Source organism: Tachyglossus aculeatus, chromosome X5, assembly GCF_015852505.1.
Source record: "Tachyglossus aculeatus isolate mTacAcu1 chromosome X5, mTacAcu1.pri, whole genome shotgun sequence".
NCBI lineage: Eukaryota > Metazoa > Chordata > Mammalia > Monotremata > Tachyglossidae > Tachyglossus > Tachyglossus aculeatus.
The window spans coordinates 11,405,904-11,549,776 of NC_052097.1; the positions used below are offsets into that span (position 1 = coordinate 11,405,904).

General features: G+C 48.4%; 4 protein-coding genes and 1 non-coding gene across 5 annotated transcripts in view; 2 read left to right on the forward strand and 3 right to left on the reverse strand.

The window, feature by feature from the left end:
- Positions 1-659: 659 nt before the first annotated feature.
- EIF4E (eukaryotic translation initiation factor 4E) lies at positions 660-33,576 on the reverse strand. Its single transcript, XM_038769277.1, has 7 exons — positions 33,518-33,576; positions 12,728-12,846; positions 9,528-9,623; positions 7,619-7,682; positions 6,412-6,525; positions 5,426-5,565; positions 660-2,023 (listed from the first exon to the last, which is right to left on the reverse strand). Exons 1-7 carry the CDS (start codon positions 33,533-33,535, stop codon positions 1,909-1,911), a joined length of 666 nt encoding a protein of 221 aa, XP_038625205.1. The 5' UTR covers positions 33,536-33,576; the 3' UTR covers positions 660-1,908.
- LOC119947741 lies at positions 18,681-18,810 on the reverse strand. The gene has a single exon (XR_005456540.1). It is a non-coding gene; the product is annotated as a small nucleolar RNA SNORA31 (small nucleolar RNA).
- Positions 33,577-40,814: 7,238 nt separating the features above from the next.
- On the forward strand, positions 40,815-69,897 carry METAP1 (methionyl aminopeptidase 1). Its single transcript, XM_038769325.1, has 11 exons — positions 40,815-40,944; positions 46,207-46,258; positions 47,930-48,042; positions 51,310-51,370; positions 51,779-51,870; positions 53,832-53,915; positions 60,286-60,424; positions 62,679-62,810; positions 62,941-63,084; positions 65,739-65,804; positions 69,664-69,897. The coding sequence occupies exons 1-11, from the start codon at positions 40,831-40,833 to the stop codon at positions 69,825-69,827; spliced, it is 1,161 nt and encodes a 386-aa protein (XP_038625253.1). The 5' UTR covers positions 40,815-40,830; the 3' UTR covers positions 69,828-69,897.
- Positions 69,898-80,884: 10,987 nt separating this feature from the next.
- LOC119947646 (alcohol dehydrogenase class-3) lies at positions 80,885-110,050 on the reverse strand. Its single transcript, XM_038769240.1, has 9 exons — positions 109,931-110,050; positions 104,610-104,711; positions 99,403-99,544; positions 97,294-97,381; positions 94,074-94,293; positions 92,023-92,283; positions 88,842-88,977; positions 84,794-84,932; positions 80,885-81,084 (listed from the first exon to the last, which is right to left on the reverse strand). The coding sequence occupies exons 1-9, from the start codon at positions 109,940-109,942 to the stop codon at positions 81,060-81,062; spliced, it is 1,125 nt and encodes a 374-aa protein (XP_038625168.1). The 5' UTR covers positions 109,943-110,050; the 3' UTR covers positions 80,885-81,059.
- Positions 110,051-125,295: 15,245 nt separating this feature from the next.
- The window catches only part of LOC119947585 (alcohol dehydrogenase S chain-like), a 23,848-nt gene continuing 5,270 nt past the window's right edge, over positions 125,296-143,873 (forward strand). The window contains exons 1-6 of the mRNA XM_038769144.1: positions 125,296-125,318; positions 131,947-132,048; positions 137,792-137,930; positions 141,066-141,153; positions 141,817-142,045; positions 142,396-142,656. Coding sequence (XP_038625072.1) covers positions 125,301-125,318; positions 131,947-132,048; positions 137,792-137,930; positions 141,066-141,153; positions 141,817-142,045; positions 142,396-142,656 — 837 coding nt within the window. The 5' untranslated portion in view covers positions 125,296-125,300. The remainder of the gene's footprint in view (positions 125,319-131,946; positions 132,049-137,791; positions 137,931-141,065; positions 141,154-141,816; positions 142,046-142,395; positions 142,657-143,873) is intronic.

Genomic DNA, 143,873 nt, shown 5'->3' on the forward strand with positions numbered 1-143,873 from the left:
AGACTGTGAGCCCACTGTTGGGTAGGGACTGTCTCTATATGTTGCCAATTTGGACTTCCCAAGCGCTTAGTACAGTGCTCTGCACATAGTAAGCGCTCAATAAATATGATTGATTGATCTAACGGCGCGTGAGGGGCGGCACCCCGCTTGCTTCAGCCCTCGGAAGGAGGGGGCTCGTTCTTAGGCCAGAGGACCCCGGACGATGGCAAAACTCATTTCCAATCCCGCGACGTCGGGATTGACGTCGGGGACGGCGCTCCGGTTGGCTGGGCCTCATCGCCGAGCCCCGACGGGAGTCCCACCCGATGACCCCGAGGTCCCGAGGAGCAGCCAGCTCGTTTTCGCGGACCGTGGGGTGGTGCGGGCTCGTCCTCCGAGCGGGACAGCAGCGGACACGTCGTCCGGCCGAAAGATGACCGGACACGGCCGTGCACGACGGAAGCGATCAAGGCGCCTCGGACCTCCGGACTCACAAACCCCGGGTCGCCGGCTCCCTTCCATCCTTCCCTTTCCGTGTTCGTGTTACGAGGCGACGGGATCGAGACCGGTCGGCGGGTTCCTCGGAGCCGCCCCTTTTTTCCGGTGCCGTCGCTCGGGCGGGGAGGGGGGGGACGGGTGGTTGAAAAAGACAAAGATAGTCACATGGCTTTAATTCCACGTAGAGAGTGCTACCTATCGGATTTATTAAAAATTTTTAATAAACAGAATAATCAAACTAGAGCTCCAAACTTATACTGTTCTCTTGGAAGACACAATAGAAGACACAATAGAGACTGCCTTGTAACAAGAAGTACAAATACTTGCTGTAGAGATGGAGAAATAAAGGGACAAATCTAGTTGTCTAAAAGAATTCACTGTACACGTTTTATTTACAGTTTTGTACACTGTCTTAAGATGGGTGGGACTGCTTTTCTAACTGCGCCGTCTTCAACCAAAGCAAAAACAGAACCTAGGTAATACAAAGGGTTAAAATACAGCATAGGATACAAAAACAGACGTACTCTTTCTAGTAAGGAATGTAATTAGGGTGTGACATTTTTAAAATCCACAATTATGTCTAGGAAATCACACAGACATAGGTCACTGATTTTGACTGAAATGCATAAAATCCGTAGCCAAGCTCTGATGTCACCAAAAAAACCAAAAAGTTCCCAAAGAATGCACAAAATTAATGTTTATTCCGCCATTTTCCCAGATCCATCACCAAGGTTACATGAGGAGAAAAAAAAAAAAAACCAAAAACAAAACCCCCCCAAAGAGAGTGAAATCAGAATCACTAATGTAACCAAGAAGGGAGACAAATAAATTAAATCTAGCAGCCATCGGCACAGGTTACAGCAAAAGTAATGCTGTAAAAAGAGAAAAGGAAACCAAGGAAATTGCTAAAAAACTGTATGCGTCATATTCCAAACCAGCAAAATGCATTACTGCATACAATATAACCAACAAGGAATTTGTCCGTCTGTCTAGAAATGCGGATTTTTGTTTCCCTTCCCGCCCCCCGAACCCAGATATCTTGGAGAAATGTTTTGTGGCGCTTTTTTTTGCTGTTTATTATTTGTTTTATTACGGTGAGGTTTCGCCCAAGCTATCGGAGCGTGGGTCGGTGACCCGACTTGCGGATCCTGGGGGTGACGCGTACTGTAATTCTTTGACTGGGATAATGGTTACTCTAAGCCCCCCCAAAATCGAAAAGAGGGGAGAAGAAAAAATAATAATAATAATAATAATCGAACACGGAGGTACAAGACAAAGGCGAATGAGACTTCTCGTATATCTTAGCGACATTTAGATGGAAATCAAATTTCAATGCAGTCCGCTCTGCTTTTGGAAGAGGCTTTGGTTCAGCTCCCAAATCTCGATTGCTCTGACGCAGTCTCCTATGAAATACTCAGCAGGTGTGTCTTCTTAAACCACAAACCGGTTTTTAGTGGTGGAGCCGCTCTTGGTAGCTGTGTCTGCGTGGGACTGGTAACCAATCACTATCTTTGGAGGAAGTCCTAACCTTTCTTTGTATACCCTCCTGCAACGACAGAATCGATCGATCAATCAATCAAATCGCATTTACTGAGCGCCTACTGTGTGCAGAGCACCCGCACTCAGCGCTTGGGGAGTCCAAGTTGGCAACATACGGAGACGGTCATCATCATCATCAACATCAATCGTATTTATTGAGCGCTTACTGTGCGCAGAGCACCGTACTAAGCGCTTGGGAAGCACAAATTGGCAACGAATAGAGACAGTCGTGACCCAACAGTGGGTTCACAGTCTAAAAGGGGGAGACAAAACCAAACATACTAACAAAATAAAATAAATGGAATAGATATGTACAAGTAAAATAAATAAATAGAGTAATAAATATGTACAAACATATATACAGGTGCTGTGGGGAAGGGAAGGAGGTAAGATGGGGGGGATGGAGAGGGGGACGAGGGGGAGAGGAAGGAAGGTCCCTACCCGACAGTGGGCTCACAGTCTAGAAGGGGGAGACGGAGAAGAAGACCGAACATATTAACAAAATAAAATAAATAGAATAGATAGGGACAAGTAAAATAAATAAATAGAGTAATAAATACGTACAAACATATATACAACAGAAGGCTTTGAGAGACTGCTGGGAAACGGGGCGCTCCGGCGAAATCTTCCATTTTTTCAAGGTGTTTAAGCGCTAACTATGCGCCAGGCGCCGTTCTGGGTCATCACGGCCCGGTCTTAATTAATTTTAATTAATTAATTAACCCCCGTTTTATAGAGAGGGAAACCGAGGCGCAGAGAAGTGAAGGGACCGGCCCAAAGTCACACAGCCGACAAGTGGTCGGAGTCGGGTCCTTCTGACTCTCAGGCCTGGGCTCGATTCACTAGGCCGCGCTGCCTCTCCAGTGAAAGAGCCTGGGGTTTGGAGTCAGGTCATGGGTTCAAATCCCAGCTCTACCAAGTACTAGCTGTGTGACTTTGGGCAAGTCACTTCACTTCTCTGGGCCTCAGTTCCCTCATCTGTAAAAGGGGGTTAAGACTGGGAGCCCCCCGTGGGACAACCTGATCACCATGTAACCTCCCCAGCGCTTAGAACAGTGCCTCGCACATAGTTAGCGCTTAATAAATGCCATCATTATTATTAGATGTCAGTCCCCTGTACTTCCCAAGCGCTTAGTACAGTGCTCTGCACACAGTAAGCGCTCAATAAATACGATTGATTGACTGATTGATTGGAAGTAGCCAGTAAACTAGTCCTGTAGGGTTCAGCAAATAATGATAATGATGATAATAATTACACTATTTGTTGAGCGCTATGTGCCAGGCACTATAATAATAATAATAATAATAATAATGGTATTTATTAAACGCTTACTATGTGCAAAGCACTGTTCTATGTGCTGGGGAGGTTACAAGGTGATCAGGTTGTTCCACGGGGGGCTCACAGTCGATCCCCATTTTACAGATGAGGTAACTGAGGCACAGAAGCAGCAGAGAAGTAGAGAAGCAGTGTGGCTCAGTGGAAAGAGCCCGGGCTTTGGAGTCAGAGGTCACGGGTTCAAATCCCGGCTCCGCCAATTGTCAGCTGGGTGACTTTGGGCAAGTCACTTCTCTTCTTCTTACGATGGCATTTATTAAGCACTTACCATGTGCAAAGCACTGTTCTCAGCACTGGGGAGATTACAAGGTGATCAGGTTGTCCCACAGGGGCCTCACAGTCTTAATCCCCATTTTACAGATGAGGTAATTGAGGCTCAGAGAATTTAAGTGACTTGCCCAAAGTCACCCAGCCGACAATTGGCGGAGCCGGGATTTGAACCCCTGACCACTGACTCCAAAGCCCGGGCTCTTTCCACTGAGCCACGCTGCTTCTCTACTGTACTAAGGGCTGGGGTGGATACAAGCCAAATGGGTTGGATACAGTCCCTTGTCCCACGTGGAGCTCCCGGTTTTGATCCCTATTTTGCAGATGAGGCACAGAGAAGTGACGTGGCTTGCCCAAGGTCACACAGCAGACAAGGGGAGGAGCCGGAATCGGAACCCACGACCTTTGACTCCCGAGCCTGTGCCCTAGACACTACACCACGCTGCTTCTCGACTAAGCCAGGGGTGCCCCTCTAAGACGGCAGCACTTTGCGAGGTTGGTCCGGGGACTTTTTTCCCTGGTGCTGGACTGATGAAAAATACATGGAAAAGACAGAATCCCGAGCTGTGGGATTCCCTCTACGTTACGAGGGAAGAGCAACCTGCCCCAGGACACCTTAAGAGTTTAAATAGTGTCACTCGGGAAAATGGGCCCCAAACCCAGCGGGACTCGGAGGATTCTTGGAATCTGCCCTTTAAGAATGACGGGAAATTCTTAAAACTTCACCCATTTTACTGTTGGGCCCTGGGGGGTGGATCAGATTGGTAGTGATCCCTTTTAAAAGGAGCAGGATGGCCTCATGAAAAATAATAATAATGGTATTTATTAAGCCATTATTATAAATAATAATTATTATTTTTTTTGGCATTTATTAAGCGCTTACTATGTGCAAAGCACTGTTCTAAGCGCTGGGGAGGTTACAAGGTGATCAGGTTGTCCCACGGGGGGCTCACAGTCTTCATCCCCATTTTACAGATGAGGGAACTGAGGCCCAGAGAAGTGAAGTGACCTGCCCAGAGTCACACAGCTGACAATTGGCGGAACCGGGATTTGAACCCCTGACTTCTGACTCCAAAGCCCGGGCTCTTTTCCACTGAGCCCCCTTATTAATAATAATATTATTAAATAACATTAAATAAATAATATTTAATCGTATTATATAATAAATAATATGATTATAATACTGATATATAATAATGTGATTATAATGATTTATTATAATTAATAAATAATTGGAAAAAGAGCCCAGGCCTGGGAATCGGAACACCTGGGTTCTCACCCCGGCTTCTATCCACCCCCAGCACTTAGTAAAGTGCCTGGCACTTAGTAAGCACTTAAAAAAATACCATTTAAAAAAAATCTGCCAATCAGCAGGCACTCAGGATAGCCTCGCACTTCCTCCGGGTTCTAGGCATCGGGTTAGATAAAAGTCCATCAGGTTGGGACCCAGGCCAAAAGGGACTCCCGGGCCAAGGAGGAGGGAGCACCTCCATCTTCCAGACGAGGAAACCGGGGTACAGAGGCGTGAAATGACTCGCCCAGGGTCGCACAAGCCAACGGGAGGAACCGGGATTAAAACCCGGGTCCTCCACTGCCGCGGGAAGTTACGCCGCGGGTTTTACCTGTACGCATCTCCCAAGCCCCACGGTGATGGCTTCTAAAACTGACCCACGCCAAGGCAGACAACGGCCAACGACTCGAAGGGGCCGGCCCAGTAAGTAAAGCCCGACCACGGGGGCCGGTGCGGTAGGAAAGCGTTTGAAAAAGAGTCCTGAGCTACGTATTTAGGCGGCGAGGACAACTCACCCTATATGTGTAACAGCATCCCTGTTTTCACATTCAGTAGTCCATATTGCTATCTTATCGCCCTTAGTTCTGACGTTAACGACGGCTCCGCACACGTCGTCGCTGTAGTCGTCAAAGGATTCCCCGATAAGGCACAGCAGCTGGGGAGGGAAGGAGAAAGAACCCTCCAGGTTAAGTTTAGCAAATGTGGGATCTTCGGGCCGGCCCGTTTATGCACGTAAAGCACTGTGGGTTGCAGGGCTAGGGGGTCTCACTGTATTGGGGGGGATGGTGGCTTTTTGGGAATGGCATCCCCCTGGGAGGATGGCAAGAGAGACCACACTTCCTGCTTCTGGAGAGACATCACCGTGGAGAAGTTCAAAGTCGCAGGACGCTGGGACTTTGGGGAAGGCACGCGGCAGGATCGGGCCTCCGGCCGGTCCCTCCATGCCGAACCCAACTTGCCCGTCGCCAACACCCCCCTTAATAACAGATTTGGCAAGGGTGAGTCAAGACGAGGTCAGGCTGGGTGTGGCGGCGGGCGGGCTGGCCCAGGGAGCTCACTTGTGGGAAGGGTACGGCGCTTACTACAGCGCTCGGCACGTAGCAAGCGTTCAATCCATCGTTTTAGTCCGGGAGTCGGTCTGGGTGGGTGGTCCGGGAGAAATGGTCTTTTCTGGAGACTGAAAAGGGGCTTTTCGCCAGGGTTGGAACGCGAGTCAGGTATCAGAAGGGCCAGCTAGTCCCGAGAGAACAAAAATGGGAACTGACCAAATCCAGTTACACGTCCTCAGCTCCTCCCCCGGGGCTTTTTTCAACACCCGCACCAGTTTACAGCCTGTCTCAGAGGGACACACACCTTCCTTTACTTAGGTTTATCGACCAGTGGGTTGAACAGGGAGTCTCCTGAAATGAGCTCCCAGGGGCCCGCTCTCCTCTACACCTCCCCCGGCCACACCAAAATAACACTTACGAGAGAAGAAGAAGAGGGAAAAAAAAGGACTTACGGTCTCTAGCCAAAAGCGATCGAGGTCGCTTCGTCTCTGCTGTTTGTTCAACGTGATTAGCCATCGGCCTCCTCGTTTGTTCTTTTCGTCTTCCCACATGGGCTCAATCCCATCCTACGGAGCGGGAGGGTGAAACGTCAAGACACCGTTGCTTCCTCCGAGTTTTCCGAAGGCAAACGGGCCAAAGTGAGGAGTAGGAAAGCGTGTGGGACGCCGGGCGGCTCGGTTCGGGAAGCCGCGTGCCCCAGCTGTCCTGGCTCGGCGGAGGGTCCCCGCGGCCAACGGCCTCCCCACCGTCACCCCGGGGGGAACGCGGCCGGGAAGAGCTCAACTTACACCCGGCCCGGGCTCGCAATCAAGTTGCTCGGCCAAAGACTGAAAACCCATTTACATCCTTGATCCCATTACTTGGATCCCACCCTTACACCCATTTACACCCAGAAAAAGCGGGAACGTCACTCAAATGACCCCTCACGAACCACCCCGCTCCCAAACAGCAGCTGGCGAGGTATAAACAGCGCTCTAGATTGTGAGCTCGTTGTGGGCAGGCACTGCCACTGTTTACTATTGTATTGTACTTTCCCAAGGGCTTAGTACAGTGCTCCCGGCGAGCGCTCGATAAATACGACTGAATGAACAAAGGCCCTCCCTCCCTCCTGAGGACAAATGATTCAGCTAAGCGACCCCGACAGCAGCGTTTAAAGCCCGTTTTAATGCAGGAGGGAAGCTTCCCGACATCCCATTCCTGCTCTGTGAGGGACGTTTCTTCAAAAGTGTTAACAGCCATTGGAAAACGTTTAATACATATTTACTATTCTTTTTATTTTGCTAATGATGCGCATCTAGCTTTAATTCTATTTGCTCTGACAATTTTGACACCTGTCTACATGTTTTGTTTTGTTGTCTTGTCTCCCCCTTCTACACTGTGAGCCCGTTGTTGGGTGGGAACCGTCTCTATATGTTGCCAACTTGGACTTCCCAAGCGCTTAGTCCAGTGCTCTGCACACAGTAAGCGCTCACTAAATACGACTGAATGAATAATTCGCACAACAAGGGAAAATGGTATGTTGCTGACTTGCCCTTCCCAAGCGCTTAGCAAAGTGCTCTGCACACGGTAAGCGCTCAATAAATACGATCGAATGACTGACGAATGAAAACCCCAAGCCCGTTCTCGCCTCTGAGCCGGGAATCCCCGATCCGGCCTTACCTTGAAAAGCGAGTAGTCACAGCCAGGCATTAAATTGCTAGATAGCTGGATGTGGTTGTATAAACTAGGTGAAAGAAAAGGACGATTACAAGCAAGAAAGACTTAAACCCGTTCCAAGAGTCCTCTTGAAGAAAAGGAGCCAACACTGAACAGCTCAAGGAGCCAAATCACCATTACCGGCTAAGCCCGGCTGCTCCCGGATTCGGCCAATGGTGTATCCGGCCGGATCCAGCCGGGAGTGGCATCGGGATGCTTGGAGGAACGATGGGAGGGCCGCCCCTCTCCCCTCCTTGATTCTCCCTTCCAGGGAGACGCCATCTAACATCCCTATCTTTCCATCTAGCAAATGACCCGATATACGGACTTCTCATCCCTGAATTTGTCCAAAGCTCTCTTAAATCCCCCCGACGCCCCCAGCCTAAACAATTCCCGGGGCCAACAAATTCCACAGAATTACCAGCCATGGACCCCTACCTCCCACTCCAAAAATAAATAAATAAATAAATCAGCATTCTTTGCTAATAAAACAGAAATTATTCCTCATCTGAGGCAAGTGAGACTAGCTACAGCAACTTAATAAGGCCAACAAACATTACACACCTTATAAAAATAAACAGATAAAAGCTTTCCTTTTTTTAAAAAAAATAATGGAATTTTTTGTGCAGCCTAGTGCAGAGCCTGAGTCAGCGGACTAGCTCTACCACCTGTCTGCTGTGTGACCTTGGGCAAATCACTTCTCTGTGCCTCGGTTTTCTCATCAGTGACATGGGGATTCAGAGAAGCAGCATGGCCTAGGGGGCCGAGCCCGGGCTTGGGAGTCAGAGGTCATGGGTTCTAATCCCAGCTCCTGCCACTTGCCAGCTGTGTGACTTTGGGCAGGTCACTTCACTGGGCCTCAGTTACCTCACCTGGAAAACGGGGATTGGGACTGTGAGCCCCATAAGGGACAGGGACTGTGTCCGATATCGTTAACTTGTAATTTCCCCGGCGCTTGGGACAGCGCCTGGCGCATCGTAAGCACTTACATATCATGATTATAATCATTATTATTATTAGCCAGCCTAACGAGACGGAGGCCATCACGGGGGAGGGGAAGGGAGTGGCCATGCGACCAACTGGCGGTGACTCAATCCCAACCGGGGCCTGCAGCCATAAACCCCACGGCTTTAGTGACTCCGAGATGAAAGACGGTGTCACATCTTCAGAGGTGACGTCCAACAATCACGCGGAAGAAGGACTCCGACTGTAATTAGAGGTCAGTGCCTTGCTGCCCACTCCGTCACGGGCCTGAACCCCCGCGGGGCTATTTTGAGCCACGCGGCGTGTGAGTCGGCCTGCCTCTAACTGAGGTTAAAATCGGGGGGAAGCCGTCTGACCCCACGGCCGATCGGCCCGGTGCGTTTTAGAACCTGCTTCAGGCCGGCCCGGCGCTGATCCTGAGGGCCGTACGGCGTATCCCAGTCAGAAATGGAACATTATTTCCGAAGGCGCTGGTGACCCTGTACGTTTCAAGTCCGGGAACGTGGTCCTTTTCAGCCACCCTTTTTCCCCTCGAAAAGGAGCGATCTTCCTCAACCGAAGGCACAGGCGAGTTTGAGCTATCAGATTTCACCCTTCTGGGGCTTTATATATAGACTCAAGTTGGAAGGGAATAGCTGTCCCCTTCGCGGATGTGCCCGTGGACTAAAACAGACCCACCCCCACTCCAAAATAAATAAATCAGCATTCTTGGCTAATAAAACAGAAATTATTCCTCATCTGAGGCAAGTGAGCCCAGCTACGGCAACTTAATAAGGCCAACAAACATTACACACCATATAAAAATAAACAGATGAAGCAAGCACGGACCCGTCTCCTAAATGACAAATCTACAGGTGTCCTAAAACACTCCCAATAAAACGTTACTTACGCCCAGAAGTCCTCCACAGTATCGAACTTAGAAATCAGACGCAGGTTTGCTTGCCAGGTTTTGCTTTTATCATTTTTAAAAAACCAGAGTGCCCATCTGAAAATAGAAGAGGGGGGAGAACTTTAGTTGTGATTACAATGAGAACAAGTGTATTTTTACTGCAGTCAGTGAAATCAGAGCAAGGTGGGAGGGAAGGGATTGCTATGAATAGACAGAAAGCTGAGTTTTACAGTAAGGACGAGAACTCTGCAGGAGAAAAAAAAAGAACCACACACACATACATAAAACCAGTCCCTGCTAGGAAAATACTACAAGCATTAATCCAAATAAAATTAAAAATCCGATAACCCAGAATGACCGCACATTGTCACCCGTTCTTTTGGAGGCTCCCTGCGGTTCTGAATGAAACCTCACTAGGGTTCATCATCATCATCAATCGTATTTATTGAGCGCTTACTGTGTGCAGAGCACACAGTTCACCAAGTTCACAAATCATTCCGCTTTGACCCTTTCTCCTTTGGGAATGCCGTCTTCTCGGAGACCTAACGGGGCCGAAAATGGCCAACGGAAGAGTCGTCAAGCTACTGGAGGAGCCCTAGCACTTTTCCTCTCGGCGTGATGAACGAGTCTTTTTGGGCTACTGTCGCGTCTCCAATCGTTGCTACCCAACGGCGACGTACTGATGACTTCTCAACGCTCCGGTTCTGGTTTCCAAAAAGTCTGATCAGCGATGAGTTTTCCTCGTCTCTGAGGTGGCCATCCCACCCACGAATGAGTGGGAACAGGTAAGACTCTTACTCTTTATCTTGTACATATCTATTCTATTTATTTTATTTTGTTAGTATGTTTGGTTTTGTTCCCTGTCTCCCCCTTCTAGACTGTGAGCCCGCTGTTGGGCAAGGACTGTCTCTATATGTTGCCAACTTGGACTTCCCAAGCGCTTAGTACAGTGCTCTGCACACAGTAAGCGCTCAATAAATACGATTGATTGATTGATTGACTTGTCTCAGGATTGGCGACCCAGAGGGCAGTCAGCCCAAAGGGTTGTCCGTGACGACTTGCGAAGGCTGCGATGGGGCTGGGCCATTCGGGATGGCGTGTTGTGAGGGGAGGAGGTTCCGCTGGCAAACACGGAAAATCCGTCTTTGGAACCGAGCTACCTCCCAGCGGCTGCTCCTATCTTAACATATTTATTACTCTATTTATTTATTTTACTTGTACATATCTATTCTATTTATTTTATTTTGTTAGTAGGTTTGGTTTTGTTCTCTGTCTCCCCCTTTTAGACTGTGAGCCCACTGTTGGGCAGGGACTGTCTCTATATGTTGCCAACTTGGACTTCCCAAGCGCTTAGTACAGTGCTCTGCACACAGTAAGCGCTCAATAAATACGACTGATTGATTGATTAACCTTGAAAGGCAGCATGGCAGAGTGGAGAGAGTCAAGAGGTCACGGGTTCTAATCCCGGCTCCGCCGACTGGTCTGCTGTGTGATCCGGGGCCAGTCACTTCACTTCTCTGGGCCTCAGTGACCTCATCTGGAAAACGGGGACTGAGACTGTGAGCCCCACATTTTCATTTATTCATTCAATTGACTATATACTGAGCGCTTTTGTGTGTGCAGAACGCTGTACTACTACTACTAATTATGGTATTTGTTAAGCGCTTGCTGTGCGCCGGGCATTGTCCCAAGCACTGGGGTGGATCCAAGCTGGACACAATCCCCGTCCCGCGTGGGGCTCCCGGTCTCAATTCCCATTTTACAGAAGAGGTAACTGAGGCTCAGAGAAGTGAAGTGACTTGCCCAAGGTCACAGAGCAGACAAACGGCGGAGCTGGGATTAGAACCCATGACCTTCTGACGCCCAAGCCCGGGCTCTATCCATGCTGCTTCTCAGCAGTACAGCAGTTTGCTTGTAACCACCCCAGCGCTTAGTGCAGTGCCTGGCACATACTAAGCGCTTAACGAATACCACAATTATTAACACCACGGCAGAGGGGATTACAGTTTCCTGGGAGATTAAATTTGGGTTTGGACTGAGTACCCGTCTTCTCGGGCAACTGGTAGAAAATAAATAAACCTTAGGGGTTAAGAGTTGGCTTTCTGAGGACAACGGCTTCTAAAGCGTACAGCCCGTGGACGTTTTCTAAGGTTTCACCCAACCTAAAATTTGGGGAGCGGGAACGGAACGGGCTTGAGAAGATGATGATCGGTCTTCTGAGCATTAAAACGCGCCTCCCTCCTGTCTGTCATTCATTCAATCGTATTTATTGAGCGCTTATTGTATGCAGGGCACTGTACTAAGCGCTTGAAAAGGCACCGATAATGGTCTCAAGACCTTTTCCCAAATATTCGGAATCAGCACCAGGGAGTTTGGTATTTCGAACTGCGATGGCTTCAGCCGTGGGTGGAGTTTGATCGATTAAATAGATTGGTCCTAGTTCCAAGGTAACTTCCAGAGAAGCAGCGTGGCTCAGTGGGAAGAGCCCGGGCTTTGGAGTCAGAGGTCATGGGTTCAAATCCCGGCTCCGCCCACTGTCAGCTGTGTGACTTTGGGCAAGTCACTTCACTGGGCCTCAGTGACCTCATCTGTAAAATGGGGATTGACTGTGAGCCCCCCGTGGGACAATCTGATCACCTTGTAACCTCCCCAGCGCTTAGAACCATGCTTTGCACATAGTAAGCGCTTAATAAATGCCATCATCATTATTATTATTATTAAGGTAAAACCTCCCGACTAGAAATACCACCACAGCTCTAGAGACGGTGGGCCTGAATGAGAAACCCCGGGGACCCGGAATAAGCTGCAGAAATGGGCCAAGGCACTGACGCTTTCAATTCACCTCACAATTATTGAACGTGCGTACTTTCAAGAGGTGGCCGAAAGGAAAAAGGAGAGGGAGCATCTATTTCAGAAGCCTATTGTCCAAAATTTCTAAACAGCAGAGCGGCAGAAGAGTCTCTGTAGCCTCTTCTCCAAGATTTCCCTTTTTCCGAGCTAGACTTTACAGGGTAAAACCCCTAGAGATGAGGGATTACAGCTAGGACAATGATAGCAGATGCCAACTTGGACTTCCCAAGCGCTTAGTCCAGTGCTCTGCACACAGTAAGCGCTCAATAAATACTACTGAATGAATGACCGATGAGCTCTGTGGTCACCGGTGAGAAAGAGAGGGAGTTGGAAGGCAGAGTTGTCATTACCTGTTCTGTAGTGGATGCTTAATGTAGTGCTCAGGGTTGGTAACCTCCTGACTGGTTTCGGTCTTCTCGGTCTTCTCTTCTTCCGCTGGAGGCTGGGGATTAGGAGTGGTGGTGTTTTCCTATGAGAGGCACAGACAAAAGGTTATTGTCCCATTCAAAGAAATTCATTTGTTTCAGGGAGTTTTCCACCTAATCCTCCTTGGGGTGAACTGGGGTGACCCCATCTCGTCAGCCGTCCCGCTGCAGGACGCCCCAAGTCCACATCTGTTGGCCGGCCCGGCTCCCTGGCCTGTTGGCCCCGGAGCCAAGCTGGCACTGGACCGTTTGGATTTTCCGGGGCACAGGCGCCTGGCAAGCGGGCATAAGCGGCCCGGCAACGAGCCCTGTCAATGACGCTTCCCCGCTGGTGCCCAGACGGAAGAGGAGGATGGGGAGAAAGGGTCGCGTGGGAGGGCAGAGAGGACAGTGCACATGATGAGAGTGGGAAAGACGCAGAAATAGGCCTAAACAGAGGGAAACAGCTGCTTAGCTGCTTTCTTTAATCAACATTCCGTTTCCGCTGGAAATATTTTTCACTTCCTATAAAAAAAGCCCCCCCACCCACCCAAACCTTTCTCCCCATCCCTGCTGCTGCATAGCTGAGGCACAAATACTGCCCCGAGGAGGGGAAATGTCTTTTGAAAATATCGGGGACAGTACGCATTTCTTCTCCAGATTTGTTCTTCCAAATTCTGGAAAAATCTGGGGAGAGAGAGAGAAAGAGAGAGCACGTCTGCAAGCAAGCACTTGCATAAAAATGGGATGTTTGCTTTCTTCCCAATTACGCTAGGAAAATCAGATCGCCCCAAACTCCGAAATCAATTTAAGGTCTTAAAGTCTCTACTATTTGTGTTCCCATTAGCAAATCATTCTGAATCCACCGGAGATTTTCCTCACTTAGCTGAAAGCCAGAAAACCCTTACTGCCTTTTCTTTCAGTTTGCTAATTCAGAAAAGTTGGTCAAGAGGGCTCAATACGGGGTAATAAGCATTAAAGGTATTCATGCAATCGTATTTATTGAGCGCTTACTGCGTGCAGAGCACTGTACTAAGCGCTTGGGGAGTCCAAGTTGGCAACATATAGAGACGGTCCCTACCCAACAGCGGGCTCACAGTCTAGAAGGGGAAATGTATGTCCTTAAGATATTCTAGGACATTAGAGAGAAGGGAAAAAAAAAACCCAAAACCCAGCTTTCAGTCCCTGGCTGGAAGCCAGTTCAAAAACAGACCCAATTCCTAGCCCTAGGGTAGGGAAGACAACAGAACCAAGCTTTTATGATCAGGTGTTAGGGCTCCTTCCTTTCCCGCTCGCCTTACCTCCTTCCCTTCCCCACAGCACCTGTATATATGTTTGTACGGATTTATTACTCTATTTATTTATTTTACTCGTACATATCTATTCCATTTATTTTATTTTGCTACTGTTTTGTTTTGTTGTCCGTCTCCCCCTTCTAGCCTGTGAGCCCGCTGTTGGGTAGGGACCGTCTCTAGATGTTGCCAACTTGGACTTCCCAAGCGCTTAGTACGGTGCTCTGCGCACAGTAAGCGCTCAATAAATACGATTGAATGAATGAAAAAGAAACAACGGTGAAACTTAAAATTTGCCGATTCCGCTTCGTCCGGAGGATGAGAAATGCTGCTAAAATGGGGGCCTGCGGATGATCGTAAATATGTTTGTACATATTTATTACTCTACTAATCCCGGCTCCGCCACTTGTCAGCTGTGTGATTTTGGGCAAGTCACTTAACTTCTCTGTGCCTCAGTTCCCTCATCTGTAAAATGGGGATGAAGACTGTGAGCCCCCTGTGGGACAACCTGAACACCTTGTAACCTGGCGGGTCCAGGAGCCGGAGCCGGGATTTGAACCCATAACCTCTGACTTCAAAGCCCAGGCTCTTTCCCCTACGCCACGCTGCTTCTTGCCACTTGCCAGCTGTGTGATTTTGGGCAAGTCACTTCACTTCTTTGTGCCTCAGTTCCCTCATCTGTAAAATGGGGATTAAGGCTGTGAGCCCCCCGTGGGACAACCTGATCACCTTGTATCCCCCCCAGCGCTTAGAACAGTGCTTTGCACATAGTAAGTGCTTAACAAATACCAACATTATTATTATTATTACTATTATTTCCACTAAGCCACGCTGCTTCTCGCCACTTGCCAGCTGTGTGACTTTGGGCAAGTCACTTCACTTCCCTGTGCCTCAGTTCCCTCATCTGTAAAATGAGGATTAAGACTGTGAGCCCCCCGTTGGACAACCTGATCACCTTGTATCTCCCCCAGCGCTTAGAACAGTGCTTTGCACATAGTAAGCGCTTAATAAATGCCATCATCCTTATTATTACTTGCCTCTCTGCCCTCCTGTTCTCTGATCCCCACCTCTCTGCTGCTGCTACATTTGTAAAATCTGCTTTTAAGGAAACAGAATTCTCAAATACACTAAAGGATCAGAGAAGTCATGCACTTAAAAAAAATATATAATTGCCCTGAAGGATTTTCAGCAGTTGGGGCTGTATGACAACCGGGCTTCAAAAGCACCTTTAATTCAGTAACTTCCTACAGATTTTTCCCTTAAGGGCAACATCCGGGTGAATTAGATATGGAACCACAAGCGTTTTCCCCGTCCCACGATCCGCAGAAAATTGACACTGAATTTATATCGGCTCACCTAGTCTGTGGAAATTATCCCGGGGCCATTTTTAAGCTAAATTTTAAGCTAAAGACGTCCTGGACTCCCGCTAGCCTGCTCCTGGCTGCCCCTTGAATTGGTAAATCAATCAATCAATCGTATTTATTGAGCGCTTACTGTGTGCAGAGCACTGTACTAGGCGCTTGGGAAGTCCAAGTTGGCAACATCTAGAGACGGTCCCTACCCAACAGTGGGCTCACAGTCTAGAAGGGGGAGACAGAGAACAAAACCAAACCTATTAACAAAATAAAATAAATAGAATAGATATGTACATGTAAAATAAATAGAGGAATAAATAGGTACAAACATATATACATATATACAGGTGCTGTGGGGAAGGGAAGGAGGTAAGGCGGGGGGGATGGAGAGGGGGAGGTAAAGCGGCAGAGTGGCACCGGAGAGAAGGAAAAGGACGGCTAGAAACCAAGGGAAGCAGCCTGGCACAGTGGATAGACCACAGGGCTGGGAGCCAGGGTCCTGGGTTCTAATCCCAGCTTGGCCCCTTGTCTGCTGTGTGGCTGTGGGCAAGTCACTTCACTTCTCTGGGCCTCGGTTACTTCGTCGGTAACACGGACATTGAGACTGTGGACCCCACGTGGGGCAAGGACTGTGTCCAACGCGATTCGCTTGTAATAATAATAATAACGGCATTTATTAAGCGCTTACTATGTGCAAAGCACTGTTCTAAGCTTAGAACAGTGCTTTGCACATAGTAAGCGCTTAATAAATGCCATCATCATCAACTGTCAGCGGTTTAATAATAATTATGGGATTTGTTAAGCACCTACTATGTACCATGCATAGTGATCAGGTTGTCCCACGGGGGGCTCACAGTCTTCATCCCCGTTTGACAGATGAGGGAACTGAGGCCCAGAGAAGTGACGTGACTTGCCCAAAGTCACCCAGCTGACAATTGGCGGAGGCAGGATTTGAACCCATGACCTCTGACTCCAAAGCCCGGGCTCTTTCCACTGAGCCACGCTGCTTCTCATTTGGGAGACCCTCAGTCTTAGGGAGCTCTTAGGCTGTGAGCCCGCTGTTGGGTAGGGACCGTCTCTATATGTTGCCAACTTATACTACCCAAGCGCTTAGTACAGTGCTCTGCACACAGTAAGCACTCAATAAATACGATTGAATGAATGAATGAATAAAGCCAACAACCAATGGTATCTGTTGCGCCTTTACTGCGTCCAGAGTGCTTGGGAGAGTCCAATACAGCAAAGTCTGTAGACCCACAAGGAGCTTACAGTCTACAGGGGGAAACGGCCATTAATATCGATAAACCAAGCAATCATATTTATTGAGCGCTTACTGTGTGCAGAGCGCTGTACTAAGCGTGCTTGAGAAGTCCAAGTTGGCAACATATGGAGACGGTCCCTACCCAACAGCGGGCTCATAGTCTAGAAGGGGGAGACAGAGAACCAAACCAAACATATTAACAAAATAAAATAAATAGAATAGATACGTACACGTAAAATAGAGTAATAAATCCGTACAAACATATATACATATATACAGGTGCTGTGGGGAAGGGAAGGAGGTAAGGGGGTGGGGGGATGGAGAGGGCAAGCGTTTACTAGGTATAAAGCACTGTACTAAGCGTGCTTGGGAAGTCCAAGTTGGCAACATATGGAGACGGTCCCTACCCAACAGTGGGCTCACAGTCTAGAAGGGGGAGACAGAGAACCAAACCAAACATATTAACAAAATAAAATAAGTAGAATAGATACGTACACGTAAAATAGAGTAATAAATCCGTACAAACATATATACATATATACAGGTGCTGTGGGGAAGGGAAGGAGGTAAGGGGGTGGGGGGATGGAGAGGGCAAGCGTTTACTAGGTATAAAGCACTGTTCTATCCCCCCAGCGTTTAGAACAGTGCTTTGCACATAGTAAGCGCTTAATAAATGCCATCATCATCAACTGTCAGCGGTTTAATAATAATTATTAAATTATTATTAATAATATATAATTAATGAATAAAGGGGGCCATTTGGGGGGCTCAAGAATGGTCAGAAAAGGTCTCCTTTTTGCTTTGAATCCGATTTCCCTTTCCCCTTGGGCGAAACCTTCAAATCGGGGAGCCCGAGATGGGGCTTTTTTTTTTAATACTGAGCTGAGCCCTAGGAGAAGTAGGATCGGCTCTCGGCCTTGGGACCCGCAAGTCTGGAGCTCTTTCACCGTGGGCATCTCTCTGTTGCCCCTGAAGCAGCTGTGGAAACGACGGCCCGGTTCCTCCCGCGCCACTGGAGGGGTGTGAAAAAAGGGGGAGCAGCGTGGCTTGGTAGAAACAGCCCGGGCTCGGAAGTCAGAGGTCGTGGGTTCTAATCCCGGCTCTGCTGCTTGTCTGCTGTGGGACCCTGGGCAAGTCGCTTCACTTCTCTGGGCCTCACTTCCCTCATCTGTAAAACGGGGATTGAGACTGCGAGCCCCAGGCGGGACAACCTGATGACCTTGTATCTCCCCCGGCGCTTAGAACGGTCCTTGGCACATAGTAAGCACTTAATAAATATAATCATTATTATCCACCTAGGTTTTAAGCACCTAATGCAGTAAGTGCTCAATAAATAACATTGATTTTTTTCACCAGCAGACCTCAGCCAGCACAAAGCAAGGCTCCAGACCATCCCCGCTCCAGCAAACGTTTCAACCTGCCCCTCTGGTGGGGGAGTTACTCTGGGCAGGAACCCCCTCACCCTACCTAAGCCACCCCTCATCATCATCATCAATCGTATTTATTGAGCGCTTACTGTGGGCAGAGCACTGTACTAAGCGCTTGGGAAGTACAGACTGGCAACATATAGAGACAGTCCCTACCCAACAGTGGGCTCACAGTCTACACACCCACACCCCGCCAACTGTGCCATTTACCCCCAACGTGCAGTGGACAGGGCATAGATGGCTTCTCCGTCAATCAGCGGTATTTATGGAGTGCTTACTATGTGTCAAACACTGTACTGAGTACTTGGGAGTACTTCCCTTCAGAATAGCTTAGCCCTCCCTCTCCCATTTGTCCGTTTCCTTCACTCCCAACATTTTCTGGCCCTGAGATTCTCCCGTCCCTGACCATCTCCCTCCCCAAATTGGCTCGGTCACACCTCCCAGGGCATCTAAGTCCACTCCACGGCTACCAGAGTCACCCGCCGGATCGGTTACTGAGAGGAAAGGGAGGCTCTTGGATGCCGGGCAAGCAAACCGGTCAGAGTCTAAACGGCTCCAAACGGCACGTGTGCTCCCCGATTCAATCCGGGCTGCCACGCAAGGCCGGCAGGAAGCGCGAGGAAATTTCCTTTCGCATCATTGTGCAAACCAGAAGAACAGTGGAGGGCTGTTCAAGGGCTATCAGTAGACGCGGGCGGCCACAGCTAGGTCTTCGTCTCTCTTGCGAACTTCACTTCATCCCTATGACCTAAATGCCGCTGCTTTCAGCTCCACCACTTCGGCCCCTTTGACCCCTCCTAGATGGAGATTCATTCATTCAGTCGTATTTATTGAGTACTTACTGTGTGCAATGCACTTGGGAAGTACAAGTCGGCAACATCCCCCATGCCATTCTCTTTTCTGTGCTTTCAGGCACAGAAACTTCCCTTATTCCACCCCCCAACGCTCCGCAGGCATCCAGGGGCCCATCGGACGAGTCTCTTCTTCTGCTGAAGAACTTTTTCCAACTATTTGGGCTTAATGAGTGACTCACAGTGGACTACGGGCAACCTCGTGACCAGCAACCGCCCCCGCTTCCCCAAAATCCACTCACTCCTTGGGCTCCCCTACGCATACTGGACCAGGGGGCAATTTTAAAGTTCGTGGCTCAGTGGAAAAGAGCCTGGGCTTTGGAGTCAGAGGTCATGGGCTCAAATCCCGGCTCTGCCAATTGTCAGCTGTGTGACTTTGGGCAAGTCACTTAACTGCTCTGTGCCTTGGTTACCTCATCTGTAAAATGGGGATTAAGACTGTGATTCCCCCATGGGACAACCTGATCACCCTGCAACCTCTCCAGCGCTTAGAACGGTGCTTTGCACATAGTAAGCGCTTAATAAATGCCATCCTCATCATTATTATTATTATTAAAGTTGTCTGGAAAGCACAAGAGAGAAAACCCATCTATTGCCCAGGTCCCCAATAGCTTCACCCTAAACCTCAAAAATAGACGCTCCGCCACTTCTGTCCATCATTCATTCATTCAATTGTATTTATTGAGCGCTTACTGTGTGCAGAGCACTGTACTAAGCGCTTGGCAACATATAGAGACGGTCCCTACCCAACAGTGGGCTCACAGTCCGTCTGCACTTTATTAAGCGCCCAAGTATCAATGATATTGGCAGTCTTTTTTTTTTATAGTGAACTACGTCAGGTGCTCAGGGATTAGATGAAAAGAACAAATCTGAAGAAGAAATGTGTACTGTGCCCGATATTTTCAAAAGACATTTCCCCTTCTCGGGGCAATATCTGTGCCTCAGCTATACAATAGCACGGATGGGGAGAAAGGTTTGGGTGTTGGGGGGCACATACGCTATCTTCACCCTGGAAGAGGCAGACACACACTGGCAAACACACCACGGTTAAGGATGAGAACGGTAGAGAGGCCCAAGTGAAAAATAAAAAGGAAATAATTTCCAATCGACACGCCGGCACTCCTTCGGCTTCCACCGTTTCGATCCACGCTAAGTGCCTACTCCAAGTCAATTATCTGCTACTCCACAGTGTGGGATGGGAGGTACTTTTCGACTGCGCGTACTTCCTCATTCAACGCGCCGATTTAAATGTGCGGTAAATTCAATTCTCCAGATGGCCCACCTCTGGCAGGAAGACTGGGGTGGGGCTGGGATAAGCCCAAGAGTCAGAATTTAGGGACGTAAAACGGGAACCAGCGCTGATTTACACAAGAGAAGCAGCAAGGCCTAGTGGAAAAAGCACGGTCCGGATCAGGGGACCTGGGTTCTAATCCCGGCCCTGCCGCTCGTCAGCTGGGCGACCTTGGTTAAGCCATTTCGCTTAGCTGGATCTAAGCTTCTTCAACTATAAAATAGGGATTAAATGTCCACTTCTCTCTCCAATGTGGGGCAGAAACTGTGTCTGACCCGATTATCACGCACCAGTACAGGGCTTGGCACACAGCAAGCACTTTAACAAATGCCACACGATTATTAATTATTAGGCTCCCGGTGCTTAATAAACTATGTCCAGTGACTTCTCACCTCTTCGTGGCTGCAGACTAGGTACACCTAGTCTGACTTAAAGAAGCAGCGTGGTTAAGTAAATACAGCCCAGCCTGGGTTCTAATCCTGACTCCACCACACGTCTGCTGTGGGACCCCGGGCAAGTCACGTCACTTCTCTGTGCCTCCGGTACCTCGTCTGTTAAAAAATGGGGATTATGAGTGTGAGCCCAATGTAGGACAGGGACTGTGTCGTCCAACCTGATTATTTCATACCTACTTTGAGGTGCTTGGCACATAGTAAGTGCTTGACAAGTAGCATAATAATTATTAAGGAGTGTTAGGTCACACTTAAGGGGACGTGCAAGCCACGTCTCGTCGATCCCACGGCCGGCGCTCTCTTCCACCCCGGCTAAAGCCTGAGGAAGCGAAACCCGAAAATGCTGTGGTTCTTGCCTGGAAGGGTTGGATTTCCCGGGCTACTTTCTCTCTCCGACCTCGCTATCTGCACTGGGCGGGTTCCGCAGGGAACAAGGAAGAAGCGTCCTTTCCAGCCACCATCTCTTCTCTCCAAATTCCTCACGTCCCTCTCTGCCCTCCACCTCCTTCTCTCTTCGGCCACCTTATCCTGACACTCTCGGGTTTTTATTTAGCGTTGAGCGAGGCTCCCGACACAGGCCAAGAGATCGTAAATTCCGGGTTGGGGATGTACTGACCGATGGAGACCAGTCTGTCCTCTACTTACGACCGACCTGGCTTTGACGCTACCTCATAAACTAGCTGGACACCGGGGTTTTAAGAGGTCAGAGAGGACCGGGAATTCTTTCCGTGGCTTCTCCAAACCCTCGTCCCCGGCCACATCTGACAGGTCGGCGACTAGTTCCCGGGATGAGGGGAGAGTCTGGAAGTTAAGGTCTCTCACTTAACAGGCTCCAAAGACCCGGATCGAGAGGCTGGCGTTCGGGAAAGTCACGGCTTGCCCTTTTCGAGCGGTTAAAGTAGAACCAGATAAAAGGCTATATAAAAAGCTGGCATATGCTGAAAGACTACACTGAGAGGCCAGAGCGGCTCCAAGACCCGGGTGACAGACGGGCTGCCAAGAACAGACCCGAGGACGGTGGGCGGGTGGCAAGAAATAGGAGCCACGTTGGCTGTCAGTCGCCCGATTCGTGATCGAGTGACCATTTCGCTAACCCCCTCCCCAGCTTCCCGGGGAGGTCGATGGACGGACTGATCTCTCCTGCGAATGTGAGATGCATTATTCTCGGGAAAACTATATTCCGAGGTAAAACTCCAGGCGTACAGTAGAAGGAACGGTTTGGGAAGAATCGTTACCAAGTTCTCCCCCGTGGCCCATACGGCGTGACTTTGTTTAGGCAAATTACCGTGGGGCGTTTTATTAACCAAGAGCTTCATCAACTCCCAAAGGCTGGGAACTCTAAATGGCAACCGCTAAGTTCAGAGTAATTACCCGGGAGTTTGATTCAATTTGTTCAGTCGGAAATTCGGCTAGAAATCTTCTTTCACATCAGAGTCAGCAATCTACGGCTCTTGAAAGGTCCTATAAAAGTGTCACCTGTCAGAGGGGTTTTCTGGGGGGTGGGAGGCAGAAACCCATGATCTATCAAACAAAACGTTCATATCTGACTGGGCTCGAGTTATTAATGCTTTGTCTTCTTAAAGGAACACGGTAAGTTTCTGCATGGATACCTTTATCTGCAAAATGCTGCAGTGGGATTTGGACTGATAAAGCCAGAAGACTGGGAGGCTCTGATTTAGGGATTATGCAAACGGGATATTTAGCTCATTTGACGGCATTTTACCCTCCTAGAGAAAGTTAGACAAAAAGTTTAAAGACTAAGGTCCTGAATTTAAATTTCCCTCTCGTCTTCAAAGGCCTAAGACTGGCCTACCTTCAGTGATCAAGGGGGCTTCTTTGGCAGATAAATGAAAGAATGTTTACTGCTTAATGATGAAGCAGTTTTCATTGAAATGTCCTTCCTCCCTCTCTTTCCATCAATCAATGGCATTTACTGAGCGCTTACCATATGCAGAGCATTGGCGCTTGAAGGGCAGAAATACCATTTTTCAATCACTGTGACCTTTTAAACCATAATTTGAAAATTACCCCAAAGAAAAATAGCACCGAACATGAGCTCTTCAGTAGCTCAGGAATGACTTAGGGTTCCAGATGAGGCTATGAAAATCTTAGAATATAATGCAGATGCCCAAAATCCGATGCTTTAGCAAACTCTATTTGTGAAAACCTCACCCAAGCAACCCCCTTTCTATTACCCTACAGCTGGTACACGGCACAAGCTAAACAGTAGGTCTTTGACCATATGCAAATGATCTACACAATAGAGTACATCAAGAGTCAAGATTAATTTTAACGAATTTAATTTCTCAGGCGTTTTCAGGTTTAATTTCTTTCAGTGGTGATAATGGCCTGTGCACCAATTCTATCGCTGAGATAAAAGGCTTTTTTCATAGGCAAAATTTTTCCTTCCTTCCCAGCCTCAATTCATGAGCCCTATTATGGATGAAAATGCTTTCTTAGATTCTATAATATTCCCTTTTCTACCCAAAGGATCACACTCTAATTCTACGAGTCAGATTTCGGATACATTTTAAAAAGGCTCTTTTGCATTAAGTAGATTTAGAAATGGTTGAAAAAACTCACGGTCCGCTGAATACCGTAACCGCACTGGTTCGCCACCATAAAAATGCAGATTTCAGGCTGCAATACCAAGTTTTAAAGCTTTTAACTACACAAACCGACTTGCCAAAGCAAAGTCCGCCCCAAACAACCGATGCTTCGGTGGCGCCACATTTTAGCGGAAACTAATTTTTTGAAAAGAATGATTTAAATGTGCCAAATGAATGATTTTTATCACGTATATATATATAGGCTAAACAGGCCTGGTCGGCTAAATGAATAATTCTTTATAAAGTGACATAATTCCTAGTTTGGAGGTGGGGCAGAGTTCAGAACTGTTAACTTCCACTTTCCTCCCCCAAACTGTTTCCAAGCACCTAGAACGGTACCATGTGGGCAACTGGCTATTGGACTCGGGCCCAGAAGTTATTTTTCACGGAGTTCAGCGTTTGAAGTAGCTCCTTTCCAAAATACATAAGACAACAGTGTGGCGCTTCAGAAAATGCAAGTGTATCTTGGGGATTAAGCCATCAGCAAATGTCTACCATCCACTTCACGTTCAAAGAGAAATGGGAATTTCTGTATTACCCGAGAAACCTCCGAAACACCTTGTTGACAGGCCGCCCGATTCGCAGCGACCTACCAGCCGCGCATAGTGCTTGGCACCTGGTAAGCTCTTAACAAATACCATTATTATTATTAGATCTTCCTCTGTCCAAGTCAGGTTAGCAGTCTAACCTACACAGAACATTTACTAGTTCTGGAGACAAATGAAAAACCGTACACGGACATTTCGAGATGTCCCTGGTAAAAACCCTCATGGGTCCGAACCTAAATGATAAGGGATGAATCCCAAAATGATCTCTAGCCTGTATCGGTCGGGATCTGTCATGGCTAAAAGAGTGGACGGAGACAAGGTGGAAGGTCTGCTCTGGTTCTCGGCCTACCCGAAGTCGAGTTTGGTTTTGTCTTTTTGCTCACTTTATGTCGACTCTGACGCTCCCCAAAACCGTACCATCCCGGGGGAAAAATGGCACAAGTGTCCCTCACCGGACAGCGCGCTCCTCGAAAACCAAGGCCTCGTCTGACTTTGAGGGGTCACTCCCAGGCGCCTGGTTGGGGGCTCGCCCAAAAGGCACTGACGAGCAAGGGAGAAGCAGCACGGCCTAGTCATTAGAGCAAGAGCCTGGGAGTCATAAGGTCATGGGTTCTAATCCTGCCTTCCGCCCCTTGACTGCTGTGTGAACTTAAAGTCACTTAAACTTCTCTCTGCCTCAGTTCCCTCCATCTGGAAACCGGGGATTGAGACTGGGAGCCCCACGTGGGACAGTGACTGTGTCCAACCCGATTTGTCTGTATCCACCCCAGCGCTTGGTACGGTGCCTCGCCAAAGGTAAGTGCTTAATAAATACAGAATTATTATTATTAAAGGAGGAAACAAGTAGAAAGGAAGCTCCCATCTCCACTGAACACCTCTGCAGGAGACCACCGTTCTGCCTCATCGCGTGGGAATTCCCACCTACCCTTGGCCTTTCTTTCCCTGCCCATCCCGACAGGGAAGCATCACTTCCTGGAATGTGGATTCTCGCCAGATGGTGGGAATACTTTACTGCTGCTGGGAACGTGAAGGCAGGATGAGAAATGGGCCTTGCTTTCCCCGGAAAGTCAAGACTAAGTGAAACTGAACAGAGAGAAAGCCACTTTGAATTCGAGCAGCATTCGCAATTTTGTATGGCTTTTACCAAATGGCTGTGAGGTCTGGTTTTTGGGTCCCCGGGGCCTTTTTGGACAGTAGCCGCCAAACCAACCAGACATAACTGAGGTTTGGACCGATGGCTTTGGCCTGGCAGAGGTGGGGAAAACCAACATCTGGCTCCACAAGGAGGGAACGAGTACTTGTTTTGCAAGTAATCGCTCTCTTAAAAGGCAGCGCACTGCTTCCCCACCCCCCCAAATTTGCAAAATTTCCCTTTGCTTTAGGCCATTTTAAAGAAATGATAAATTCCAACTCTGGCATTTTGATCAGTGCCTAAACCTTCCTGACCAAATTTTGTAAATAGGAGGAACAGAAGTTATGGCTCAGGGAGCATTTCCCAAGTACCACGGCATCTGGAAGGAAGTGAAAAGTATATCCTGAAAAAAGGGGATCCCAAACTCCATCCACTCAGTTCAGCTAGGAATGCTCCCGGTCCAGGCTGCGGTTGTAACAGGGCGGCAAAATTAGGGGAAGGTCTTCCGACTACCCAAGTGTTCCTGGGTAGAGGCTACAGCGTTGGGAAACGCATCTGGCGCTTAGTACAGTGCTCTGCACATAGTAAGCGCTCAATACGATTGATGATTATGATCTGGAGTGTGCGGCATCAAACTGTCCGTATTACCAGTTTGGCCAATTTAGGGGCATGCTTTAAGTCCACCGAACTCGATACGCGGTTCTCAGTTGCGATGTTTTGTTTTAACAGTTCAAAATACTACCCGAAGTTCACCACGTGAACGTCCTGGCCAGCTGTAAGCCAGGAGTTTCCATTTTAAGGCCCGCAATGGGGGGGTCATGCAACCTTTGGGAAGAGCGGTCCAGCTTGGGGAATGGGGAAAGGCCGGATTATAAGGTCTGAGTGTGGACAACCTCCACTCCAAACTTCCCAAACGCCTAACTGAAGGAAACCGGTTGGCGGGAGGAAATCGGAGCGGTGGGATCTTGTGGTTCTTCCCCGGGGGCTGGGGAGGTGGGCAGAATACGAGAGCAGCAAATTCTAGATAATTCCGTTTACGAAGAACTTCCACGTTATGTGGAAGCCCTCTCTGCTGTAAAGATCCCATTCTCTGGGGCCCTACTGACTCACCTACGGGATCCCATCGCCTCTCGTGGCACTGCCAACTAGGAGGTCAAACCCTAAAATGGTTCGGGTCCCTCTGCGGCCCTCTCCCCCGTCACCATGGTGAGAGGGGGTCATGCCACGGCTCCATGGACCTCCCAAATTTCCAGATGAAGTCACCTAACGCCCCGTCTCCCCCCAACCCCAGAAGAGTTCCATCCAGTTCTGCAGTACGATCGCTTTCAGAAGGATTAACAGCTCGGTCGCACGGGAGTCCAAGCTGGATTTCGCTTTTCCGACTTAAAGCTGATTCGTTCACTCAGCCGTGCTGTTTGAATGACTAGTACATCAAAGTCAGGGGATGGTTTTCTATCCCTAGTTATAGGCGGAAACTTGCTTCCCTGAAACGGTCTTCTCCTTCCCGGAGCAACTACAAACTTGCAGGAAAAACAGCCCGCTTGAGCCCTGGGGAGTTCCCAGAAGGTGGCCTTCATAAACAAAAACTTGCTAGATGACGGTCTCCATTTGCACTTTCCCAGAAAATGGATCTTTTGGCAAGTCTTCTAGGCAGGCGTATTCTAGTAAGACTAAATACCACGTTTAATAATAATAATGGCGTTTATTAAGCGCTTACTACGTCAAAGCACCGTCCTAAGCACTGGGGAGGTTACAAGGGTGCCAACTTGTACTTCCCAAGCGTTTAGTGCAGTGCTCTGCACACAGTAAGCACTCAATGAATACGATTGAATGAATACAAGATGATCAGATTGTCCCACGGCCCAGAGATGTTGAGTGACTTGCCCCAAGTCACCCAGCTGACAGTTGGCAGAGCTGGGATCTGAACCCATGACCTCTGACTCCAAAGCCCGGGCTCTTTCCACTGAGCCACACCACCCTGCCCCCCGCAAAAAAACGACTTACCTCTTTCCTCGGCTTTTTTTTTTTCCCCAAGTTTCACTATTCAAACTTGCCAGTACCAGCCCACCTCACCCTGAAAACACATCACTGACCACAAAATGTCACCGGGGAACGGGCCATTCGTGGTGACTACTGACAGGGTGCTACGGACGTAACAACTTCTGCCGGGAGGCGTGTGGGTTCACCGGGCATTTTGGGCTAGAAATCTCCAGGCGGGACTAGCCAGCGTTCTCCCGACGGAGCGGGTCTGCTTGGCTAGGGCGCCTGGAAAAATACGGGAGTTGGAGGGTGGGGGAGTTTTCCGAGGGTCTAAGAAAACCGGCCATCAAACACCCCCAAGCCTAAAACATTTTCCGGCTCGGGAGAGTCTCCCGGGAGGCCACGGCAGCGATTTAAAAGTGATTTACGCTACGGCTAGGAGTTTTGACCGGCTGGGTTCCGTTGTCAACTCTGATGACAGTACTGGAACGGGACCAGCCAGGTTTGCATTATGACAACCTGAAAAGAGTAAGGAAAAACAAAAATTAATTCTGCTTCTTCTCCAGTTGGGAGCTACGGGGCGGGAGGGGGAACCCAAGGTTAATCCAATCAACTCCATATTTTAAATACGTCCCGTGGGGTGGAACCTTGAAATTAGAGAAGCCATGAAGTTCTTCCTCGGTTTGATTTATCGGCCGTTTTATCTGCTAGCGCTTCGAGGCTTTCAACCCAATTTCCAGAAGCCTCCCCCCGGTACAAGTGCGCAACCCGAAGGGTCCATGCCCAGAGCGGACCGCTACAACGATGGTTTTAATAAACACGAAGGAATCGGAGAGCCTTTTCTTAATAACGATGATCACGGCGGTATTTGTGAAGCGCTTACTATCTGCCAAGCACTGGGGTATTCACAAGCTAATCAGGTTGGACATAGTCCCTTTCCTACATAATAAGTGAGGCATTTATTAAGCGCTTCCTAGTTGCCAAGCACTGTCCCTGTCCCACTGTGAGCCCCGTTTTACAGATGAGGTAACTGAGGCCCAGAGAAGTGAGTAGCCCAAGGTCACACAGCAGAACTGGGATTTGAACCCACCACCTTCTGACTTCGTGCCCTATCCCCTACACCACGCTGCTTCTCTAGAGCCGAAAGTGACCCAAAATACCTGTATGTTTGCTCCCCATATTAGTGTAAGTTTGTTGAGGGCGGGGAAGACATGTCATTTCTTCACTCTGTATTTCCGAGGTGTCCAGTCCAGCGTGCTGCACCGGGGGGCTCGATAAGAATATGTGGTAGTTGCCAAGCGCTTACTGTGTGCCAGACACTGTACTAAGCGCTGGGGTGGATATAAGCCAAATCAGGTCGACACGGTCCCTGTCCCAAGTGGGGCTCAATGTCGCAATCTCCATTTTCCAGGTCACTGGGGCCCAGAGAATAATAATGACGGCATTTGTTAAGCGCTTACTATGTGCCAAACACTGGGGGGAGGGGGGGATATACAAGGTAATGAGGTTGTCCCACATGGGGCTCACAGTCTTCACCCCCATTTTACAGATGAGGCCACTGAGGCCCAGAGAAGTGAAGTGACTTGCCCAAAGTCACCCAGCAGACAAGTGGCGGAGCCAGGATTAGAACCCACGACCTTCTGGCATCCGGGCCTGCCCTCTATCCACCAGGCCATGATGCTTCCCCTTAATAATAATAATAATGATGGCTTTTGTTAAGTGTTTACTATGTGCCAAGCACTGTTCTAAGCGCTGGGGGGGATACAAGGTGATCAGGTTGTCCCACGTGGGGCTCACAGTCTTCACCCCCATTTTACAGATGAGGGAACTGAAGTGACTTGCCCAAAGCCATCCAGCAGACAAGCGGCGGGGCCGGAATTAGAACCCATGACCCCCGACTCCCAAGCCCCGGCTCTTTCCACTGAGCCACGCTGCTTCTCTCAATAAACCTTAATAAACCCTGCTAGACGATGTGGAGCGGACGGCGGCAGGGCACGCAGGGGGTAGAAGACCCTCCATTCCTGAAGGATTGTCTTCCCATCCCAGACTAGAAAGCCAACCCCATGACGGATCCGAAAACGGCTCCCAGAAAGTCGTCGGAAACCCCCCAAGAAGCCGCTGGGCTGAGGCCTGGGGCATTTCCCCATTAGGGGCAGGAATCAATCAATCAATCAAATTTACTGAGCGCTTTCTGTGTGCACAGAACTGTACTAAGCGCTTGGGACGTACAAGTTGGCAACATATAGAGACGGTCCCTACCCAACAGTGGGCTCACAGTCTAGAAGGAATGCGGCTACTGCTTGTTCTGTCGCCCTCTCCCAAGCGCTTAGTACAGGGCTTTGCGCCCAGTCGGCGCTGGATAAATACGACAATGAATGAACCACCTGGGGTGGTCCGGGATCCTCCACCTCACTCATTCGTTCAATCATATTTATTGAGCGCTTACTGTGTGCAGGGCACTGGACTAAGCGCTTGGAAAGTATAATTCAGCAACAGAGACACAATCCCCGCCCAGCAACGGGCTCACAGTCTAGAAGGGGCGGCCACAACGCTCCGGGAGCCTTTAAAAGGATAATAATAATAATAATGGCACTTATTAAGCGCTTACTATGTGCAAAGCACTGCTCTAAGCGCTGGGGAGGTTACAAGGCGACCAGGTTGTCCCACGGGGGGGCTCACAGTCTTCACCCCCATTTTCCAGATGAGGTCACTGAGGCCCAGAGAAGTGAAGGGACTCGCCCAAAGTCACCCAGCTGACAATTTGGCGGAGTGGGGATTTGAACCCATGACCCCTGACTCCGGAGCCCGGGCTCTTTCCGCTGAGCCACGCTGCTTCCCTATGGTGCCGAGGTAGGGGTGGGGCCTGCACCACAGGCTCCGCGGGTGGATAATAACATTAATAACTGTGGCGTTTGTTAGGCGCTTACTATGTACCAACCACGGTTCTAAGCGTTGGGGTGGAGGCAAGATGATGGAGTTGGGCCCGGTCATCATCATCATCATCAATCGTATTTACTGAGCGCTTACTGTGTGCAGAGCACTGTACTAAGCGCTTGGGAAGTACAAGTTGGCAACATATAGAGACAGTCCCTACCCAACAGCGGGCTCACAGTCTAAAAGGGGGGGGAATCCCTGTCCCACATGGGGCTCCCAAGCTCCATCAATAAATACGATTGAATGAATGAATCCCCAGTTTACAGATGAGGCGACCGAGGCCCAGAGGAAGGGAATAATAGTAATAATAATTTTGGCTCTGCCAACTGTCAGCTGTGTGACTTTGGGCAAGTCACCTCACTTCTCTGTGCCTCGGTTCCCTCATCTGTAAAATGGGGATTAAAACTGTGAGCCCCCCCGTGGGACAACCTGATCAACTTGTAACCTCCCCAGCGCTTAGGACAGTGCTTGGCACATAGCTCACCTCCTCCAGGAGGCCTTCCCAGACTGAGCCCCCTCCTTCCTCCTCCCCCATCCCCCCCCCACCCTACCTCCTTCCCCTCCCCACAGCACCTGTATATATGTTTGGACAGATTTATTACTCTATTTTATATGTACTTATTTACTTTTCTATTTATTTTATTTTGTTAACATGTTTTGTTTTGTTGTCTGTCTCCCCCTTCTAGACTGTGAGCCCACTGCTGGGTAGGGACCGCCTCTATATGTTGCCAACTTGGACTTCCCAAGTGTTTAGTGCAGTGCTCTGCACACAGTAAGCGCTCAATAAATACGACTGAAAGAATGAATAGTAAGTGCTCAACAAATACCATCACTATTATTATTTAGTACTTATTAAGCGCTTACTATGTGCCAAACACTGTCCTAAGCGCTGGGGATGATACAAGGTGATCAGGTTGTCCCACGTGGGGCTCAGTCTTCATCCCCATTTTCCAGATGAGGGAACTGAGGTACAGAAGTTACATCTAGAAGTCTTCTATAATAATAATAATAATGATGGTTTTTGTTAAGCGCTTACTATGTGCAAAGCACTGCTCTAAGCGCTGGGGGACATACAAGGTGATCAGGTTGTCCCATGGGGGGCTCACAGTCTTCATCTCCATTTCCCAGATGAGGGAACTGTACTCTAGAAGTCTTCTATAATAATAATAATAATGATGGCTTTTGTTAAGTGCTTACTATGTGCAAAGCACTGTTCTAAGCGCTAGGGTATATACAAGTTAATCAGGCTGTCCCACGTGGGGCTCAGTCTTCACCCCCATTTTCCAGATGAGGGAACTGAGGTACAGAAGGTATGTCTAGAAATCTTCTATAATAATAATAATGATGGTTTTGGTTAAGTGCTTACTATGTGCAAAGCACTGTTCTAAGCACTGGGGCCTATACAAGTTAATCAGTCTGTCCCACGTAGGGCTCAGTCTTCACCCCCATTTTCCAGATGAGGGAACTGAGGTACAGAAGGTATGTCTAGAAATCTTCTATAATAATAATAATGATGGTTTTGGTTAAGTGCTTACTATGTGCAAAGCACTGTTCTAAGCTCTGGGGTATACACAAGTTAATCAGGCTGTCCCACGTGGGGCTCAGTCTCCATCCCCATTTTCCAGATGAGGGAACTGAGGTACAGAAGGTATGTCTAGAAGTCTTCTCTAATAATAATCATAATGATGGTTTTTGTTAAGTGCTTACTATGTGCAAAGCACTGTCTTAAGCGCTGGGGTGGGGGGATTCAGGGTGATCAGGTTGTCCCACGTGGGGCTCCCAGTCTTCATCCCCATTTTCCAGATGAGGGAACTGAGGCCCAGGGAAGTGAAGTGACAGGCCCAAGGTCACACAACAGACCAGGGGCGGGGCCGGGAGGAGAACCACGACTTGACCAAGGTCACACAGCAGACAAGGGGGGGAGGAAAGGAAGAAAGAAAGAATGAATGAATGAATGAATGAAGGGCGACCTCTTCTTCCTCCTCCCTGACAGACGAGCCGGCCACCAATGCGCATGCGCAGCCCGGGGTCCACGCGCACCGGACCCCCGTCCTCAGACAATGCGCATGCGCAGCCCAGGGTCCACGCGCTCCAGGCCCCCGTCCTCAGCCAGTGCGCAGGCGCGGCCCGGGGTCCACGCGCTCCGGGCCCCCCGTTCTTAGCCAGTGCGCAGGCGCGGGGCCCGGGGTCCACGCGCTCCAAGCGCCCGGCTCCAGCCAGCGCGCAGGCGCAGCCCGGGGTCATTCATTCACTCATCATCACCATCAATCGTATTTATTGAGCGCTTACTATGTGCAGAGCACTGTACTAAGCGCTTGGGAAGTACAAATTGGCAACATATAGAGACAGTCCCTACCCAACAGTGGGCTCACAGTCTAAAAGGGGGAGACAGAGAACAAAACCAAACATACTAACAAAATAAAATAAATAGAATAGATATGTACAAATAAAATAAATAAATAGAGTAAAAAATATGTACAAACATATATACATATATACAGGTGCCGTGGGGAAGCATGAAGCACTCATTCAATCGTATTTATTGAGTGCTTACTGTGTGCAGAGCACTGTACTGAGCGCTTGGGAGGTACAAGTTGGCAACATATAGAGACGGTCCCTACCCAAACAGCGGGCTCACAATCTAGAAGTGGGAGGCAGACAATAAAAACATATCAATCAAATAAAAACAGAATATGTACAAGTAAAATAGACTAACATGTACAAATAGATACACATACACGTGCCGTGGGGAGGGGAAAGAGGTAAGGCGGGGGAGAGGAAGGAGGGGGCTCAGTCTGCGGGCCCCCCCGTCCTATTACTCTATTTATTTTACTTGTACCTATCTATTCTACTTATTTTGTTAGTACGTTTGGTTTTGTTCTCTGTCTCCCCCTTCTAGACTGTGAGCCCACTGTTGGGTAGGGACTGTCTCTCTAGGTTGCCAGCTTGTACCTCCCAAGCGCTTAGTACAGTGCTCTGCACACAGTAAGCGCTCAATAGATACGACTGATTGATTGATTTAGTGCGCAGGCGCGCAGCCCGGGGGTCCCACACGGCGGGCCCACCGTCCTCATCCAGCGCGCAGGCGCGCAACCCGGGGTCCTCCCCACGCTGCGGGCGCCCCGTCCTCGTCCAGCGCGCAGGCGCGCAGCCCGGGGTCCCCATACGTCGGGCCCACCGTGCTCATTCAGCGCGCAGGCGCGCAGCCCGGGGGTCCCCACACGGCGGGGGCCCCCGTTCTCGTCTAGTGCGCAGGCGCGCAGCCCGGGGGTCCACGCGCTCCGGGCCCCCCGGCTCCACCTAGCGCGCAGGCGCGGCCCGGGGTCCACGCGCTCGGGGCTCGCGCAGGCGCGGCCCGGGGTCCACGCGCCGGGTCCCCCCGCCCCCCGGCCGGCTCCGCCTCCCTCCCCGCGGGGGCGCCTTCGCGCGTGCCGCTGGACCCTTCCCCTCCCCCCTCCCCAGCCCCCCATCCCGGGGACCCTTCCCCTCCCCCCCCCCCCCCGCCGGCCGGCCCTCCGCTCGCCCCCCGGCCGGGCCCGGAGCCCGCGGACTCCGCGGGGAGGGCGGGGGGGGCGGCCCGAGCGGGGCCGGAGGCCACACTCACCGGTTCCACAGTCGCCATCTTAGATCGATCTGATCCCCCCAACCGCTCCCGGAGGGGAGGGGGGAAGGGCGGGGGCGGGGGAAAAAAATCAGGCTCAACCCCCATTGGCCGGCGCGCGGCCACGTGACGGGCGGGAGGGGGGCCGTTGGGCCGCCGGGGCGCATGCGCGGAGCGGCGGCGGGCGGGGCCTTCTGGGAAATGTAGTCTTGGAGGGCGGGGATCTTTCCCGTGAGCCCCCGGGGCGGAGGGAGGAGCGGGCATGGACGCTCCCCGCCATGAGCCCTCAGCCCCCTTCATCCCGCCGCCGCCGTCGTCATCTTTATCTTGCCTTTACGGGCCTTTTGAAGCGCTAACTATGGGCAACACAGTTCTCTGGGCCTCAGTTACCTCATCTCCAAAATGGGGATGACAAGGGTATTTGATAAGCGCTAACCATGGGCAAGACATTTCTCTGGGCCTCAGTTACCTCATCTCCAAAATGGGGATGACAAGGGTATTTGATAAGCGCCAACTATGGGCAAGACATTTCTCTGGGCCTCAGTTACCTCATCTCCAAAATGGGGATGATAATGATAATGTATTTGATAAGCACTAACTATGGGCAAGACAATTCTCTGTGCCTCAGTTACCTCATTTCCAAAATGGGGATGACAATGGTATTTGATAAGCGCTAACTATGGGCAAGACATTTCTCTGTGCCTCAGTTACCTCATCTCCAAAATGGGGATGACAGTGGTATTTGATAAGCGCTAACTATGGGCCAGACACTTCTCTGTGCCTCAGTTACCTCATCTCCAAAACAGGGATGACAGTGGTATTTGATAAGCGCTAACTATGGGGAAGACATTTCTCTGTGCCTCAGTTACCTCATCTCCAAAATGGGGATGATAATAATAATGATAATGGTATTTGATAAGTGCTAACTATGTGCAAGACACTTCTCTGTGCCTCAGTTACCTCATCTCTAAAATGGGGATGATAGTGGTTTTTGATGAGCTCTAACTATGCGCAAGACGCTTTTCTGTGCCTCAGTTACCTCATCTCCAAAGTGGATATGATAATAATAATGACAGTGGTATTTGATAAGATCCAACTATGGGCAAGACACTTCTCTATGTCTCAGTTACCTCATCTCCAAAATGGGGATGACAAGGGTATTTGATAAGCGCTAACTATGGGCAAGACATTTCTCTGTGCCTCAGTTACCTCATTTCCAAAATGGGGATGACAGTGGTATTTGATAAGCGCTAACTATGGGCAACACACTTCTCTGGGCCTCAGTTACCTCACCTCTAAAATGGGGATGATAATGGTATTTGATGAGCTCTAACTATGGGCAACACATTTTTCTGTGCCTCAGTTACCTCATCTCCAAAATGGGGATGATAAGAATAATGATAATGGTATTTGAGAAGCGCTAACTATGGGCAAGACATTTCTCTGTGCCTCAGTTACCTCATCTCCAAAATGGGGATGATAATGATAGTGGTATTTGTTAAGCGCTAACTATGGGCAACACACTTCTCTGGGCCTCAGTTACCTCATCTCTAAAATGGGGTTGATAATGGTATTTGATGAGCTCTAACTATGGGCAAGACACTTTTCTGTGCCTCAGTTACCTCATCTCCAAAATGGGGATGATAATAATAATGACAGTGGTATTTGATAAGCGCTAACTACGGGCAAGACACTTCTCTGTGCCTCAGTTACCTCATCTCTAAAATGGGGATGATAATGGTATTTGATGAGCTCTAACTATGGGCAAGACACTTTTCTGTGCCTCAGTTACCTCATCTCCAAAATGGGGATGATAATAATAATGACAGTGGTATTTGATAAGATCCAACTATGAGCAAGACACTTCCCTGTGCCTCAGTTACCTCATCTCTAAAATGGGGATGACAATGGTATTTGATAAGCGCTAACTATGGGCAAGACATTTCTCTGTGCCTCAGTTATCTCATCTCCAAAATGGGGACGATAATAATAATGATAGTGGTTTTTGTTAAGCGCTAACTATGGGCAACACACTTCTCTGGGCCTCAGTTACCTCATCTCTAAAATGGGGATGATAATGGTATTTGATGAGATCTAACTATGGGCAACACACTTTTCTGTGCCTCAGTTACCTCATCTCCAAAATGGGGATGATCAGAATAATGATAATGGTATTTGATAAGTGCTAACTATGGGCAAGACACTTCTCTGTGCCTCAGTTACCTCATCTCCAAAATGGGGATGACAGTGGTATTTGATAAGCGCTAACTATGGGCAAGACACTTCTCTGGGCCTCAGTTACCTCATCTCCAAAATGGGGATGGTAATAATAATGATAGTGGTATTTGTTAAGCGCTAACTATGGGCAACACACTTCTCTGGGCCTCAGTTACCTCATCTCTAAAATGGGAATGATAATGGTATTTGATGAGATCTAACTATGGGCAACACACTTTTCTGTGCCTCAGTTACCTCATCTCCAAAATGGGGATGATAATAATAATGATAATGGTATTTGATAAGTGCTAACTACGGGCAAGACACTTCTCTGTGCCTCAGTTACCTCATCTCTAAAATGGGGATGATAATGGTATTTGATGAGCTCTAACTATGGGCAAGACGCTTTTCTGTGCCTCAGTTACCTCATCTCCAAAATGGGGGTGATAATAATAATGACAGTGGTATTTGATAAGATCCAACTATGAGCAAGACACTTCCCTGTGCCTCAGTTACCTCATCTCCAAAATGGGGATGACAGTGGTATTTGATAAGCGCTAACTATGGGCAAGACATTTATCTGTGCCTCAGTTACCTCATCTCCAAAATGGGGATGATAATAATAATTATAGTGGTATTTGTTAAGCGCTAACTATGGGCAAGACATTTCTCTGTGCCTCAGTTACCTCATCTCCAAAATGGGGATGATAATAATAATTATAGTGGTATTTGTTAAGCGCTAACTATGGGCAACACATTTCTCTGGGCCTCAGTTACCTCATCTCTAAAATGGGGATGATAATGGTATTTGATGAGCTCTAACTATGGGCAACACAGTTTTCTGTGCCTCAGTTACCTCATCTCCAAAATGGGGATGATAAGAATAAAGATAATGGTATTTGAGAAGCGCTAACTATGGGCAAGACACTTCTCTGTGCCTCAGTTACCTCATCTCCAAAATGGGGATGACAGTGGTATTTGATAAGCTCTAACTATGGGCAAGACACTTCTCTGGGCCTCAGTTACCTCATCTCCAAAATGGGGATGATAATAATAATGATAGTAGTGTTTGTTAAGTGCTAACTATGGGCAACACGCTTCTCTGTGCCTCAGTTACCTCATCTCCAAAATGGGGGTGATAATGATAATGATATTTGATAAGCGCTAACTATGGGCAAGACACTTCTCTGTTCCTCAGTTACCTCATCTCTAAAATGGGGATAATAATAATGATAATGGTATTTGCTAAGCACTTACTATGTGCCAAGCACTGTTCTAACAATGTGCCAGATACCGCACTAACTGCTGGGGTGGGCACAAGGATATCAGGTTGGACCCAATCCCTGTCCCGCTGCCTTAGCTCCCATTTTACAGCTGAGTTAACTGAGGCCCAGAGAAGTGAAGTGACTTGTCCAAAGTCACCCAGCTGCCAAGCGGCAGAGATGGGATTAGAACCCATGACCTCTGACTCCCAAGCCCGGGCTCTTTCCACTAAGCCATGCTGCTTCTTCATTTGTTAAGCGCTTACTATGTGCCAAGCACTGTTCTAAGCGCTGGAGTAGATACAGGGTCATCAGGTTGTCCCCCGTGGGGCTCACAGTCTTCATCCCCATTTGACAGATGAGGGAACTGAGGCCCAGAGAAGTGAAGTGACTTGCCCAATGTCACACGGCTGACAAGTGGCGGAGCCGGGATTAGAACCCACGTCTTCTATGAAGCCCAGGCTCTTGCCAATAAGCCACGCTGCTTCTCTATTATTATTATTATATTATATAACCAGATATAGTATATACCTATATATATGTAGTATATATTATCATAATATTATAACATCATATTATTATATTATATTATATTATCATAATTATATAGCACATAATATTATATAAGTATTTCATTATTATATATTATTATATTATAGCATATATTATTATATACCTATACCATATATATGTAGTATATATCATTATAATATTATAACATCATATTATTATATTATATTATAATTATATAGCACATATTACATAAGTATTTCATTACTATATATTCTTATATTATAGCATTTATTATATATTGCTATATATGTAATATATAATGTAAGCATGTATATATAGTATATACATATACATACCAGATATAGTGTATATCTATACTATATATATGTAGTATATATTATTATAATATAACATTATATTATTATATTGCATATTATAATTATATAGCACATAATATTACATAAGTATTTCATTATTATATATTATTATATTATGGTATATATTATTATATATTGCTATATATGTAATATATGATGTAAGTGTGTATATATAGTATATATGCTATATAGTATGTATATATTATACACACACATATATATAAGCTTAGTACAGTGCTCTGCACATAGTAAGTGCTCAATAAATACGACTGATGATTGTATATATATAGTGTATCCGGTTATTAATAGAGTGTGCGCTGGTAAGGATGTAAGGTAACCCGGGCAGCGTCTATGTTCCCCAGACACGTAACCGACGTCTAATATTGCCTCGCAGATATTTGAGGTCACGTAAGACCTACTATTAAGCGCCCAATGTAATTGGAGCCGTCACCGTCCCTGGACTTGTTTTCGGTTGTTTTAAATTTCAGCGCTAATTACCACCTTTACCAGTCGTTTCATATCTAAACTATGCGGGGGTGGGTTACTAAAGTAACCTGCTTAAACCAACCGAAGCAATAATAATCATAATTACGGCTGAGCGTGGCTCAGTGGAAAGAGTTCAGGCTTGGGAGTCAGAGGTCCTGGGTTCTAATCCCAGCTCCACCACTTGTCAGCTGTGTGACTTCGGGCGAGTCACTTCACGTCTCTGGGCCTCGGTGACCTCATCTGTTAAACGGGGATGAAGACTGTGAGCCCCCCCATGGGACAACCTGATCACCTTGTAACCTCCCCAGCGCTTAGAAAAGTTGACAAATACCAACCTTATTATTATTATTTATAATTCTGTTTATTTATATTGATGGTATTGCCACCTGTCTACTTGTTTTGTTTTGTTGTCTGTCTCCCCCTTCTAGGCTGCGAGCCCGGTGTTGGGTAGGGACTGTAACTGTTGCCTAATTGTACTTTCCAAGCGCTTAGTACAGCGCTCTGCACACGGTAAGGGCTCAGTAAATATGAATGAATGGCTGAATTGCACTTTCCGAGCGCTTAGCACAGTGCTCTTCGCCCAGGAGGCGTTCAATAGATACGATTGAATGAACGAACGAATGGCTGAATTGTAGTTTCCAAGCGCTTAGCCCAGGGCTCTGCACCCAGTAGGCGCTCAATAAATACGACTGAATGAATGAACGGTTGAATTGTACTTTCCGAGCGTTTAGCACAGTGCTCTGTGCCCAGGAGGTGCTCAATAAATCCGGTTGAATGAACGAATGAATGGCAGAATTGTACTTTCCGAGCGCTTAGCCCAGTGCTCTGCACCCAGTAGGTGCTCAATAAATCAGCTTGAATAAATGGGTGAATGGTACTTTCCGAGCGCTTAGCCCAGTACTCTGCACCCAGTAGGTGCTCAATAAATCAGCTTGAATGAAAATGAATGAATGGGTAAATGGTACTTTCCGAGCGCTTAGCACAGTGCTCTGCACCCAGGAGGCACTCAATAAATCAGATTGAATGAATGTATGGCTGAGTTGTACTTTCCGAGCGCTTAGCACAATGTTCGACACCCAGGAGGCACTCAGTAAATCAGATTGAATAAATGAATGGCTGAATTGTACTTTCCAAGCGCTTAGCCCAGTGCTCTGCACCCAAGAGGCGCTCAATAAATCAGCTTGAATGAATGAATGAAAGGCCAAACTGTAATTTCCGAGCGCTTAGCACAGTGCTCTGCACCCAGGAGGCGCTCTATAAATCAGATTGAATGAATGAAGGGGTGAATTGTACTTTCCGAGCGCTTAGCACAGGGCTCTGCACACAGGAGGTACTCAATAAATCAGATTGAATGAATCAATAAAAACGATTGAATGAATGAATGGGTGAATGGTACTTTCCGAGCGCGTAGCACAGTGCTCTGCACCCAGGAGGTGCTCAGTAAATCAGATTGAATGAATGAAGGGGTGAACGGTACTTTCCGAGCGCTTAGCACAGTGTTCTGCACCCAGGATGCGCTCAATAAATCAGATTGAATGAATGAATGGCTGAATTGTACTTTCCGAGCGCTTAGCCCAGGGCTCTGCACCCAGGAGGCGCTCACTTCCGGCCTCCACGTGCGCGCGGCCTCGCGACTCCCCCGGCACACGCCCCCTGCAGGCCACTCCCGTGCCTTCCCGGGGCGGGGCCCAATCAGAGGCCGGCCCCGCCCTCGGAGCGGCGTGGCGTTACCGCTCGAGCCCCGCCCCCTAAGGCATCGCCCAATCAGAAGCCAGCCCCGCCCTTGGAGCGTCGAGTCGCCCCTCGGCCCCGCCCAATCAGAGGCCGCCCAGCCCCCGCTCGGCCCCGCCCAATCAGAGGCCGGATCCGCCTCCCTTAGGTCCCGCCCAATCAGAAGCCGCCTTTCCTCTGCTCAGCCCCGCCCCTAAGACCACGCCCAATCAGAGGCCGGCTCCGCCCTTGGAGCGGCGGGGAGGAGGTGGGGGCGTCGCGTCTCCGCTCGGCCCCGCCCAATCAGAGGCCGGAACTGCCTCCTTTAGGACCCGCCCAATGAGAGGCCGCCTTTCCTCCGCTCAGCCCCGCCCCCTAAGCCCCCGCCCAATCAAAGGCCGGATCCGCCCTTGGAGCGCCGGGGAGGTGGTGGGGGCGTGGCGTCTCCGCTCGGCCCCGCCCCCTTTAGGTCCCGCCCAATCAGAGGCCGCCCCCTAAGGCCCCGCCCAATCAGAACCCGGCCCGCCTCCGCCCCCCCGGGACCCCGCCCAATCAGCGTCCGGCCCCGCCCCCCGGTCCGCTCTCGGGGCGGTGGGGGGTGAGGTCTGCCGCCACGTGCGGGCGGTCGCACGTGCTCGCGTCGCCTGCGGCTTGGCGGCGGCGGCTGTCCCCGCCCCTCCCCCCGCCCGGGCTCCGCCCCGCCCCCCGCCGGCCTGCCCGCCCTGGGAGCGGCGGCCTTGGCAGCGGCAGCATGGCGGCCGGGGAGCCCCGGGTGTGCGAGACGGCCGGCTGCAGCAACGAGGCCAAGCTCCAGTGCCCCACCTGCCTCAAGCTGGGCATCCAGGACTCCTACTTCTGTTCCCAGGTGACTCCCCCGGCCCGGACCCTCCGGGGGGCCCCTCCGCTCCGGTCCCCTCCCCCCACCGTCGCCCTCCCCTCCCCCACGCTGCGCGCGCGCGCGCCGGACGTCTGCGTCCTCCTCGGTCACGCGGGGGTTGGCGACCGCGCCCCCTCCCCCACCCCGTACCGTGCGCGCTCTCGCGCGCCCCCCCTCCGGTCACGTGCGTTCGGGGGAGCCGGGGCGGGGCGGGAATTAGCGGGGGCCTATCAGGGAGCGAGGCCCGTCAGGGGGCGGGGCCTATCAGTGTTGTGTGGCCAATCAGAGAGCGAGGCCTATCAGGGGGCGGGGCCTACGCTGGGGCGGGACTTCACCAGCGGGCGGGTCCTATCAGGGAGCGAGGCCTCTCATTGGTCGGGTTTCATCGAGGGGCGGGGCCTATCATGGAATGCGATCTATCGGGGAGGGGCCTATCTGGGAATGCGGCCCATCAGGGGCGGGGCTTCGCCAATGGGCGGGGCCTATCAGGGAGCGAGGCCTCTCATTGGTCAGGTGTCATCGAGGGGCGGGGCCTATCGGGGCGATACCTCTATGGGCCGGGGCTTCGTCAGTGGGAGTGGTCTACCGGGGGGCGGGCTGCATAGATGGGCGGGGCCTATCAGGGAGTGCGGCCTATCAGAGGCGGGGCCTCGTTAGGGGGCGGGGCCTACCAGGGAGCGAGGCCTCTTATTGGGTGGGGCCTATCCTGGGGGAGGGACCTGTGAGGGAGCGAGGCCTATTGGGGGCAGGTCAAATCGATGGGCGGGGTCTACCAGGGAGTGCGGCCTATCAGGGGCGGGGCTTCGTTAGGGGGCGGGGCCTATCATGGGGGCGGGACCGGTGAGAGAGCTAGGCCTATCAGGGGGTGGTTTTCATTGATGGGCGGGGCCTATCGATGCGGCCTATATCGGGGGCGGGGCTTCGCCAAGGGGCGGGGCCTCTCTTTGGGCGGGGCCTATCATGGGGGCGGGACCTGTGAGGGCGCGAGGCCTATCAGGGGGCGGGTTTCATCGAGGGGCGGGGCCTAACAGGGAGTTTGGCCTATCAGGGGCGGGGTTTCGTCAGGGGGCGGGGCCTAGCATTCATTCACTCCATCGTATTTAGTGAGCGCTTACGGTGTGCAGAGCACTGGACTAAGCGCTTGGGAAGGACAAGCCGGCTAACAGATAGAGACGGTCCCTACGCAGCAACGGGCTCACAGGCTAGAAGGGGGAGACAGGCAACAAAACGAAACGTGGACACAGGTGACAAAACCGTCAGAGTAAAGAGAATTACAGCTAGATGCACATCATTAACCAATAAATGGAATAGTAAATATATACAAGTAAAATAGAGTAATCTGCACAAATATATACAACTGCTGTGGGGACTAATGGGGCGGGGCTAACGTAAGGGGCGGGGCCCATCGATGGGTGGGGCTTCATTTGTGGGTGGGGCCTATTAGTGGGCGGGGACTCTACGGGGGCGGGGCTTCGTCAGTGGGTGCGGCCAATCAGGGGGCGGGGATTCGTTAGTGGGCGGGGCCTATCAGGGGCGATATCTCTATGGGCTGGGGCTTCGTCAGTGGGAGGGGCCTATCAGGGGTGAGGCCTAAACGTGGGTGGGGTCTATCAGTGGGTGGGTCCTATACGGGGGCGGGGTCTACAAAGGGGGGTGGCTTCACCGGGGGTGAAACCTCTATGGGGCGTGGCTTCGCCTGTGGGCGGGGCCTATCGCGGGCGGGGCTTCATCAGTGGGCCTATCAGGGGTGAGGCCTATACGTGGGCGGGGCTTCATTAGTGGGTTGGGGCCTATCAGGGAGCGAGGCCTTTTCAGGGGCGGGGCCTCATCAGTGGGTGGGGCCTATCAGGGGGCGAGACCTCTATTCGGCGGGGCCTATCAGGATCGTGGCTTCGTCAAGGGGTGGGGCCGATCAGGGGGCGGGGCTTGTCATGGGGAGGCGCGGCCTATCAGTGGGCCGGGCTTCATCAGGGGGCGGGGCTTGTCCTGGGGGCGCGGCCTATCAGAGGGCGGGCTTCGTCAGGGGGGCTTGTCCTGGGGGCGGAGCTTGCGCGGGGGGCTTGCCCGGGGGCGTGGCCTGTCAGCGGGCGAGGCTTCATCAGGGGGCGGGGTTTGTCATTGGTGCGCAGCCTATCAGAGGACGGGGCTCCGCCAGGGGGCGGGGCTTGTCCCGGGGGCGTGGCCTATCAGCGGGCGGGGCTTGTCCCGGGGGCGCGGCCTATCAGCGGAAGGACCTCGTGGGGGGGCGGGGCTGGGCGCTCGTGCTGCTTGTGCGCATGCGCGGCCCTTCATTCATTCATTAAGCGGTATTTATTGAGCGCTCCTGAGGCGCACAGCCCTGTGGTAAACGCTAGGCACATTCCCCGCCCCCAACATCAGGCCTTCATTCACTCATTCATTACGGTATTTATGGAGCGCTTCCTAGAGCGCTGTATTGAGCGCTTGGAGAAGCAGAGACTACAACAGGAAACAGTCACCATTCCTGCCTACCACCTCCATTCATTCATTTGGTAGTATTTACTGAGCGCTTCCTGGGGAGAGAGCGCACTGACATTCATTCAGTCGTATTTATTGAGCGCTTACCGTGTGCAGAGCACACAGGCATTCATTCAATCGTATTTATTGAGCGCTTACTATGTGCAGAGCGTGCAGGCATTCATTCAATCGTATTTATTGAGCGGTTACTATGTGCAGAGCGCCCTGCCATTCATTCAATCGTATTTGAGCGCTTACTGTGCGCAGAGTGCACTGACATTCATTCAATTGTATTTATTGAGCGCTTACTATGTGCAGAGCGTGCAGGCATTCATTCAATCGTATTTATTGAGCACTTACTATGTGCTGAGCACCCTGACATTCATTCAATCGTATTTGAGCGCTTACTGTGCGCAGAGCGCACTGACATTCATTCAGTCGTATTTATTGAGCGCTTACTATGTGCAGAGCGCACAGGCATTCATTCAATCGTATTTATTGAGCGCTTACTATGTGTGGAGCGCACAGGCATTCATTCAGTCGTATTTACTGAGTGCTTACTATGTGCAGAGTGCACAGGCATTCATTCAATCGTATTTATCGATTGAATGATTTATATGATTATTCAATCGTCTAAATAGATGTAAAGCCAGGGGCACATCATTACCAAAATAAATAGAATAGTCAATATGTAGAAGTAAAATAGAGTCATAAATCTGCACAAACATCTATACAGGTGCTGTGGGGAGGGGAAGAAGGAGAGGAAAAAGGGGGGGCTCAGTCTGGGAATCAATCAATCAATCGTATTGAGCGCTTACTGTGTGCAAAGCACTGTACTAAGCGCTTGGGAAGTACAAGTCAGTGACATCTAGAAACGGTCCCTACCCGACAACGGGCTCACAGTCTAGAAGGGGAAGACAGACAACGAAACAAAACACGTGGACGGGTGTCCAGTCGTCAGAATAAATCGATGTAAAGTGAGGTGCACATCATTAACAAAATAAATAGAATAGTAAATATGGACAAGTCAAATAAATAGAGTAATAAATCTGCACAAACATCTATACAGGTGCTGTGAGGAGGGGAAGGAGGTAGGGTGGGGAGGATGGGGAGGAGGAGAGGAAAAAGGGGGGCTCAGTCTGGGAATCAAATCAATCGTATTTATTGAGCACTTACTGTGTGCAGAGCACTGTACTAAGCGCTTGGGAAGCACAAGTTGGCAACATAGAGACGGTCCCTACCCAACAGTGGGCTCCCAGTCTAGAAGGGGAAGACAGACAATAAAACAAAACACGTGGATGGGTGTCCAGTCGTCAGAATAAATAGATGTAAAGCTAGGTGCACATCATTAACAAAATAAATAGAATAGTAATAATGATAATAATTGTGGTATTTGTTAAGCGCTTAATAATAATAATAATAATAGTGATGGTGTTTCATTCATTCAGTTGTATTGAGCGCTTACTGTGTGCAGAGCACTGTACTAAGCACTTGGGAAGTACGAGTCGGCGACATATAGAGACGGTCCCTACCCAACAGCGGGCTCACAGTCTGGAAGGGGGAGACAGACAACAAAACAAAACATGTGGACGGGTGTCCAGTCGTCAGAATAAATAGAAATAAAGCTAGAGGCAAGTCATTAACAAAATAAATAGAATAGTCAATATGTAGAAGTCAAATAAATAGAGTAATAAATCTGCACAAACATCTATACAGGTGCTGTGGGGAGGGGAAGGAGAGGAAAAAGCAGAACAGTGCTTTGCACGTAATAAGCGCTTAATAGATGCCATTAAAAAAGGGAGGGGGGGCTCATTCGTTCATTCAATCGTATTTATTGAGCGCTTACTGTGTGCAGAGCACTGTACTAAGCGCTTGGGAAGTACGAGTCGGCGACATATAGAGACGGTCCCTACCCAACAACGGGCTCACCGTCTAGAAGGGGAAGACAGACAACAAAACAAAACATGTGGACGGGTGTCCAGTCGTCAGAATAAATAGAAATAAAGCTAGAGGCAAGTCATTAACAAAATAAATAGAATAGTCAATATGTAGAAGTAAAATAAATAGAGTAATAAATCTGCACAAACATCTATACAGGTGCTGTGGGGAGGGGAAGGAGAGGAAAAAGCAGAACAGTGCTTTGCACGTAATAAGCGCTTAATAAATGCCATTAAAAAGGGGGGGGGCCTCATTGGTTCATTCAGTCGTATTGAGCGCTTACTTTGTGCAGAGCACTGTACTAAGCGCTTGGGAAGTACGAGTCGGCGATATATAGAGATGGTCCCTACCCGACAGCGGGCTCACGGTCTAGAAGGGGAAGACAGACGATAAAACAAACCATGTGGACGGGTGTCCAGTCGTCAGAATAAATAGAAATAAAGCTAGAGGCAAGTCATTAACAAAATAAACAGAATAGTCAATATGTAGAAGTCAGATAGAGTCATAAATCTGCACAAACATCTATACAGGTGCTGTGGGGAGGGGAAGGAGAGGAAAAAGAACAGTGCTTTGCACGTCATAAACGCTTAATAAATGCCATTAAAAAGGGGGGGGGGGCTCATTCGTTCATTCAATCGTATTTATAGAGCGCTTACTGTGTGCAGAGCATTGTACTAAGCGCTTGGGAAGTACAAGTCGGCAACATAGAGAGACGGTCCCTACCCGACAGCGGGCTCCCAGTCTAGAAGGGAAGGCCTCTTGGAGGAGGTGAGCTCTAGAAAGGCACCCCGCCTCCCAGCAGGAAGACGCTAACTTCTTCCCGGTTTTCCGTTTCAGGAGTGCTTTAAGGGAAGCTGGGCCACTCACAAGCTGCTCCACAAGAAAGCAAGTAAGTCAGACCACCGTTCTCCCCACCGTTCTGCTCTGGCTTAATTAATTACGGTATTTGTTAAGCGCTTACTATGTGCCAAGCGCTGTTCCGTGCGCCGGGGTAGATACAAGCTCGTCAGGGTGTCCCACGCGGGCCTCGCGGTCATTTTGGGTAGGGGCCGTCTCTATGTGTCACCAACTTGTACTTCCCAAGCGCTTAGTACAGTGCTCCGCCCACAGTAAGCGCTCAATAAATACGACAATGAATGAATGAATGAATTTTCCAGATGAGGTCACTGCGGCACAGAGAATAATAATAATGATGGCATTTGTTAAGCGCTTACTATGGGCAAAGCACTGGTCTAAGCGCTGGAGGGGGGATACAAGGTGATCAGGTTGTCCCACGGGGGGCTTACAATCTTAATCACCATTTTACGGATGAGGGAACTGAGGCCCAGAGAAGTGAAGCGACTTGCCCAAAGTCGCCCAGCTGACAAGTGGCGGAGCCGGGATTTGAACCTGTCACCTCTGACTCCAAAGCCCGGGCTCTTTCCACTGAGCCACGCTGCTTCCCCAAGCCTTCCCTGATGAGTAATAATAATAATGGTGATATTTGTTAAGCGCTTACTATGTGCCAAGCACTGTTCTAAGCGCTGGGGGGGCTACAAGGTGATCAGGTTGTCCCACTTGAGGCTCACAGTCTTCATCCCCATTTTACATATGAGGTAACTGAGGCACAGAGAAGTTAAATGGCTTGCCCGAGGTCACACAGCTGACAAGTGGCAGAGCCGGGATTCGAACCCATGACCCCTGACTCCAAAGCCCGGGCTCTTTCCACTGAGCCACGCTGCTTCCCCAAGCCTTCCCTGATGGATCCCCAGCAGCTCAAGGAATCGGCCGTCTCCGGCATTTACGCCCCTCCACTTTTTCGTTTATCGTTATCTCGGAAAATGCCGGTGTGTCCTTGTGGGCGGGGAGCGTGCCACTCGCTCCTCTGGGACTTAATAATAAAATAATAATAATAATAATAATAATGGCATTTATTAAGTGCTTACTACGTGCAAAGCACCGTTCTAAGCGCTGGGGAGGTTACAAGGTGATCAGGTTGTCCCACGGGGGGCTCGCAGTCTTAATCTCCATTTTCCAGATGAGGGAACTGAGGCCCAGAGAAGTGAAGTGACTCACCCAAAGTCACCCAGCTGACAAGTGGCGGAGCCGGGATTTGAACCCTTGACCTCTGACTCCAGAGCCCGGGCTCTTCCCACTGAGCCACGCTGCTTCCCTAAGCGCTTACTATGTGCAAAGCACTGTTCTAAGCGCTGGGGAGGAGACAGGGTGATCAGGTTGTCCCGCGGGGGGCTTGCAGTCTTAATCCCCATTTTCCAGATGAGGGAACTGAGGCCCAGAGAAGTGAAGTTATGTTGCCAACTTGGACTTCCCAAGCGCTTAGTAGATTTGTAGATAAATACAAATGAATGAATGAATGAATGAATGAAGTGACTTGCCTAAAGTCACACAGCTGACAAGTGGAGGAGCCGGGATTTGAACCCGTGACCTCGGACTCCAAAGCCCGGGCTCTTTCCGCTGAGCCCCGCTGCTTCTCCCAAAGCGCTCAGCCAGCCAGTTTCCATTCCCCGGGCCCTCGGGAAGGAGCCTTTCTTTACCCCGGGATTTCGGTTCTCTCTTCCAGAAGATGAGAAGGCCAAACGGGAAGTCTCCTCTTGGACGGTGGAAGGCGAAATCAACACCGACCCCTGGGCGGGCTACCGGTACACGGGTAAACTGAGGCCGCATTACCCCCTGGTAAGTCGGCCGCGCCGAGCGGGAAGAATGAGGAAGTGGCCCGTGGCCTCGGACGATCCCGGGGCTCGAGTCTTTGCTTTTCCCAAAGCGCTCCCTCATTTCCGTCAACAAATGCCATCATTATTATTTCCCAAACATCCGGTCCTCAGTACATCCCTGGGATGGGAGAGAGAGGCGGGCGACATTTCCCCCGCTCAACTGGTGACAAATTGGGGCCCAGAGAGGAGAAGCGACTTACCCTTTCCTTTTTAAAATGGTATTTAAGACCTTCCTTTTCATTCATTCATTCGTTCAGTCGTATTTACTGAGCGCTTACTGTGTGCAGAGCACTGTACTAAGCGCTTGGAAAGGATAGTTCAGCAACAAATAGAGGCGGGCCCTTCCCAACAGCGGGTTCATAGTCTAGAAGGGGGAGACGGACAACAAAACAAAACCTGCGGACGGGTGTCAAGTCGCCGGAATAAAACATCGTTAACAAAATAAATCGAATAGTAATCCGGTCGGACACAGTCCCTGTCCCACATGGGGATCAAATCCCCATTGTACAGATGAGGGAACTGAGGCACCGGGCAGTGGCTTGCCGACGGGTGGCGGAGGTGGGATTAGAACCCAGGTCCGCCGGGGCCAAGCTTCCGCTCAAACGAAACTTCTGTGCCTCAGTTTCCTCATCTTTACGGGCGGGTTTAAGGCGCGTCCTCTGCTTTTAAGACTGTGAGCCTCCCGTGGCTCCTGATGATCTCGCATCTGCTCCAGCGCGTAGAACAGTGCTTAGCGCTGAACGAGTACATCTATTCATTCATTCATTCATTCAATCATATTTATTGAGCGCTTACTGTGTGCAGAGCACTGTACTAAGCGCTTGGGAAGTAGCGCACTCTCCCCAGCGCTTAGTCCCCGGGCTCTGCACACATTAAGCGCTCGATAAATAGGCTGGAACGAATATCGTCGTCAGTAACAATTTAGTACGGCGCTCTGTGCACAGTAAGCGCTCGATAAATACGATGGAATGATTATTGTCGTCAGTAATAATTTAGTACGGTGCTCTGCACATAGTAAGCACTCGATAAATACGATAGAATGAATATAATCGTCAGTAATAATTTAGTACAGCGCTCTGCACACAGTAAACGCTCAATAAATATGATAGAACGAATATCATCGTCTAATAATTTAGTACGGCGCTCTGCTCACAGTAAGCGCTCAGTAAATACGATGGAATGAATATCGTCTTCAGTAATAATTTAGTACGGCGCTCTGCACATAGTAAGCGCTCGATAAGTACAATAGAATGAATATGATCATCAGTAATAATTTAGTACGGCACTCTGCACACAGTAAGCGCTCGATAAATACAATGGAATGAGTATCGTCGTCAGTAATAATTTAGTACGGCGCTCTGCACACAGTAAGCGCTCAGTAAATACGATGGAATGAATATCGTCATCAGTAATAATTTAGTACGGCGCTCTGCACATAGTAAGCGCTCGATAAATACGATAGAATGAATATAATCGTCAGTAATAATTTAGTATGGCGCTCTGCACACAGTAAGCGCTTGATAAATACAATGGAATGAGTATCGTCGTCAGTAATTAGTACGGCGCTCTGCACACAGTAAGCGCTCGATAAATACGATGGAATGACTATCATCGTCAGTAATAATTTAGTACAGTGTTCAGCGCACAGTAAGCATTCAATAAATACGATGGAACGAATATCGTCGTCAGTAATTAGTACGGCGCTCTGCACACAGTTCCCTTAACAGTGCTTTGCACCTAGTAAGTGCTTAATAAATGCCATCATCATTATTATTATTATTGCTCAGTTCCCTTAACAGTGCTTTGCACCTAGTAAGTGCTTAATAAATGCCATCATCATTATTATTATTATTATTCAGTTCCCTTAACAGTGCTTTGCACCTAGTAAGTGCTTAATAAATGGCGTCATCATTATTATTATTATTATTCAGTTCCCTTAACAGTGCTTTGCACCTAGTAAGTGCTTAATAAATGCCATCATCATTATTACTGTTATTATTATTCAGTTCCCTTAACAGTGCTTTGCACCTAGTAAGTGCTTAATAAATGCCATCATCATTATTATTATTATTATTCAGTTCCCCTAACAGTGCTCTGCACCTAGTAAGTGCTTAATAAATGCCATCATTATTATTATTATTATTATTATTATTCAGTTCCCTTAACAGTGCTTTGCACCTAGTAAGTGCTTAATAAATGCCATCATCATTATTATTATTATTATTCAGTTCCCATAACAGTACTTTGCACCTAGTAAGTGCTTAATAAATGCCATTGTCATTATTATTATTATTCAGTTCCCTCAACAGTGCTTTGCACCTAGTAAGTGCTTAATAAATGCCATCATTAATATTATTATTATTATTCAGTTCCCTTAACAGTACTTTGCACCTAGTAAGTGCTTAATAAATGCCATTGTCATTATTATTATTATTATTCAGTTCCCTCAACAGTGCTTTGCACCTAGTAAGTGCTTAATAAATGCCATCATTATTATTATTATTATTCAGTTCCCTCAACAGTGCTTTGCACCTAGTAAGTGCTTAATAAATGCCATCATTATTATTATTATTATTCAGTTCCCTTAACAGTACTTTGCACCTAGTAAGTGCTTAATAAATGCCATCGTCATTATTATTATTATTATTCAGTTCCCTCAACAGTGCTTTGCACCTAGTAAGTGCTTAATAAATGCCATCGTTATTCTTATTATTATTATTCAGTTCCCTTATCAGTTCTTTGCACCTAGTAAGTGCTTAATAAATGCCATCATTATTATTATTATTCAGTTCCCTTAACAGTGCTTTGCACCTAGTAAGTGCTTAATAAATGCCATCGTTATTCTTATTATTATTATTCAGTTCCCTTATCAGTTCTTTGCACCTAGTAAGTGCTTAATAAATGCCATCATTATTATTATTATTCAGTTCCCTTAACAGTGCTTTGCACCTAGTAAGTGCTTAATAAATGCCATCATTATTATTATTACTCAGTTCCCTTCACAGTGCTTTGCACCTAGTAAGTGCTTAATAAATGCCATCGTGATTATTATTATTATTATTCAGTTCCTTTCACAGTGCTTTGCACCTAGTAAGTGCTTAGTAAATGCCATGATCATTATTATTCAGTTCCCTTAACAGTGCTTTGCACCTAGTAAGTGCTTAATAAATGCCATTATTATGATTATTATTATTATTATGACCTGACCGTCTCTTCCGGGTTTTTTTAGATGCCAACGAGGCCGGTGCCCAGTTACATTCAGAGACCGGATTACGCCGACCACCCTCTAGGTAAGGCCGCCGAGACCCGCGCGTGCGCGAGCTCCGCTGGGGACCCCGGGATCCCCTCGGCCTGGTGGGAAGATCCCGGTCCTGGGATCCGGAAAACCTGGATTCCGGGTGACCTTGAGCCGGTCATTTCCCTTCCCGGGGGCCTCGGCTGTCAAACGGCGGCTCAGTAGCCGTGTTCGAGCCAGGGTCTGGCTGACCTTAATCGTCTCGCGGCCCCCCCCCCAGGGCGGGCACTGTAGTAAGCGCTTAACAGTTGCCCCGATCGTGACGGGGACCTCCGGGCCGGTGGCTCCCAGCCCCGTTTTTTGGAGGAGGTCGGAGAGGCCGGAAAACGGGGCGTCCCTCCGGGGGTGCGGGCGGCGGGGCGGCCGCGGAGTCTGACCGGGAGCTGGTCCCGTGCGCTTCCAGGAATGTCCGAATCCGAGCAGGCCCTCAAAGGCACCTCCCAAATCAAAGTCCTGTCGCCCGAAGACATAGAAGGGATGCGACTCGTGTGCCGGGTAAGAGATGACGATCGTGCTAGTACTATTGCTGTCGTTACCATCGTTGTTATATTATTTATCATCGTCAATCGTATTTATTGAGCGCTTCCTGTGTGCAGAGCACTGTGCTAAGCGCTTGGGAAGTATTATTTATAATAGTAAAAGACTGAGCCCCCCGTTGGGTAGGAACCGTATCTATATGTGGCCAACTTGGACTTCCCAAGCGCTTAGTACGGTGCTGTGCACACTGTAAGCGCTCAATAAATACAATTGATTGATTGATTTGATTAGTCCCCCGTGGGACAACCTGATCACCTTGTAACCTCTCCAGCGGTTAGTACAGGGCTTTGCACATAGTAAGCGCTTAATCATCATCAATTGTATTTATTGAGCGCTTACTATGTGCAGAGCACTGTACTAAGCGCTTGGGAAGTACAAATTGGCAACATATAGAGACAGTCCCTACCCAACAGTGGGCTCACAGTCTTAATAAATGCCATCATTATTATTATTAGTCCCCCGTGGGATGACCTGATCACCTTGTAACCTCCCCAGCGCTTAGTACAGTGCTTTGCACATAGTAAGTTCTTAATAAATGCCATCATTATTATTAGTAGTAGCAGTCCCCCGTGGGACAACCTGATCACCTTGTCACCTCCCCAGCGGTTAGTACAGTGCTTTGCACATAGTAAGCGCTTAATAAACGCCATCGTTATTCATTATTGTTATTAGTCCCCAGTGGGACAACCTGATCACCTCCCCAGCGCTTAGTACAGTGCTTTGCACATAGTAAGTGCTTAATAAATGCCATCATTATTATTATTATTAGTCCCCCGTGGGACAACCTGATCACCTTGTAACCTCCCCAGCGCTTGGTACAGTGCTTTGCACATAGTAAGTGCTTAATAAATGCCATCATTATTATTATTAGTCCCCCATGGGACAACCTGATCACCTTGTAACCTCCCCAGCGCTTAGTACAGTGCTTTGCACATAGTAAGCGCTTAATAAATGCCATCATTATTATTATTAGTCCCCCGTGGGACAACCTGATCACCTTGTAACCTCCCCAGCGCTTAGTACAGTGCTTTGCACATAGCGCTTAATAAATGCCATCATTATTATTATTATTATTAGTCCCCCGTGGGACAACCTGATCACCTTGTACCCTCCCCAGCGCTTAGTACAGTGCTTTGCACATAGTAAGCGCTTAATAAATGCCATCGTTATTATTATTAGTCCCCCGTGGGACAACCTGATCACCTTGTAACCTCCCCAGCGGTTAGTACAGTGCTTTGCACATAGTAAGCGCTTAATAAATGCCATCATTATTATTATTAGTCCCCCATGGGACAAACTGATCACCTTGTAACCTCCCCAGCGCTTAGTACAGTGCTTTGCACATAGTAAGCGCTTAATAAATGCCATCATTATTATTATTAGTCCCCCGTGGGACAACCTGATCACCTTGTAACCTCCCCAGCACTTAGAACAGTGCTTTGCACATAGGAAGCATTTAATAAATGCCATCATTATTATTATTAGTCCCCCGTGGGACAACCTGGTCACCTTGTAACCTCCCCAGCGCTTAGAACGGTGCTTTGCACACAGTAAGCGCGTACTAAATGCCATCATTCCTTTTTATTTTTATTTGTAGTCAAGGCCAGCTCAACTTCAAGCAACAGGACGATCCTTTACACTCCGTTAGCTGAACATTCGTAATGATCAGAACAATACACTAGGAGAAATAGTTTAGAAATACTATGCTTGTAGACCGTGAGCCCACTGTCGGGTAGGGACCGTCTCTAGATGTTGCCAACTTGGACTTCCCAAGCGCTTAGTACAGTGCTGTGCACATAGTAAGCGCTTAACAAATGCCATCATTAAATGCCATCGTAAAGCTTTCCATCGCTCCCGTTCGGCTCCTGACGGGTTTTTTTTCCCCCTCTCCTTCCCTCCCTCCCGTCGCCGCCCGCCAGCTTGCCCGCGAAGTCTTGGATGTGGCCGCCTTGATGGTGAAGCCCGGCGTCACGACGGAAGAAATAGACCACGCCGTCCACTTAGTAAGCCGGACTCTATTTATTTGTTCATTTATTTTACTTGTACATATCTATTCTATACATCCTACTGTTAGGACATCAAATATGCTACTATAGAAAGGGGGAAGTTTTAGGGCAACTGACCTACAAGACTGGGAAAGTTCCACACGCAAATTATGCAACCTTGGGCAAAAGTCATTGAACTTTTCTGTGCCTCAGTTCCCTCATCTGTAAAATGGGGACTCCTGTTTAGAGAAGCAGCGTGGCTCGGTGGAAAGAGCAAGAGCGTGGGCTTTGGAGTCAGAGGTCATGGGTTCAAGTCCCGGCTCCGCCGCCTGTCAGCTGTGTGATTTTGGGCAGGTCACTTAACTTCTCTGTACCTCAGTTACCTCCTCTAAAACGGGGATTAAGGCTGTGAGCCCCATGGGGGATAACCTGATCACCTTGTAACCTCCCCAGCGCTTAGAACAGTGCTTTGCACATAGTAAGCGCTTAATAAATGCCATCATTATTATTTATTTTATTTTGTTAGTATGTTTGGTTTCGTTCTCCGTCTCCCCCTTCTAGACTGTGAGCCCACTGTGGGGTAGGGACTGTCTCTAGATGTTGCCAACTTGGACTTCCCAAGCGCTTAGTCCAGTGCTCTGCACACAGTAAGCGCTCAATAAATACGATTGATTGATTGATTGATTGATTGATTTCCCTCGGGCCGCCGGGGCCATTTTCAGCACCTTGGCCCGCCGGCCCAGGGCGGGGCAGGGATTACTCTATTTATTTTATTTGTACATATTTATTCTCTTTATTTTATTCTGTTAATATGTTTTGTTGTCTGTCTCCCCCTTCTATCAATCAATCAATCAATCGTATTTATTGAGCGCTTACTATGTGCAGAGCACTGTACTAAGCGCTTGGGAAGTACAAATTGGCATCACATAGAGACAGTCCCTACCCAACAGTGGGCTCACAGTCTAAAAGGGGGAGACAGAGAACAGAACCAAACATACCAACAAAATAAAATAAGTAGGATAGAAATGTACAAGTAAAATAAATAAATAAATAAATAAATAGAGTAATAAATATGTACAACCATATATACATATATACAGGTGCTGTGGGGAAGGGAAGGAGGTAAGACGGGGGGATGGAGAGGGGGACGAGGGGGAGAGGAAAGAAGGGGCTCAGTCTGGGAAGGCCTCCTGGAGGAGGTGAGCTCTCAGCAGGGCCTTGAAGGGAGGAAGAGAGCTAGCTTGGCGGATGGGCAGAGGGAGGGCATTCCAGGCCCGGGGGATGACGTGGGCCGGGGGTCGATGGCGGGACAGGCAAGAGCGAGGTACAGTGAGGAGATTAGTGGTGGAGGAGCGGAGGGTGCGGGCTGGGCAGTAGAAGGAGAGAAGGGAGGTGAGGTAGGAGGGGGCGAGGTGATGGACAGCCTTGAAGCCCAGGGTGAGGAGTTTCTGCCTGATGCGCAGATTGATCGGTAGCCATTGGAGGTTTTTGAGGAGGGGAGTAATATGTCCAGAGCGTTTCTGGACAAAGATAATCCGGGCAGCAGCATGAAGTATGGATTGAAGTGGAGAGAGACACGAGGATGGGAGATCAGAGAGAAGGCTAGTGCAGTAGTCCAGACGGGATAGGATGAGAGCTTGAATGAGCAGGGTAGCGGTTTGGATGGAGAGGAAAGGGCGGATCTTGGCAATGTTGCGGAGCTGAGACCGGCAGGTTTTGGTGACGGCTTGGATGTGAGGGGTGAATGAGAGAGCAGAGTCGAGGATGACACCAAGGTTGCGGGCTTGTGAGACGGGAAGGATGGTAGTGCCGTCAACAGAGATGGGAAAGTCAGGGAGAGGACAAGGTTTGGGAGGGAAGACAAGGAGCTCAGTCTTCGACATGTTGAGCTTTAGGTGGCGGGCGGACATCCAGATGGAGATGTCCTGAAGGCAGGAGGAGATGCGAGCCTGGAGGGAGGGGGAGAGAGCAGGGGCAGAGATGGAGATCTGGGTGTCATCAGCGTAGAGATGATAGTTGAAGCCGTGGGAGCGAATGAGGTCACCAAGGGAGTGAGTGTATATTGAGAACAGAAGGGGACCAAGCACTGAACCTTGGGGAACCCCCACCATAAGAGGATGGGAGGGGGAGGAGGAGCCTGCAAAAGAGACTGAGAAAGAACGACCGGAGAGATAAGAGGAGAACCAGGAGAGGACGGAGTCTGTGAAGCCAAGGTCAGATAACGTGTGGAGGAGAAGGGGGTGGTCCACAGTGTCAAAGGCAGCTGAGAGGTCGAGGAGGATTAGGACAGAGTATGAGCCGTTGGATTTGGCAAGCAGGAGGTCATTGGTGATCTTTGAGAGCGCAGTTTCCGTGGAACGAAGGGGACGGAAGCCAGACTGGAGGGGGTCGAGGAGAGAGTTGGTGTTGAGGAATTCTAGGCAGCGCGTGTAGACAACTCGTTCAAGGAGTTTGGAAAGGAATGGTAGGAGGGATATGGGACGATAACTAGAAGGTGAGGTGGGGTCAAGAGAGGGTTTTTTTAGGATGGGAGAGACATGGGCATGTTTGAAGGCAGAGGGGAAGGAACCAGTGGAGAGTGAGCGGTTGAAGATGGAAGTTAAGGAGGGGAGAAGGGATGGAGCGAGAGATTTCATAAGATGAGAGGGAATGGGGTCAGAAGCACAGGTGGCCGGAGTAGCACTTGAGAGGAGGGAGGAGAGTTCCTCTGAGGATACCGGTGGGAAGGATGGGAGAGTAGCAGAGAGTGTTGAGAGCCGGGGGGTTGGAGAAAGGGGGGAAGAGACTTTGGGGAGGTCGGACCTGATGGATTTAATTTTGTTAATGAAGTAGGAGGCCAGATCGTTGGGGGTGAGGGAAGGAGGAGGGGGAGGAACCGGGGGCCTGAGAAGGGAGTTGAATGTACGGAAGAGCTGGCGGGGGTGATGGGCATGGGTGTCAATAAGGGAGGAGAAATAGTTTTGTCTGGCAGAAGAGAGGGCTGAGTTAAGGCAGGAAAGGATAAACTTGAAGTGAACGAGGTTGGCATGGTGTTTAGACTTTCGCCAGCAGCGTTCGGCAGCTCGAGCATAAGAGCGAAGGAGGCGGACAGTGGCAGTGATCCAGGGCTGTGGGTTAGTGGTGCGAGAGCGGCGAAGGGAAAGGGGAGCGAGCGAGTCTAGCTGAGTAGAAAGGGTAGAGTTGAGAGCAGTAATCTGATCATCAAGACTGGGTAGAGAGGAGAGGGCGGCGAGGTGGGGTGTGAGGCGTTCCGAAAGATGGGTGGGGTCCAGAGAGCGGAGATCTCTGTGAGGGAGTAATACGGATTTACGGGGGAAAGGTGTGTGAGTGAGGAGGCAGGTGAGAAGATTATGATCAGAGAGAGGGATCACAGAGTTGGTGAGGGTGGACACAGTGCAGCGGTAGGAGATGATGAGGTCGACTGTGAGCCCGCTATGGGGTAGGGACCGTCTCTAGATGTTGCCAAGTTGGACTTCCCAAGCGCTTAGTACAGTGCTCTGCACACACTAAGTGCTCAATAAATACAATTGAATGAATGAATGAATGAACTTCAAAGCGGTATTCGGGGATTACTCTATTTATTTTATTTGTACATATTTATTCTCTTTATTTTAGTCCGCTAATATGTTTTGTTGTCTGTCTCCCCCTTCTAGACTGTGAGCCCGCTGTCGGGTAGGGACCGTCTCTAGTTGTACTTCCCAAGCGCTTAGTACAGTGCCCTGCACACAGTAGGCGCTCAATAAATACGATTGAATGAATGAATATGTATTTATGTTGGTACATATTTGTTACTCTATTTATTTTACTTTGTTAATATGTTTTGTTTTGTTGTCTGTCTCCCCCTTCTAGACAGTGAGCCCGCTGTCGGGTAGGGCCCGTCTCTAGATGTTGCCAAGTTGGACTTCCCAAGCGCTTAGTCCAGTGCTCTGCACACACTAAGCGCTCAATAAATACGATTGAATGAATGAAGGAAGGAATGAACTTCAAAGCGGTATTCATTTAAGCGCTTATTAGGTGCCAGGCACTGGTCTAAGCACTAAGCGTTCAATAAATACAACTGAATGAATGAATAAGTGAATGAACTTCAAAGCGGTATTCGTTTAAGCGCTTATTAGGTGCCAGGCACTGTTCTAAGCACTAAGCGCTCAATAAATACGATTGAATGAATGAATGAATTCCCCGCAGCACCTGTATATATGTTTATACATATTTATTACTCTATTTATTTATTTTACTTGTACATATCTACTCTGTTGATTTTATTTTGTTAATATGTTTGGTTTTGTTCTCTGTCTCCCCCTTCTAGACTGTGAGCCCATTGTTGGGTAGGGACTGTCTCTATATGTTGCCAACTTGGACTTCCCAAGCGCTTAGTACAGTGCTCTGCACACACTAAGCACTCAATAAATACGATTGAATGAATGAAGGAAGGAATGAACTTCAAAGCGGTATTCGTTTAAGCGCTTATTAGGTGCGGGCACTGTTCTAAGCACCAAGCGCTCAATAAATACGATTGAATGAATGAATGAATGAATGAATTTCAAAGCGGTATTCGTTTAAGCGCTTATTAGGTGCCAGGCACTGTTCTAAGCACTAAGCACTCAATAAATACGATTGATTGAATGAATGAATGAATTCCCCACAGCACCTGTATATATGTTTGTACATATTTATTACTCTATTTATTTATTTATTTTACTTGTACATATCTATTCTGTTGATTTTATTTTGTCAGTATGTTTGGTTTTGTTCTCTGTCTCCCCCTTCTAGACTGTGAGCCCACTGTTGGGTAGGGACCGTCTCTACATGTTGCCAACTTGGACTTCCCAAGCGTTTAGTACAGTGCTATGCACACAGTAAGCGCTCAATAAATACGATTGATTGATTGAATGAACTTCAAAGCGGTATTCGTTTAAGCGCTTATTAGGTGCCAGGCACTGTTCTAAGCACTAAGCGCTCAATAAATACGATTGAATGAATGAATGAATTCCCCACAGCACCTGTATATATGTTTGTACATATTTCTCTATTTATTTTACTTGTACATATCTATTCTATTTTTTAATTTGTTAATATGTTTGGTTTTGTTCTCTGTCTCCCCCTTCTAGACTGTGAGCCCACTGTTGGGTAGGGACTGTCTCTATATGTTTCCAACTTGGACTTCCCAAGCGCTTAGTACAGTGCTCTGCACACAGTAAGCGCTCAATAAATATGATTGATTGATGATTGATTGATTGAATGAACTTCAAAGCGGTATTCGTTTAAGCACTTATTAGGCGCCAGGCCCTGTTCTAAGCACTGGGGTAGTTACAGGATAATCAGGTTGGACACAGTCGCTGTCCCCCGTGGGGCTCTCAATCTCAATCCCCATTTTCCAGATGAGGTGACTGAGGCCCAGAGAAGTGAAGTGACTTGCCCAAAGTCACCCAGCGGGCAGGAGAAGCAGCGTGGCTCAGTGGAAAGAGCCCGGGCTTTGGAGTCAGAGGTCATGGGTTCAAATCACGGCTCCCCCCCATTGTCAGCTGGGTGACTCTGGGCAAGTCACTTCACTTCTCTGGGCCTCGCTTTCCCCATCTGGAAAATTCATTCATTCATTCAATCGTATTTATTGAGCGCTTACTGTGTGCAGAGCACTGTGCTAAGCGCTTGGGAAGTACAAGTTGGCAACAAGTTGAAAAATGGGGATGAAGAGTGTGAGAAGCAGCGTGGCTCAGTGGAAAGAGCCCGGGCTTTGAAGTCAGAGGTTGTGGGTTCGAATTCCGGCTCCACCACATGCCTGCTTGCTTAGCTTCTCTGAGCCTCAGTTCCCTCATCTGTAAAGTGGGGATTAAGACTGTGAGCCCCCCGTGGGACAACCTGATCACCTTGTATCCCCCTCAGCGCCTAGAACAGTGCTTTGCACATAGTGAGCGCTTAACAAATGCCATCATCATCAGTACTTAGAACAGTGCTTGGCACATAGTAAGCACTTAACAAATGCCATTAACGAGAAGCAGCGTGGCTTAGTGGGAAGAGCCCGGGCTTGGGATTCAGAGGATGTGGGTTCTGATCCCGCCACTTGCCTGCTGTGTGGCCTTGGGCAAGTCACTTGACATCTCTGTGCCTCAATCAATCAATCGTATTTATTGAGCGCTTTTTATGTGCAGAGCACTGTACTAAGCGCTTGGGAAGTGCAAGTCGGCAACATATAGAGACGGTCCCTACCCAACAGTGGGCTCACAGTCTAGATGGGGGCCTCAGTGCCCCCATCTGTAAAACGGGGATTAAAAATGTGAGCCCCGTGCGGGACAGCCTGATTACGCTGTCTCTCCCCCAGTGCTTAGAACAGTGCTTGGCACATAGTAAGCGCTTAACAAATACCCTCATTATCATTGTTTTCGTGTTCCAGGCTTGCATCGCCAGGAATTGCTACCCTTCGCCGCTGAATTACTACAATTTCCCCAAATCGTGCTGCACGTCTGTGAACGAAGTGATCTGCCACGGAATTCCCGACCGGAGGCCCTTGCAGGACGGGGATATCGTGAACGGTAGGGCCGGGGGGCCGGGGGATGACTCCCCGGGGGACACCGGGGACCGGGCGGGACGGGTGCTTACTACCTAATAATAAGGAGAATCAATCAATCGTATTTATTGAGCGCTTACTGTGTGCAGAGCACTGTACTAAGCGCTTGGGAAGTCCAAGGTGGCAACATATAGAGACGGTCCCTACCCAACAGTGGGCTCACAGTCTAAAAGAATGGTATTCTGTTAAGCACTTACTGTGTGCCCGACACTGTACTAAGCGCTGTTGGGTAGGGACCGTCTCTATATGTTGCCAATTTGTACTCCCCAAGCGCTTAGGACAGTGCTCTGCACACAGTAAGCGCTCAATAAATACGATTGACTGAACGAATGAATGAGGGGACAACAGATGAGGTAACTGAGGCACAGAGAAGTTAATGACTTCTGAGGTCACACGGGAGACACATAGCAGAGCCGGGACAAGAACCCAGGTCTAATAATAATAATAATAATAACGATGGCATTTATTAAGCGCTTACTATGTGCAAAGCACTTTTCTAAGCGCTGGGGAGGTTGCAAGGTGATCTGGTTGTCCCACGGGGGGCTCACAGTTTTAATCTCCATTTTACAGAGAAGGTAACTGAGGCACAGAGAAGTGACTTAATAATAATAATGATAGCATTTATTAAGCACTTACTATGTGCCAGGCACTGTTCTAAGCACTGGGGGGGTTACAGGGTGATCAGGTTGTCCCACTGGGGGGCTCCCAGTCTTCACCCCCATTTTCTAGATGAGGGAACTGAGGCCCAGAGAAGCGAAGTGACTTGCCCCGAGTCACCCAGCTGACGAGTGGCGGAGCCGGGATTTGAACCCACGGCCTCGGACTCCAAAGCCCGGGCTCCTTCCGCTGAGCCCCGCTGCTCCCACTGTTGGGTGGGGACTGTCTCTATACGTTGCCAACTTGTACTTCCCAAGCGCTTAGTAGAGTGCTCTGCACACAGTAAGCGCTCAATAAATATGACTGATTGATTGATTGATCGATTGAAAGCCGATGGCCGTGTGGCCTGGCACCCTGCCCGCAGTCAGCACTGAATAGATTTATTCTGATGACTTGACGCCCGTCCACATGTTTTGTTTTATTCCCTTCTAGACTGTGAGCCCATTGTTGGGTAGGGACCGTCTCTATACGTTGCCAACTTGGACTTCCCAAGTGCTTAGTACAGTGCTCTGCACACAGTAAGCGCTCAATAAATGCGATTGATTGATTGATTGAAAGCCGACGGCCGTGTGGCCCGGCATCCTGCCTGCAGTAAGCGCTGAATAAATTTATTCTGATGACTTGACACCCGTCCCCATGATTTGTTTTATTGTCTGTCTCCCCCTTCTAGACTGTGAGCCCATTGTCGGGTAGGGACCGTCTCTATATGTCGCCAAGTGCTTACTCCAGTGCTCTGCACACAGTAAGCGCTCAATCAATACGATTGCTTGATTGATTGATTGATTGAAAGCCGACAGCCGTGTGGCCCGGCGCCCTGCCCTCAGTCAGCGCTGAATAGATTTATTCCGATGACTTGACACCCGTCCCCATGATTTGTTTTATTGTCTGTCTCCCCTGTCTAGACTGTGAGCCCATTGTTGGGTAGGGACCGTCTCTATATGTCGCCAAGCGCTTAGTCCAGTGCTCTGCACACAGTAAGCGCTCAATAAATACGATTGATTGATTGAAAGCCGACAGCCGTGTGGCCCGGCATCCTGCCCGCAGTAAGCGCTGAATAGATTTATTCTGATGACTTGATGCCCGTCCCCATGTTTTGTTTTATTGTCTGTCTCCCCCGTCTAGACTGTGAGCCCATTGTTGGGTAGGGACCGTCTCTATGTGTTGCCAAGCGCTTAGTCCAGTGCTCTGCACACAGTAAGCGCTCAATCAATACGACTGATTGATTGATTGATCGATTGAAAGCCGACGGCCGTGTGGCCCGGCGCCCTGCCCGCAGTCAGCACTGAATAGATTTATTCCGATGACACCCGTCCACATGTTTTGTTTTATTGTCCGTCTCCCCCCTCTAGACTGTGAGCCCGCTGTCGGGTAGGGACCGTCTCTATATGTCGCCTAGCGCTTAGTCCAGTGCTCTGCACACAGTAAGCGCTCAATCAATACGATTGAATGAATGAATGAATGAATACCGGGGAGGAGGAGGAGAAGGAGGAGGCTCGGGCGCTGTGGCGAGCCTCCTCCTCCTCCTCCTCCTCCTCCTCCCCCGGCCCGTGCGCCCCCGGCAGTGGACATCACCATCTTCCGCAACGGCTACCACGGGGACCTGAACGAGACGTTCTACGTCGGGGAGGTGGACGAAGGGGCCCGCAAGCTCGTGCAGACGACGTACGAGTGCCTCATGCAAGCCATCGACGCGGGTGAGCGCCCCCGGCACCCCCTGTCCTCCTCCTCCGGCGGGCGGCCCCGGGGGTGGGTCCGTGGGGCGGGACTGGACGCTGACCGGCCCGTCCTCCCTCCCTCCCTCCCTCCCTCCTCGGCGCGCGGCAGTGAAGCCCGGCGTGCGCTACCGGGAGCTGGGGAACATCATCCAGAAACACGCCCAGGCCAGCGGCTTCTCGGTGGTGCGCAGCTACTGCGGCCACGGCATCCACAAGCTCTTCCACACGGCTCCCAACGTCCCCCACTACGCCAGTGAGTACCCTCTAGACGCCCCCCGGGACCGGGTGCCAAGCCCTGCGCTGAGCGCCCGCGGGCAGCTTAGAGTCCGGCTCATTCATTCTCCCCCTCGTCCCCCTCTCCATCCCCCCCATCTTACCTCCTTCCCTTCCCCACAGCACTTGGATATGGGTTTGGACAGATTTATTACTCTATTTATTTATTTTACTTGTACCTTTCTATTCTATTTATTTTATTTTGTTAATATGTTAATATACCCCTTCTTTCCTCTCCCCCTCGTCCCCCTCTCCATCCCCCCATCTTACCTCCTTCCCTTCCCCACAGCACCTGTATATATGTATGTACATATTTATTACTCTATTTATTTTACTTGTACCTATCTATTCTATTTTGTTAATAAGCTAATATGCCCTTTCCTTCCTCTCCCCCTCGTCCCCCTCTCCATCCCCGCCATCTTACCTCCTTCCCTTCCCCACAGCACCTGGATATATGTATATATGTTTGTATGTATTTATTACTCTATTTATTTTACTTGTACATTTCTATTTATTTTATTTTGTTAATATGTTAATGTGCCCCTTCCTTCCTCTCCCCCTCATCCCCCTCTCCATCCCCCCCCATCTTACCTCCTTCCCTTCCCCACAGCACCTGGATATATGTATATATGTTTGTATGTATTTATTACTCTATTTATTTGTTTATTTTACTTGCACCTATCTATTCTACTTATTTTATTTTAATGTTAATATGCCAAGTCACTTCACTTCTCCTCAGTGCCTCAGTTCTCTCATCTGTAAAATGGGGATTAAGATTGTGAGCCCCCCGTGGGACAACCTGATCACCTCGTAACCTCCCCAATCAATCAATCAATCGTATTTATTGAGCGCTTACTGTGCGCAGAGCACTGTACTAAGTGCTTGGGAAGTACAAGTTGGCAACATATAGAGACAGTCCCTACCCAACAGTGGGCTTAGTACAGTGCTTTGCACATAGTAAGCGCTTAATAAATGCCATTATTATTATTATTATTATTACTGTGCGCATTCATTCATTCAATCGTATTTATTGAGCGCTCACTGTGTGCAGAGCTCTGTACTAAGCGCTTGGGAAGTCCAAGTTGGCAACATCTAGAGAGACGGTCCCTACCCAACAACGGGCTCGCAGTCTAGAAGGAAGAGACGGACCACAAAACAAAACATGTCAGAAACGAAAATCGTCAGGACAAATAATAATAATAATAATAACGATGATGTTGGTATTTGTTAAGCGCTTACTATGTGCCAAGCACTGTTCTAAGCGCTGGGGGAGATACAAGGTGATCAGGTTGTCCCACGTGGGACTCACAGTCTTCATCCCCATTTGACAGATGAGGGAACTGAGGCCCAGAGAAGTGAAGTGACTCGCCCAAAGTCGCACAGCTGACAAGTGGCAGAGCCGGGATTTGAACCCACGACCTCTGACTCCAAAGCCCGGGCTCTTTCCGCTGAAATAAAATTAAAGCGATATGCACGGAATTAACCAAATAAATAGAACAGTAAATGTGTACAATATAGATCGGTACAAATATATACAAGAGCTTTGGGGAGGGGAAGGAGGTAGGGCGGGGGGGATGGGGAGGGGGAGAGGGAAAAGGGGGCTCAGTCTGGGAAGGCCTCCTGGAGGAGGTGAGCTCTCAGTAAGGGTCTCAAAATAATAATAATAGTAATAATAATGATGATGATGGCATTTATTAAGTGCTTACTATGTGCAAAGCACCATTCTAAGCGCTGGGGAGGTTACAAGGTGATCAGGATGTCCCACATGGGGCTCACAGTCTTAATCCCCGTTTTAATAATAATAATGGCATTTATTAAGCGCTTACTATGTGCAAAGCACTGTTCTAAGCGCCGGGGAGGTTACAAGCTGATCAGGTTGCCCACCCGGGGGTCTCACAGTCTTCATCCCCATTTTACAGATGAGGGAACTGAGGCCCAGAGAAGCGAAGCGACTTGCCCAAAGTCACCCAGCTGACAGTTGGCGGGGTCGGGATTCGAACCCATGACCTCGGACTCCAAAGCCCGGGCTCTTTCGACTTCTCTAATTCTGATTCCCAGGCCCGGGCTCCGTCCACTAGGCCAGACTGCTTCCCTGTCCACACAGCCGGGAAGCGGCGGGGCCGGGATTATTCCTTCAGCCGTACTTATTGAGCGTTTACCGTGTGCAGAGCGGGATTAGAACCCAGGTCTTCTGGCTTGGGAGCCCGGGATCTTTCTGCTGGGCCACGCTGCTTCTCTGAAGCATTGTCCATATCTATTCTATTTATTTTATTTTGTTAGTATGTTTGGTTTTGTTCTCTGTCTCCCCCTTTTAGACTGTGAGCCCACTGTTGGGTAGGGACTGTCTCTGACTGTTGCCAACTTGGACTTCCCAAGCGCTTAGTACAGTGCTCTGCACATAGTTAGCGCTCAATAAATACGATTGATGATGATGATGATGATGAAGGGACGTTCCCTCTGTCTGGGGGAGGGAGCGGGAGGCGCGAATTGGACCCCCCGGGGAGAGCTGTAAAAGCGTGGAGGGAAGAGGAAGAGTCGTCGTCCATCCCATCCCCTTCCCGACAGGCCCCTCCGCCGCCGGCTCCGAGATCCCGGCGCTCGGGAATTCTGAGTTCTCTTTGTGTTTGCCTTCAGAGAACAAAGCAGTCGGCGTGATGAAACCCGGGCACGTATTTACGGTGGAACCCATGATCTGCGAGGGTGAGTCCGGGCCGGTCTGGAGGAGGCGTCCTCGCGGTGGGGCCGAGTTTTCCCGGCGTTCCCGGGTCATTCATTCAACCGTATGGAGCGCTTACTGTGCGCAGGGCACTGGACTGAGCGCTTGGGAAATCCAAGTCGGCAACATCTAGAGACAGTCCCTACCCAACAGCGGGCTCACAGTCTAGAAGGGGGAGACTTATTCATTCATTCATTCATTCATTCATTCAGTCGTATTTATTGAGCGCTTACTGCGTGCAGAGCACCGTACTAAGCGCTTGGGAATTCCAAGTTGGCGACATATAGAGACGGTCCCTACCCAACAGTAGGCTCACAGTCTAGAAGGGGGAGACTTATTCATTCATTCATTCATTCATTCATTCAATCGTATGTATTGAGCGCTTACCGCGTGCAGAGCACCGTACTAAGCGCTTGGGAAGTCCAAGTTGGCAACATCTAGAGACGGTCCCTGCCCGACAGCGGGCTCACGGTCTAGAAGGGGGAGACAGACAACAAAACAAATTAACAAAATAAAATAAATAGAATAAATACGTACAAACATATATACATATACACACCACATCCGCTGGGTGATCTTGGGCAAGTCACTCCGCTTCTGCCTGAGACTATTAAGTATCCTCTTCACATTCCCTGCAAGCTTGATTTTTTTCTTTTTTTTTTCCGGAAAATCGATATTTTCTCTTTATCATCCGGACGGGCCGGAAATCTCTGGTCCGAGCTCCCGAATTGGCACTGGGGACTCACCCCGTGAATGCCGGCTGTGGCTAGCGGGCGTCCTCAGCTGGCACTGTTGTAAGCGCTGGGGTCGACGGCCGCAGTCCCCGTCCCCCGCGGGGCTCGCAGTCTAACCGGTTTCATCCGGATTTCTGTGCCTAGTACATAGTACATCACTGTACTGAACTGGGCCCGTACTAAACCGAGGCCCAGAGGAATGAAATGCCGGGATTCCCGCCCAGACTAAGCGTCTAGACTGTGAGCCCGCTGTCGGGTAGGGACCGTCCCTCTATGTTGCCGACTTGGACTTCCCAAGCGCTTAGTACAGTGCTCTGCACCCAGTAAGCGCTCAATAAAGACAATTGAGTGAATGAATGAATGAATGAATAAGCTACAGATGAGGTAACGGAGGCCCAGGGAAGGGAAGCGACTCGCCCAAAGTCAACCAGCTGACTTTTAGACTGTGAGCCCACTGTTGGGTAGGGACTGTCTCTGTATGTTGCCAATTTGTACTTCCCAAGCGCTTAGTACAGTGCTCTGCACAGAGTAAGCGCTCAATAAATACGATTGATGATGATGATGATGATGGTTGGCGGAGCCGGGATTTGAACCCGTGACCTCTGACTCCAAAGCCCGGGCTCTTTCCACTGAGCCCCACTTTTTCTCAGTTGGGTAAAGAAATGAGGCATCAAAAATGCGGTGGTGGGCTCCCAAACCTCCCTGCTCAGCCATCGTGAAACTGGTTGAGGTTAGATGGAGATGAGGAAGGTCTCCGGGGGCCGAACTTCCAATCAATCAATCAATCAATCGTATTTATTGAGCGCTTACTGTGTGCAGAGCACCGAACTAAGCGCTTGGGAAGTCCAAGTTGGCAACGTAGAGAGCCGGTCCCTACCCAACAGCGGGCTCACAGTCTAGAAGGGGGAGACAGAGAACAAAACCAAACGTATTAACAAAATAAAATAAATTAGCCCCTTCCTTCCTCTCCCCCTCGTCCCCCTCTCCATCCCCCCCATCTTACCTCCTTCCCTAACCCACAGCACCTGTATATATGTATATATGTTTGTACATATTTATTACTCTATTTATTTATTTATTTATTTTATTTGTACATATCTATTCTATTATTTTGTTAGTATGTTTGGTTTTGTTCTCTGTCTCCCCCTTTTAGACTGTGAGCCCACTGTTGGGTAGGGACTGTCTCTATATGTTGCTAATTTGTACTTCCCAAGCGCTTAGTACAGTGCTCTGCACATAGCGCTCAATAAAGACGATTGATGATGATGATGATAAATAGAATAGATATGTACAAGTAAAATAAATAAATAGAGTAATAGGGCCCCGATAATCAATCAATCAGTCAATCGTATTTATTGAGCGCTTACTATGTGCAGAGCACTGTACTAAGCGCTTGGGAAGTACAGATTGGCAACACAAAGAGACAGTCCCTACCCAACAGTGGGCTCACAGTCTAAAAGGGGGAGACAGAGAACAGAACCAAACATACCAACAAAATAAAATAAATAGGATAGAAATGTACAAGTAAAATAAATAAATAAATAAATAAATAAATAGAGTAATAAATATAACAGTAATAATAGTGATAATCACCACCGTGGCACACTTAATATGTGCCGGGCACTGTGATGGAGGCAGCACGCATCAGCCGCGGGGGAGAATAGGGTTTTTACAGATGAGGAAACCGAGGCCCAGAGACATGAATCAATCAATCAATCAATCGTATTTATTGAGCGCTTACTATGTGCAGAGCACTGTACTAAGCGCTTGGGAAGTACAAATTGGCATCACATAGAGACAGTCCCTACCCAACAGTGGGCTCACAGTCTAAAACGGGGAGACAGAGAACAGAACCAAACATACCAACAAAATAAAATAAGTAGGATAGAAATGTACAAGTAAAATAAATAAATAAATAAATAAATAAATAGAGTAATAAATATAACTAATAATAGTGATAATCACCACCGTGGCACACTTAATATGTGCCGGGCACCGTGATGGAGGCAGCACGCATCAGCCGCGGGGGAGAATAGGGTTTTTACAGATGAGGAAACCGAGGCCCAGAGACATGAATCAATCAATCTATCAATCGTATTTATTGAGCGCTTACTATGTGCAGAGCACTGTACTAAGCGCTTGGGAAGTACAAATTGGCATCACATAGAGACAGTCCCTACCCAACAGTGGGCTCACAGTCTAAAAGGGGGAGACAGAGAACAGAACCAAACATACCAACAAAATAAAATAAGTAGGATAGAAATGTACAAGTAAAATAAATAAATAAATAAATAAATAAATAGAGTAATAAATATAACTAATAATAGTGATAATCACCACCGTGGCACACTTAATATGTGCCGGGCACCGTGATGGAGGCAGCACGCATCAGCCGCGGGGGAGAATAGGGTTTTTACAGATGAGGAAACCGAGGCCCAGAGACATGAATCAATCAATCTATCAATCGTATTTATTGAGCGCTTACTATGTGCAGAGCACTGTACTAAGCGCTTGGGAAGTACAAATTGGCATCACATAGAGACAGTCCCTACCCAACAGTGGGCTCACAGTCTAAAAGGGGGAGACAGAGAACAGAACCAAACATACCAACAAAATAAAATAAGTAGGATAGAAATGTACAAGTAAAATAAATAAATAAATAAATAAATAGAGTAATAAATATGAAATGACCTGCCAGCCGGGGGGCAGAGCCGGGATTCCCGCCCAGGCTCGGAATCCGGCTCCCTGCCGAGGCTCTTTTCCCGGGTCAATCAATCAATCGTATTTATTGAGCGCTTACTGTGTGCAGAGCACTGTACTAAGCGCTTGGGAAGTCCAAGTTGGCAACATATAGAGACGGTCCCGACCCAACAGCGGGATCGGGGGGGGGGGGACGGAGGCGAGAGCATCTTCCGCGCCCCCGGGATGCCAGAGGGGAGCGGGGAGGAGGGCGTTCACTCAGCCGTATTTATCGAGCGCCTGCTGCGTGCGAAGCGCTGTACCGAGCGCCTGGGCGAGTCCAGTAGAACCACAAACGGACCCCTTCCGGCCCCCGACGGGCTCACAGCGGGGAGGTGGGACCCGCTGACCTCCGGCCCTCGGCCCGCAGGCGGCTGGCAGGACGAGACGTGGCCGGACGGCTGGACGGCGGTGACGAGGGACGGCCGGCGGTCGGCTCAGTTCGAGCACACGCTGCTCGTCACGGACACTGGCTGCGAAATCCTGACCCGGCGGCTGGACAGCCAACGCCCGCACTTCATGAGCCAGTTTTAGCGGCCGCCGGACGGACGGACGGACGGGGGAGGAGGAGGGCACGCGCGAGGGAAGGGGCTTGGAGCGTCCGCTGGAGCCGTCCGGGCGGCCCTCCCTTCCCGGGACCGGTCCGCGGAAGCCGAAGAGTAAAGAGAGTCGCCGCCTTTTTCTCCTCAACGCTCCTCCTGTTGCATGTGGCCACCTCCCCTCCCTATCCCGCTCTCCCCGTCCCTTTTCCAAGCCTCCAATTGACGCCTCTCCCACCTCCACGAGAGCAGGCCGCGAGAGAGGGCCCTTGACTATTCCCGGGGGGCGGGGGGCGTGCGGACGGGAGCGCATCCGCGCACGTGTGAGAGCGAGACACCCCAGACGGAGACCCTCCCCCCGCTAGAGATTTTAAATGACGTATTGAAAAATTTCAGCCGCCTTCGCAGCTGCTTAAGGCAAACGGTATTTGCTTGCTTGGGTTCCCGTCCGGAGCGGGGGAAGGCACGGGAGAGGGCACACTTTGATTTACAATTAAAAAAGGAATTTTTGTTCACTTCGGTCTCACGCCCCCCCGCCCCGTCCCGCGCGCTCTGGAGACAGGCGATCGGGGAGAACGAATCCAAATGCCGCCCGGGCTCCCGCTAAGGCCAGGGGGTGGCCCGCTCCGGCATTCCCACCCGGAGAGAGTCAGTTGAAGCCGACGCTTCAGGGAAAGCGTCCCCCAACCCGTTTCCACCTTCCCCATCCCTCCGCACCCTCTCCGCCCTCCAGGAATCTCGTTCCCGGGGCAGCGGGTCGGAACCATAAGGACTGACGTCGCTCGTGGATCCCCCCCGGGGACCGTCATCGGATTTCCGGAACGCTTCCGAGACTAGAAGGCGGAGGGCGGCCCGGAAGAGGCTCTCGGGAAAGCCGTCTCCCGAGCCGACGCGGGTAATGAGCTGTGGGTTTAGAGATGCCGGGGAGGACCGATATTCCCGCCCTGGTGATAGACGCTGCGATACACCGGGAGGAAACTTTAAAAGACCCGGGGTTTAGGGGACCGCCGTCTTCTCCTGGATGGGATGATGTCGGAGTCTCCCCGGGATGCGGAATCCTGCTGCGGTGGTGACGTTTCGTAGGCCCCCTCGGGAGGTGTGTGTGTGTTTGTGCGTTTGTCTCCCGTGAAACAGCAGCCCCCGCAATCCGGTGGGGCCATTTCGGACCCTAAAATCACCGGCCCTGGAAGCGTGAGCTCTGTACTAAGCGTCCGATCGCTGGGGACGGTCTGAACCTCTAGAAACACCAGGTGGGCAAGAAAGCGGTTCCTTTTCCTACAGTGCCTCAGACGCGGATTGCCCCCCCGGGCTCCTGATGAGCTGGCGAAACGGTCTAGTCCCATCCTCTCCCCGTCGGCTCCACGGAGCGCGGTTTTTCCGTGTTGCCTTCCAAAACGGCTTTGGGAAGGCGATAAAGAACCCCTGGATCCCGACTGATTTTTCTGCACCGGCCCACCCCCCTTCTCCCCACCGTAAGGTCACTTCTTAAAATCATTGTTTATCTTATTTTTGAATTTGATGCTGGGTGTTTTTTGTGCGGTCTTTGGAGGGTTTTTTTTTTAACACGTTTTGAAAATAAAAAACCAGCAGCCGTTTGGATGGTGGCTGGGAAACGGCAAACAGTTACTAGCTCATAGAGATTGGGGAAAAATGGCAAGTTGGGTGCCATTTTAAACACAGACTATGCCCTTTTAGGGATGAGGAAAAGAACTTTGTTGTGTATGTTGGAGGCGATGGTTCCAGACGCGGACTTGTTCCGTCATTTGAAGTGACTAGGTTGTGGAAGGGGCAGGGTTCTTTTATAAATTTGAATAAAACGGCAAGTCACTCCCAGTTTTCAGGGGATTTTCGAATGAACCAGGCGGCCGATCTTCCGTGCGGATGCCAAATTTCAGATTTCCATCCCCATCAAATTTTGGACCCGTTGTAATCTTGGGAATTTTGAACTGCCTCCCACTTCCAAAACAGTCGAGTTGTGGATTTTTTTAACGGTATTAAAGCGGTTACTCTGTGCGAGGCTACTAAGTGGTAGGTAAAGGGACTCGTCGTCTTAGTTTCCGTTTTACGCGGGAGGCGACTGAAGCCCGGGAAAAGTGACGTGATTTGCCCAGAGCTGGGATTAGGACCGTGACCTTTCCACTGGGCCACGTCGCCTCCCTGCCGTGATCTGGAAATTCTCCAGATTTGTAAAGATTCCCTCACCGTCTCCGTTTTAAGGGTGTAGGCGGTCTGTGTCGGCCCCGCTGTGTGATCGCGTAGAGAGAGCTATCGGGGAAATAAATGCTTCCTGCCCGTCGTCGGCCTTGCGTCCGTTTTTTTTTTGGCTCGGTGTTTGAAATTAAGATTCCCAATGACCTGTGCTTCCGGGCAGGGATGGATTATAACTACCCACCCCCTCACTCCAAACCTGCCGTTCCCGGGTTGGGGAAATGAAACTGGACGCTGCTGTTTTTGGAAGTCAGCTTCGAGGCGGGTCTGCTTTCGGGTGCCAGGTTTTGCCTTCGGACGGCCTCGCTTCGTAGCGGGGATGGAACTGCCTAATGATGGGATTTAAAGCGCGTCCTGTACGTCGAACGCTGTACGGAGCGCTGGAGGAAATACAAGAGCCCCCACAGTCTCAAGTAGGAGGGAAGACGGGTATGCCGTCCCACTCTTTTGCAGATGATGGAACGGGCCCAGTGGTCGCACAACAGAGCGGGGATTAAGAACGTGGGTCCTCTGATGCCCAGGCTCTGTCCATTAGGCCACACTGCTTCCCTGGGCCGTTATCTCGGCTTTTTGTGTCGAGCGGCTCTTGATCTCTGCTCTTCAGCCACAGCCACGTCTCCTGTTTCGTTTCCCCGCAGGAGGGGCCGAGAGTGGAGCGCGAGGTGTGAAGGAACGGTCTTTTTTGGGGGGGGGATTAATGTGCTATTAGTGCTACTCTATCTATCCATCTATCTATTTATTTATTTATCTATTATTTATTTATTCATTTTTAATTTATCATTTATTTATTTATTTGTTTATTTTACTTGTACATATCTATTCTATTTATTTTATTTTCGTTTCCCCGCAGGAGGGGCCGAGAGTGGAGCGCGAGGTGTGAAGGAACGGTCTTTTTTTGCGGGGGGATTAGTGTGCTATTAGTGCTACTCTATTTATTTATTTATCTACTTATTTATTTATTTATTTATTTATTTATTTTACTTGTACATATCTATTCTATTTATTTTATTTTCGTTTCCCCGCAGGAGGGGCCGAGAGTGGAGCGCGAGGTGTGAAGGAATGGTCTTTTTTTTGGGGGGGGGATTAGTGTGCTATTAGCGCTACTCTATTTATTTATTTATTTATTTATTTTATTTATTTTACTTGTACATATCTATTCTATTTATTTTATTTTCGTTTCCCCGCAGGAGGGGCCGAGAGCAGAGCGCGGGGTGTGAAGGAACGGTCTTTTTTGGGGGGGGGGATTAGTGTGCTATTAGTGCTACTCTATTTATTTATTTAATTTATTTTTTATTTATTTAACTTGTACATATCTATTCTATTCATTTTATTTTCGTTTCCCCGCAGGAGGGGCCGGGAGTGGAGCGCGAGGTGTGAAGGAACGGTCTTTTTTTTGGGGGGGGGATTAGTGTGCTATTAGTGCTACTCCATTTATTTATTTATTTATTTATTTATCTATCCATCCATTTATTTATTTATTTATTTTGCTTGTACATATCTATTCTATTTATTTTATTTTCATTTCCCCGCAGGAGGGGCCGAGAGCAGAGCGCGGGGTGTGAAGGAACGGTCTTTTTTTTGGGGGGGGGAATTAGTGTGCTATCAGTGCTACTCTATTTATTTATTTATTTATTTATTTATTTATTTATTTTACTTGTACATATCTATTCTATTTATTTTATTTTCGTTTCCCCGCGGGAGGGCCCGAGAGTGGAGCGCGAGGTGTGAAGGAATGGTCTTTTTTGGGGGGGATTAGTGTGCTATTAGTGCTGCTCTATTCATTCATTCATTCATTCATTTATTTATTTATTTATTTTGCTTGTACACATCTATTCTATTTATTTTATTTTCGTTTCCCCGCAGGAGGGGCCGAGAGTGGAGCGCGAGGTGTGAAGGAACAGTCTTTTTTTGGGGGGGGGGGGATTAGTGTGCTATTAGTGTTTATTTATTTATTTATTTATTTAACTTGTACATATCTATTCTATTTATTTTATTTTGTTAGTATGTTTGGTTTTGTTCTCTGTCTCCCCCTTTCAGACTGTGAGCAGCCCACTGTTGGGTAGGGACTGTCTGTAGATGTTGCCAACTTGGACTTCCCAAGCGCTTAGTACAGTGCTCTGCACACAGTAAGCGCTCAATAAATACGATTGATGATGATGATGATGTGCCATCCGACAGAGGATGATGCTTTCTCCCGCCACGGACACAAGCCCCGGAACTCAACCCGGGGCTGCCCGTTGCGACCTGACAGAAGAAACGGGCGCGGGACAGAAAAAGCTTGGGGCTTGTTGTTTTAGTTGGGAGAATGGCTTAAATCAGTGGGATTTATTGAGCATTTACTACGTAAGCGCTGGATGATGTTGATGATATTTACTAAGCGCTTACTACTTGCCATATTACTATAATACCATAATTATTATTATGCCGTGCTGTACTAAGCACTCGGGAGAGTGCAGCGCAACGGAACTGATAGACTGATAGCGTGGCTCAGTGGGAAGAGCCCGGGCTTTGGAGTCAGAGGTCACGGGTTCAAATCCCTGCCCCGCCACTTGTCTGCCGGGTGACTTGGGGCAAGTCACTTCACTTCTCTGGGCCTCAGTGACCTCAATCTGGAAAATGGGGATGAAGACTGGGAGCCCCCCGGGGGACAACCTGATCACCTCGTAACCTCCCCGGCGCTTTGCACGTAGTAAGCGCTTAATAAATGCCATTATTAGACTGTGAGCCCACTGCTGGTTAGGGACTGTCTCTATATGTTGCCAACTTGTACTTCCCAAGCGCTTAGTACAGTGCTCTGCACACAGTAAGCGCTCAATAAATACGATTGATGATGATGATGATTATTACTATTATCCCCTGCTTTTCCCTTAGCGGACCCTTCCTCATTTCACGGGAGGTCAAGGGGCGAGGACCTGGGTTCTAATCCCAGCTGCACCGCTTGGCCTCTCTGTGTCGCTTCTCTGTGCCTCAGTTACTTCATCCGTAAAATTGGGCTTAAGATTGGGTACAACCTGATTAAATGTATCTATCCCAATGCTTGGAGCGGTGCCTGGCACGCGTTGAGCACTTGGGAAGGTGCTTAGCGAAAAGCATGGCCTAATGGAGAGAGCACCGGCCTGGGCGTCAGAAGGATCTGGCTTTTAGTCCCAATCTGCCACCTGCCTGCTGTGACTTTGGGTAAGTCACTTCTCTGCACCTCAGTTCCCTCATCTGGAAAATGGGGATTGAGCGGGACAGGGACCCTAGTCAGCTCACGTATGCCCCGGCGCTTAACAAATAACATTATTATTAACAACACCCCAAAAAAGCCACGTGCCAGAGAAACTTTAGAAATGGTTGACAGGCCAGAGGCCACCGCGTTTGTGCGTGGGGTTTATTCGACATCCTGCCTGCGTTTTTGAGAGAATTTCCAAGTGGGAAATCGGGGCTGTGATGGCCTCCGGTAGCCCTTGGCTTTGGGTAGCCTCGGCTCGCCTGTCTCTGATGACACAGGGGGACGAATTGGGTTCGATTCTCTGGGGGTTCACTGAAAGAGGACATGGGGTGGCTTTTGGGGACTTTCGATCCGTCCTTCCGCACTCTTAATATAATAATAATAATAATGATGGCATTTATTAAGCGCTTACTATGTGCCAAGCACTGTTCTAAGCACTGGGGAGGTTACAAGGTGATCAGGTTGTCCCATGGGGGGCTCACCATCTTCATCCCCATTTGACAGATGAGGGAACTGAGGCCCAGAGAATAATAATGATAGCAGTTATTAAGCGCTTACTTTGTGCCAAGCACTGTTCTAAGCACTGGGGAGGTTACAAGGTGATCAGGTTGTCCCATGGGGGGCTCACCATCTTCATCCCCATTTGACAGATGAGGGAACTGAGGCCCAGAGAATAATAATGATAGCAGTTATTAAGCGCTTACTATGTGCCAAGCACTGTTCTAAGCACTGAGGAGGTTCCAAGGTGATCGGGTTGTCCCATGGGGGGCTCCCAGTCTTAACCCCCATTTGCCAGATGAGGGAACTGAGGCCCAGAGAAGCGAAGTGACTTGCCCAAAGTCACCCAGCTGACAATTGGCGGAGCCAGGATTTGCACCCGTGACCTCTGACTCCAAAACCCGGGCTCTTTCCACTGAGCCACGCTGCTGTCCCTGGGGGAAAGCAAAGCTGTGTGATAGAAAGGTTGGGTAATTTTGCGATGATATCTGTGCCTGCTAAATCACCCCCGATATTTGATTTTACCAAAACAGGTGTAGGGTGGGTGATGGGGGGAACCAAACCCGTCAATCCACCGTGGCCTGAGGTTTTCCTCTGTCGCCGACGTGATGCCTCAGTTGTGTTTTGCAATAAATGTCACCGGGTGCTAGCCTCGAAGCCGCATCCTCGCACCTTAGGATTTTTAATCCTTACGTCAGCGGGGCCAACGAGCCGGGATTGCGATTCCTTCCTGCTCCGGAAGACGGCAGGAAGCCGTTCGGATCGAGCGATGCCGGGAGCGTGGGGAATCCGGAGTTTGGGCTCAGTTTCAGACGCTCGGCTCGGCGATTTCCACCGCCGCGCAAGAGGTTGGTTACGCGCTTCCCCGCGCTCCCTTCCCTTTCCTTCCCCCCCTGCCCTCGGCTGAAGTCACACAATGGAAGGACAGTGGAAAGAGCCGCTTGTCTGCTGTGTGACCTTTATCAAGTCACTTTGCTTCTCTGTGCCTCGGTTACCCCGTCTGTAAAATGGGGATTGAGACCATGAGCCCCGTGGGGGACAGGGACTGTGTCCAACCCCCATTAGCTTGTTCGTTCATTCATTCAATCGTATTTATTGAGCGCTTACTGTGTGCAGAGCACTGGCCTAAGCGCTTGGGAAGTACAAGCTGGCAACGTCATCATCATCAATCGTATTTATTGAGCGCTTACTGTGTGCAGAGCACTGTACTAAGCGCTTGGGAAGTACAAATTGGCAACATATAGAGACAGGCCCTACCCAACAGTGGGCTCACAGTCTAAAAGGCAACATATCCTTGTATCCACTCCAGTGCTTAGTACAGTGCCTGGCACAGCATAATAATAATAATTATGGTATTATGGTAATAATAATGATAGCATTTATTTAGCACGTACTATGTGCACTGTTCTAAGCACTGGGGGGGTTACAAGGTGATCAGGTTGTCCCACGGGGGGCTCACAGTCGTAACCCCTATTTTACAGATGAGGTAACTGAGGCCCAGAGAATCAGGCAATCAATCGTATTTATTGAGCGCTTACTGTGTGCAGAGCACTGTACTAAGCGCTTGGGAAGTACCAAGTTGGCAACATATAGAGACGGTCCCTACCCGACGGTGGGCTCACGGTCTAGAAGAAGTGAAGTGACTTGCCCGAAGTCCCACAGCTGACAACTGGCGGAGCCGGGATTTGAACCCACGACCTCTGACTCCAAAGCCCGGGCTCTTTCCACTGAGCCACGCTGCTTCTCTAATATAATGGTAATATAATTGTGGTATGGCACGTAGTAAGCGCTTAGTAAATACCACCACCATCATCATCATCCAGCGCTTAGAACAGTGCTCGGCACGTAGTAAGCGCTTAACAAACGCCATCATCATCATTATTATTATCATCATCACATCTTTTAGACTGTGAGCCCACTGTTGGGTAGGGACTGTCTCTATATGTTGCCAACTTGTACTTCCCAAGTGCTTAGTACAGTGCTCTGCACACAGTAAGCGCTCAATAAATACGATCGATTGATTGATCACAGGGCCGGTAGGCTGAGGATCTGGGTTCTAATCTCAGCTCCACCACTTTTCTGCCGTGTGGGCAGGGAATCTGTGTGTTATATTGTTCTCTCCCAAGCCCTTGGTGCAGTGCTTCGCCCCCAGGAAGCACTCAATAAATACCACTGACCTTGGGCAAGTCACTTCACGAGAAGCAGCGTGGCTCAGTGGAAAGAGCCTGGGCTTTGGAGTCAGAGGCCAGGGGTTCGAATCCCGGCCCCGCCACACGTCTGCTGTGTGACCGTGGGCAAGTCACTTCTCTGAGCCTCAGTTCCCTCATCTGGAAAATGGGGATTAAGCCCGTGAGCCCCACGTGGGACCACCTCCCAGCGCTTAGAACAGTGCCTCGCACATAGTAAGCGCTTAACAAATGCCGTCATTATTATTATTATTCTTATCACTTCTCTCGACTTCAGTTCCCTCCTCTGTAAAACGAGGATCGAGGCCGAGTCCCATGTGGGACAGGGACTGTGCCCAACCCGATTATCTTGGCACTCAGTACAGTGCTGGGCACATAGCAAGCTCTTTAATACCCTCGAAAAAAAGAAGTAGATTTCTCTAGTAAATAATTGACTAACAATTATGCTTATTGATAATCATTACGGTATTTGTTCAGCACTTCCTACGCGCAGACACTGTACTAAGCAGCGGGAAAGCTGGCTCAGAGTCATCAGCGGGGAAGAGAATTCGAACGCCGATCTTCAGCGCTTAGAACAGTGCTTTGCACATAGTGAGCGCTTAATAAATGCCATTATTATTATTATTATTATTATTATTATTCTGCCTCCCAACCTGTTGCTGTTTCCACCAAGTCACGCTGCTTCCATCTCTGCAGGTACATGGGTGGAGTCCACGCTTTTAAAAAATGGTATTATTTTCAGCACTTTACTACACGCTGGGCGCTGTACTAAGCGCAAAGGTAGATTAAAAAGCTAATCAGGTTGGACACGGTCCCTGTCCCACGGGGGGCTCCCAGTCTAGAGAAGCAGCGTGGCTCGGTGGAAAGAGCCCGGGCTTTGGAGTCAGAGGTCATGGGTTCAAATCCCGGCTCCGCCAATTGTCAGCTGGGTGACTTCGGGCAAGTCACCTGACTTCTCTGTGGCTCGGTTCCCTTATCTGTAAAATGGGGATGAAGACTGTGAGCCCCCCGTGGGGCAACCTGATCACCTTGTGACCTCCCCAGCGCTTAGAACAGTGCTTTCCACATAGTAAGTGCTTAATAAATGCCATCATTATTATTATTAATCCCCCATTTTAGATGAGGTAACTGAGGCCCGGAGAGGGTAATAATAATAATAATAATAATAATAATAATGATGGCATTTATTAAGCACTTACTATGTGCAGAGCACTGTTCTAAGCGCTGGGGAAATTACAAGGTGATCAGGTTGTCCCATGTGGGGCTCACAGTCTTAATCCCCATTTTACAGATGAGGTAACTGAGGCCCAGAGAAGTTGACTAGCCCAAAGTCACACAGCTGAGTGGCAGAGGCAGGATTTGAACCCATGACCTCTGACTCCAAAGCCCGGGCTCTTTCCACTGAGCCACACTGCTTCTCTGTAAGGGTAAAAGACTTGGCCAAGGTCACGCACAACAGACAAGCGGTGGAGAATGCAGATCATTCGGTCGATCGTATTTACTGAGCGTTTACTGCGTGCACAGCACTGTACTAAGCGCTTGGAAAGTACAATTCGGCAATGGATAGCCTCCCAGGCCGTGTCTGCGGATGTACGGAATCCACACTCGTGACACCTGAACTTTTCTTTTTTTACCGTGAACGCACTTGGATGGTAACCGGGTCTGGTGGGGGGAAACGGAGGTGGGGTTTTGCTGCCTTACGGTGACTGGTGTTTAAAACAGAGGCCCACTTGGGCCCGGGATGGGAGGAAGGCTTTGCAGAGGAAATGAGCTTTTTCGACCCTCGGGATTCGTTGGCGAAGGGGAAGGTGAATTCCAAGGTGGTGAATTTGACCGCGTGTGCTTGACGGCGCAACCCGGGCTTGGCGGTTGGGGTTTCCACAGCCCCAGGAAAACCGGCGGGATCTGACGGCGGCCGACTCCTCTCCCCAGCAGAGGAACGTTTTCCCCTGAAATGTAGTGATGGGGGGGTCTCGGATCCCCAAAAAAGGGGTCTGGTGGGCCTGGGTTCTAATCCTGGCTCCCCCCGGCATCCGCCGCGGGATTTGGGGCGAGTCGCTTGGCCTCTCCGAGCCTCGGTTCCCTCCTTTGCGAAATGGGGATTAAGACCGAACCCCTTGTGGGACGGGGACTCTGTCTAACCCGACTCCCCCAGCACTTAGAAGACGCGGAGTAGGGGCGTAACGAATATTGGGGGGCCTTCCCCGTGAGGTGGGAAGGCATTTCCCACCAAGCCGTCTCTCGGTCCTACCTCGTTTCTTTCCCAGCCAGTGTGTCGCTGCTCTCCCTCCGTCCCTGTCGCCGGTCTGCTTGGGGGAGGGGGGTGGGAGTGTGAGAGACCCCCCTGTGTCCCAAGAAGAAGTGGGAGGACCCCCCCCCCCACACTGTCTCCCCCTTCTAATAAAAAAATAATGATGGCATTTGTTAAGCGCTTACTATGTGCAGAGCACTGTTCTAAGCGCTGGTGGGGGGGATACAAGGTGATCAAGTTGTCCCCCGTGGGGCTCACAGTCTTAACCCCCATTTTCCAGATGAGGTAACTGAGGCTCAGAGAAGTTAAGTGACTTGCCCAAGGTCACACAGCAGACATGTGGCGGAGCCGGGATTCGAACCCATGACCTCTGACTCCAAAGCCCGGGCTCTTTCCACCGAGCCGTGCTGCTTCTCTAGACTGTGAGCCCGCTGTTGGGTAGGGACCGTCTCCGTATGTTGCCAAATTGGACTTCCCAAGCGCTTAGTCCAGTGCTCTGCACACAGTAAGCGCTCAATAAATACGACTGAATGGATGAATGAAAGGAAGGGAAGGTCCAGAGCGGACCTAGCTAGCGTTCCAGCAGACGGACGGACGGACGGACGGGGCGATCCCAGGGTGACCGGGCCCCGGTCGGACCCCTCCGCCTCCTCCTCGGGACCTCAGCGGCGGCGGAGATTCCCCGACGACTCGACTCTGGATCCTTCAACTCCGTTTATTGCCGGGATTCGGGGGTCCGCCAGCTTGGGGGCAAAGAGGGGCCGAAGGAGAAGGCGGGGGGCCCGCCGGTGAGCGTCAGTCACTAAAGGGAACAACTAAAATGCTCCTGGAACTGCGGCAGTCCGATCCGATCCGATCCGGCCTGGTTCCTTAAAACTTCAGGACGCAGCGGATGCTTCCGGGAAGGAGACAACAGGGATGGGAAGCAGAAGGTTAGCGACTCGATCCCGGTTCTCCCTCTCTTCCCCCCGTCCCAATCGTTCCCATCCACTAGATCCGGGAGGGCGGGGATCCCGTCTACTAACTCTATCGTGCTCTCCTGAGCGCTTAGGACGCAGATCGTACGGTCTGCCTACTTACATTGTGCCCTCCCGAGCGCTTACTACAGTGCTCCACAAGCAGCCGATCCATTGGAAGCTCCCCAAGGGCGGTGACTGTGTCTACTGATGTTATTTATTGTGCTCGCCCAAGTGCTTAGGACGGTGCTCTGCACACGACAGATCATAAGCAGCATGGCGTAGTGGAGGCGCTTAGAACAGTGCTTTGCACATAGTAAGCGCTTAACAAATGCCATCATTATTATTATTATTCACTTCAGCACTTAGAACAATGCAGCCCTTAGAACAGTGCTCAGCGCTTAGAGCAGTGCTTTGCACGTAGTAAGCACTTAATAAGTGCCATTATTATTATTACTGTTAAGCACTTAACAAATGCCATTATTATTATTCACTTCAGCGCTTAGTGCAGCGCTTAGAACAGTGCAGCCCTTAGAACAGTGCTCAGCGCTTAGAGCAGTGCTTTGCACATAGTAAGTGCTTAACAATAATAATAATAATAATGTTGGTATTTAAGCGCTTCCTATGTGCCAAGCAAATGCCATCATCATCATTATTATTATTCTCTGGGCCTCAGTTCCCGCATCTGTAAAATGGGGATTGAGACTGTGAGCCCAACAATAATAATAATAATAAAAAAGTTGGTATTTAAGCACTTACTATGTGCCAAGCAAATGCCATCATCATCATCATCATTATTATTATTATTCTCCGGGCCGCAGTTCCCTCATCTGTAAAATGGGGATTGAGACTGTGAGCCCAATGATGATAATAATAATAATAATAATAATAATAATGTTGGTATTTGTTAAGCACTTACTATGTGCCAAGCAAATGCCATCATCATTATTATTATTATTACTATTCTCCAGGTCTCAGTTCCCTCATCTGTAAAATGGTGACTGAGACTGTGAGCCCAACAGTAATAATAATAATAATGTTGGTATTTGTTAAGCGCTTACTATGTGCCAAGAAAATGCCATCATCATCATTATTATTATTCTCCGGGCCTCAGTTCCCTCATCTGTAAAATGGGGATTGAGACTGTGAGCCCAACAATAATAATAATAATGTTGGTATTTGTTAAGCGCTTACTATGTGCCAAGCAAATGCCATCATCATTATTATTATTATTCTCCGGGCCTCAGTTCCCTCATCTGTAAAATGGGGATTGAGACTGTGAGCTCAATAATTAATAATAATAATAATGTTGGTATTTGTTAAGCGCTTACTATGTGCCAAGCAAATGCTATCATAATAATTATTATTATTCTCCGGGCCTCAGTTCCCTCATCTGTAAAATGAGGAGTGAGACTGTGAGCCCAACAATAATAATAATAATAATGTTGGTATTTGTTAAGTGCTTACTATGTGCCGAGCAAATGCCATCATCATCATTATTATTATTCTCCGGGCCTCAGTTCCCTCATCTGTAAAATGGGGATTGAGACTGTGAGCCCAACAATAATAATAATAATGTTGGTATTTGTTAAGCGCTTACTATGTGCCAAGCAAATGCCATCATCATCATTATTATTATTCTCCAGGCCTCAGTTCCCTCATCTGTAAAATGGGGATTGAGACTGTGAGCCCAACAATAATAATAATAATGTTGGTATTTGTTAAGTGCTTACTATGTGCCAAGCAAATGCCATCATCATTATTATTATTATTATTCTCCGGGCCTCAGTTCCCTCATCTGTAAAATGGGGATTGAGACTGTGAGCCCAACAATAATAATAATACTGTTGGTATTTGTTAAGCACTTACTATGTGCCAATCAAATGCCATCATTATTATTATTATTATTATTATTCTCCAGGTTTCAGTTCCCTCATCTGTAAAATGGGGATTGAGACTGTGAGCCCAACAATAATACTAATAATAATGTTGGTATTTGTTAAGCGCTTACTATGTGCCAAGCAAATGCCATAATAATAATAATTCTCCAGGCCTCAGTTCCCTCATGTGTAAAATGGGGATTGAGACTGTGAGCCCAACAACAATAATAATAATAATGTTGGTATTTGTTAAGCGCTTACTATGTGCCAAGCAAATGCCATCATCATCATTATTATTATTCTCCGGGCCTCAGTTCCCTCATCTGTAAAACGGGGATTGAGACTGTGAGCCCCACCCGATTTGCTTGTATCCACCGCAGCGCTTAGTACAGTGTCTGACGCATAGTAAGCGCTTAACAAATGCCATCATTATTATTATTATAAACTCCACGAGGACAGGGATTGTGTCTAACTCCATTGTGCTCTCCCAAACGCTTAGGACAGTGCTCTGCACACAGCAGATCGTAAGCTCCGCTAAGGGTAAGGATCGGGTGTACTTACACTGTTGTGCTCAGGACAGTGCTCTGAATAATACCAATAATAATAACGATGGCATTTATTAAGCGCTTACTATGTGCAGAGCACTGTTCTAAGCGCTGGGGAGGTTACAAGGTGACCAGGTTGTCCCACGGGGGGCTCACAGTCTTCATCCCCATTTTGCAGATGAGGGAACTGAGGCCCAGAGAAGTGAAGTGACTTGCCCAAAGTCACACAGCTGACAATTGGCAGAGGCGGGATTTGAACCCATGACCTCGGACTCCAAAGCCCGGGCTCTTTCCACTGAGCCACGCCGCTTTTCACTGGTAACTTCTCGCTGCACTGGTAACTTAGTAATAATAATAATAATAATGGTATTTGTTAAGCGCTTACTATGTGCCAGGCACTCCACCAAGTCCAGCGCTTAGAACAGTGCTTTGCCCGTAGTAAGCGCCTAACAGATACCATCATTATTATTACTGGGGTGGACGCCAGCAAATTGGGTTGGACAGAGTCCCTGACCCCCACTGGGTCCATTCACGGTCTCCATCCCCATTTTCCAGGCGAGGTAACTGAGGCCCGGAGAAGTGAAGTGACCCGTCCAAGGGCACGCCAGCAGACGAGGAGCGGAGCCGGGATTAGAACCCAGGACCGCCCGTGCTCTATCCACGGTACCACGCTGCTTCCTCGGTCCAGTATCTGGCCCCCAGTGAGCGCTTAGCGAATACCACCGTTGTTCTTCATTCATTCATTCAATCGTATTTACTGAGCGCTTACTGTGTGCAGGAGCACTGTACTGAGCGCTTGGGAAGTCCAAAGTTGGCCATTTTTATTCTGACCATTGAATGCTTGCTGGGCGCGCCCTCCTAGAGGGTCCGACACACCTCCCCAGGAGGGGCGGATTTTCTGGAGACCCCCAGGGAGAAAGGGGTTGGGGAGGGTCTGTTACTTAGTACAGTGCTCTGCACATAGTAAGCGCTCAATAAATACGACTGATGATGATGATGTTGTTACTTTGCGGATTTAGGTCTCGGGGCCCTCGCCCCAAATTGTTTTGTTTCGCCGCCTGGTCTCCCCCTTCTAGACGGCGAGCCCGTTGTCGGGTCGGGACCGTCGCTAGATGCTGCCGACTTGGGCTTCCCGAGCGCTTAGTCCAGTGCTCCGCACGCGGGAAGCGCCCAATAAATCCGACCGAATGGAATGAATGGAAGGCCCCCCCCCCCCCGCTCACCAATTTCCCGAGCGCATCAACTCAAAGGCCTCGTTGATTCGGTCGAAGGGCAGGGTGTGAGTGACGAATTCGTCCACCCGGATCTTCTTGGCCATGTAGTCGTCCACCAGCTTGGGGACGCTCTCCACGCTCTTCCACCCTGCAAGAAACCCAGCAGCGGGTGGGGAATCAATCAATCAATCAATCAATAGTATTTATTGAGCGCTTACTATGTGCAGAGCACTGTACGAGGGAGGCGCCCCACAGGGCCGGCCCACCGAGGCAGCGGGGCCTCGTGGCTACAGCCCGGGCCTCCGAGTCGCGTCCCGGCTCCGCCACTCGCCGGCTGGGTGACTCCAGGCAAGTCGCGTCACTTCTCTGCGCCTCAGTTCCCTCATCTGGAAAATGGGGATGAAGACTGTGATCCCCCCCACCGTGGGACAACCTGATCACCTTGTAACCTCCCCAGCGCTTAGAACAGTGTAAGTGCTTAATAAATGCCATCATTATTACTATTCTTCTCTGGGCCTCAGTTCCCTCATCTGTAAATTGGGGATGAAGACTGTGACCGCCCCCCGTGGGACAACCTGATCACCTTGTAACCTCCCCAGCGCTCAGAACAGTGCTTGGCACATAGTAAGCACTTAATAAATGCCATTATTATTATTCTCTGGGCCTCAGTTCCCTCATCTGTAAATTGGGGATGAAGACCGTGAGCCCCACGTTGGACAACCTGATCACCTTGTAACCTCCCCAGCGCTTAGAACAGTGCTTTGCACGTAGTAAGCGCTTAATAAATGCCATTATTATTATTCTCTGGGCCTCAGTTCCCTCATCTGTAAATTGGGGATGAAGACCATGAGCCCCACGTGGGACAACCTGATCGCCTTGTAACCTCCCCAGCGCTTAGAACAGTGCTGTGCACATGGTGAGTGCTTAATAAATGCCATCATTATTATTATTATTCTCTGGGCCTCAGTTCTCTCATCTGTAAATTGGGGATGAAGACCGTGAGCCCCACGTGGGACAACCTGATCACCTTGTAACCTCCCCAGTGCTTAGAACAGTGCTTTGCACATAGTAAGCGCTTAATAAATGCCATCATTATTATTATAATTCTCTGGGCCTCAGTTACCTCATCTGTAAAATGGGGATGAAGACTGTGAGTCCCACGTGGGACAACCTGATCACCTTGTATCTATCCCAGCGCTTAGAACAATGCTTGGCACATAGTAAGCACTTAACATTATTAGTATTAATAATCCTGGCTCCACCGCATGTTCATTCATTCATTCAATGGTATTTATTGAGCGCTTACTGTGTGCGGAGCACTGTACTAAGCGCTTGGGAAGTACAAGTTGGCAACATACAGAGACGGTCCCTACCCGACAACGGGCTCACAGTCTAGAAGGGGGAGACAGACAACAAAACAAAACATGTGGACAGATGTCAAGTCATCAGAATAAATAGAAATAAAACTAGATGCACATCATTAACAAAATAAATAGAATAGTAAATATGTACAAGTAAAATAAAGAGTAATGACCCCATGAACTCTCCATGACCCCACTCGTGTCCTCATATGACCCCCATGAACTCTCTGTGACCCCATTTGTGTCCTCGGATGACCCCACTTTCAATTTTGAAATTGAGAAAAATTTCAAAAAGCAGGTTAATGTCTCATTTCACCTCAAATGACCTGATGAACTCTCTGTGACCCCACTTGTGTCCTCAGATGACCCCATGAACTCTCCGTGACCTCATTTGTGTCCTCAGATGACCCCATTTTTACTTTCGAAATTGAGAAAAATTTCAGAAGCCCGATTTTTCCTCAAATGACCCCATGAACTCTCCGTGACCCCGCTCGTGTCCTCAGATGACCCCCATGAACTCTCCGTGACCTCATTTATGTCCTCAGATGACCCCATTTTTACTTTTGAAATTGAGAAAAATTTCAGAAACCCATTTAATGTCCCATTTGTCCTCAAATGACCCCATGAACTCTCCATGGCCCCATTCGTGTCCTCAGATGACCTCATGAACTCTCCCTGACTTTGTACAGATTTATTCCTCTACTTTACTTGTCCATATTTACTATTCTATTTTATTTTGTTAATGATGTGCCTTTAGCTTTACTTCTATTTATTCTGATGACTTGACACCCGTCCGCATGTTTTGTTTTGTTGTCTGTCTCCCCCTTCTAGACTGTGAGCCTGTTGTCGGGTAGGGACCATCTCTATATGTTGCCAAGTTGTACTTTCCGAGCGCTTAGTACAGTGCTCGGCACACAGTAAGCACTCAACAAATACGACTGAATGAATGAAGGAATGAATCTGTGTCCTCGGATGACCCCACTTTCACTTATTCAATTGGGAAAATTTTCAGGAAGCAGCTCAACGTTCCAGTTTCACCTCAAGTGACCCCATGAACTCTCCGTGACCCCACTCGCGTCCTCGGATGACCCTATGAACCCTCTGTGACCCCCATTAGTGTCCTCAGATGACCCCACGTTCACTTATGAAATCGGAAAAAATTGTTTTGAGAAACGTTGGGGTGAATGTCCAATTTCCTAGTAGTACCAATGAAGCAGAATTTAGCACTCGGGGTAGTAAAAATCATTTGGACCCAATCTTTAAATACCATTCAACAGTTTGGCAATTTTGATTGATGGATCACGGATTTCTACATATTCCTACTTTGTCACTGTCTCCTAGACTGTCGGGTAGGGACCGTCTCTCTACGTTGCCAACTTGGACTTCCCAAGCGCTTAGTACAGTGCTCTGCACACGGTAAGCGCTCAGTAAATATGACAATGAATGGATGAAAAATCGTGACTTTGAAGAGTGACTCAACAACAGAATGGGAAGCAGTGAATAGAATTTTCACAGAAACTATGAAGATTTAGGAAATTGCTTAGCATTTGTACCTAATGTCAGGAAGTGTGTCATTCCCGTTCGAAGGGAAGTGGTTAGTCCTAGTCATTCATTCATTCAATCGTATTTATTGAGCGCTAACTGTGTGCAGGGCACTGTACTGAGCGCTGGGGAAGTGCAAGTCGGCAACATACAGACCCAACAGCGGGCTCACAGTCTGGAAGTCATCACAATAATGATGATGGCATTTGTTAAGCGCTTACTATGTGCCAAGCACTGTTCTATATAGGCTAAGAAACAAAGCTTTTGGTCCCAGAAGGCAGCTACCATCCCATATTCTAATTCTCTACGTCTGAGAGCCAAGCATTTTGACGTTATGACCTAACTAATCGAGGTTTTGTTTCGTTGTCCGTCTCCCCCTTCTAGACTGTGAGCCCGCTACTGGGTAGGGACCGTCTCTATATGTTGCCCACTTGGACTTCCCAAGTGCTTAGTACAGTGCTCTGCACATAGGGAGCGCTCAATAAATACGACTGAATGAATGAATGAATGAAAAGGGAAGCGCCGTAATGGAGAGAAGATGCGTGGTCCCATTTCTGCCACCTAACTAATCGAGGAAAGAGCCGTAACGGAAAGACGACGCGCGGTCCCCTTTCCGCCACCTAATCGAGGTAAGCGCCGTAATGGAAAGACGACGCGTGGTCCCCCTTCCCGCCACCTAACTAATCGAGGAAAGCGCTGTAACGGGAAGATGATGCGCGGTCCCCTTCCCGCCACCTAACTAATCGAGGAAAGCGCCGTAACGGAAAGACGACACGTGGTCCCCTTTCCGCCACCTAATCGAGGAAAGCGCCGTAACGGAAAGATGACGCGTGGTCCCCTTCCCGCCACCTAAATAATCGAGGTAAGCGCCGTAACGGAAAGACGACGCGCGGTCCCCTTCCCGCCACCTAATCCAAATACCCACAACCGTAAGGAGACAAATGATTAGCGTTTCTTGAATCACCACACATTCCCAATACCCCAAGGGTTCCGCTGCGAAAAGACAGTCGAGTTTAATAACAAAAAATGGTTATTTTTAAGAGGGTCTGGGCCTCAGTTTCCTCGCCTGTAAAAAGGGGATTAAATGCCGGCCCTCTCCCTCCTCCCCCGGAGGAAGCTCGTCCCAAACCCGGGGTCCCCCGGCGTCCCGTTACCTCCGAAGGCGGTGCCTTTCCAAGTGCGGCCAGTGACCAGCTGGAAGGGGCGCGTGGCGATCTCCTGGCCGGACGCCGCCACCCCGACGATGACGCTGACCCCCCAGCCTTTGTGGCAGGACTCCAGGGCGGCTCTCTGCGGGTGGGCGGGCGGCGAATCCCCCCGGCTGTGAGCCGGCCACGCTCCCGGGCGGGAAAGCGAGCCACCGGGACCCCCCAACCCGGGGGAATCTTCCGCCTTGACCGTGGACAGGATCCACCCCCACCCCGGGGGCCGGAGGGTCGGGGCAGGGCAGTTGCTCGCCCCCCAAACTGTCCCCCCGAAAGGCCCTCCTCTCCCTTAATAGTAACGGTATTTTGGTCCCAGACCAAATATAATAATTATTATTATTTAGACCCAGACCAATAATCATCATCATCATCATCAATCGTATTTATTGAGCGTTTACTATGTGCAGAGCACTGGACTAAGCGCTTGGGAAGTCCAAGTTGGCAACATCTAGAGACAGTCCCTACCCAACAGCGGGCTCACAGTCTAAAAGGGGGAGACGGAGAACAAAACCAAACATACTAACAAAATAAAATAAATAGAATAGATATGTACAAGTAAAATAGAGTAAATAATGGTATTTATTAAGCACTTACTATGTGCAAAGCACTGGGGAGATTACAAGGTGATCAGGTTGTCCCACGGGGGGCTCACAGTCTTCATCCTCATTTTACAGACAAGGGGACTGAGGCCCAGAGAGACTTGCCCAAAGCCACACAGCGGACAAGTGGCGGAGCCGGGATTTGAACCCATGACCTCTGACTCCAAAGCCCGGGCTCTTTCCACTGAGCCACGCTGCTTCTCCACCTCCCTTCCCCAACTTTGAAAGCCCCCAGCGCTTAGTACAGTGCTTTGCATATAGTAAGCGCTTAATAAATGCCATCATTATTATTACTATTAGCCCCCCATGGGACAACCTGATCACCTTATAACCTCTCCAGCGCTTGGTACAGTGCTTTGCACATAGTAAGCACTTGATAAATGCCATTATTATTATTATTATTATTATTATTATTAGTCCCCCATGGGACAACCTGATCACCTTGTAACCTCCCCAGCGCTTGGTACAGTGCTTTGCACATAGTAAGCGCTTGATAAATGCCATCATTATTATTATTATTATTAGTCCCCCGTGGGACAACCTGATCACCTTGTAACCTCCCCAGCACTTAGAACAGTGCTTTGCACATAGGAAGCATTTAATAAATGCCATCATTATTATTATTAGTCCCCCGTGGGACAACCTGATCACCTTGTAACCTCCCCAGCGCTTGGTACAGTGCTTTGCACATAGTAAGCGCTTGATAAATGCCATCATTATTATTATTATTATTAGTCCCCCGTGGGACAACCTGATCACCTTGTAACCTCCCCAGCACTTAGAACAGTGCTTTGCACATAGGAAGCATTTAATAAATGCCATCATTATTATTATTAGTCCCCCGTGGGACAACCTGATCACCTTGTAACCTCCCCAGCGCTTAGAACAGTGCTTTGCGCATAGTAAGCGCTTAATAAATGCCATCATTATTATTATTAGTCCCCCATGGGGCAACCTGATCATCTTGTTACCTCCCCAGCGCTTGGTACAGTGCTTTGCACATAGTAAGCACTTGATAAATGCCATTATTATTATTATTATTAGTCCCCCGTGGGACAACCTGATCACCTTGTAACCTCCCCAGCGCTTGGTACAGTGCTTCGCACATAGTAAGCGCTTGATAAATGCCATCATTATTATTATTATTATTAGTCCCCCATGCGACAACCTGATCACCTTGCAACCTCCCCAGCGCTTAGAACAGTGCTTTGCACATAGTAGGTGCGTACTAAATGCCTTCATTTATTTTTATTTTTAGTCAAGGCCAGCTCAACTTCAAGCAACACAACGATCCTTTACACTCTGTTAGCTCAACGTTCGTAATAATCAGGACATTACACTAGGAGAAATACTTTAGAGAAATACTATACTTCTAGACTGTGAGCCCACTGTCTCTCTATGTTGCCAACTTGGACCTCCCAAGCGCTTAGTACAGTGCTCTGCACACAGTAAGCGCTCAATAAATACGACTGATTGATCGATCTGAAAAATGGGGATGAAGACCGTGAGCCCCCCGTGGGACAACCTGATCACCTTGTAACCTCCCCAGCGCTATATGCTGCCAACTTGGACTTCCCAGGCGCGTAGTACAGTGCTCTGCACGCAGTAAGCGCTCGATAAATATGATTGATTGATTGATCGATCTGAAAGATGGGGATAAAGACCGTGAGCCCCCCGTGGGACAACCTGATCGCCTTGTAACCTCCCCAGCGCTATATGTTGCCAACTTGGGACTTCCCAAGCGCGTAGTACAGTGCTCTGCACGCAGTAAGCGCTCGATAAATACGATTGATTGATTGATCGATCTGAAAGATGGGGATGAAGACCGTGAGCCCCCCGTGGGACAACCTGATTGCCTTGTAACCTCCCCAGTGCTATATGTTGCCAACGTGGACTTCCCAAGCGCTTAGTGAAGTGCTCTGCACACAGTAAGCGCTCGATAAATACGATTGATTGATTGATCGATCTGAAAGATGGGGATGAAGACCGTGAGCCCCCCGTGGGACAACCTGATCGCCTTGGAACCTCCCCAGCGCTATATGCTGCCAACTTGGACTTCCCAAGCGCGTAGTACAGTGCTCTGCACACAGTAAGCGCTCGATAAATACGATTGATTGATTGATCGATCTGAAAGATGGGGATGAAGACCGTGAGCCCCCCGTGGGACAACCTGATCGCCTTGTAACCTCCCCAGCGCTATATGCTGCCAACTTGGACTTCCCAAGCGCGTAGTACAGTGCCCTGCACGCAGTAAGCGCTTGATAAATACGATTGATTGATCTGAAAAATGGGGATGAAGACCGTGAGCCCCCCGTGGGACAACCTGATCGCCTTGTAACCTCCCCAGCGCTATATGCTGCCAACTTGGACTTCCCAAGCGCTTAGTGAAGTGCTCTGCACGCAGTAAGCGCTCGATAAATACGATTGAATGAACAGTGCTTTGCACATAAATCCGATTGATCGGGACCCCAGCTGGGCAGCAGCCGAGGACCCCCCCGAGGGGCGAGGACGTGGGCCCGGCCCGCACGCACCATGACGCCGACGTTGCCGATGCACTCGAAGGAGAAGTCCACTCCCCCGTCGGTCATTTCGACCAGCACCTCCTGGATGGGCTTCTCGTAGTCCCGGGGGTTGAGGCACTCGGTGGCTCCCAGCTCCCTGGCCTTGGCGAACTTGTCCGCGTTGACGTCCACGCCGATGACGCGGGCCGCCCCGGCCGCCCGGCACCCCATGACGGCCGCCAGGCCCACGCCCCCCAGCCCGAAGACGGCGCAGGTGGAGCCGGGTTCCACCTGGAGCGGGGCGGACACGGACGCCGGGCCGCCCGCTGACTTTTAGTCGGCCGTGGGGTAGCGACCGCCTCTATATGTTGCCAACTTGGACTTCCCAAGCGCTTAGCACAGTGCTCTGCACACAGTAGGCGCTCAATAAATACGACTGATTGATAGATTGATTGACCCCTGGCTCTGCCGGGCCCGTCCCGCTAACGGCTGGGACGATCCGGCGGCCGCCCGCTCACCCCCGGGACCAACCGCGTCGTCAACCGGGCCGGACTTGGGGGGACGGCCCCACGGCGGGGAGACCGCTTGACCGGCTACTTAGAGGACACCGGATGATCCTTACCCTGGAGAAGGGGCACCGCCAGTGACCAAACCCCCCAGAACTAAGAGCGTCAGGGCAGGCGGAAGCAACAGAGAAGCAGCGTGGCTCAGTGGAAAGAGCCCGGGCCTTGGAGTTGGAGATCATGGGTTCAAATCCCGCTCCGCCACTTAGCTGTGTGACTTTGGGCCAGCCGCTTCCCTTCTCTGTGCCTCAGGTCCCTCATCTAGCCCACTGTTGGGTAGGGACCGTCTCTATATGTTGCCAACTTGTACTTCCCAAGTGCTTGGTACAGTGCTCTGCACACAGTAAGCGCTCAAATACGGTTGATTGCTTGATTGATTGATCTGAAAAATGGGGATTAAGACCGTGAGCCCCCCGTGGGACAACCTGATCACCTTGTAACCTCCGCAGCGCTTAGAACAGTGCTTTGCACATAGTAAGTGCTTAATAAATGCCATTATTATTATTATTATTATTATTAGCAGAAGCAGATAAACACCCCATGGCAAATAGGGCTAAGTAATAATGATGGTATTTGTTCAGTGCTTACTCCGTGCTAGGCACTGTACCAAATGCTGGGCTGCGTATGAGCAAATCGGGTCGGACACAGTCCCTGTCCCGCATGGGGTTCACACTCTTAATAATAATAATAATGGCATTTATTAAGCACTTACTATGTGCAAAGCACTGTTCTAAGCGCTGGGGGGGATACAAGGTGATCAGGTTGTCCCACGGAGGGCTCACAATCAATCCCATTTTACAGATGAGGGACCTGAGGCCCAGAGAAGGAAGCGACTTGCCCAAGGTTGGGATTAGAACCCATTGCTTTCTCGCTCCCAAGCCCGGGCTGTATCCGCTACGCCATACTGCTTCCCAAGTAATAATAATAATAATAATGATAATAATAATAATAATAATGATAATGATAATAATAATAATAATAACAACAATGTTGGCACTTGTTAAGCGCTTACTATGTGCAAAGCACTGTTCTAAGCGCTTGGGGGGATACAAAGTGATCAGCTTGTCCCACGTGGGGCTCACAGTCTTAATCCCCATTTTCCAGATGAGGTACCTGAGGCTCAGAGAAGTGAAGTGACTTGCCCAAGGTCACACAGCAGACGTGTGGCGGAGCCGGCATCCGAACCCACGACCTCTGACTCCAAAGCCCGGGCTCTTTCCACTGAGCCACGCTGCTTTCAAGGAGACGCAGACGTGGCCAATGCGAGGGGGAGGGGGGGGGGGTCGGGGCGCGGGATTAATCCGGCAACGCTTCCCGGAGGGAGCTAAAACGGATGCCGCAGACGGGGAGGGAGCCGGCTCGGCGTCGCCTACGGTTTCCGGGCTTCCGTGCCGGTTGGTCTCTCCCATCCCCGCCCGTCCTCCGGGCCGGGTCAAGGGATGGCAGGGGCGGCCCTGCCGCGCATCCGTACAACCCCGCGCGGAGGCGGAGGCGGAGGCGGAGGCGGTCCGGCCTCACCTGGGCCGTGTTGAGCGCCGCTCCGTAGCCGGTGGCCACGCCGCAGCCCAGCAGGCAGACGCGGTCCGGGGGCGCCGAGGGCTCCACCTTGGCCAAGGAGATGTCGGCCACCACGCTGTACTCCGCGAACGTGCTGGTCCCCATGAAGTGGAACAGCGGGCGGCCCCGGCAGCTGAACCGGCTGCTGCCGTCCGGCATCAGCCCCTGGCCCTGGGTCACCCTGCGGGACGGCGGGAGGGGACCGCGTCACGTCGTCCGGCCCGCCACTCTCCCCCGCTGCTCCCAGAGGGGCGCTTAGTACAGTGCTCTGCACACGTTCTGTCTTGTTGTCTGTCTCCCCCTTCCAGACTGCGAGCCCGCTGTCGGGTCGGGACCGTCTCTAGATGTTGCCAACTTGGACTTCCCAAGCGCTTAGTACAGTGCTCTGCATACGTTCTGTCTTGTTGTCTGTCTCCCCCTTCCAGACTGCGAGCCCGCTGTCGGGTCGGGACCGTCTCTAGATGTTGCCAACTTGGACTTCCCAAGCGCTTAGTACAGTGCTCTGCATACGTTCTGTCTTGCTGTCTGTCTCCCCCTTCCAGACTGCGAGCCCGCTGTCGGGTCGGGACCGTCTCTAGATGTTGCCAACTTGGACTTGCCAAGCGCTTAGTACAGTGCTCTGCATACGTTCTGTCTTGCTGTCTGTCTCCCCCTTCCAGACTGCGAGCCCGCTGTCGGGTCGGGACCGTCTCTAGATGTTGCCCACTTGGACTTCCCAAGCGCTTAGTACAGTGCTCTGCATACGTTCTGTCTTGTCAGGACCGTCTCTATATGTTGCCAACTTGGACTTCCCAAGCGCTTAGTACAGTGCTCTGCATACGTTCTGTCTTGTTGTCTGTCTCCCCCTTGTAGACTGTGAGCCCGCTGTCGAGTCGGGACCATCTCTAGATGTTGCCAACATGGACTTCCCAAGCACTTAGTACAGTGCTCTGCATATGTTCTGTCTTGTTGTCTGTCTCCCCCTTCCAGACTGCGAGCCCGCTGTCGGGTCGGGACGGTCTCTATACGTTGCCAACTTGGACTTCCCAAGCGCTTAGTACAGTGCTCTGCATACGTTCTGTCTTGTTCTCTGTCTCCCCCTTCTAGACTGCGAGCCCGCTGCTGGGTCGGGACGGTCTCTATACGTTGCCAACTTGGACTTCCCAAGCGCTTAGTACAGTGCTCTGCATATGTTCTGTCTTGTTGTCTGTCTCCCCCTTCCAGACTGCGAGCCCGCTGTCGAGTCGGGACCGTCTCTAGATGTTGCCAACTTGGACTTCCCAAGCGCTTAGTACAGTGCTCTGCATACGTTCTGTCTTGTCTGTCTCCCCCTTCTAGACTGCGAGCCCGCTGTCGGTTCGGGACCAACTCTATATGTTGCCAACTTGGACTTCCCAAGCGCTTAGTACAGTGCTCTACATATGTTCTGTCTTGTTGTCTGTCTCCCCCTTCCAGACTGCGAGCCCGCTGTTGAGTCGGGACCATCTCTAGATGTTGCCAACTTGGACTTCCCAAGCGCTTAGTACAGTGCTCTGCACATAGTAAGCGCTCAATAAATACGATTGAATGACTAAAGTGCTCAGTAAATACTACTGATTGAATGAATAAAGTAAGCGCTCAGTAAATACTACTGATTGACGGGGCGACTGATGGCACCTGAGCTACTTGTCGGGCAAGAGCAGAAGCAGTGTGGCTCAGTGAAAAGAGCCCGGGCTTGGGAGGCAGAGGTCATGGGTTCTAATCCCGGCTCCGCCACATGTCTGCTGGGTGACCCTGGGCAAGTCACTTCACTTCTCTGAGCCTCAGTTGCCTCATCTGTCAAATGGGGATGAAGACTGTGAGCCCCCTGTGGGACAACCTTTTCATTCATTCATTCATTCATTCAATCGTATTTATTGAGCGCATAGTGAGTGCAGAGCACTGTACTAAGCGCTTGCGAAGTACAAGTTGGCAACATATAGAGATGGTCCCTACCCAACATTCATTCATTCATTCAATCATATTTATTGAGCGCTTACTGTGTGCAGAGCACTGGACTAAGCACTTGGAAAGTACAAGTTGGCAACATATAGAGACGGTCCCTACCCAACATTCATTCATTCATTCAATTGCATTTATTGAGCGCATACTGTGTGCAGAGCACTGTACTAAGCGCTTGGGAAGTACAAGTTGGCAACATCTAGAGACGGTCCCAACCCGACAGCGGGCTCGCAGTCTAGAAGGGGGAGACAGACAACAAAACAAAACATGTGGACGGGTGTCAGCTCATCAAAAGAAACAGAAAGCTAGATGCACATCACAAATAGAGTAGTAAATGCTCAGTGGAAAGAGCCCGGGCTTTGGAGTCAGGGGTCATGGGTTCGAATCCCCGCTCTGCCAATTGTCAGCTGTGTGACTTTGGGCAAGTCGCTTCACTTCTCTCTGCCTCAGTTCCCTCATCTCTAAAATGGGGATTAAGACTGTGAGCCCCCCGTGGGACAACCTGATCTCCTTGTAACCGCCCCAGCGCTTAGAACAGTGCTTTGCACATAGTAAGTGCTTAATAAATGCCATTATTATTATTATATGTACAACCTGATCACCTTGCATCCCCCCACCCAGCGCTTAGGACAGTGCTTGGCACGTAGTAAGCGCTTAACAAACCATCAGTGGCTCCTCGTGATCACCCCAGTTTTCATTTGAATCCTTCCCAATCTTGCTTTTTAATAATGGACTAATTAACCGCGTGAACCACATGACAAATCAAGATTTGAAATCACTAGGAACTGGAATCCAAATTTGTGTTCCTTTCGTGATTTTTCATCTGTGACACACAAACATACACCTCCCCACACACCCCCAGAAAGGGAGCCCACTGTTGGGTCGGGACCGCCTCTATATGTTGCCAACTTGGACTTCCCAAGCGCTTAGTCCAGTGCTCTGCACACAGTAAGCGCTCAATAAATATGACTGAATGAATGAATGAATGAGAGAGAAATCCAAGCAGGGAGAGCGGAGGTGCCAAGAGACACCTGTGTGAGGACACTTGTCTCCGTGTTGTCTGTCTCTCCCTTCTAGATGTGAGCCCGCTGTTGGGTAGGGACCGTCTCTAGATGTTGCCAAAGCGCTTAGTACAGTGCTCTGCACACGGTAAGCGCTCAATAAATACGACTGAATGAATGAGTGGATGAATCGCTATGACGCCCAACCGCCGTAAACCCACCGGATCTTCTGGCACAGGTTGGTTTTCGGGTTCCGGCAGAACTTGCAGTCCCCACACTGCGGGATGTACAGCGGAATCACGGTGTCACCTGGGAAACGGGAGGGGGAAAAATCCGGGGCTCAGGGATCGGGGGCGTCCCGGTGTCTCGAATCCGGGACGGCCGGGAATTGGGGAACGGTCTTCCGTCCGTGGGGCGTCTACCCGGACGGAAGGAGGACGGGAGACGGAGGAGAGAGTTGTGGGCGGCCAGAGGTCTCACAATGCCGGGCGGGAAACTCCGTCGTGAGGTGCCACGGGCCACTGGAACTGGCCACCTTCCCGTCCTCATCATCATCATCATCATCAATCGTATTTATTGAGCGCTTACTGTGTGCAGAGCACTGTACTAAGCGCTTGGGAAGTACAAATTGGCAACATAGAGAGACAGTCCCTACCCAACAGTGGGCTCACAGTCTAAAAGACGGTCCTCAGGACCGTCTACTGAGTTTTTTGTTGTTGCTGTTTTTTAATGGTATTTATTAAGAGCCTACTGTGTGTCAAGCCCTGTGCCAAGCGCTGGGCCTGTATATTCAATCATATAAATTGAGCGCTTACTGTGTGCAGAGCACCTCACTAAGCGCTTGCTGTATATATGTTTGTACGTACTTATTACTCTATTTATTTATTTTATTTGTACATATTGATTCTATTTTATTTTGTGAATATGTTTTGTTGTCTGTCTCCCCCTTCTAGCCTGTGAGCCCGCTGTCGGGTAGGGACCGTCTCTAGATGTTGCCGACTTGTACTTCCCAAGCGCTTAATACAGTGCTCTGCACACAGTAAGTGCTCAACAAATACGATCGAATGAATGAATAAGCGCTGGACCTGAGTATATGTATATATGTTTGTACGTACTTATTACTCTATTTTATTTGTACATATTGATTCTATTTTATTTTGTGAATATGTTTTGTTTTGTTGTCTGTCTCCCCCTTCTAGACTGTGAGCCCACTGTCGGGTAGGGACCGTCTCTATATGTTGCCAACTTGGACTTCCCAAGTGCTTAGTCCAGTGCTCTGCACACAGTAAGCGCTCAATAAATACAATCGAATGAATGAATAAATAAGCGCTGGGCCTGTATATATGTATGTACGTACTTATTACTCTATTTTATTTGTACATATTTATTCTATTTTATTTTGTTAATACGTTTTGTTTTGTTGTCCGTCTCCCCCTTCTAGACTGTGAGCCCGCTGTTGGGTAGGGACCGTCTCTCTATGTTGCCAACTTGGACTTCCCAAGTGCTTAGTACAGTGCTCTGCACACAGTAAGCGCTCAATAAATACGATCGAATGAATGAATGAATGAATAAGCGCTGGGCCTGTATATATGTATATACCTGTATACATGTATATATGTTTGTACATATGCCTGTATATACACATATATATATCATGTATATATGTTTGTACATACTTATTACTCTATTTGTACATATTTATTCTATTTATTTTACTTAGTGAATATGTTTTGTTTTGTCGTCTGTCTCCCCCTTCTAGCCTGTGAGCCCGCTGTCGGGTAGGGACCGTCTCTAGATGTTGCCGACTTGGGCTTCCCAAGCGCTTAATACAGTGCTCTGCACACAGCAAGTGCTCAACAAATACGATCGAATGAATGAATAAGTGCTGGACCTGTGTATATGCATATATGTTTGTATATGCGTGCTCTGCACACAGTAAGCGCTCAATAAATACGACTGAGTGAACAGGAGTTCACCCACACCCACCTGGGATCGGCCCAGCCCCAAGGGCGGCTAAGACGACCCCCGGGGTTTCGAGCAGGGCGACCCTGGGCTTATCCCTACGAGGTCAGAAATACTTCCAGACCGTGAGCCCGCTGTCGGGCAGGGACCGTCTCTATTTGTTGCCGACTTGGACTTCCCAAGCGCTTAGTCCAGTGCTCTGCACACAGTAAGCGCTCAATAAATACGACTGAATGAATGAATGAATGAATGAAATGCACCTCGAGGGAGGCACTATGTGCAAAGCACCGTGCCAAGCGCCGGAAAGGGGAGAGGAGTCGTGTCCCGGGCGGGGGGCGCGGAGGGGGAAGGCCCGGCCGCGTGCCCACCTGGTTTGAACTTGGTGACTCCGTCGCCGACGCTCTCCACGACGCCGGCGCCTTCGTGGCCCAGGACGACGGGAAAGCGGCCCTCCGGGTCCGCGCCGCTCAGCGTGTAGGCGTCCGTGTGGCAGACGGCCGTGGCTAGGATCTGGACGGGGCGAGTGGCCGCCACGATGACACCCATTCCAGCCCCCTGGCGCCTTACGCTGCCCGAACCCTCCCAAGCGCTTAGTCATCATCATCATCATCATCATCATCAATCGTATTTATTGAGCGCTTACTGGGTGCAGAGCGCTGTACTGAGCGCTTGGGAAGTACAAGTTGGCAACTTATAGAGACGGTCCCTACCAACTAGTCCAGCGCTCCGGAAATGCCGGCGACGGGCCGGGGATCTCCGCCGACCTCCCCGCTGCCCGGGGGAGGGAAACTGAGGCTGTAGAGGGGCTAAGACCCTTCCCACGTCCCAGGGTGCGGGGGATGTCTGCCCAAATGGGAGACAGCGACTCCAAGGACCGCTGGCCTTGTGGCTTCTGAGCCTCAATTCTCTCATCTGGAAAATGGGGATGAAGACCGTGAGCCCCACGTGGGACAACCTGATCGCCTTGTATCCCCCCAGAGCTTAGAACGGTGCTTGGCACATAGTAAGCGCTTAATAAATGCCATCATTATTATTATTATTCTCTAGGCCTCAGTTCCCTCATCTGTAAAATGGGGATGAGGACCGTGAGCCCCACGTGGGACAACCTGATCGCCTTGTATCCCCCCAGCGCTTAGAACGGTGCTTGGCACATAGTAAGCGCTTAACAAATACCATTATTATTATTCTCTGGGCCTCAGTTCCCTCACCTATAAAATGGGGATGAGGACCGTGAGCCCCATGTGGGACAACCTGATCGCCTTGTATCCCCCCAGCGCTTAGAACGGTGCTTGGCACACAGTAAGTGCTTAATAAATGCCATCATTATTATTATTATTCTCTGGGCCTCAGTTCCCTCATCTGTAAAATGGGGATGAGGACCGTGAACCCCACGTGGGACAACCTGATCGCCTTGTATCCCCCCAGCGCTTAGAACGATGCTTGGCACATAGTAAGCGCTTAATAAATGCCATCATTATTATTATTATTATTCTTTGGGCCTCAGTTCCCTCATCTGCAAAATGGGGATGAAGACCGTGAGCCCCACGTGGGACAACCTGATCTCCTTGTATCCCCCCAGTGCTTAGAACGGTGCTTGGCATATAGTAAGCGCTCACCAAATGCCATCATTATTATTAAATATCACCATTGTTTTTAATAAATAGGATAGACTGTATCCTATTGTATCCCCCCCCCCCCCCCCCAGCGCTTAGAACAGTGCTTGGCACATAGTAAGTAAGCGCTTACCAAATGCCATCATTATTATTTAGACATTTAGACTGTGAGCCCACTGTGGGGTAGGGACCATCTCTATATGTTGCCAACTTGGACTTCCCAAGCGCTTAGTACTGTGCTCTGCACCCACTAAGCGCTCAATAAATACGATGATTATTATTAAGTATCACCATTATTTTTAATAAATAGGATAGACTGACTGACGGCCACTGTCATGAAGACTGTGAGCCCCATGTGGGACAACCTCATCGCCTTGTATCACTCCCAGCACTTAGAACGGTGCTTGGCACATAGTAAGCGCTTACCAAATGCCATCATTATTATTATTATTAAGTATCACCATTATTTTTAATAAATAGGATAGACTGACTGACGGCCACCGTCATGAGGACTGTGAGCCCCACTTGGGACAACCTGATGACTGAGCCCCCTTTTTCCTCTCCTCCTCCCCATCCCCCCCGCCCTACCTCCTTCCCCTCCCCAAAGCACCTGTATATATATTTGTGCAGATTTACGACTCTATTTATTTTACTTGTCCATATTTACTAGTCTATTTATTTTATTAATGATGTGCATATAGCTATAATTCAATTTATTCTGGTGGTATTGACACCTGTCTACTTGTTTTGTTTAGTTGTCTGTCTCCCCCTTCTAGACTGTGAGCCCACTGTCGGGTAGGGACCGTCTCTAGATGTTGTCGGCTTGTACTTCCCAAGCGCTTAGTACAGTGCTCTGCGCACAGTAAGCGCTCAATAAATACGACTGAATGAATGAATGAACAGGGACCGTCTCTAGATGTTGCTGGCTTGTACTTCCCAAGCGCTTAGTACAGTCTCTGCACACAGTCAGCGCTCAATAAATACGATTGAATGAACGAACGGGTGGCACTTACTGTTTTATGTTATCTGCTGAACGCCGGGCACTGTGCTGAGCACTGGGGTAGATCCACGCCAATCAGGTTGGACATTCACTTATTCGTTCATTCAATTGTATTTATTGAGCGCTTACTGTGTGCAGAGCACTGCACTAAGCACTTGGGCAGTACAAGTCGGCAACCTATAGAGACGGTCCCTACGCAACGGTGGGCTCACAGTCTAGAAGCGGGAGACACACGACAAAACAACACATATTCACAAAATAAAATAAGTAGACTGAATATGTACAAATAAAATAAATAAATAGAGTAATAAATATGTACAAGCATATATACAGGTGCTGTGGGCTCACAGTCTAGAAGGGGGAGATGGGTGACAAAACCACACGTATTAACAAAATAAAATAGACTAAATATGCACAAATAAAATAAATAAATAGAGTAATAAATATGTACAAACATGTATACATATATACAGGTGCTGTGGGCTCACAGTCTAGAAGGGGGAGACGGATGACAAACCAACAGATATTAACAAAATAAAATAAATAATAGAGTAATAAATACGTACAAACATATATACATATATACAGGTGTTGTGGGCTCACAGTCTAAAAGGGGGAGACGGATGACAAAACAACACATATTAACAAAATAAAATAGACTAAATAAGTACAAATAAAATAAATAAATAACTAGAGCAATAAATATGTACAAACATATACATAGATACAGGTGCTGTGGGCTCACAGTCTAGGAGGGGGAGACAGATGACAAAACAACACATATTAACAAAATAAAATAAGTAGACTATGTACAAATACAATAAATACATAAATAGAGCAATAAATATGTACAAATAAAATAAATAAATACAGTAATACATACAAACATATATACAGGTGCTGTGGGCTCACAGTCTAGAAGGGGGAGACAGACAAGAAAACAACACATATTAACAAAATAAAATAAGTAGACTAAGTATGTACAAATAAAATAAATGAATAGAGTAATAAATATGTACAAATAAAATAAATAGAGTAGCAACTACGTATGAACATATATACATATATACAGGTGCTGTGGGCTCACAGTCTAGAAGGGGGAGATGGACAACAAAACAGATATTAACAAAATAAAATAAATAGACTAAATATGTACAAATAAAATAGAGGAATATGTACAAATAAAATAAATAAATAGAGAAATAAATACATACAAACATATATACATATATACAGGTGCTGTGGGCTCAGTCTAGAAGGGGGAGACGGACAACAAAACAACACATACTAACAAAATAAAATAAGTAGACTAAATATGTGCAAATAAAATAAATAGAGTAATAAATACGTACAAACATATATACATATATACAGGTGCTGTGGGCTCACAGTCTAGAAGGGGGAGACGGACGACAAAACAACACATATTAACAAAATAAAATAAGTAGACTAAATATGTACAAATAAAATGAATAAATAAATAGAGTAATAAATATGTACAAACATATATACATGTGCTGTGGGCTCACAGTCTAGAAGGGAGAGATGGACAACAAAACAACACATATTAACAAAATAAAATGAGTAGACTAAATATGTACAAATAAAATGAATAGATAAATAGAGTAATAAATATGTACAAACATATATACATATGCTGTGGGCTCACAGTCTAGAAGGGGGAGACGGACAACAAAACAACACATATTAACAAAATAAAATAAAGTAAATATGTAGAAATAAAATAAATGGAGTAATAAATACATAGAAACATATGTACATATATAAAGGTGCTGTAGGCTCACAGTCTAGAAGGGGGAGACGGACAACAAAACAACACAAGTGAACAGGTGTCAAGTCGTCAGAATAAATAGAAGTAACGTTAGACGCACATCATTAACAAAATAAATAGAATAGTAAATATGGACAAGTAAAATAGAGTAATAAATCTGTACAAATGGACAAGTAAAATAGAGTGATAAATCTATACCAACATATATACAGGTGCTGTGGGGAGGGGAAGGAGGTGGTGGGGGATGAGAAGGGGTTGTCAAGTCATCAGAATAAATAGAAGTAAAGCTAGATGCACATCATTACCAAAATAAAATAAATAGAATAGTAAATATGGACAAGTAAAATAGAGTGGTAAATCTGTACCAACATATATACAGGTGCTGTGGGGAGGGGAAGGAGGTGGGGGGGATGAGGAGGGGATGTCAAGTCATCAGAATAAATAGAAGTAAAGCTAGATGCCCATCATTAACAAAATAAATAGAATAGTAAATATGGACAAGTAAAATAAATAGAGTGATAAATCTGTACCGACATATATACAGGTGCTGTGGGGAGGGGAAGGAAGTGGGGAGGATGAGGAGGGATGTCAAGTCATCAGAATAAATAGAAGTAAAGCTAGATGCCCATCATTAACAAAATAAAGAGAATAGTAAATATGGACAAGTAAAATAAATAGAGTGATAAATCTGTACCGACATATATACAGGTGCTGTAGGGAGGGGAAGGAGGTGGGGGGGGCGATGTGGAGGGGGATAATAATAATAATAATGATAGCATTTATTAAGCGCTTACTATGTGCAAAGCACTGTTCTTTGCACAGGGGGAGAGGAAGGAGGGGGCTCAGTGTGGGAAGGCCTCCTGGAGGAGGTGAGCGCTCAGTAGGGCTTTGAAGGGACGCAGTCCATGCCCCGCCTGGGCAGTCTTAATCCCCGTTTTACGGCTGAGGAAACTGAGGCCACTGTTGGGCAGGGACCGTCTCCAACTTGTCCTTCCCAAGCGCTTAGGACAGTGCTCTGCAAACAGTAAGCGCTCAATAAATACGATTGAATGAATGAATAAATGAATGAGGCGCTCTCCACCGCGGGGGCCCAAGGGTTTGGGGGAGGCCGCCCTGTTTCAGGGGATGGGGGGACCCCGGCCAACCGGCCCGGGGCGGGAGGGACGTTACCTTAATGCGGACTTCGTGGGCTTTGGGGGGCTCCAATTCCACCTCCTCCAGAGACAGCGGCTTCCCGGCCTCCCAGGCCACGGCGGCTCTGCACTTTATAACCTGCGGCGGCGGGAAGATGAGGATGAGGGAACTGAGGCACAGAGAATAATAATAATAATAATAATAATAATGGCATTTATTAAGTGCCTACTACATGCAAAGCACCGTTCTAAGCGCTGGGGAGGTTACAAGGTGATCAGGTTGTCCCACCGGGGGCTCATAGTCTTACAGATGAGGGAACTGAGGCCCAGAGAATAATAATAATAATAATAATAATAATAATAATAATAATAATAATAATAATAATAATAATGGCATTTATTAAGCACTTACTACATGCAAAGCACCGGGGAGGTTACAAGGTGATCAGGTTGTCCCACGGGGGGCTCACAGTCTTGCGGATGAGGCAACTGAGGTACACAGAATAATAATAATAATAAGGATGGCATTTATTAAGCGCTTACTACATGCAAAGCACTGTTGTCCCACGGGGGGCTCACAGTCTTACAGATGAGGGAACTGAGGTACAGAGAATAATAATAATAATGGCATTTATTAAGCGCTTACTACATGCAAAGCACCATTCTAATCACTGGGGAGGTTACAAGGTGATCAGGTTGTCCCACGGGGGGGCTCACAGTCTTGCAGATGAGGGAACTGAGGTGCAGAGAATAATAATAATAATAAGGATGGCATTTATTAAGCGCTTACTACATGCAAAGCACCGTTCTAAGCACTGGGGAGGTTACAAGGTGATCAGGTTGCCCCACGGGGGGCTCAGTCTTACGGATGAGGGAACTGAGGTACAGAGAATAATAATAATAATGGCATTTATTAAGCACTTACTACATGCAAAGCATCGTTCTAATCGCTGGGGAGGTTACAAGGTGATCAGGTTGTCCCACCAGGGGCTCACAGTCTTGCGGATGAGGGAACTGAGGTGCAGAGAATAATAATAATAATAATAATGATGGCATTTATTAAGCGCTTACTACATGCAAAGCACCGTTCTAAGCGCTGGGGAGGTTACAAGGTGATCAGGTTGTCCCACGTAGGGGGCTCACAGTCTTACGGATGAGGGAACTGAGGCCCAGAGAATAATAATAATAATAATAATGACAGCATTTATTAAGCGCTTACCACATGCAAAGCACCGTTCTAAGCGCTGGGGAGGTTACAAGGTGATTAGGTTGTCCCACCCGGGGGCTCACAGTCTTACGGATGAGGGAACTGAGGCCCAGAGAATAATAATAATAATAATAATAATAATGGCATTTATTAACTACATGCAAAGCACCATTCTAAGCTCTGGGGAGGTTACAAGGTGATCAGGTTGTCCCACGGGGGACTCACAGTCTTACGGATGAGGGAACTGAGGCCCAGAGAATAATAACAATAATAAGGATGGCACTTATTAAGCGCTTACTACATGAAAAGCACCGTTCTAAGCACTGGGGAGGTTACAAGGTGATCAGGTTGTCCCACGGGGGGCTCACAGTCTAACGGATGAGGGAACTGAGGTACAGAGAATAATAATAATAATAAGGATGGCATTTATTAAGCACTTACTACATGCAAAACACCGTTCTAAGCGCTGGGGAGGTTACAAGGTGATCAGGTTGTCCCACCGGGGGCTCACAGTCTTACGGATGAGGGAACTGAGGTACAGAGAATAATAATAATAATGGCATTTATTAAGCGCTTACTACATGCAAAGCATCGTTCTAATTGCTGGGGAGGTTACAAGGTGATCAGGTTGTCCCACGGGGGGCTCACAGTCTTACGGATGAGGGAACTGAGGCCCAGAGAATAATAATAATAATAAGGATGGCATTTATTAAGCGCTTACTACATGCAAAGCACCGTTCTAAGCCCTGGGGAGGTTACAAGGTGATCAGGTTGTCCCACCGGGGGCTCACAGTCCTACGGATAAGGGAACTGAGGCCCAGAGAATAATAATGATAGTAATGATGGCATTTATTAAGCGCTTACTACATGCAAAGCACTGTTGTCCCACGGGGGGCTCACAGTCTTACGGATGAGGGAACTGAGGTACAGAGAATAATAATAATAATAATGATAATGACGGCATTTATTAAGCGCTTACTACAGGCAAAGCATCGTTCTAAGTGCTGGGGCGGTTACAAGGTCATCAGTTGTCCCACGGGGGGCTCACAGTCTTATGGATGAGGGAACTGAGGTGCAGAGAATAATAATAATAATAATAATAATGGCATTTATTAACTACATGCAAAGCACCGTTCTAAGCTCTGGGGAGGTTACAAGGTGATCAGGTTGTCCCACGGGGGGCTCACAGTCTTACGGATGAGGGAACTGAGGTGCAGAGAATAATAATAATAATAAGGATGGCATTTATTAAGCGCTTACTACATGCAAAGCACCATTCTAAGCGCTGGGGAGGTTACAAGGTGATCAGGTTGTCCCACGGGGGGCTCACAGTCTTACGGATGAGGGAACTGAGGTACAGAGAATAATAATAATAATAATGGCATTTATTAAGCGCTTACTACATGCAAAGCACCGTTCTAAGCGCTGGGGAGGTTACAAGGTGATCAGGTTGCCCCACGGGGGGCTCAGTCTTACTGATGAGGGAACTGAGGTACAGAGAATAATAATAATGATGGCATTTATTAAGCGCTTACTACATGCAAAGCATCGTTCTAATCGCTGGGGAGGTTACAAGGTGATCAGGTTGTCCCACCGGGGGGCTCACAGTCTTGCGGATGAGGGAACTGAGGTACAGAGAATAATAATAATAAGAATAATGGCATTTATTAAGCGCTTACTACATGCAAAGCACCATTCTAAGCGCTGGGGAGGTTACAAGGTGATCAGGTTGTCCCACCCGGGGCTCATAGTCTTACGGATGAGGGAACTGAGGTACAGAGAATAATAATAATAATAATGAGGATGGCATTTATTAAGCGCTTACTACATGCAAAGCACCGTTCTAAGCGCTGGGGAGGTTACAAGGTGATCAGGTTGCCCCACGGGGGGCTCAGTCTTACAGATGAGGGAACTGAGGTAGAGAATAATAATAATAATAATAATAAGGATGGCATTTATTAAGCGCTTACTACATGCAAAGCATCGTTCTAATCGCTGGGGAGGTTACAAGGTGATCAGGTTGTCCCACGGGGGGCTCAGTCTTACGGATGAGGGAACTGAGGTAGAGAATAATAATAATAATAATAATGGCATTTATTAAGCACTTACTACATGCAAAGCATCGTTTTAATCGCTGGGGAGGTTACAAGGTGATCAGGTTGTCCCACGGGGGGCTTACAGTCTTGCGGATGAGGGAACTGAGGTGCAGAGAATAATAATAATAATAAGGATGGCATTTATTAAGCGCTTACTACATGCAAAGCACCGTTCTAAGCACTGGAGAGGTTACAAGGTGATCAGGTTGCCCCACGGGGGGCTCAGTCTTACGGATAAGGGAACTGAGGTACAGAGAATAATAATAATAATGGCATTTATTAAGCGCTTACTATATGCAAAGCATCGTTCTAATCGCTGGGGAGGTTACAAGGTGATCAGGTTGTCCCACGGGGGGCTCACAGTCCTACGGATGAGGCAACTGAGGTACAGAGAATAATAATAATAAGAGTAATGGCATTTATTAAGCGCTTACTACATGCAAAGCACAGTTCTAAGCGCTGGGGAGGTTACAAGGTGATCAGGTTGCCCCACAGGGGGCTCAGTCTTACGGATGAGGGAACTGAGGTACAGAGAATAATAATAATAATAATAATAATGGCATTTATTAAGCACTTACTACATGCAAAGCATCATTCTAATCGCTGGGGAGGTTACAAGGTGATCAGGTTGTCCCACCGGGGGGCTCACAGTCTTGCGGATGAGGGAACTGAGGCCCAGAGAATAATAATAACAATAAGGATGACATTTATTAAGCGCTTACTACATGCAAAGCACCATTCTAAGCACTGGGGAGGTTACAAGGCGATCAGGTTGCCCCACGGGGGGCTCAATCTTACGGATGAGGGAACTGAGGTACAGAGAATAATAATAATACTAATGATGATGGCATTTATTAAGCGCTTACTACATGCAAAGCACTGTTGTCCCACGGGGGCCTCACAGTCTTACAGATGAGGGAACTGAGGCCCAGAGAATAATAATAGTAATAATGATGGCATTTATTAAGCGCTAACTACCTGCAAAGCACTGTTGTCCCACGGGGAGCTCACAGTCTTATGTATGAGGGAACTGAGGCCCAGAGAATAATAATAATAATAATAATGATGGCATTTATTAAGCGCTTACTACATGCAAAGCACTGTTGTCCCACGGGGGCCTCACAGTCTTACAGATGAGGGAACTGAGGCCCAGAGAATAATAATAATAATAATGATGGCATTTATTACGCGCTTACTACATGCAAAGCACCGTTCTAAGCGCTGGGGAGGTTATAATAATAATAATGTTGGTATTTGTTCAGCGCTTACTATGTGCCAAGCACTGTTCTAAGCGCTGGGGGAGATACAAGTGATCAGGTTGTCCCACCCGGGGCTCACAGTCTTCATCCCCATTTTCCTGATGAGAGAACTGAGGCCCAGAGAAGTGAAGCGACTCGCCCAAGGTCACCCAGATGACAAGCGGCAGGGCCGGGATTCGAACCCACGACCTCGGGCTCCAAAGCCCGGGCTTTGGGAAGCATTGTGGCTCAGTGGAAAGAGCCCGGGCTTTGGAGTCAGAGGTCATGGGTTCGAAACCCTTCTCAGCCACATGTCCGCTGTGTGACCTTGGGCAAGTCACTTAACTTCCCTGAGCCTCAGTTACCTCATCTGTAAAATGGGGATTAATCAATCAATCAATCGTATTTATGGAGCCCTTACTGTGTGCAGAGCACTGTACTAAGCGCTTGGGAAGTCCAAGTTGGCAACATATAGAGACGGGCCCTACCCAACAGTGGGCTCACAGTCTAGAAGATTAAGCTTGTGAGCCCCACGTGGGACAACTTGATCACCTTGTATCCCCCCCGGCGCTTAGAACAGTGCTCGGCACATAGTAAGCGCTTAATAAATGCCATTATTATTATTATTATTGTCTGGGGGAGGTGGGGGCTGGGGGTGGGGGAGGGGAGTGCTTCCCAAGCGCTTAGTACAGTGCTCTGCACACAGTAAGCGCTTAATAAATACGACTAATTGATTGATTGATTGGGGGGACTGGTCTGGGGGGGGATGGGAGCTGGGGTGTCTGTCTTGTGTCCATTTGTCCGTGGGCCCAGTTACCTTGTTGGCCATGGTCAGAGGTCAGAGGTCAGAGGGCGAGCAGAGGGGGCCACCGCGCGGAGCACGACGGGACAGAATGGCCAAGGCCGACGCAACCCCCCGCTTTTTGGGCGCTCCGCGCATGCGCCACTGCCGCCAGGGGGCGTGTCTTGTCCGAAAGGGGGCGTGGTCTCCCCGGAGTCTGCGCAGTCGGACGGATCCCCCCCTCTCCGCGGGGGCTGCCCCTTCAGGACCCGGATGTTGGCCCTCCCTCAGCCTCACGCCCACATGTCCACACCAGAAGTACATCTATTAAACACTCATTCATTCACCCAGTCCTATTTATTGAGCGCTTCCGTAGTGTTCTGATCATTATAATAATAATAATAATAATGATGATGGCATTTATTAAGCCCTTACTATGTGCAAAGCACTGTTCTAAGCACTGGGGAGGTTCCAAGGTGATCAGGTTGTCCCACGGGGGGCTCACACTCTTCATCCCCATTTTACAGATGAGGTAACTGAGGCACAGAGAAGTGACTTGCCCAAAGTCACCCAGCTGACAATTGGCAGAGTCGGGATTCGAACCCATGACCTCTGACTCCAAAGCCCGGGCTCTGTCCACTGAGCCACGCTGCTTCTCTAATAATAATAATATAATAATAATCTTTTAGACTGTGAGCCCACTGTTGGGTAGGGACTGTCTCTATATGTTGCCACCTTGTACTTCCCAAGCGCTTAGTACAGTGCTCTGCACACAGTAAGCGCTCAAGAAATATGATTGATTGATTAATAAGAAGAATGATGGCTTGACACCTGTCCACATGTTTTGTTGTCTGTCTCCCCCTTCTAGACTGTGAGCCCGGTGCTGAGTAATAATAATAATCATAATGATGATGGCATTTATTATTCATTCATTCAATGGTGTTTATTGAGCGCCTACTATGTGCAAAGCACTGTTCTAAGCACTGGGGAGGTTACAAGGTGAGCAGGTTGTCCCACTTGGGGTTCACAGTCAGTCCCCATTTTACAGATGGGGTAAGTGAGGCCCAGAGAATAATAATAATAATAATAATTGGCACTTGTTAAGCGCTTACTATGTGCAAAGCACTGTTCTAAGCGCTGGGGAGGATACAGGGTGATCAGATTGTCCCACGTGGGGCTCACAGTCTTAATCCCCATTTTACAGATGAGGTAACTGAGGCCCAGAGAAGTTAAGTGACTTGCCCAAGATCACACAGTAGACATGTGGTGGAGTTGGGATTTGAACCCACGACCTCTGACTCCAAAGCCCAAGTGAAGTGACTTGCCCAAAGTCACAGCTGACAAGTGGCAGAGCCTGGATTTGAACCCATGACCCCTGACTCCAAACTCACACAGCTGACAATTGGCAGAGCCGGGATTGGAACCCATGATCCCTGACTCCAAATCCGGGCTCTTTCCACTGAGCCACGCTACAGCACCTGTGTATATGTTTGTGTTGTCTACCGGTGAACTTCATTCATTCATTCAATCGTATTTATTGAGCGCTTACTGTGTGCAGAGCACTGGACTAAGCGCTTGGGAAGTCCAAGTTGGCAACATCTAGAGACGGTCCCTGACCGACAGTGGGCTCACAGTCTAGAAGGGGGAGATAGACAACAAAACATTAACACAATAAAATAAATAGAATATGTACAAATGAAATAAACAGAGTAATAAATACGTACAAACATATATACATATATACAGGTGCTGTGGGGAAGGGAAGGAGATAAGGCAGGGGCGAGGAGGAAGAGGGGGAGAGGAAGGAGGGGGCTAGACTGTGAGCCCGTTGCTGGGTAATAATAATAATAATGAAGGCATTTATTAAGCGCTTACTATGTGCAAAGCACTGTTCTAAGCACTGGGGAGGTTACAAGGTGAGCAGGTTGTCCCACCTGGGGCTCACAGTCTTAGTCCCCATTTTACAGATGGGGTAAGTGAGGACCAGAGAAGTGAAGTGACCTACCCAAAGTGTCACACGGCTGACAAGCGGCAGAACCGGGATTTGAACCCATGATCTCTGACTCCAAAGTCACCCAGCTGACAAGTGCTCTGCACACAGTAAGCGCTCAATAAATGCGATTGAATGAATGAATGAATTGGCAGAGCGGGGATTTGAACCCATGACCCCTGATTCCAAAGTCCAGGCTCTTTCCACTGAGCCATGCCACAGCACCTGTATATATGTTCGTGTTGTCTACCTGCGAATTTGGCATGACTGACTCCATCTTGTGTAACCCTTTATTTTGTGCAGACCGAAGGCACTCCAGTGTGTGTAAAGTAACATTAGCTTGTACTTCCCAAGCGCTTAGTACAGTACTCTGCACACAGTAAGCGCTCAATAAATACGATTGATTGATTAACCAAAGTGGCCCCTCTCTGTCTGGAATGTCCCCATCCTGTGTTGACCGTTATCTCCCGATAACATGTGCTTTGCACATAGTAAGCGCTTAATAAATGCCATTATTATTTTTATTATAACATCTTGTACACAGGGATTTTAACACTAACCAAACCATGAAAAACAAATGGTTGTACTTTAACTTGGGATCTAGGAATGCCAAGGCCTCACGTAGGGCACTCCTCTCGGGAATCCTTTGTGTAACTAGGATTTGAAACCCAATAAAAGAGGAAAAAGCGGCTGGGATCGGGGCTGCTTGTCACCCTGAACGGACAGGTAGCTAATTTCCTCCTTTACTGCTCTATCTGAACTCATGTCTCCGAGTCATTTTTATTACTCTATTTATTTTAATTGTACATCCCAGCTCTGCCACATGTCTGCTGTGTGACCTTGGGCAAGTCACTTTACTTCTCTGTGCCTCAGTTCCCTCATCTGTCAAATGGGGATGAAGACTGTGAGCCCCACGGGGGACAACCTGATACCTTGTATCCCCCCCAGCGCTTAGAACAGTGGTTTGCAAATAGTAAGCCCTTAATAAATGCTATCATTATTATAATTATTATTATTGTTATCTGTCAAATGGGGATGAAGACTGTGAGCCCCACGTGGGACAACCTGATCACCTTGTATCCCCCCCCAGCGCTTAGAACAGAGCTTTGCACATAGTAAGTGCTTAACAAATGCCATTACTATCATTACTATTCTATTTATTTATTTTGTTAATATGTTTTATTTTGTTGTCTGTCTCCCCCTTCTAGACTGTGAGCCCGCTGTTGGGGAGGGACCGTCTCTAGATGTTGCCGGCTTGTACTTCCCAAGCGCTTAGTACAGTGCTCTGCACACAGTAAACGCTCAATAAATACGATTGAATGAATGAATGACCGTCTCTATACATTGCCAACTTGTAATAATAATAATAATGATGGCATTTATTAAGCGCTTACTATGCACAAAGCACTGTTCTAAGTGCTGGGGCATTTACAAGGTGATCAGGTTGTCCCACGTGCGGCTCACAGTCTTAATCCCCATTTTACAGATGAGGGAACTGAGGCCCAGAGAAGTGAAGTGACTTGCCCAAAGTCACACAGCTGACAAGTGGCGGAGCCGGGGTTTGAACCAATGACCTCCGACTCCAAAGCCCGTGCGCTTTCCACTGAGCCACGCTGTACTTCCCAAGCGCTTAGTACAGTGCTCTGCACACCATAAGCGCTCAATAAATATGATTGAATGAATCTTAGAACAGTGCTTGGTGCATTGTAAGCCCTGAACATGTACCGAAATGATTATTAATTACTATTATTACTATCCGGCCAATTAAAGCCTCGTCCCCCTCTCCATCCCCCTCATCTTACCTCCTTCCCTTCCCCACAGCACCTGTATATATGTATATATGTTTGTACATATTTATTACTCTATTTAATATATATATATGTTTGTACATATTTATTACTCTATTTATTTTACTTGTACATATCTATTCTATTTATTTTATTCTGTTAGTATGTTTGGTTTTGTTCTCTGTCTCCCCCTTTTAGACTGTGAGCCCACTGTTGGGTAGGGACTGTCTCTATATGTTGCCAACTTGTACTTCCCAAGCGCTTAGTACAGTGCTCTGCACACAGTAAGCACTCAATAAATACGATTGATTGATTGATTGATTGATTGATTAAAGCACTTAGTAAATACCATTGAATGAATGAATGGCATTTGTTCCGCGCTTACTATGTGAAAGCACTGTTCTAAGCGCTGGAATGATGACGATGGCATTTGTTAAGCGCTTACTATGTGCAAAGCACTGTTCTAAGCGCTGGGGAGGATACCCGGTGATCAGGTTGTCCCACGTGGGGCTCACAGTCTTAATCCCCATTTTACAGATGAGGTAACTGAGGCACAGAAAACTTATGAACTAATGGTATCTAAAGGACCGCTCTATTACTTGAAGTTGAGCTGGCCTTGACTAGCCGGGGGGATTCTCTGCTGCTCGACGCCTCTCCCTACTATCAATCAATCAATCGTATTTATTGAGCGCTTACTGTGTGCAGAGCACTGTACTAAGCGCTTGGGAAGTCCAAGTTGGCGACATCTACAGACGGTCCCTACCCAACAGTGGGCTCACAGTCTAGAAGGGGACGACAGACAACAAAACAAAACGTATTCACAAAATAAAGTAAATAGAATATATATGTACAAGTAAAATAAATAGAGTAAAAAATATGTACAAACATATATACAGGTGCTGTGGGGAGGGGAAGGAGGTAAGGCAGCGTGGCTCACTGGAAAGAGCCTGGGCTTTGGAGTCAGAAGTCATGGGTTCAAATCCCGGCTCCACCAATTGTCAGCTGTGTGACTTTGGGCAAGTCACTTCACTTCTCCGGGCCTCAGTTACCTCATCTGGAAAATGGAGATGAAGACTGTGAGCCCCCCGTGGGACAGCCTGATCACCTTGTAACCTCCCCAGCGTTTGGACCGGTGCTTTGCACATAGTAAGTGCTCAATAAATGCCATCGTTATTATTATTATTAAGGCGGGGGGGGATGGGGAGGGAGAGGAAGGAGGGGGCTCAGTCTGGGAAGGCCTCCTGGAGTCTCTTGTCAGTCTTGCCTCTATGTGTTGCCAACTTGTACTTCCCAGGCACTTAGTACAGTGCTCTGCACGAAGTAAGTGCTCAATAAATATGATTGATTGATTCTCTAGGCCTCAGTTCCCTCATCTGTAAAATGGGGATGAAGACTGTGAGCCCCCCGTGGGACAACCTCATCTCCTTGTAACCTCCCCAGCGCTTAGAACAGTGCTTTGCACATAGTAAGTGCTTAATAAATGCTATTATTACTGTTGATAACACCCCAATATTTATTTATTTATAATAATTAATACGATTTATGTATTTTTAACAAATAGATTTATTTTTATTTATATAAATAAGGTATTTATTGAGCACTTACTGTGTGCAGAACACTGGACTAAGCGCTTGGTGTTGTCCACCCTCACACTCCAGCAGAAGCGGCATTGACTGCATTTTCCCTAAAGGCTTAGCATCACCGACTCCATTGTATGCGGGGCTGAACAACAGGACAGAAATAGAGAAATGTGAGAAATAGAAATAGAATAGAAAAAGATCCTGTAATCAGGGAGGGCTGACACTGATCAAAGGGGCTAGGCCCTGTCTGAGAGGACCCCATCCTGTGTGATAAAATCTCCTGATAACAGGGTGACAAAGTGTGAAAAAGTTTCACCCCGTGAAAAGCGTGGGAATCCTTTATGTAGCTCCGATGGGGAACCAAATAAAAAAAAATAAAATAATAATAATGGCATTTATTAAGCGCTTACTATGTGCAAAGCACTGTTCTAAGCGCTGGGGAGGTTACAAGGTGATCAGGGTGTCCCACGGGGGGCTCACAGTCTTAATCCCCATTTTACAGATGAGGGAACTGAGGCACAGAGAAGTTAAGTGACTGGCCCACAGCCACACAGCTGACAAGTGGCGGAGCGGGGATTTGAACCCATGACCTCTGACTCCCAAGCCAGGGCTCTTTCCATTGAGCCACGCTGCTTCCAAAAGGGAAGAAGGGGCTGGGATCGGGGCTGTAGTGATAATAATAATAATAATAATAGTAGTATTTGTTAAGCACTTACTATGTACAAATAGCTGTTCTAAGCGCTGGGGGGGATACAAGGTGATCAGGTTGTCCCACGTGGGGCTCACAGTCTTCATCCCCATTTTACAGATGAGGGAACTGAGGCCCAGAGAAGTGAAGTGACTTGCCCAAAGTCACACAGCTGACAGTGAGCCCGCTGTCGGGTAGGGGCCGTCTCTAGATGTTGCCAACTTGGACTTCCCAAGCGCTTAGTCCAGTGCTCTGCACACAGTAAGCGCTCAATAAATACGATTGAATGAATGAATGAATGATTATTTTGTTTCTAGCCCAGCACTAAGTACAGTGTTTGGCTTGTAATAAGGATTTAACAAATACCACAGGTAGTTGTTATTACCTTATTACCCGTCCACTCTCTTCTCCTGCTGAAGCCGGCTCCCACTCTTTATTCTCTCCAAGCGAACCTGCTAACTGAACTCACTTTCAGCTCTCTCGTCTTCAATCTATTGCTCACTCCATCCTCCCCGGGAAGAGAACTCCCTTTCACCACAAATCTACTGAGCTGTTTCTAGAATTGGGTACTTCTGGATTAGCAGGTCGACTCCACAGACCTCTGGAATTGGTACCATTAATAGTTCAAGCCTCTGACGCCTCTGGAATTCATTCATTCAATCGCATTTATGGAGCGCTTACTGTGTGCAGAGCACTGTACTAAGTGCTTGGGCAACATATAGAGACAGTCCCTGCCCAACAACAGGCTCACAGTCTAGAAGGGGGAGACAGACAACAAAACAAAACATGTGGACAGGTGCCAAGTCGTCAGAATTAAAGCTAAATGCACATCATTAACAAAATAAATAGAATAGTAAATACGTACAAGTAAAATAAATAGAGTAATAAATCTGTACACACATATATACAGGTGCTGTGGGGAGGGGAAGGAGGTCGGGTGGGGGGTGTGAGGAGGAGGAGAGGAAAAAGGGGGCTCAATATTAACTGTTCATGGCCATGGCGCTTCTGAACTTTGCTTTCAGTTATGAAAGTAAAATCAATATCTATATTTTGTATTCGTAATCATCCAACTTCTAACAGTTTTCAGGATTTTATATATTGGCTGCTCTTTCAGACGAACAGATTCCGACTGTCCGATTGTCTCTGATTGTCACTTGCCAAGTGGCAGTAAAACCAACGCCTTTTTTTTAAAAAATGGTGTCTCAAATGCTTTCTGTGAGCCAGGCACTGTTCTAAGCACAAGGTAATCAGGTTGTCCCACGTGGGGCTCATAAGTCTTCATCCCCATTTTACAGATGAGGGAACCGAGGCTCAGAGAAGTGAAATGACTGGCCCAAGGCTACACAGCAGACAATCGGCAGGTCCGGTATTAGAACCCAGGTCCTTCTAACTCCCAGGCCTGTGCTTATCTGCTGGACCATTCTGCTTCTCTAAAAACTTAATTATATAATGGCTAGAGCCCTGCCGCCTCTTTCAAACTAAACCCTGCCAGAACTATTCCGCAGAAAATTGCTTATTCTTAATGAACAATTACAATGCTCCTTAATTCCTGAAAGTCGTTAGTCTTAGGTCCCGTGGAAAGAACACGGGCCAGGGAATCAGAAGACCTGGATTCCAATCCCGGTTCGGCCGCTTGCCTGTCATGTGACCTTGGGCAAGTCACTTAGCTTCTCTGTGCCTTGGTTTCCTCCTCTGTAAAATGGGGATTTAACAGCTTTGCTCTCTCCCTCTTAGAGTGTGAATCTCAGGTGGAGCAGGGATTGTATCCAACCCGATAAACATGGATGCTTAGTAGGTGGTAAGAGCTTAAATGATACCAGCGTTATTGTTAATAATAATAATAATAACAATGCTAATAATGACAAATGTTGCATTTGCGGACAGGAGCCCAAATTGCAGGCAAACCCGCTCTCCCTCCCCGACTGGAATTCCCATTTCTCCTCCCAGGAAAACCCTCTGGCTTTACCTTAATGCGAACCTCACAGGCTTTTGGGGGGTCGACCTCCACTTCCTCTATGCACGGGGGCGTATTGGGGGGTCCATGAGATGGCCGCCCTGCAGATGATAACCTACAGACACAAAAGAAGACCCCACGGGGTGACACAGGCCGGCTCGGACAAGGTCATCCTGGGAAAAGAGCTGACCGGATTGGATTTGGCTCTTAGTTCATACCTGGAAGATGGGGGAAATCTGGGTTTAGGTACGATCTTAACGCATACATCCCCTTCACACACACACACATGAAAAGAAATAACACAAAATGTCAAATTTTAACACAAATATTGCAAACTGGATGGTGCTGGGTTAAGAGAATCATCCTTCTCCTGCGGCCCCCACCCTCCACCGGCCCATCCTCAATTGTATCGAATAGAATAACACCACCAATCAACTTCAGGAGGTTGCTTCTGCTTCTTTGCAAGAAATTCATCTTTGGGGTTCAGTTGGGCGCTTCGTTTTCCCACCACCTCTAGAATCATTCCAATAGTTGGGCCCCCTCTGTTCAAGCGACGTTGAATGAATGAACCGACAAGCTTATCATTTCCGGAAACGGACCCCATTCCTTCGCTAGCTTGTCCACGGCTGAAAGGGGCAGCCTCAGATGCCCAAAGGGAAAATCTATGCTCACCTTGCCAGCTGTTTCTACGGAGAATTTAGCTTGCTCCATCTCCTTGCCTGTCGGGTTCGGCAGAAACGATTGCTCTCCTCTTGGTGCTTAAATATTCCGTGTAAAATGCACCCTGTATTTATAGTTCCTCCTAAGCCTCAGGAAACTTTATAATCATTTGCATAATTACACCACCCTGCAGGATGGGGTGGCGGGGGAGGCAAGGGACTAAGGAGTGAGGGAGAGGGATGAAAGAGGACTAATTCTGCCTCCACCACTTGACTGCTGTGTGACCTTGGGCAAATCGCTACACTTCTCTGGGCCTCAGTTACCTCCTCTGTAAAATGAGGATTGAGACTGGGAGCCCTGTGTGGAAACAGGGACTGCATTCAACCCGATTATCTTGCGTCTACCTCTGCGCTTAGAACAGCGGTTAACCAACACCATTTTAAAAAATGGTGGAAGAGAGATGTGTTGAAGAGGAGGTGGACAGAGAAGAGGAGAGAGAGTAAAAGTGTGAAAGACGGGAAATAAAGGAAGAAAAGATTAGTCTGAAAGCTCACTGTGAGCAGGGAACGTGACTATCGAATCTGCTATACTCAAACGCTTAGTACAGTGCTCTGCACAGAGTAAGCACTCAGTAAGTACCCTTAATTGATGGATCGAAAGAGCACATGAAGAGTGGAGGGGACTCATTAAGGGGAAGGATTTTTTTTTGGCATGGAGAACGGGGTAGAAGGAAGAAATCTAGAGAAGGAGAAGGGCAGGTATTAGGAGGAGGAAGTGGGAGAGAAAGGGGTACTTACCCTCAAAGGAGGTGAGGGAAAATGGCTTCCAGAAGAACAGAGGGTAACTAGCATGCCTACTGTGGTTTAAAGAGAGTTTACTCACCAGGATTGGGTAGTATGTGATCTCTGTGGCCCGGAGTGAGACCCATAAAAACAACTGATGTCTGGTTATCTGCTGTGCAATTAGCAACAGCAGGCTCTTGGAGCGATCCCGGGAGGGAAGGAAGTCGGCAGACAACCAGGATTTTGGGGGGAACTCCAAACATCAGAAGGTGACCCAAATTAAACGGTCAATCAGTGGAACTCATTAAACGCTAAGGGGTAATAATAATAATTACTCATAATAATAGTAATAAAAATGGTGGTACTTGTTAAGTTCCCACCCCTCCTCTCTGCCCTATTCCAGAGCCACCCTTCGTCTCCCTCCCTGTGGAAACTCTGCTCCAACATGAGGAAGATTCGCTTCATCCTTGACCTGTCCCTGTCTGTCCCTCCTCCTCCTTGCCATCGCTGAAACCCACTTCTCCCCAGATGACATGGTCTCCTTGGCTGCTTTCTCCAGTGGAGATCTCTTCTTCTCCCACTCCTCCAGACTCTCCGGGAAAGAAGGAAGTGTCAGCTTCCTTCTCGCCCCCCAATCTTGCTTTCACATCATTCCACGTCCCCCATCCCTTTTTTTCCCCTCCTTCAAAGCCCATATCATTGGCCTCTACCCCCTCACTCCATATTCTACCACTCCCCCAGATCCTTTCTCCAACTTCTTTAACCCTCTTGATTCCTTTCTCACATGTTTTTCCACATCTACATTGATCCTAGGGGACTTCAATATCCACATGGATGTTCCTGATGACCCTTCTGCTACCCACCTTCTATCACTCTTCAACTCCACTGACCTCCTACTCCACCCCACCTCGCCCACTCGCCAACCTGGATACATACTTGATCTCCTCATCTCTAGCCACTGCACAGTTTCTACCCTCACCAACTCCGAAAATGCCCTATCTGACCCCAGTCTCCTCACTTGCTTTCTCTCCCACACACCTCCTCCCTGCCAATCTGGGCTGTTCCCCCGCAGAGACCTCCGATTTTTGACGCTATCCAATTTGCTCAGCTCCTCGTACCCAAACTGCCTTCCCTTGGTGACCAAATAGAAACTCTCAGAAGCACCTTTTCTAGTGAATTCAACTCACTCTCTCCCCTATTGCTTTGTCGATCTCGTACCACTAACCCTCAGCCCTGGCTCACCTGCACATTCTGCCTTCTTTGCTTTTGTGCACGGGCCACGGAGCATTGCTGGTGGAAATCTAGATATCAGGCTGACTTTTTCCACCGTCCTTTCTTCAGCTCTCTCATCTTTCCTAGCTTTATCTCTAGAGGAGATCTGCCTTCTCGCAGAACCCACCCCTTCCACCTGCACATCCGACCCCATCACCTTATCGAAACACTTATCCTCTCCCTTCTTCTCTCCCTAACAGCCAGCTTCAACTGTGCGTTCTCCAATGGCTTCTTCCCTACTGCTTTGAAACATGCCCATGTCTTCCTCACCCTAAAAAGCCTTCTCCCTTGACCCCATGGCTCCCTCCAGTTATCTCCCCATCTCCCTCCTACCCTTCTTTTCCAAACTCCTTGAGCGAGTTGTCTGTACCCTCTGTTTCAAATTTCTCTCCTCCAATTCTCTCCTTGAACCCCCGTCCCCGCTCAATCTGGCTTCCGTCCCCTTCACTCTACAGAAACCACCCACTCATAGGTCTCCAGTGAACTCCTTCTTGCCAAACTCAGCAGCCTCTACTCCATCCTAACCCTCCTCGACCGCTCAGCTGCCTTCCACACTGTCGACTACCCCCATTTCCTGGAATCATTATCCAACCTTGTCTTCACTGACTCTGTCCTCTGCTGGCTCTCCTTCTATCCTCTCTGGCCACTCAGTCTCAGTTTCTTCCTCGGACTCCTCCTCTCCCTCCCACCCCCTAACTGTGGGGGTCCCTCAAAGTTCACTTCTGGGTCCTTTCTATTCTCCATCTCCACCCACTCACATGGAAAACTCATTCGCTCCCATGGTTTCAACTACCGCATCTATGCGGATGATTCCCAAATCTATATCTCTCTCCCTCTCTGCGGTCACACATTTCCTGCAGCCTTCAAGGCATCTCTACTTGGTTGTCCTGCCATCACCTCAAACTTAACACATCCAAAACAGAGCTCCTTATCTTCCCACTCAAACCCTGTCCTCCTCTGACTTTCCCATCCTTCCTGTCTCACGAGCCCTTAACCTTGGCGTTATCCTTGACTCCTCTCACAGTAATAATAATAATAATAATAATGGTATTTAGTGCTTACTATGTGCAAAGCACTGTTCTAAGTGCTGGGGAGGTTACAAGGTGATCAGGTTGTCCCACGGGGGGCTCACAGTCTTAATCCCCATTTTACAGATGAGGGAACTGAGGCCCAGAGAAGTGAAGTGAGAAAAAAAAAAAACAACCCATCTGTTGCATGGGGTACACTTTCCCCAAGGCTCGTGTGTAATAAATCAAGAACCATTCCACAGCGTCGAAAAACCGCATGAAATTCCATTATGCTATATAGTCTAAAAAGCCCAAGTCTGTCACTTTCCACCGTCCTTTAAGACGCGGCTTTTATACACACCTTTGATGCCTCTATTAAAAGTTTATGGGTGTGTGGGTGTTAATGTGAGTGAGAGTTTAAAAAGAGTTACCTTAACACATGGCAACACTCTCCTTCTATCTTCCCAGCAGGCTCTCCTAGGGGGTAGTTGAGGGATTGTAGCAACTACTCAAATGGGGCCCGGTTTCTAACCAATCAGTGGTATATATTGAGCACTTACTCTGTGCAGAACACTGTACTAAGCGCTTGGGAGAGTACGCTATAGTTAGGAGGCACGATCTCTGCCCTTGAGGAGCTCACAGTCTATTTTATGATGAGTGTGGTCGGAGGTATTTTTAGGCAGCTCTGTCCACTCCAGACCGGACTCTGGAAGAGGTGACCCCTCTCTAAGGAGCTGTCACTTCAACTTCTCTGTGCCTCAGTTTCCTCAGCTGTAAAATGGGGATTAAAACTGTGAGCCCTATGTGGGACAGGGACAGTGCCCAACCTGATTATCTTGTATCTATCTCAGCACTTAGAACAGTGTCTGGCACATAGTAAGTGCTTAACAAATACCATTATTATTATTATTACTCTCTTCTTTTTTCTCCTCTTTGGTAAGCTTGTTCTGGTTTGGGTTGTCTGTTCTAGACTGTGAGCCCATTGTTGGGTAGGGATTGGCTCTATCTGTTGTCTCTATCGATCTGAGCCTATGTTCCCTACCTCCAAAGCCTTATTGAAAGGACACCTCCTCCAAGAAGCCTTCCCTGAATAAAGCTTCTTTTACTTTTCTTCCATTCCCTTCTGCAGCGCTCTGACTTGCTCCCTTTATTCATCCCCTCCCAGCCCCACAGCATTCAGGTACATATCTGAAGTTTTATTTATTAATATTAATGTCTGTCTTCCACTCTAGACTAAAGCTCTATGTGGGCATAGAATGTGTCCGTTTTACTGTCACAACATACCCTCCCAAATGCTTAGTACAACGACCTGCACACAGTAAGCGCTCTTTAAATATGATCGACTGAACGATCAGATGACCTAATTCTTCATTTCTTTCCCAACACGACGAGCCCAGAACAGGGCTTCATGAGGCCCCTGTTGAGAAAAATAAATCCTGCGAGACTCAGTCAATCCCTGACCCCTAGTTTGCTTATCCGCATGATAAGATCCTGAACTGAGATTTGGTAAAGATTCAGTAAACCAGAAGATATCCCAGCCAGCCTCAGCCAATCCCTGAGCCCTAGCTTGCTTACCTCCCAGTTCAGTTACCTTGAACGAAACTCAAAATTTGCGGACAGATGAAAATGAGAAATTCCGCCTTCTTTTAGGATAAGGAGAACCTTCAGGCTGAACTGCCTGAAGTCTCCGTTGGCTTCATGGCAACCCGCCAATCACTAACCCTAGATCAAGGTTCACCCTAAGTCCCTTAAGAATCTAGCGCTAACAATAAAGAGCGCCTTTTCTCCCGGTGAACTCTTTTAGGGTGAACCTCCAGACTGGTCATATCTGTCTGCTCTGTCTCTGTGTAACTTTTTTTTTTGCCTGTCTCGTCAAGTAGGACCACCTCCCATGGAGGTCAAGAACTCAGCTTCGAGACCGGGGATGCAGGAGAATCTTCCCTAACAGAAGAATTAGATAGCTTTTATGATGAAGTGCAGAGAAAGATTGGTAAAAGATGCAAGGCAGATGAGTCGATTATCACTGGGGACTAGAAAGCAAAAGTTAGGAAAGGAATGAAAATGAAGGTTGTTGGGAAATATGGCCCTGGAAATCGGAATCGAGCCGGAGACCCACATGGATTTCTGCGAATCGAATATCTTTTTTATTGCCAACGCCTTCTTTAACCAATCTAAATTCATTCAATCGTGTTTATTGAGCGCTTACCGTGTGCAGAGCACTGTACTAAATGCTTGGAAAGAACAATTCAGCAACAAATAGAGATGATCCCTACCCAACAACGGGCTCACAGTCTAAAAACCTAAATGACAGCAGTACACATGGATTTCACCAGATGGACAGAAATCAAACAGACTGTTTTATTTGTAGAAAGAGATGGAAGGATCTTATTTTGGCAGCAAAATCGTGATCTGGAGCTGACCTTGGAACAGATCATGAGCTGTTAAAGTGTAACTCAGGCTAAAAGTTAGAAAAACTTAGAAAAATCAATCATGGCTTACAGCTGCCCAAATATGACCTATTGGATAGTCCCCCTGTGTTTAAGGATCCTGTAAAAAAAAAAAAACCAACTAGAGGCACTTAAATCTCGAAGACAAGGAACCAGAGAAAATGTGGCTGGAGATCAAAAATGTCAACGAGGAAGAAAGCGACACAGTATTGCAAAAAGTCAGGAAGCAGAAGAAGCCAAAATGGATGGTGAATATAACTCTGGAAAGAGCCAGGAAAAAGAAGGAAGCAAAATCAGAGGACAAAGGAACCTGGTTGAGCCGAGAATTCCAGTTCTCTGCCGGAGAGGACAAACAGAAATATTATCACAGCAGAAGTAAGGAAATGGAAGTCAATAACAAATGTGGAAGGCCAAGATCACTATTTCGGAAGATTAAGGAAATTAAGGGAACATCTGTAGAAGCAGCGTGGCTTAGTGGAAAGAGCACAGGCTTGGGAATCAAAGGTTGTGGGTTCTAATCCAGGCTCCACCACTTAACAGCTGCGTGACTTTGGACAAGTGACTTCACTTCTCTGGGCCTCAGTTACCTCATCTGTAAAATGGGGACTAAGACTGTGAGCCCCACGTGGGACAACCTGGTTACCTTGTACCTACCCCAGTCCTTAGAACAGTGCTTGGCACATAGCAAGTGCTTAACAAATACCATAATTATTAATAAATACCACACTGATTATTATTACTATTGCCCTTCCTTCCTCCCTCTCCCTTCTCCTTTCTTTCCGGTCTAGATTCCCTCTCCCCCTTGGCTTTTCCCAGCTCAGCAGAAAACTTCCACCTCCGAGCAGGGAGAAGAACAGAGGATACAGCAGACGCAGACTCCGGTTTGGGGCAGAGCGGCCGGGCTAGGACTGGAGAAGGGGAGGTGACTATCACAGGCCCGAAGAAGGGAAGACGAAGACCCCAGAAAAATCAGTGGGCCTGGGGTGGACAGTCCTGGCTCCTTCTCAGCTGCCCACAAAGATTAGTTTGTTTGGCCCTTGGGTGGTGACCGGACTCTGGCCCAAAGTCAAGAAACAGCAATGATAAATGGGTGGGTGTGATGGACTGGCTGGCTAGTTGCCTCTCTCCTCGTCACTTGCTGGGAGCTCTGGATTAGCGGGACAACAGCCAGGCTCCCTGGGCTTCGTCGAAGGAGTTTCCCTTCCAGTCCCCGAGCACCGGAGGCGGGACGGAGAGAGCATGAGCACCGCAGGCAAAGTAAGCCAGGCTTCCCCGTCCCGCCGAGTCCTCCCCGGGTGGACAGCGGAGACGAGATGATCCGGGGAAGAGTTAAAAGCGTATAAACGATCAGGAACAGAGAGGTCTGGGTGTCGAGCCATGGGGAAGGGGGCACACAAGGTGAAAAATGGGAGGCCTGGGGGATGATTAACTCTGCCTGACCTGTCCTGGATCTGTCCTGGATCGCTTTGCTTCGGTGAGCTTTGCTTGCTCAAAGAAAAGTGAGGGCATCGGCCCAGGATCAGAGGGGTCCCAAGGCGCATAGAGCAGTCTACGGTAGAAGCGTGAAGCAGCTGGCTTAGCGGATAGAGCCCGGGCCTGCGAGTCAGAAGGACCTGGGTTCTAATCCCAGCTCCACCGCGTGCCTGCTGTGTGACCCTGGGCAAGTCATTTCACATCTCTGTGCCTCGGTTCCCTCATCTCTAAAATGGGGATTAAGAGTGCGAGCCCCATGTGGGACATGGACTGTGTCCAGCCTGATTAACTTGTATCCACCCCAGCGCTTAGAACAGTGCTTGGCACATAGTAAGCAATTAAGTAGCATAATTATTATTATCATTATTATTAGTGTCTTCCCAGAGGTGTTCATGCTTGACTGGGGCTCAGCCAGTAGGTATCTGCTTTGGCCTTCCTACACATCAGAAAATGGGGGGCGTAGAGGCTGGCTCAGTGTGGGAGGGGGTGGTCTCAGTGCCTGGATACAATCTCACCGCAAGCCGCATTATCAAACGCTGAGGATTCTCAATTCATCTTTAGCTCTTCCTCTATCCCGGCTCTGCCGCTTGTCTGCTGGGTGACCTTGGGCAAGTCACCTCACTTCTCAAGGCCTCGGTTACTTCATCTTTCAAATGGGGATTAAGACTGGGAGCCCCACGTGGGACAGGGACCATGTCCAGCCCCATTTGCTTAGTATAGTGCCTGGCACAAAGTAAGCACTAACCAAATAATAATAGTAATAATGGCATTTATTAAGCGCTTACTATGTGCAAAGCACTGTTCTAAGCGCTGGGGAGGTTACAAGGTGATCAGGTTGTCCCACGGGGGGCTCGCAGTCTTAATCCCCATTTTACAGATGAGGTAAGTGAGTCTCAGAGAAGTGAAGTGACTTGCCCAAAGTCACCCAGCTGGCAATTGGCGGAGCTGGGATTTGAACCCATGACCTCTGACTCCAAAGCCTGGGCTCTTTCCCCTGAGCCACGCTGCTTCTCTACCACTATTATTATTCTATCTAGTTATAAACAGAGAGGGGCGGAGATAGAGTGCTATAGATGGGAAGGGAGAGAGAATGAGGGGGAAATCATGGGTAAGGGTGGGAGAGAGGGAAGTGGAAAAGAAGGGGGAGAGAGGGAAGAGGGCAATGGAGAGGGAGTGGGGGAAGAGAAGGAGAAGGAGAAAGAGAGGGAGAGATGGAGTGGGAGAGATGGAAGTGGAAAAGAAGGGGGAGAGAGGGAAGAGGGCAATGGAGAGGGAGTGGGGGAAGAGAAGGAGAAGGAGAAAGAGAGGGAGAGATGGAGAGGGAGAGGGGAAGGCCTGGAAGCCAAATGATCTGGGACCCAATTCTGGCATGGCGGGACCTTGAGCAAATCACTTCACATGTCTTTACTTCTGTTTTCTCATCTGTAAAATGGGGCTTCAATACCTATTCTCCCTCCGACTTTTTGAGCCCCGGGTGGGATCGGGGTGGTGTCTGACCTGATTAACTTCTATCTACTTCATCACTTAAAACAGTTCTGGATGCGAAGTAAGCATTTAAATACTATAATTAAACTAATTAATTAGGGAGGAGGCTGAGATGGAAAGGGCAGGATGGGGCGGTGGAGAAGGAGAAAGAAAAGTAGGTGGAGAGAAAGATGGAGATGGCGCGGGGAGAGGGAAGGGAATTGTACTTTCCAAGCGCTTACACAGTAAGCGCTCAATAAAGGCGATTGAATAAATGAAATAATGAATGAAGGGAGAGAGAAGGAGACTGAGAGGGGAGAGCTGAGAGGGAGAGAGAGACTGAGAGAGGGAGGGAAAGGGAGAGAAAGAGAGAGGCCAAGGGTGATAGAGAGGGAAAGGGAGAGGAAGCAGAAAAGGAGAATGACAGGGAGGGAGAGAGACTGAGGGAGATAGAAAAGGAAAGGAAGAAGGAGAGGAATCAGGAGAGAGGGAGGATGAGAGAGAGAGAAAGACTGATGGAGAGGGAGAGGAAGCAGGAGAGAAAAGGAGAATGACAAGGAGGGAGAGAGACTGAGGGAGATGGAAAAGGAAAGAAACAAGGAGAGGAATCAGGAGAGAGGGAGGATGACAGAGAGAGAAAGACTGATGGAGAGGGAGAGGAAGTAGGAGAGAGAGGGAGAATGACAGGGAGGGAGAGAGACTGAGGGAGATGGAAAAGGAAAGAAAGAAGGAGAGGAATCAGGAGAGAGGGAGGATGAGAGAAAGACTGATGGAGAGGGAGAGGAAGCAGGAGAGAGAGGGAGAAAGAGGGAGGGAGAGAGACTGAGAGAGATAGAAAAGGAAAGGAAGAAGGAGAGGAATCAGAAGAGAGGGAGGATGAGAGAGAGAAAAACTGATGGAGAGGGAGTGGAAGCAGGAGAGAAAAGGAGAATGACAGGGAGGGAGAGAGACTGAGGGAGATTGAAAAGGAAAGGAAGAAGGAGAGGAATCAGGAGAGAGGGAGGATGAGAGAGAGAGAAAGACTGATGGAGAGGGAGAGGAAGCAGGAGAGAGAGGGAGAAAGAGAGGGAAAAGGAGAGGAGAGGGTAAAGGAGAGGGAGAACAAGAGGGAGAGGGAGACAGAGAGAGAGAGAGACAGAGAGAGAGAGAGAGAGAGAGAGATTGAGAGGGGGAGGGACTTAGAACCAGCAGTGTCCCAGATGAGGAAACTGAGGCACAGAGAATTAAAATGACTTGTCCAAGGTCACACAGCAGGCAAGTGGTGGAGCCCAGATTAGAACACAGCCCATATTAGAACGTGCTCATACAAAAAGGCCATGCTGTTTCCCTATAAGAATGGTATTTATTAAGTGCTTACTAGATGCCAAGCACCACGTTAGCTACAAAGTAATCAGGTCCCATGAGGGGCAAACAATTTAAGTAGGAGGGAGAACGGGCATTGAATCCCCATTCTGCAGATGAAGGAACTGAGGCCCAGAGAAGTGAAGTGACTTGCCCAAGATCACACAGCAGACGAGTGGCAGAGCTGGGATTAGAACACATGACCCTCCGATGCCCAGGCCCATGCTCTATCCACTATACCACATTTTACCAAGCACTGTGCAATACTCTGCAATGAATCGATCAGTGGTATTTACTGAGTGCTTACTGTGCACGGAGCACCGTACTAAGCACTGAGAAGCAGCGTGGCTCAGTGGAAAGAGCCTGGGCTTTGGAGTCAGAGGTCATGGGTTCAAATCCCAGCTCTGCCACCTGTCAGCTGTGTGACTTTGGGCAAGTCACTTAACTTCTCTGGGCCTCAGTTCCTTCATCAGGAAACGGGGATTAAGACTGTGAGCCCCCCGTGGGACAACCTGATCACCTTGTAACCTCCCCAGCACTTAGAACAGTGCTTTGCACATAGTAACCGCTTAACAAATGCCCTTATTATCATCATCCCAGTCCATGGAGTGGTTTATCCATTAGGGAAGAGACAGCATCAATTTGAGAAGCAGCGTGGCTCAGTGGAAAGAGCCTGGGCTTTGGAGTCTGAGGTCATGGGTTCAAATTCCGGCTCCGCCACTTGTCAGCTGTGTGACTTTGGGCAAGTCACTTCACTTCTCTGGGCCTTAGGTCCCTCGTCTGTAAAATGGGGATTAAGACTGTGAGCCCCCCCGTGGAACAACTGATCACCTTGTAACCTCTCCGGTGCTTAGAACAGTGCTTTGCACATAGTAAGCACTTAATAATCACCATTATTATTATATAGAGTTGGTAATTTCCTCCAAGAGGCCTTCCCAGACTAAATTCCCACTTTCCTCTTTTCCCACTCCCTTCTGTGTCACCCTGACTTGCTCCCTTTGTTCTCCCCCCCCAACCCCGTCCCAGCCCCACAGCGCTTATGTCCCTACCTGTCATTTATTTACCTGCTTCGATGCCTGGGAACATAAGTGGGTGGGTGGACGGTTGACATTTCTGGGGTGTTGGCAATTAATTGAGGAACAGGAGTTCCCGAGGGTGGGGAACTCCCTCAAATTTCAGACTGTTGCCGCCTTCTATTTCAGAAAAGTTGGGGGCCCCTTTCTGACCTCAATCCAAACTCACTGCTCTGCCCAAGGGGAATATCTGAGAGTCTCTTCTCTGCCTCCCTCCCTCTCCCTTGTCGTTTGCCTCCCCCTACCCAAAAAGTTTCTAGAGAAAGGGGGAATGAAAGAAAAGGAATCCCCTCGCCCAAATGGTTCCCCCTGAACCTGAGGTATCCCCATCCCATCCAGAATGGAGGCCCAGGCTTAGAATCACTCACCGTGGTATTTACTGAGCTCTTACTGTGAGCCGAGCACTGAGCTAACCACTTGGGAAAATACAAAAGAGCAGTTATTGCTCTGGATTTAGAATCTAAGGGAAAAGGGTGTGTTGTGAGCTTCCTTCTCCTCAAGGGCTGGGATCTTTTCTACCTCCATCGGACTCTCCCGAGCTCTCAGCAAGCAGTAGATGCTCAATAAATGCCATCGATTGATTGACTGACTGGGAAGGGAAGATGGAACGATCCCCTTCTCCGGGGTAGGAGCAGAATGGATAATAATAATAACAATAATAATAATAATGGCATTTGTTAAGCGCTTACTATGTGCAGAGCACTGTTCTAAGCGCTGGGGGGGATACAAGGTGATCAAGTTGTCCCACGTGGGGCTCACAGTCTTAATCCCCATTTTACAGATGAGGGAACTGAGGCTCAGAGAAGTTAAATGACTTGCCCAAGGTCACACAGCAGACATGTGGTGGAGCCGGGATTCGAACCCATGACCTCTGACTCCAAAGCCCGGGCTCTGTCCAATGAGCCACGCTGCAAGACCTCAGCGGCTCAAACAGGGAATCGCTCTGTCAACAAAAGTTATCAATGCGCATGGGCTTCAGAACAACCAAGTCCTGTAATGTTTTTGGAAACCTTGGGAACTGGGCCATCTCTGGAGGAAAAAACTTTTTCAACCTAATGAAAAACCTGATTTCCTGCCTCTGCCGATAGCCCCTACCTTTCTACCTAACTACCATGGAGCGTTTTCTGTTTGCCACCAGGAGCCAGAGGGCTGGGATGGGGAGCGGGGGGTGAAGCTGGAAAACAGTCTTTCGTAAGTATTGACATTTCTGAGGACCTGACTCTCTTCCAAAGGAAAGATTTGCTGGCAATATCCCGTGTTTTACATAAGATCGATGATCTAGGTTGCTTTGCCAATCAACCAATGGAATTTAGTGAGCACTTACTGCCTGCGGAGCACTGTGCTAAGCGCTTGGGAGAGTACAATACGACAGAGTTGGTAGACATGATCCCTCACCCAAGGAGCTTCCACACCATGTTTATTATTGATCACTTACTTCATGCAGAACACTATGCTAAGCACTTAAGAGTACAACAGAATAAGTCGACAGGATCCCTGCCCTCAAGAACCTTATAATGAATGGTATTTATCGAGCGCTTACTGTGTGCTGAGTACCCAGCGCTTACAACAGTGCTCTGCACGTAGTAAGCGCTCAACAAGTGCCATCATTATCAGCGCTTAGAACAGTCCTTTGCACATGGTAAGTGTTTAACAAACGCCATCATTATTATTACTGTACTAAAACAGTGCTCTGCACATAGTAAGCGCTTAACAAGTTGCCATCATTATCAGCGCTTAGAACAGTCCTTTGCACATGGTAAGTGTTTAACAAATGTCATCATTATTATTACTGTACTAAGTGCCTGGGAGAGTTCAATAGAATAAATAAACATGATCACTGCCCTCCAGAATTTTATTGTCAGTGGTATTCACTAAGGGTTTACTGTGGGCAGAGCCCTGTACTATCCACTTCAGAGAGTACCCTCTAGACTGTAAGCTCATCACAGGCAGGGAATACGTCCGTTTATTGTTACATTGTACTCTCCCAAGGGCTTAGCACAATGCGCTGCACAAAGTAAGAGCCTGCAGCCTAGCCTAGTGGATAAAGTCACGGGTTCTAATCCCAGCTCTGCCACTTGTCTGCTGAGTGACCTTGGGCAAGTCACCTCACTTCTCTGGGCCTCAGTTGCCTCATCTGTAAAGTGAGGATTGAGACCGTGAGCCCCACGTGGGACAGGGACTGTGTCTAACCCGATTTGCCGGTATCCACCCCAGAGCTTAGTACAGTACACGTAAGCGCTTAAAAAAGACCACAATTATTATTATAGTAAGCACTCAATAAGTACAATGGACTGATTGACTCCAACAGAGAAGGGAGACACGATCCCTGCCCACAGAGAGCTTACAGTCTACAGGGGGAATAACTAGGCTGGGGAGGGGTGGGCTCGCACCTGTAAATCGGTGTTTCTCTGAGGTGAGTGGAAGAAAATCACTCCCCCGGTTCCCCTGGGATGGGATCGCACCTGTAAATCGGTGTTTCTCTGAAGTGAGTGGAAGAAAAGTCACCCCCCGGTCCCCGTGTGCTCTGCCCCCAGGTGATCCGCTGCAGGGCGGCCGTGCTCTGGGAGCCCAGGAAACCTTTGTCCATCGAGGAGGTGGAAGTCGCTCCCCCGAAGGCCTTGGAGGTCCGCATCAAGGTGAGCGTGCCCAACCCACCGGCCCATCTGGACTGGGACTCTGCCCTCCTCCCACCTGTCCCCCAAAGCGCCCCTCAAGGGGGGTGCTTCTGTTATTTGAGCCTCTCCCACCATCTCCAACCATAAGCACTTAGTACAGTGCTCTGCACACAGTAAGTGCTCAATAAATACAATTGAATGAATGAATGAATTGATCGTAATGACCGTGGCGGGATTCGCTAGACGCTCTCTGTCTCTTAAGCTGCGCGCAAAGCACTGTGCTGGGCTCTGTGGTAGATATGGGATAATGGGGTCTGGTCCAATCCCTGTCCCACCTGGGACTCACAGTCTAAACGGGAGGGAGAACAGGGATTGAATCCTCCGTTTGGGAGATGAGAAAACAGAGGCCCAGAGAAGCCAAGTGACTCATCCAAAGTCTCCAGAGGAGGAATCAGGATTACTCAAATTTCTACCCTCCTGCTATGGCAGAAGATCAAAGTCCTCTGGCCCTTCCTGGCGTCCAATCCTTTGCGCTTCCCACAGGGCCAACCTGCCTAGGGTCGTTGCCCATCCCGAGCTGCCCTGCTGATTTTTCAAGAAGACCGCTCTGGCTCACGGGTTGGGTTCTGGGAGAGCCCGGGATGAAGGGGTGGGGAGGGGCGATGCTGCCCAGGGAAGGGGTGGGAAGAAGGGGACAACTCAGAGATTGGGATGATTGGATCCACTTGGAAGCCGAAGGAACCAAAGAAGAGAAGCGGCACAGCCTAGTGGCTCGAGTGCGCGCCTGAGAGTCAGAAGGACCTGAGTTCTAATCCTGGCTCCTCCGCTTTTCTGCTATGTGACCTTGGGCAACTCACTTCATTTCTCTGGGCCGCAGTTCACTCATCTGTAAAATAATAGTAATAATAATGGTATTTATTAAGTGCTTACTATGTGCAAAGCACTGTTCTAAGCGCTAGGAAGGTTACAAGGAGATGACTTTGTCCAACTAGGGGCTCAGAGTCTTAATCCCCATTTTGCAGATGCGATAACTGAGGCTCAGAGAAGTTAAGTGACTTGCCCAGAGCCACACAGCTGACAATTGGCAGAGCTGGAATTTAAACCCATGACCTCTGACTCCAAAGCCCGGGCTCTTTCCATTGAGCCACGCTGCTTCTAGAGAACAAGAAAAAGGAGAAATTTAATGAAAGGGTTTTTTTGGAGGGTGGTGGTGGGGAGCACACAAGGAAGGAGGGTAGGGGCTCATTTCTCCATTCCTCAGGTGGCAAATTCTCAGGAAACAAGTGATGCCAACTTCACATTCGAAAACACCTGTATCATGATATTTTCTGCTTACAACTTTCATAAAATGCAGTTAAAAGACACTCACCCAGCTTGGGAAATCAGACCAAGTCGGAACTCGCTGACAGAGGTCACGAAGAATGCATATGATAATCACACAGGACTGCTCTGGTCTTGAGAGCAATACAAAAATCAAGTCAATGAAGCCTAACGGCTACTGAAAAACAGGTTTTGATGAAAAAAGCTAAAACATCACTGTTCAATGGAAGCTCGGCTATAATGATGTAAAAAAGAAAAAGAAAAATAATCACAGTCTTCAGTTCATGAGCTGCCATTTACAGCAATATTTTATGCCAGGGTTAGTACTTTAAGCTGGTACTTTAAGTCAAAGCGCACAGATTATACAAGAATAATATTACTTGATCCCCTGTGAACTTTAACCTATGTTCATTTAAGACAGGAATTTTTTTAAAAATCTGCCCATATTAGAAATAAAAGGAATAAAGTAAAGAGCTAAAAAGTATGTCTAGTATGTATGAAAGGTTGAGGGAATCTGTTTGGTTTCCTCACCGTGCCTTTGCCTTTGCAATCTGTTTGGTTCCTCACCTTTCACTCCCTACACTTATTAAATTTAGGGAAACAGGGGAAAAAAATCTTAAAACTAAAGACAAAGCTTTAAACACAGTCAAAGTTACCTTATGGAATAAAATACGAGTACACGGTATGTGGTCACCTGGAACGAGTCAAGTTTTCAAGACTGTTACTCTCAATGAGCACAAAAAACAAAAACAAAACAGAAAAATCCCACCGCCTCCCCCCTAAAAAAGTAAGTGGATCATTGTCAAATCAGCAATGACTGCATAAAGCAGAATTCCCATACTGAACTTTCCAGGTTAACATTTTTCTGGTCACTTAATTTAAAGTACCATTGCCACAGGCAACCTTTGACTGTTTACACTCAGTTAAACACTCATATTGCAACTGAACTACTCTTTCATAAGGCTACAAGAAAAAAGTAAAATAATGTTCCGAACTTGGAACCACTTAGCGTGGCGTAGAGCAGCCAGAGCGGCAAGGCATTTTTGCCTGTGCAAGATGTCAGGTGGGTCTTTCACCATACCCTAGGTTACATCTAAAATGGATTGAACTGGCAAAATGCAGTAAGGAATGGGTGTTTGACCAGGTGAGCAAGACACTTCCTTGAAGTAGCTTCAATGTCACACATGCCATTTGAGAGGATAAGAGGATTTTAATGCACCCATCTACAGATTCACATTTAGCAGGACCCCCTCAGTGGCATTAGAAACCCAATAGAATGATTGAGAGCAGGAAAAATATCTCCTCCCCTGAGTAGTCACGTTTAAACTGCACTAATAACAGGGTAATCAGAGTTGAAATAAAGAACCACTGGAAAAACAAATTCCCATCAAAATTAAATACTAAGGAAGGATGTTTGGATACGATGCCCCGCCACAAGGAACAGAAGACAGAGGGAACACAAAAATCCACTTGAATGGAGGAGAATTTACAACCAACTTATGAAGTTTGTTCAACACCTTAAATGGTCCCAGGCTATTCTGGGCCTGGTTCCAGAAAGTGATCAACAACAAATGTAATTTTGAAGGATTGAGTTGGAGGTGAGATTTTAAGTACACCCAAATTGGCAAGACATAAGCCCTTAAAATCGGTTTTTTTTTGAGAAAAGATGCCTTTACGGGAATGTTCGTGCCATCTATAATTCCCAACAAGACTCCCAGGAAACATAAAATAGAACAGTTGGAGAGATATACTGGGAAAAGCAGAAAAAGGGCAACAAGACCAGTGTGGTTACGTAGAGTAAGTAGCCGAAGAGGTGACAGGCATTATAGTTGGTTGCCAAAAGGGAAGTCATGTACTATCATAGCCTTGGGTTTGTTTGGCCAGGTGACTCTATCAAAGACACTAATAAAGGATCCTTAAATGCTTTTTGGAAAGAAAAGTCACTTCTTCCAACTGGGCTTATCTAGTGACTTAGCCAAGTAATTCCGTACTGCTTTGCAAGTCGAAATGACGCCCCGTGGGTATTTCTCATATAATCTTATATCCACAGAATGCAAAAATAATATGGAAATGGGAGATTGTAAATGCCTTCGGGTAACATCATAATTGCTAACTCAGCGAGCAATGAGGAATAATGGTACTTGACTCACAGATCTGGCACTCTGCCAAAGGTGTCATTTGTATACAAAAAAATGCAAAATGAGCCCGTGTCAATAGATCTGAATGACAGCTACCCAACAGTGGAAGGAACGGGGCAATGGGGTTGGGGTGACAGAAAGATAATAATGATGGCATTTATTAAGCACTTACTATGTGCAAAGCACTATTCTAAGTGCTGGGGAGATTACAAGGAGATCAGGTTGTCCCATGGTGGGGGGCTCACAGTCTTCATCCCCATTTTACAGATGAGGGAACTGAGGCACAGAGAAGTGAAGTGCCTTGCCCAAAGTCACCCAGCTGACCAGGATTTGAACCCATGACCTCTGCCTCCAAAGCCCGTGCTCTTTCCACTGAGCCACGCTGCTTCTCTAATGCTCTGACAAAGCAAAGATCCCAGGGAATACTTTTTCAATATAGTTTTTTTAGATTATTTTCTATTGCTTTGTAAGATTTTTGTCTTACGAGAAATCATTCAAGGTATGGGTTATATTTTTAGGCTTTAAAAGACCTGTAGTCCAGTTTGGGCTCTCTTTCTTTTCAAGGGTCTTAATGTCCTACACAAGGTAAAACTCTAGATGACTCTGATTTGTTCCTGAAGAAGGCTTAAAGGTGACCTCGAAAGTATATGGCACCCTAAGATAGGTGGTATTTTAGTGTACACCTGGTAGACAGTGTACACTAAAACGGGATGTTCAGGAAGCAAATTAAAAAGAAAATTAAGAGGTTCTGGTAAAATTATTAGGAATGTACACAAAAAAAGGGTCACCAAGACCAACTATCAAAGCTGGAAATACAACTTGAGTTTGACAACAGTTGGGACAGGTTTGAAGAAGAATAAGAGTCTATGGGAAAGCACACTAAAGTTACAAGAGAAAATAGAAAACTGAAAAGAGCAAGGGGAGTAATGAGCCGTAAGGCTTTTTCACATTAGGCTTTATTATATACATTTGGGAAAACTAGACTGCAAATAGGTGACACCGTGCAATTTTTCCACAAGTAGTTCACACAATTCATTTATACACAGATTCATTTATAGTTTTGCAGAATTTCTATTTTTCCAGTGCATAAAGGAACATTTGCTTACTACTGCACAAGAGAAATCCTGCTTTGTATTGTGGTTCAGAAATACTTCATATCATCGGCATTGAGATCAAAATCGTCCTTGCGACACACAGCATGAGTACGTGTCCAAAGATGCAATTTTAAAATAAATGTGGCCTCTCTCTGCCTACTAAAATGGGGATTAGGAGGGTGAGCCCTTTGTGGGATAGGGATTGTATCCAACCTGTTTATCTTCCTATCTACTCTGGTGCTAAGACGAGTACCTTGCATATAGTTAATGCTTAATAAACATTGTTATCATTATTATTATTATTTCTGGACGTCCAGGCTGGACTGGTCCCTTCAGAGTCAGCTTCTGGGGGAAAATGCCGCCAAGGCGCATGAGAGGAAGCAGTGTGGCCTAGTGGAAAGAGCACGGGCCTGGGATTAAGAAGACCAGGGTTCTAATCATGCTTCCTCCACTTGTCTGCTGTGTGACTTTGGGCAAGTCACCTCACTTCTTGGTGCCTCAGTTCCCTCACCTGCACAATGGGGATTCAATACCTGTTCCCCTTCCTACTTAGACTGTGAGCCCCATGGGGGGCCTGATGACCTTGTATCTACCCCAGAGCTTAGTACAGTGCTTGGCACATAGTAAGCTCTAACAAATACCACAAATAATAATAATTATGGTGTTTGTTAAGCATTTGCTATGTGCCAGGCACAGTTCTAAGCGCTGGGGTGGACACAAAATAATCAGGTTGGACACGGCCCTTGTCCCTCAGTCTTAATCTCCATTTTACAGATGAGGGACTTGAGGCCCAGAGAAGTGAAATTACTTACCCAAGGTCACACGGCGGACAACTGACGGGGCTGGGATTAGAACCCATGTCCTTTTTACTATCCACTAGATCACACTGAAATCCCACTGAGGCTCACAGTCGCTGCACGCAACCCCAAGAAAAGTGGTCAGTCGAGAGTCCGGCTGAATTTGGCCTCCTCCTGCGTGGGTGGGTGGCAGGTGGCCGGAAATCATTTTTGTTCACCCTGAAAGGGAGAACCCGAGAGGAAGCGTCCAAGAGACTCTTTGGCGGCGTGGCGATCGGCTACCCCAGTCATGGCAGGAAAAGAGGAGAAAGCAAGCCCCCAGACACCCTAGCAGGAGGGGAGAGCTACTGGACACATCCCTCGGGCTACCCCGCTCCTTCCTGCGGCTCACCGAGCTCTCCTCCTTCATCCGCAGATTGTGAGTTCGGGAATCTGCAGCTCGGATGACCATGTGGTATCTGGATCACTGAAGGTCCCCTTTCCGGTGATCCTAGGCCACGAGGCGGCTGGAATTGTGGAGAGTATCGGAGACGGGGTCACCACTGTGAAACCGGGTACGTGGGAGCGGAAGCCATTATGCGGAGGAACAAATGGTTCAGAAGCAAAATAAGAGCAATTTTGGTCTTTGTTGAGCCCTTACTAGGTGCCAAGCGCTGTGCTCAGTCCTGAGGTATGCAGAAGGTGAAGCAGCATGGCGTAGAGGAAGGAGAGATTGGGGAGTCAATACCTAGTCTCCCTCCTGCTTCGACAGCATGGCTTAGTGGTAAAAGAATGGCCTTGGGAGTCAGAGGACTTGGATTCTAATCCTGGCTCCACCATTTGTCTGCTGTGAGACTTTGGACAAGTCATTTAACTTCTCTAGGCCTCAGTTGCCACATCCATAAAATGAGGACTAAGCTCATGAGATCTATTTGGGACAGGGACTGTGTCTGACCTGATAAACTTATATCTACCCCAGTGTTCAATATGGCATCTCCCCCTCCTCCCCCTCTCCATCCCCCCCGCCTTACCTCCTTCCCTTCCCCACAGCACCTGTATATATGTTTGTATGTATTTATTACTCTATTTATTTATTTATTTTACTTGCACATATTTATTCTATTTATTTTATTCTGTTAATATGTTTTGTTTTGTTCTCCATCTCCCCCTTCTAGACTGTGAGCCCACTGTTGGGTAGGGACCGTCTCTCTATGTTGCCAACTTGTACTTCCCAGGCACTTAGTACAGTGCTCTGCACAAAGTAAGTGCTCAATAAATACGATTGAATGAATGAATGAATCAATGAATGAATGAATGAATGAATGAAAGCAGCATGGCATAGTGGCTAGAGAACTGGCTTGGAAGTCAGAAGGTCATGGGTTCTAATCTTGCCTCTGCCACTTGTCTGCTGTATGACCTTGGGCCAGTCACTTCACTTCTTTGTGCCTCAATTACCTCCTCTGTAAAATGGGAATGGGTACTGTGAGCCCAACATGAAACTTGGACTGTGTCCAACCCAATTTATTTGTATCCGAAGTCTTTACCTTGTAATAACAATGATAGCGTTTATTAAGCACTTACTATGTGCAAAGCACTGTTCTAAGCTCTGGGAAGGTTATAAGGTGATCAGGTTGTCCCACAGGGGCTCACAGCCTTAATCCCCATTTTACAGATGAGGTAACTGAGGCACGGAGAAGTTAAGTGACTTGCCCAAAGTCACACAGCTGACAAGTGGGGGAGTTGGGATTCGAACCCATGACCTCTGACTCCAAAGCCCGTGCTCTTTCCACTGAGCCATGCTGCTCCTCTGTACCTACCTTAGGACTTAGCACAGTGCGTGGCACATAGTTAGGGCTTAAAGACCACAGTTATTATTATTACAGTGCTTCGCATACAGTAAGTGCCTAAGAAATACCATTTAAAAAAAAAATAATCAGATTGGACTCAGCCCCTGTTCCCCACTGGGATCAGGGTTTCGTTTTTGTTTTTTTTATGGTATTTGTTAAGCGCTTAGTATGTGAAAGGCATTATAATAAACACTAGGGTAGATACAAAATAATCAGTTTGGACCCATTCCCTGTCCCACATAGGGTTTAATCCCCATTTTACGGATGAGGTAACTAAGGTGCAGAGGAGTCTTCACTTGCCCAAGCTTACACAGCAGACAAGTGGTGGAGACAGGATTTAGAACCCAAGTCCTGTGACTCCCAAGGCTGTTCTTTTTCCACTAATCCACGCTGTCTAAGAAGGAGGGAGACGAGGTATTGAATCCCCATTTATAGATGGGGGCCACTGAGGCAGGGAGAAGTTAAGGACTGCGTGGTCCATTTCATGGGTTACTGTGTTTCCCACAGGGGCACCCGGTTGTTCCCATAATAACGATAATATTTCTTAAGCACTTCCTGCTTACCGTGCACTGTGCTAAGCACTGCTACAAGATAATCAGAGGGGACACAGTCCTTGCTTCACCCAAGGATCACAGTCTAAATGGGAGGGAAATCAAGAATTGAATCCCCATTTCACAGATGGGTGAACTGAAGCACAGAGAGGTTAAGCAGCACGGTGTAGTGAACAGACCACAAACCCGGGAGCCAGAAGATCAAGGGTTCGAATCCCAGCTCCACCACTTATCTGCCGTGTGACCTTGGGGAAGTCACTTCACTTCTCTGGGCTTCGGTCACCTCATCTGTAAAATGGGGATTGAGATAATGAGCCCATGTGGGATATGGACTGTGTTCAACCTGATTATCTTCTATCTACCTCAGTGCTTATTATTGTGCCCGGCACATAGAAAGCGCTAAAGAAATCCCATAATAAAGTCATTTGTGAAGGTAATCTTTCTCCTAATCTGGTGGAGACATCAAATGAGCCAAATGGAGAGAGAAAGAAAGAGCGAGAGAGAGGACAAGACAGAGGCTTAGTAAACCGGAGACAAGTTGGCCGAGATAACTTTGTGACTTGCCCAGTCACACTCTTTCTGCTACTACTAACATGAATTTTACCACTACTACTATTACCACTGCTACTACTACTACTAAATTCCTCTTTTCAAAGTCTAATGCTCCCTAAATATTTCCGAAATACGAAATCTGCCCCAAGATACACTAATGATTTTGAATCAGACCTAGGAATTGGAAGCTCATTGTGGGCAGGAAATGTGTGTCTGTTTTTTGTTCTATAGCCTCCCCCTTCTAGACTGTGAGCCTGTTGTTGGGTAGGGATCGTTTCTATATGTTGCCGACTTGTAATTCCCAAGCGCTTAGTACAGTGCTCTGCACACAGTAAGCGCTGAATAAATACGACAATGCATGAATGAACTCTCCCAAGCCCTTAGTACAGTGCTCTGCATGCAGGAAGTGCTCAGTCGATACAGTCGAATGAACTGGAAAGTTGTATTTTCACGATTCTGGTTGGAAGAGCAATTCTATTCATGTTGAAGCTTTCATCGTCTTTCTCAGTCCACACGCAGACTTTTTATTCATTCACTCATTCAATTGTATTTATTGAGCGCTTACTGTGCACAGAGCACTGTACTAAGCACTTGGGAAGTGCAACTTGGCAACATATAGAGACGGTCCCTACCCAGCAGCAGGCTCGCAGTCTAGAAGGGGGAGACAGACAACAAAACAAAACATATTAACAAAATAAAATAAATAGAATAAATATGTACAAATATACAGACTTCTAACTGTGCCTTTTTTTAATTCTAGGAGACAAAGTAATTCCTCTCCCCAATCCACAATGTGGAAAATGCAGGGTATGCAAGCATCCCGAGGGCAACCTCTGCCTTAAAAATGAGTATGTTTCCATCATTCGTCTTAATCACTGTGATACTGGTGAGGTGAATAGCTTATTCTGTGCCAGGCGCTGTACTGAGTGCCGGGTTAGATCCAAGATAATCAGGTCGGACATCATCCCTATCCCCCATGGCACTCACAGTCTTCGAGGGAAGGAGAGCGGGTATTGAATCCCTGTTTTACAGATGACCGTAAGCTTGCTGTGCCCAGGGAACATGCCTACCAACTCTGTAATGTTCATTTATTCAATCGTACTTCTCGAGTCTCACTGAGTGCAAAGCACTGTATTGGGAGAGTACAATATAACAATAAACAGACAAATTCTCCTGCCCACAACTAGCTTACAGTCTTGCGGGGGAGACGGACGTTAGTATAAATAAATAAATTACAGATATGCTCTTCCAGGTACTTAGTACGGTGCTCCGCACACTCAATAGATACCACTATTAACTGATTGAGGAAACTGGGGTCCAGAGAAGCGAAGTGATTTGCCCAAGATCACAGGGCTGGCAAGTGGCGGGGCGGGGATTAGAACTCAGGTCTGACTCCCAGCCCCGTGTTCTTTCCACTGGGCCACACTGCTCCTCGTTAGCATCCTGAGCCCTGATCGTAGTTGACCTCGGGTCAAGATTTCTTCTATCTCACTCACCTCCGTGTTGCCAAGCTGGTGTAGTCCGGGAGGCCCGACTGGAGTCCTGCAGGACGGCACCAGCAGATTCACCTGTCGAGGCCAAGCCATCCACCACTTCCTGGGCACGAGCACCTTCACGGAGTTCACTGTGGTCGACGAGGACTCGGTGGCCCGGATCGACGCGGCCGCCCCGCTGGAGAAGGTCTGCCTGATCGGCTGCGGCTTCGCCACCGGCTACGGCTCCGCCATCCAAGTGGCCAAGGTGAGAGGCCCCCGGAGTTAGCCACGACCAACGGCTCCCCCCGACCCCCGGTTTCACACCCGGCTCACCCCCGAGGCGGCGGACCGGGGGCTCGGGATTCTGCGTCCGGGAATGCCGGAGAATTAGGCCCCAAAGAGGGGCAGAAGTCCAAGCTCACGACACCAGTCCCCCACTACCCACCCGTAAAATCCCTGCTGAATACTCGTTTCAGAGCTCAAGACTGGTAGAGTACCGGAAACTCTCCAGGCGCCACCCTGAGAGGGGAGTAGTAGAAGTAGTAGTTGTAGAAGCCACAGTGGGTAAGCGAGCAACCCCTCGCGCTTCCAGTCCTGCTCTGTCTTTCCTCTCAGGTGACCCCCGGCTCCACCTGCGCCGTCTTCGGCCTGGGGGGCGTGGGCCTGTCGGTCGTCGTGGGGTGCCGGGCGGCCGGGGCGGCCCGCATCATCGGCGTGGACATCAACAAGGACAAGTTCGCCAAGGCCAAGGAGCTGGGAGCCACCGAGTGCCTCAACCCCCGGGACTTCGAGAAACCCATCCAGGAGGTGCTGGTCGAAATGACCGGCGGGGGAGTGGATTTCTCCTTCGAGGTCATCGGGCGGCTGGACACCATGGTCCGTATCGGTTTTTTTAATGGTATCTGCTAAGCGATTACCATGTGCCGGACACCGTACTAAGCGTTGGGGTAGATACAGCCAATCAGGTGGACACAGTCCCTGCCCCACATGGGACTCACGGTCTTAGTCCCCATTTTACAGATGAGGGAACTGAGGTGCGGTGTGGTATCGCTGTGAGCAGGGACTTATCTTGTTCTATTGTACTCTCCCAAGCCCTTAGTACACTCCTCCAAACACAGTAAGCGCTCCATAAACACCACTGACTGACTGCTGTTTGACTGGCGCCTGGGAGACTGCCGGGCCTGTGAAGTAGTAGCTGAGCGCTGACTCAAACCTAAGACTTTGCTTGCTTTTAATAATAGTAATAATAATAATTATGGTATTTTTAAGTACTTAGTATGTTCCAGGCACTGTACTAAGCGCTGGGGTAGATACAAGACTACCCGCTAATACGGGCTCTAGACTGTGAGCCCATTGTGGGCAGGGGTTGTCTCTGTTGCTGAAATGTGCTTTCCAAGCGCTTAGTACAGTGCTCTGCACACAGTAAGCGCTCAATAAATATGACTGAATGAATACAAGCTAATTAGGTTGGACACAGTCCCCGTCCCACGTGGGGCTCACAGTCTTAATCCCCATTTTCTCCCCCTCTAGACCGTGAGCTCGTTGTGGGCAGGAATGTGCCTCTTTGTTGTTAAATTGTGCTCTCCCAAGTGCTTAGTACAGTGCTTTGCACTCAGTAAGCCCTCAGTATTGAATGAATAATAATAATAATAATGATGGCATTTATTAAGCACTTTCTATGTGCAAAGCACTGTTCTAAGCGCTGGGGAGGTTACAAAGGAATAATAATAATAATGGCATTTATTAAGCACTTACTATGTGCAAAGCACTGTTCTAAGCGCTGGAGAGGTTACAAGGGAATAATAATAATGATGGCATTTATTAAGCACTTACTATGTGCAAAGCACTGTTCTAAGCTCTGAGGAGGTTACAAGGTGATCAGGTTGCCCCATGTGGGGCTCACAGTCTTCATCACCATTTTACAGATGAGGTAACTGAGGCCCAGAGAAGTGAAGTGACTTACCCAAAGTCACCCAGCTGACAAGTGGCAGAGCCGGGATTTGAACCCATGACCTCTGACTCCAAAGCCCGGGCTCTTTCCACTGAGCCACGCTGCTTCTCTTGGTGGATGGATGTTCCAGATGAGGGAACGG

Bases quoted from the DNA above. Each gene is read 5' to 3' on its own strand.
- EIF4E (XM_038769277.1), bottom strand. The intron at 9,624-12,727 runs GTAATGACAACT...TTCTATTTTCAG, and splicing joins AAGCATCCACTACAGAACAG to ATGGGCACTCTGGTTTTTTA. The intron at 6,526-7,618 runs GTAAGGCCGGAT...CCCGCTCCGTAG, and splicing joins GTGACTACTCGCTTTTCAAG to GATGGGATTGAGCCCATGTG.
- METAP1 (XM_038769325.1), top strand. From the start codon at position 40,831: ATGGCGGCCGGGGAGCCCCGGGTGTGCGAGACGGCCGGCTGCAGCAAC. The intron at 51,371-51,778 runs GTAAGGCCGCCG...GTGCGCTTCCAG, and splicing joins TTACGCCGACCACCCTCTAG to GAATGTCCGAATCCGAGCAG. The intron at 65,805-69,663 runs GTGAGTCCGGGC...CTCGGCCCGCAG, and splicing joins GGAACCCATGATCTGCGAGG to GCGGCTGGCAGGACGAGACG.
- LOC119947646 (XM_038769240.1), bottom strand. The intron at 94,294-97,293 runs GTGGGTTTACGG...GCCGTCCCGCAG, and splicing joins AACCTGTGCCAGAAGATCCG to GGTGACCCAGGGCCAGGGGC. The intron at 92,284-94,073 runs GTGAGGCCGGAC...GCCCCGCTCCAG, and splicing joins CGGCGCTCAACACGGCCCAG to GTGGAACCCGGCTCCACCTG.